This window comes from Marmota monax, unplaced genomic scaffold, assembly GCF_021218885.2.
Source record: "Marmota monax isolate L192 unplaced genomic scaffold, Marmota_monax_Labrador192_F-V1.1 WCK01_AAM20220418_F8-fsc00011, whole genome shotgun sequence".
Classification (NCBI taxonomy): Eukaryota; Metazoa; Chordata; class Mammalia; order Rodentia; family Sciuridae; genus Marmota; species Marmota monax.
In genome coordinates this window covers 22,051,176-22,172,376 of record NW_026693082.1, presented here as the reverse complement: position 1 = coordinate 22,172,376, position 121,201 = coordinate 22,051,176, and the positions used below count along the sequence as shown (strand labels likewise).

Below are 121,201 nucleotides of genomic sequence, written 5' to 3'. Positions count from 1 at the left end.
CTTCAATTACTTGTTTTACACATTTTATACACGTAAGGACCAGCGGTGTCTGTATTGAAATTCATTTTCATTTCTAATTTTAGTTATAATTAACTTTTATACATTTCTTGCATAATTTAAAAACTGATTCTGGCATGGCATATTCATCACAAAATGAAGAGTAAATTTTTGCTCTTAAAATATGCAAAAAAAAAAAAGCAGTTACTGAACATAGCTAATTTGAAACAGAATACAGACATTCATTAAAATCATGTAAAATTCCTTGGCTTTTCCTTCATTGAAAGGCGGTCTGTCCTTGTGCAATTAATGATGTCATGAACACCCACGGCCCTCCAGCATTCCATTCTCCTCAGAAATCTTTCCTGCCCCAATCAATTATATAAAACCTACAGGCTAATAAGGCCTAGTTAGGTCTGTAGTAGCAAAACACCTTTTTTGAGTATGATTAAATATGTCAATCACCTAAAATACATATAATAAATGAAAGGCACCTATGGGAACATCTTTCAATTTTAATAATTAATTCTGACTTCACATACAGTATTTGGCTACCAAAATTTCAACGGAGTTTTATTTCTTCTGTGGGGAGGAAGGAACTGGGTATTGAACACAGGGGAACTCTACCACTGAGTTACAACCCCAGTACTTTTTATTTTTTAATTTTAGAGACAGGGTCGCACTAAGTTAACCAGGCTGGCCTCGAACTTGTGATCCTCCTGCCTTAGCCTTCCAAGCAGCTGGCATTACAGTTGTACACCACTGTGCTCAGGTTCAGAGTTTCACATATTTAATAGAAGGACCGAAAGGATTCTTCAGTAATGGAGAAGAGATTGAGCTTTTCCAAATCCTCCACAATTTCCACATACAATGTTAGGAAATTTCATTTAAAAACATAAAAGATGAAATGGCTACTCACTACAGTTTTCCTTTTTGAAGAAAATATAATTACTACCTAAGTATCCCTTAATTTAAGTCAAAATTATCTGATCTTCAAATTAATATGACACAAGATTTTTGTGAGTCCTCTTCAAGTTCCCCAAACATCTCTAGGCAACGGCCAGCAGGCTATGATGGGCAGCTAGTTCACTGCTTCAATACTTCCATTTTCTAACTCACGCATGCCATCTGAGCCTTTTCAGGAGTCTCATGACCCACTTACCTGTCAATCTCCTACAAATGGAGAAGTGACAGATTCAGAAAGTTAAGTCCTTGTCCTAAGAGCACTTTATAGAGTTTGTGCATGCTCTGATTCCCATATGGCAAAGGGCTGTTGCTAAGGTCCTCAGGCAGATTATAGACAATTAGCTTTAGGATTCCAGTGTATTTTTAAATTTTGACTTATTTTACATTCTTATAGAATCAGCTGGGAAGGACTCCCTTGATCATCAGGTCCTACTTCAAATAGAGTTCAGGCAACCCCTGGAAATCAGGTCTTTTGCTTGGACAAAATAAATTATTGCCCCAGAAGCTAGAAGCTCAGAGCACCCTACAAGAGACATCCCAACCCAAGGTGAAGAGTCCTTAAAGTGAAAATCAGGTATCTCTTAAGTTTCATTTTTTTTGATCTTAAAGATGTTTACTCGATTAAAAACAGAATAAGGCTTATTTCCCATCTGGTTCAGTAAACATTGGAAGATGAAGATATTCATGAATTCCAGAATTTTAAAGCCATAGGAAAATTTAAGACATTTATCTTTCAATCCTTTTCATCAGCCCACAGGGGTGAAGTGACTTGTCCAAGACATGCTAGAGTTGGAAGAACTGAGCCATCTTCTCCACTGTCTCTTCTCTTACTAGCCCAACAATGCCGTGTCGAGTTCCTTCCACATCACACTCCTACTTTGTCCAGCAGTTCTACTCCCTGTCAGGATTTTACTAGCCAAATTGCTTAGCTTAACCTGCAAACAGTTGTGGAAATACCTGCAATTATGTTCACACTGTAATATGGAAACACTTGTTTATCAACATTTTATATGCTTTATTGAAAGTTGACAAGAACAACAGTTAAATACAGTGACACCTTACAACTGTGTAGAGAACATGCACAGGAACATTTGCATATAGCTACTATACAGGTGATATGCAGAAACCCCTACTGGGAACTCCAATTTATTAGCTAAAACTGATCATTTTTCAAAGTCATCAACCTGCTCAATCCAAAGACTTCAATGAACAAGGATTTACTTCAAAATATTCAGCAGCTAGATTTCTGATTACACAAAGTGACTAACTGTGCCAAATTCTTAAAATTTCTTCAGGTGTGGTTTTTGTCATGTAGCAGTTTTATGTAGGTCTCTATATAAAAGACAATCCACACCTCTTTAGACAGCCAATGAAACACCTAAATTTCAATCTGTACAACCTAAACAGTAGTTCCAGTCCTCTAATGTACAAAATAGTTACACTACATACACAAATATACAATAAGCAAAACAACCTTCATAGTAAGATAGCCTAGGTCCCAGCTACCTGTCACCGTTTTATCACTAATAGTTTTGTGTCATCCGCTGTTTAATAAAAGAGGCACAGTACTATTTTTTTTTATAGGTTTTGGTGACAGTCGTCAGTGTGTACAATGAACTGCATTCCCCCTCCTTTTAGTCTTTTTCTTGCCTCCCTTTCAAGTTCCTCATGGGGAGGAGAGGAGAGTACAAAGTCCAGTGAGGAGCTCCATTGCTTCCTAACCCCATGGAGTACACTACCAGCAGCAGAACTCCTGGAAGTGGGGTGGGCAGCAAGAAGGGATGGAAAGGCACACAGCTCCTCAGCATCAATTAACCATTCCTCAGATTATCTGCCAAGCTGCACAAGGTACAGTCCATGCTAATTCTCTGTAACCTTTAATTCACCCAACTAATAAATTTCTTCAAGCCAAAAGCAAATGAGTGTTTAATACTGGAAAAAAAAAAAAAGAGATAATGGCATATGTCAGTCTCACGTCTCTTTTGCAGCGAGCAATGAAATGGGTGACTGTGGAGGCAGACTCTCCCTAGTACATCTTCCTGGTGTGTTCAGTTCAGACAGCAGCAGCAGCCAGTTCTGCGCGGGCATAGGAGGCTACGCGGTTGGTCCTGAGCCCTGGGACGCTGGCTGAGCAGGGGGCTGTGTGGTCCCCTGTGGCTGCGTGGTGGCAGGAGGGGAGCCAGTCTGCAGCTGGGCCTGAAACTGAGCGAGCTGCTCAGGACTGGCCAGTGTCTTCAGCAGATTGTTTTCCTGCTCCAGCTGGGAATTTTTCTCTATTAGTTCTTTGATTTGCTCTTTGAGGACCTCCACTTCCTCTCTAACTGCATACATCAAATGGCTTTTCACCAGATCCTAAAAGAAAAAGGGGGAGAAAAAGGGTTTAATCTACTATTTCCTAGACTCTGAATTTCTAAAGCATTATTTTGCAAAGCTCTCTAGGCCTAATCTTTCACATATTTTGCCTTTGAAGTTCAATAAACCAGACTTAGGGAAATCTGAATACAACCACAAGTGCACAGTACTTAAGTTTAAAGTATAAGTGATCAGGCCTTCCAAAATTCTATGGTTCCTCTGCAGGGGTTAGCAGGGACGCATACAGTCGGGTTCCTATTTGCGATGGCAAAATGCACTTAGGCTCCTACACTGGGCGCTGAGTTCCTGGAGCCAGGCCTCCGGGATGTTCAGGCCCGCAGCTTAGTGGCTGTTTCCCCGCCCCCAAGTCCCTCCCCAGCCTTCCAGAGCCGCCTCCCTCAGCACCGGCTGCAGCCAGTTCCTACAGAGCATGTTGCCGCATTTTCTTCCCTCCACCCCAGGCCCCCCTCTTTTCGTGATTAAGCTGACATCACAGAAACCTGGGCAGACGTCGCAGCCAATGGGAGCCCGAGTTATTTATAGCTCCGAATTAAAGGTTCGGAGTTTGCCTAGCAACAGTGGGCAGAGAATCCCGTGAGAAGAGCCACAGGCGCTGCTCCAATAACAAAGAACGGCCAAGGCGGAAATAAAAAATAGGAGAAATCCAAGCGCAGGCTGAGAAAACAAAACTTTTCTCCCATTCTCCTTCATTCTGCAGTAGCATGCATTGCTGGGGATCCATTTGTGCACGGTCTAGAAGGCTCTTCACTGAGATCCCCACTTCTGGGGCCCTCCCCACTCCAGGCTCCCTAGTAAAATTTTAGGATTCCTAGTGAAGCCACATCCTTAAATATGTGCCCAGGACCAACGGAAGGAGACGCTGAGCCAGCGTTTTCCTAGCAAAAGGGGACACCCTAAAAAAATCCTAAGGTTGTATGAAATCAGTCCAGGAGAGAACATTTAATACCCTGAGGGCCTTTTCGTCCATGGCAGCCATGGTATGTGGCCCCACGCTGGCAGAATAGAGATAGCAGCAGCTTTTCTGAATGTATGAAGAACAATCTACATCATCTAGTCCTAAGGGATGCACTGGTTCCACCCCAAGACATCTCGCTTTCTGTGCTGTGCCCACGTTTAATACAAATGATTTTTAATCAGTACATACCATAGCTTGCTCGATTTTGTTGTCGATAGCTACCACACTTGCACCAGAGGAGCTGAAAAAAGAGGATAAAAGAGATCATCAAAAACAAATGGAATTTATCTTAAGCATCCAAGATAAAAGACGGATCTCTCAATTCTGTGATGTTATTAACATCATATTTTGAACGTTCTCAAACGCTATGAAATTTATCACGCTCCAGAAAATACAGCCACTCTCTTACTAACGACTATCCAGGCATTTCCCTATTTTACTCAGCCACAAAGGGCTAAATTACATAATGTGGGAAAGCCTGTTCTCTTGACCAGACCTGCGAAAATAACGCTATTCTGAACATTTCAAAAAGCAACATCCATGTCACAGTAATCTCTCAAGCTACGGACAAAGGAATTTGCCCGGCTATCTTTTACCTGCATTATTACAAATACCTCTCGAGTAAATTTTAAAAAACTACTCCAGCCAACATTTACCTATTGTCAAGTCTCACAGAGGCGTTTTCAGTCCCCAGCAAAGATGACAAGAAAGAAATTGAGAAATGTCTCAGTTGGTAAACTCCTAGATCCATCGCCACTGGTCTACACCATTGGGATTTCATGCAATTGCAGCCAAAAACACCCTCGTGGAAAAAAATATAAAAAAGAGGGAACAGCAGCAGCCTTGCTTGTGCTAGATAAAGTCTTCTAGTTTTCTACAGCCCAAGGAGAGAGAAAACAGCAGCGCCAGTTTAAAGAAACCCGGCTTCTGGGGCTTGGAGAACCGGGCAGATTCAGATCCCAGCGCTACGCGAAGCCTCAGGACCGGCAGCGCGGCTCCACTCGGCTCTAGACCGGGTCTCCCGGTCTAAGTGCAACATATATTCAGCACACAGAAGCGCCGATTGGCCAGTTCCTGGTCGGACCGCCCCTCCGCTCTTCCCCGCCCGCCCAGCTCCCTGGGCTGCCTCCCCCGCCTGCACTCCAGCTCAGCTCCTCGGGTGGGCTGGCCGAGCAGTTCTGGGAGCAGCTGGGGCGCGGGCCGCGGAGGCCCCCACGGCCTGGGAATGCCTGGCCACGGCATGGACAGAAAGTGTCTAGGTCCCTGAAGACACGATCGATGCCCCGCACTGCTTACGTTTAAGGGGAGTCAGACCCCGGTCCCCGGAGTGGCCGGTCCCGGCGACTGCTCAACCGACAACGCTTCCTATTTGCAACAAGAACCGTCTGATCTACTGGGCATGCCCAGTCCCACCACTAAAGACTTGCAGGAGCTGGAGCATCTCGATTTCAATTATCTGGTTCTTACAGGCAGCAGTAATGGGGTGATTTTATAGAGGGTTTTATTTATAAGAATAATAACCCTACTGCAAGAATATTTTTTAAATGCCAATAAAATTACATTTGCTTTTTGAATAATAGTACCTTCACACGAATTTATCCGTTACTTTTAGAAACTAACACTACATTTTCTGTGCTGGGCAAAAAAAATTGGGTCAAAGGAAACCATAGAATGAAATCCAGGGTATCTTCCCCAAATGTCCCCAGAGCCATCAGCCTTGAAATCATATCTCCCCAACAGCACCAGGAATTAAATATACCTTTTTCCATTTATAACTAGAAAAGTCAGTCCATGGGTTGGATCCTAAAGAGATCCATTTTCAGCAAGTCACTAAGGCAAGTTTTGAGGTTAAGCGGCAATTCTTCCAAGACTCAATCTTATTAGACTGAAATAGTCCAGTACCCTTCAAAGCACACAACTCCTTGGAGGTAGTCTGCCCATTTTCAGTGTCCAGAATCAGTCAAAAGGAGCATATGATGGTGATTAAAAAATAGTTAAGTAGCCAAGGAGTACTGCAGGCTCACCCTATGGTCACACTGAACAAATAATTCACTTTGCCAAACCCAAATCAAGAGATCTGGGTGTAAAATGCAACCTGTGACAAAATTATCTCTATTAATTTAAAATATCTGCAAGGATGCATCAGTTAAGATTACAATTAGTATACTGTAGATCTAAGAAGTTTGCTTATTAACACAATATAAACTTGTTCGCAGTACATTTGAGAAGGGAACATTAACCTCTACAATACTGCCCTCTCATGGCATAATACTATAAAAACAGAAAGGGGGCGGGGACCCACTACAAAGTATTTGGGATCTAATTCATAGGCAAGTTGCATCATCAAAAATAATTGCAACATAAAATCTGACCACAGAATGTAAATATATATTACACACACACACACACACACACTTCTTCCAAACAAGCATTCTCCCTCATGGAGCATCCTTTCCTAAAATTTCCATCACAGCCTTTTGGAGAAGCTTTAAAGCTGACCTAAGTCTGGCAGAGGGACATTTAGTTTTTAAAATTGTCTAAAGCAATTAGGAACCAAATATGGTGAATTCAGTAGATGAAGAGGAGGATAAAACTTTTGGGGGGTTAAAAACTAAGTGTATCTATAAGACAGTAAGATACATTTTTATTATAAGGTTCATGTTAGGCTTTGATTTTGAATAAAACATTTACTAGCATATCTATAATTTATAAAAATTAACTATTATATATTTTTAAAGAAGGTACCCATTTTCAGTAAAAGGAAACAATACGTAGAAACTCAAAACCTATAATAATTTGGAAAACAAGCATATAGTCCCTATGTCTACAAATGCTAAACAGAACTATTATTTACTACATGATAGCTTCTATACTTTGAAAGTTAAAGTTATAACTAAAACTATCTGTGATAAGATCCATTTACATAATCCAACTGAATACCAACTTCTTCTACATTCACATAAAGAAATGAACTTAAAACTCTCAGCTGGAGTTTAAAAATATTACTGAATTAACTGAATTTTATTTAATCAAGTTGTTCTTGAACATAAGCAGAAATCAGTTAACTATGTTTTTATTTCAGTCATTTCAATTAAGCAACAGAAGCAAATACAAACATATCCCTCCTGAGGGACATTTTGGTCATCTCTAATACTTTCTATTTCAAATAAAATGCAAGAAACATCTTTGTATATTCATTCGAGAGAGGGGAGGGAGAAGGAGGGAAAAGAACATGTACATTTCTGCAGAATTTGCTAAGCCAAAGGATATGCAACAAAAAGAATGATTAGAAATTTAATTTTTTCAAACCTTTCATATAAACATGCTACTTTTTTTTGAAACTGGATTTTTACCTGAAAGCTGAAAAGACATAATTTGGAAAAGAAGGCAAAGGAAATGGATGAAAGGTTGTGGAGGAAAACCACTGAATCAGAAATATCTGGGGCACAAATGGCTAGAATTACATTCAAAGTTCTTCTGTTTGTCTGACAAAACACCTATGAGTCTTGTGTCAGAGCTCATCGAAGACTTGCTGATAGGACAGAGAAAATACCACAAGCCTCCAGAAGGAAGCTATAAAGGTGTGGACCATACAAGTCAGCTTTAGGCCCTGGGCAGAGATCAAGAGCTCTCACTCCCCTGAGTATTCTGAAACACAGGGAACAGACTGGACACTGGCGATTGGGATGTTTTGTTATTGTCTACTTTGGAGCCTTTTTGCACGGATTCCTATTCAACCACCTCTGCATCTTGGTATAAAGATATTTGTGTCCAACTAAGAAATAAATATTAAGAAAAAAAAAAAAACATGGGGAAACCGTAGAAGAGGAGCAGAGGCAGGGCCTGTACTGTATTTCTGAATAACTAAATCTGATTTGACATGGTCAATATTAGTAAGGAGGGGGGGGGGATCCATCACCACTCAACAAGGATAATCTCTTTCTCCCCATCCAAAATTCCTTGTAAATCTGAAATGACTGCCAAGGAAGCAGGTAAGACACATGGCCCTGCAACTGACCAAATCACTGTTGTCTAGGGACTCCCAGGTCACCTCCACTTTCCTAGTTTACTCTCATTAGGCACTGAAAGCAGGGTTATCGGGTTTAGCAAACCGCAGGATTCCCTGCTAAAGAAAATGTGGTATATATATGTACAAGAAAATATACTCAGCCATAAAAAATAAAATCCTATCATTTGCAACAACATGGATGGCTTTCAAGATTTTATTAATTAAAATAGGCCAGACACAGAAAGACAAATACCACATGGTCTCATTCATAGGTGGAATCTAAAAAGGTTGATCTCATTAAAGCAGAGTAGAAAGTAGTTTACCAGGGACTGGGAAGGTCATATGGGGTGCAGGGGAGGGAGAGGGTGAAGTGAGAAGATGTTGGTCAAAGGTATATAATTACAGATGGAAGAAATAAGTTTAAGAGATCTGCTGTACAACATGATGGCTAGAGTTAATGATAATATATTGTATATTTTAAAAATGCAAAGAGTGGATGTTTAGTATTTTCATCACAAGAATGTAACTATATGAAATAATACATCTGCTAATTAGCTAGACTTAACTATTCTACAATATACATATATTTCAAGACATAATACTATTTACAGTGAATACATACAATTTTATCTGTCAATTTAAGAAATATTTAAAATATTTAAAAACTGAAATGTATTAAGAATAAATCTGATTAACAGACAATGAATAATGCTTTAGTGTTGATTCCCCTCCACAAACATAACAAGAAACAATGCCAAAGAAATCAAAAAAAGGGAAAAGCTGTTAAACTCAACCATATTTTAAATTTCCTTGTTTTGATAAAGGTTAGAAAGTGGAAAAAATCTTCAAAAAAAAAAAAAAAATAGAACAACAAAAGGAAAATAATGAGAGAATTGTGAGATAAAAGAGAAGAAACTTAAAGGATGACTGTACATCCAACACCAAAATGGTATTAGTTCCAAAATTAGAGGGAAGGGAAATCATTTAGAAATTAAAAGAAATCATTTAAAAATTTTTCCAGAACTAAAGGGCACAAAAGTCCAGTTTAAATGAGATGATTAAGTGCCCACCACTATAAATGAAAAAAGCCTTATAGCAAAAGCACATCATGAAATTTCAGCTCATTAGGATAGAGAAAAATTCCTGAAAGCTTACAAATGGGAAAAAAAAAATAAGTTACAAACACAAGAACTACCATCAGAATGGGTTTGATGGCTTTCAGAAAACAACAGAGAAAAATACCTTAAAATTTTGAGAGAAAAAGGTTTTTTAAAAAAATATCTAGAATTCCATCATTTGAGTGCAAAGGTAGAGTAAAAGCATTTTTAGATGTTTCATGCACAATGGAGGAGAGCAAACCAAGAAAATAAGAACGCTTAAGAAATGGGAACCAAAGGATCAACACTGAGAAGAAAGAAGGGAAAGAGAGGGAAACTACAGGTGACAAGGCCAAGCAAGCCCAAGCAGCAGTGGGCCTGTGCCTGGTCAGAAGAGTGAGGGACAGCTGAGGGATCGAAGGAGCCGGGCAGTGCCCATGGGTATGTGACAGGGCTAATGGAACCACTGGATAGGTTCAAAGACAGTTTTTCAGAAAACAAAGCAAAAAAAACACAAAACAAATACTCAAATAAAATTTATGTGACTGTATTTTTAGATTTTTAAATTGATTTAACTTTAAGAAGTTAAATTTATTGGGAATAATATAAGGGTAAATAATATTACACAAAAACGTGGAAGTAAATAAGGAGGAAAAAATAAATAATTAAAAGTGGCTACATCTGAAACAGACTGGAGAGGAGTGGATAAAGGAAACTCTTAATTTTCTTCTATTCATTCTATTTGATACTTACATATGTACCGTATTGCCTGGATTAAATAAAACACTTTAAAGCAACAGAAGGATTCACAGACACACAGAGAGGGACCTGCAGGAGATGCCCCACCCTTCTGGCCTTCCACAGAGTACTACCCCAGACTAGGAAAATAATCCCCCAAAAGAAGGAGGCCGAACAATTTTCAAAAATCTCACAGGGTGGGGAAGAGGAAGGGCTACCACAACCCTTAGTTTAAAAAACTTGTAAATACAGACATCCAATACTCAGAAGGGTAGTGGGGGAGCTTAGTCCTAGGCTGAAGGGGAGATTTGATCCTGTGGAAAGTAGTTTAAAGGAAGCCTTGAACACATCAAACTATTTTCAAGTAATTTATATTGTCCCCAAACAAAGCCCAAGTATATTTAATAAAATAAAATCTCTACCATCCAATTATTCATAGTATCTGACACCCAATAAAACGTACCAGACACAGAAAGGAACAAGTAGGGAAGTATGACTCATAATGAGAAAAACAATTAATCAAAATGACCCAGAGATGACAGAGATGACAGAATTTGTAGACAAGGATTTTAAAGCAGCTGCTTTGACTATATTTTGACTATATTTTCCAGACTATAAGTTCCAGAAGGTAGTTGAGACATTAGCATACTAAAGACAGGCATGAAAATGCAAATTAATCAAAATGGAAAATACAATGCTTAAGAATAAAATACACTTTATATAGGATTCTAGCAGCAGAATAAATAGGGCAGAAGCATTACTGATATATTAACAATATAAAGTATTCAAAATAAACGTAAAAACAATTGGAAAAAGAAGAATGAAACAAAAAGGAACAAAGCATCAATTGTGGGACAGTTTCAAGAAACCAAATATATCTGTGGTAAACTCCCTAAAGACTAGAGGAGGGAAAGGAAGAAGAGATAGTTTAAGAAATAATGGCAATTTATCCCAAATTTATTAAAAACAATAACTCACATATGTAAGAATTAAATAAATCCCAAAGCAAGAGAATCATGAAGAAAATTACAGCAAGCATGTGGCCCAAATTGCTTAAAACAGTGATAGAGAGAATCTTGGAAACAGAGAACTATGTTACATACAGAGCAACAAAAATAAGAATGATAGTGGACTTCAGGCTGGAAACAGTGCTAGAGAGAAGACGGTACAGAACCATCTTTATAGAAAGAAAAAAAGACAAACTTGTCAATCTACAATTATATGCCTAGTAAAGAATCTTTAAAAATTTTTAAGGCAAAATACTTTTTCAGACATACAAAGGCTACAAAAATTTTTCACAGACAGACTTGCATACAAGAAAGTTTAAAGTAAGTTGTTCAATAGAAAGAAAATGATACCAGATGAAAATCTAGATCTACACAAAAGAATGAGGAATGTCTGAAATGACTATCACATAGTTAAATATAAAACCTTTCCACCCATTACTTTTAAAATCTCTTTTAACAGATAACTGACTGTTTAAAGGAGAAAAAAATAACAGTGTATAGAATGGACTATTAAATATGTAGAAATAAAATGTATGATGAAAAACACAATAAAGGGGCTGGGGTTGTGGCTCAGTGGCAGAGTGCTTGCCAAGCCAAGCCCATGTGAAGCACTGGGTTCAATCCTCAGCGCCACGTCAACATAAATAAATAAAATAAAGGTATTGTGTCCAACTACAACTAACAACAACAACAACAAATTATATATATATATATATATATATATATATATATATATATATATATATAAAATAACCAGAACAAAGTCTAGGAAGGGAGAAAGAAAGTATATTGCTGTAAAGTTATTAGATTATGGTGAGTTAAAGATGTATACTATGAACTCTAAAGGCAATAAGCCAATATAGAAGGAAAAAATGGAATCAAGAAACAGTACAAACTCAAGGAAGACAGAATGAAAGGAGAAAAAAAAACAATAAAAATATCTAGATTTAAACAATTTATATCAACAATTATATTAAATGGTATAAATTAAGCTTTCCAATTAAAAGGCAGAGACTGCTAAATTGGATGAAAAGGACACAACTATGCTACCTACAGGAAATGTACTTTAAATATAAAGGCACAAATATGTACAGGAAGAGGATGGAAGAAGATATTCCATGTTAACAGTAATCAAAAAAGTAGGATTGACAATATTATTTAAACAAAGTAGGCTGTAAAGTAAAGAGCATTACCAGGAATAAAGCGTCAGTTCATCAAGAGGTCATAAAAATCCCAAATGTTTATGTACTAATAACAGAGCTTCAAAACACATGAATCGGGGCTGGAGCTGAAGCTCAGCAGCAGAGTGCTTGCCTAGCTGTGTGAGACACTGGGTTTGATCCTTAGCACCACATAAAATTAAATAAAATAAAGGTATTGTCCATCTACAACCACACACATTAAAAAAATGAAGCAAATATTGATAGAATTGTAAAGGCATTGGATGTTTCATCAGTTCCTCTCTCAGTAATTGAAAGAACAAGTAACAGAAATAACAAGTAGACAGAATGTTATCAACCACTTGACTTGATTTCTGTAGAACATTTCATCTAACATTAACTGAGTATACATTCTTTACAAGTACATGTGAAACTTTTACCAAGATAAATAATATTCTGAACTATGAAACAGGTCAATAAATTTAAAAGGATTCAAATTATACAAAGAATGTTTTCTGACCGTAATGGCATTAATTAGAAATCACTAATATAAGATTACCTGAAAAAATCTCCAAATACTTAGATGAAATGGGCAAATTCTTAGCAACCACAAAAGTCATACAAGAAGAAACTGATAACTTAAGGAGCCATATATTATTTACAAAATTGAATTTGTAGTTTAAAATTTTCCTATAAAGAAAACCTCAGATCTATATGGGTTCACTGGTAAATTCCACTATAGATTTAAAAAATAAATAATACCAATTTCATAAAAACTTTCCAGAAAATCGAAGAGGAGAAAACATTTTACAATTCATTCTATGAGGCCAGCATTCCTGATTTTTTCTGATGCTAAATTTTATTTGATGCTAAAATTAGATAAAGATATTATAAAAAAAAAGTCTACAGATTTGTAGCCCTAATGAATATAGACACAATTTTTTTAAACAAAATTTTGGCAAATTAAATGAAACTATATATAAAAAGAATACTATATCACGTCCAAATGCCATTTATCCTAGGAATGCAAGATAAACATGAAAATCAATCAAAATATTTCACTTTACAAATAGACTCAAGAAGAATTGTTGGATCATTTCAATAGACACAGAAAAAACATCTGACAAAATTCACCATCCATCTAAGATAAAATCTTTCAGTAAAATAGGAACTAAAGGGAACTTCCTCAACATTCAACAGACATCTTACTTAATGATAAAGAATTAACGTTTTCCCCCTTATTATTAGAAGGGAATCATATCCACTCTCAGTACTTTGACATCATACTAAAGCTAATAGCCAGGTAACAAGGCAAGACAAAGAAAGAAAAAAAAAACATCTACACTACAATGAATAAAATTAAATTAAATTAAATCATCTTGATTCACAGATAACACGATTATCTACAAAAAGCCAAAAGGTCCACAAATAACTACCAAGAAGCAACTTTCTCAAGATCACAAGATATAAGTTCAATACACAAAAATAAAGTTGCATTTCTATTTATTAGTACTGAACAATTTAAAATTTCATAGTAGCATGAAAATACATGAAATGGGTAAATATCTAACAAAGTATGTACAAGATCTGTATGCTAATAAAGTACTGATGAAGGGAATCCAAGAGAACCAAATAAATGCTGAACTATATGCTGTGCTTGGAGGTTGAAAGACTCACTATTATTAAACTATCATTTCCTTAACCAAAAACTATTGTATAGATTCAGTGTAATCTTAATCAAAATCGTGTTGAAAAGTTTTAGTGATTCTAAGTGTCATGGGCAAAGAAATTAGAATAACCAAAACAATTTTGGAAAAATAACAAGGATGAAGGACTTCTGCCACTTGATTTCAAGGCTTTCATCAAGTTAGTATGGTATTGGCCAAAGGACAGTCATATAGAGCAATGGAACAGATTAGAGAGATCAAAAATAGATCTACACATACATGGCAAATTGATTTTCAACAAATATGTAAAGGCAGCTCAAGGGAGAAGAGATAGTTTTCTCAACAAACAGTGCAGGAACAACTGGATAACCACAGCAAAAACTAATACATAACAATCCCCCCAACTTGATTCATTTTTCACACATGACTTCACATAGATCACAGATCTGAATGTAAAATCCAAAACTATAAAAGTTTAATAAGAAAACATAGAGGAAATCTTTTATTCCCCAAATTAATAAAGATTTCTTAGGACACAAAAAGCACAATTCATGAGAGGAAAAAAAACCAATAAATTAGATTTTTGTCAAAAAAAAGAACATCTATTCTTTGAAAGACAATAATAGTACATGAATATTGCAAGTCTTGTATCTGATAAAACACACAAAACAACTGCAGGAAAATGAACAGTCCAATAAAAGAAATGGTCAAAATTCATGAACAGATAGTCTTATCAATGATTAATATATATATATGACTGTAAATAAGCAAATGGAAAAAATTTAAAACATCATTAATCAATACAAAAATGCAAACTAAACCACAATGAGATATTATGACACAACACACCTATTAGTATGGCTAACATAAAGATATAAAAATAATTTTAAACCTTTAGATACCAAGTATTGACAAGAAGGCAGAACAATTGGAACACTCATATTGACAGCGGGAATACAAAATGTAACACTGACTTTGCAGAAGTTTTTGCAGTTGCTCACAAAGATAGACCCATACTTTCTATAAAACCTAGCAATCCTAATTCAGGTTACTCCCTTAAGAGAATTAAAAACATGTTATCATCAAAATCAGTACATAAATGCTTGCAGTGACTTTTTTATAATCACTCAAAACTAGAAAAAACCCAGATGTCAACTCAATTTAAAAATAGATAAACCAATTGTACATTTATACAAGAGTACTACTACTCAGCAATAAAAACAAATGACTACCAATACACATAACAGTATGAATAAATGAATCTCAAATACATCACAGTAAGTAAAAGAAGCAAGACTCAAAAGGCTTTGAGAACACTTCACAACTCATTCCATTAAACCAGCATTCTAAATACTAACACTAGATATAGTATAAAAGAAAAATGAAATCTACAGCCCTAATGAATATAAATATAAAATTTCTTTAAAAAATTTAGCAAATTAAATACAACTATTTACAAAAAGAATAAACATCCTAAGATGTAACATATACAGTATATATGATTCCATTTATATGAAGGAAAGGCAAAATGTCAGTGACACAAGATAGAAGTTGCCAGACCCTTGGGGGGAGGGAAACGTAGGTTTTTGTGGGTGCTATTCCCATTTTGACTGTGTTGATGGTATACACAGTGTTTTTCAAAATCTAGTGTATATATAACTATATACTAAAAAGGGAAATTTTATTATATTTAAATTATATCTTTTTGTTATTGTTGTTGTTAAATAGCTGCCTCTAAGTAGCAGACTGGAAAGAACAGAAAAAAGAAACTTCTAAAATTTTTTCTATTAATTTTATTTGATCTTTATGTATACACATGTATTATTTTTATTGTAGTAAAAACATACCAAAAAACTTACCATCTTTAAGTATACAGTTAAGTAGGACTAAGTATACCCACATTGTTATGAAACAGATCTCCAGAACTTTCTCAACTTGCAGAACTACCCATTAAAAAATTCCCTATTTCTTCTTTCTCCCCACCCATGGTTAAACTTTGTTTCCATGATTTTTGACTACTTTAGATATCTGTATTATTTTGATTAAAAATATTCTAAAGTAAAGGCAAAAAAAAACCTACTAAAAATATACAAACCTAAGACTTGAATATATTCATTGAAGAGACCTACTAATACCTATTTTATAACCAATTAATTATTTTATGATTGTATGATATGTATTATTTGGATTGAAATTTGAACTGCAATTTTCTTTCCTAAAACTGTTGAATTTAATGATTAATCTGCAAAAAATTTAACTCAAATATATATTATATATATTTCCCTAAATCCCATATTAGTTTTAAAAGACTTATAAAAAAATAAATATTTGCTTTAAGTGTGAAAACTTTAAAAACCCTAATAAAATGCTAACAAATTTAAGTATAATTTTGTATTTATTTATACATACCTATATATAGTACATAAGTTTCTCTGTAAATATGCCTTTTAACATATTTTTTCTCTCTAAACGTTTGATTATGTTTAAATTATTACAATTCCAGAAATAATTCATAGATCTCCAATGGCTGTGTGCACATGCCTCCATTTTCTCTGCCTTATTTAATGGAACTCTAATTCTAAAAGAACACTCATATGCTAAAAGCCTCAACTCTGTTTTATAGATGGCAGAAGACTTATTCAAGAGGAGTCATGGGAATTCCGCAGTAAGGGCAAGAGATGAGACTCAACTCTCCTCAGTGCCTTTAAACAGTAGGACTCAAATGGTTAATCCTTTCTTTTAAACTTCTTGAAAATAATCATTTTGAAGCCAAATGCCATTTCTGTTAAATAGTGGTAGATTATGAAAATCAGGAGCCACTGACAAAAAAGGCACTGCAGATTTAGATATTCTATATAAAACATCTGAAGAAGTGAAAAGTTGTCCTGATTATGCTTTTCTATTCCAAGAACCTCATGTAAGTCTATCGAAATGGATATTATTTTCATCTTACTTTTGCATAGCTACAGAAAATAGATGCTTTGGGCTCTTTTTTAAACTTTAAAAATTGTTACTTGAACGAATTTCTCATGAAAATTCCAGAAGATAATAACAATGATAAGCCATAAAGGGGGGAAAAAGCGAGTAGGAACTAGACTGTTTCTCTATGCATATAGAACCAATTGGGGCCATTTATAGTCCGTCCCTCAGTGATCCTAAAATAATCAGATGAAGCTCAACTGAACAATTTTACTTACAAAGGTCAAGAAAAATTTGAGGGTATTACATAGCTACTGAATGCCCAATGTATGGCAGGCTTAGGTAAGCATTAACATACTAGAAAAGAAAACTTGGTGTTATCTCAGGGTGTTTAGTAAAATACCTCTGCTTTATCAAGTGACACATTTCTATATTATGGCCTCTTTGGACACCAGCTCTGTGACTTAAATGGTGCCTGGGGGTTTTAACTCTCTGATCTATTCAGAAATTTAGAGATAAAATAGACCTTAGAGATCATTTAGTTCTAATATCCTTATTCTGTACGTTTAGAAATGGAAACTCAAGGACATTATGAATTTTGTCCAGGTTTTACCTAACTAATTGTGGGATGTGGCACAGTGACAACTTCTTATTTAATATATCATGTTTTAAGAACATAGGCAAGAAATTCCAGATCCACATACTGAAATCTAGCCCAAAGAATATTATCAGAGCTGGAAGGGTAAAGAAATTATAAGGTGGAGCTTCCTCCTGCCAATCTCTCTGCCATGGGACCAGAGTAACATCTAAAACCACCCATTGTACAGATAAAGAAAACAGCAGCAGTGGTTGGCCAAATTATATTATAATATTATATGCCAAATTATATTGTGAGCATGTACAAATATGTAAAGACAAATCCCATCATTATGTACAATTATAAAAAATGTGGAAAGAGCTGGGTGTAGTGGTGCATGCTTGAAATTCCAGCAGCTCAGGAGGCTGAGGCAGGAGGACCACAAGTTCAAAGCCAACCTCAGCAAAAGTGAGGTGCTAAGCAACTCAGTGAGACCCTCTCTCTAAATAAAATAACAAAATAGGGCTGGGGATGTGGCTCAGTGGTTGAGTGCCCCTGAGTTCAATGCCTGGTACCAAAAGAAAAAGAAAATATAGAAAGAAAAAAAAAGCAAGCAAAAGGTAAAAAATTTTAAAAAGAAAAGAAAGAAACCAAGGGATGGTTCTCAGAGCAGAAGACATTCCCTCTGGGCCTTACAAAACAAGTAGGAGTTGTCTAGTTGTCTATAAGAACAAGGAGAATGAGAACAGCTCCATGACAAGGAAAGGGCCAGGCAAAAGCCTGGGGCATGAGCATGCAGTCTGGACACTTCTAGGTGTGTGGCTGGGGAGAAAGGAGCTGGGGGTTAGTGCTGCAGAGAACCAGTAAAAGGAAAAACAGCTAAGAGGTTGGGGCCTCATAGGCCCCATGATGACAACTAGAACTTGAGTTTGAGAGCAATGGAGTCCACACAAAAGGGTTTAAGCTGGCAGGTGATGGTTTGGGACTTGTGTGTTAGCAAGGCACTCTGATCACAATGTACAAGACTAAAAGGGATGGGATTAGAGGTCAAATGAAATGAATAATGAGGGAAAGGAGACATTTAGGAGGTAGAACTGAGAAGACTGGCTTGTGGAAGGTAATTACACAAATGAGTAGAGGGTGATACAATTAACCAAACAGAGGCTACAGCTAGGGGTAGGAACTGGTTTTGGAAAATGTCACTGACTGTATACATGAGGCCGTGGGAAATATGGTAAAACTGAGGAGAGACTGGGCCTCGGAAAAATATTTGCAAATTGTTAAGTACTAGCAACACACATTCATGGGAGTGGATGAGATTATTTCAGGAATGTGTGTGAGAAAAAGATAATGAAGTCAAGTGGTTGCATGTTTTGGGGGAAGCCATGTAGCATGGCAGACACTGAGTTTTCTGTGGGTCTAGAGGACATCACAGAAGGTGGCTGGGTTTGAGCCATTTTTCAAGAACTTTGTCTGGAAAGTACACTTTTGGATGAGGAGACCAAGATGATGGAGGTAATTTGGCAGTGGCTGGAGTGAATAAAGAGGTCAGTAACGCCAGATGTCCAATGCCACGTGACCGAAAAGGTTCTGAGAACCACCAAATATGTCCTGTTAGAGGACACTTGGGATAGCTGCTTCACAGAAGGAGCTAATAGTCAGAGGTACACAGAAAAGCAGCTGTGACCAACTCAGAGAAGTAGAACACTGTGGCAGGGCACCCAGAGGCACCGCCCCTGTTCTTCCTACCACCCTAACACTGACTAGCACCACTACTGAGAAGAAGGAAGAGGCGGGTGAAAACAAGCAAGGCCCCAAACCCAGAGCCATTGTCCAGACTGGGTTGTTTTCCTTTATAGGGCAAGAGTGGACAGAGAGCTTTGATTCTGAGAATCAAGTTTCAAAATGAAAAGAAGGTTTTGTTTATTTTTAGCTGCAAATGATTATTAAAAAGACCAGAGTTTATTGAGAAGTTATAGAAATGGCATAACATGCCAGTAAGGAAGCCGGACACCAGGGTGAAGGGGAGGTTCAACAGGGCATGATTAGTAACATTTATTAACCAAACTATGAAATGTTTAATCTTCCCAATTAAGACATGAAGGAAACAGTCCTGGAGGGAGGCACAGGAGAATGTAGCATCAGTCACCTGGAAGATGAAGCCCAGTCATGGAAGGTACTGGCAAAACCCCAGTGAGCTACAAGGACATAGTTCATTATTTGTGTGGCCCGCTAAGGCCACACATCTATCTTCAGCCCACACATGAAGAGTAAAATAGCACTGTGGTTGACCATGAAGAGGACTGGGACACCTCTGCTTTTCCCCTCTTCTGACATACCAAGCCACACCAAAGGTGCTTGTCCAGAATGTAGGGCAGGAGGCAGATACATAGGGAATGGACCCAGGTCCCACTGTGTCTATTCCAAAGTGCTAGAACTAAGTTTTAAAGCCTGTGTTGGCAGGAGAGCTTTGAAGCAAATATGATATTAAAAAGTTATTATAATAGAATTCAGTCTTATATATCAAGATGAGCCTTTTTAAGTAACCAGAAGTATCTGAAAAGTCACAGAAATAAATTGAGATACAGTGAAACAGCTCTACTATTTAGCAGAAAGGAGAAGATTCCAAAGGGCAAAGTTGGTGGTAATTATTGGAAAAATAAAAGTGCTAAATATTCATATCCCTAAAAGTTGAGACTTCTCAATAAATTGTAATACATACATTATCTGATTTAACTCTCACAACAACTCTGAGGTAGTAAGTACTGTTATTTTCTTCATCTTAAAATTAAAACAAATCCGAGGCTTAGAGTGGTTAGACAACCTACCCAAGGAAACAAAACGCCCAAGAAATGTCATAGTCAAGATCCAAACTCAAGACAGGCGGCAGTGGTTTACAACATGGCTCAACTATCAACCAGAACCCAAGGCGAGCTATCTATAGATACCCCAGACATGCATGACTCAATTTAGTACAAAAAATTATGCATATCCTTAATATAATGCATGTTATATACAGTTGTTATGGTTAGACACTTTGACAGTTAATATCTTAAACATACTGATTTATACTGATTATTAGAGCTGTTTCTAATAAAATGTATTTAATTGAATATGCTTTGACTTAATGTTTTTGTAATTGGCTTGAAGGTAAAATATAAAATGATTAATCTAGTTTAGTCTGATGTAAAGAGAATTAAATCCTTTGTTTCATTATACAAATTAAATATTTTAAAGTTCAAGCACATTTATTTGGATAAAACAAGATGTTTGCAAAGGCCATTAAGTTGGTGTCAGTGATAAGTATAAGTCCCATCACCTACTACTTACACTGAGTTAGGATAATTCTGCACAAATTACATAAAACTGAATACCTCAAATACATAGTGAAAACAGAATTAATTATAAGAAAAACTTTAACTTCTTTTAAAATTTGATGGAGAAAGAGATGTTAGGTACAATATTTTTTAAAAACCAAGTTTCAAGTAGGTGCAGTGGCACACGCTTGTAAACCCAGAGGCTTGGGAGGCTGAGGCAGGAGGATCAAAGAGTTCAAAGCCAGCCTCACAAGGTACTAAGCAACTCAGTGATACCCTGTCTCTAATAAAATACAAAAAAGGGCTGGGGATGCAATTCAGCAGTTGAATGCCCCTGAATTCAATCTCTGATAGCCTCCCCCTCCAAATAAAGAGTAAAAACCATGTTTCTTACCTAAGAAGGATAACTAAATTAAATGAGTGATTAGCCTCTTTTAATACTGAATTATGCTTTGGACAGAAAATGTTATTTTAAAAGAAGTACTTAAAGCACACAATATATATGTAACATACATACAAGTCAGGAAGCATAATGGTAGAACAAACACCCACAAACCCACCACCAAACTAAGAACATGATCAATACCATTGAAACCCTGTATGGTCCTTCTGACCCCACCACTGGATAAAGGGTAACCTATTTAAACTGAAATTGTTAAAAGTCATTGCCATCTGCTTAGTCCTTGTGTTACTGTCTGCCTTTCTCCACTAGAAAGTACAGACAAGGGCAAGAGCTTTCCTACTGTTTTATTTACCAATGTGTCCCAAGCGGTAAGTGTTTGACAGTAATAATGATCAAAATGGTAATAATAATAAAAACACCTAGTTATCCTTATTATTTGCCAACTGCTATTCTAAACCTATTACATATATCAACTCATTTAATCCTCTTGACAACCCTCTAGGTACCATTATTATCCCATTTATACAGGCGAATAAACCAATGTACAAAGAGGTTGTGTGACTTCAGCATGCACATATTCATCACCACTATGAAAAGTAAAAAATACTTTTGCAATGCCTTTAGTTCCAGCTACTGGGTGTCTGAGGTGGGAGGATCACTTGAGCACATGAGTTCAAAGCTAGCCTGGGTAACACAGTTAAGACCTAAATTTAGAGAAAAATAAATACATTTCTAAGTCTAACATATCAGATGCCACACATTTTGTTAATAGTTTTTGAAAGACTGTTATCACTGAATAATTAAAATAGTTTTTAAGGAGATGAAAGCCCAAGAAATATGTATTGAGCACCCCTTTTTTGCCAAGCACTATTCAAGGCACTGAGGATTCAGTAGTGAACAAAATGGATGGAAGTCTCTGAAGTGGGGGAACTTACATTTGAGTGGTGCTGAAAAAGTAAACAAGGCCAATAAGTATGCATATAGTACATGAGATAGTGAGGAATACTAGGGAGATGAAGAATGGAACCAGAGATATGAAGATCAGAGAGGATGACAATTTTAGATTGTTTTCAAGGAAGTCCTCTGTGAGAAAGCAAGGTATGAGCAAAGACCTGAAAGAATGATAGATTAATCATGGAAATGCTTTTCAAATGAGCAAGAGGAAATGCTCCTCTGATACTCAGGGACCCCAAGAAGGACAAGCCAGCATGAAGCATCATGGGAATGTGCTGAAACCAATGTATGAGGCAAGAGATCTCTCTGGATTTGCTGTCTCAAAATTCTAAAAGGCATATTTACTGAGACTATCATTATGGTACACAGTACATTTAAGCAGTACTATGTGTACATAATAGTAGTAGGCATTATAGATAGAAAAAATATATCTTATATTATACACTAACTTCTTCAAAAATTATTCTGGGGAGCTTTTTACCTTCCAATAATAATTCAAAATCTTTTCCTGTCTGGAAGTACAAATGAATAATGCCCCTCTGTAGAATCGTCTGCCTACAAAGTTTTAAGAACCAGATATGCAACTATAGTGCTTTTCTTAGTCATGGTTTGGATAGTTTCATATGGCCATGAGACTCTCAAAGAGAATTTACTTTATTACATGGCTGCTTAAAGCTACTTCTGACTATATGTGGTACATGGAACACACATATTTATCTGTTTTTATGTATACACACTAAAGAGATAAGACAATCCAGTTTTAAACACATGAGGATAGAGTAAAAATAGGAGAAATGTCAATTTCAGCAGTTTTCAAAGCTGGAACCTAAGCAAGCAATAAAGAAGGTCCAGAAGATGGCTGAAATATATTGAAGAATCCAACATTTTCTTTTTTTTTTTTTTTTTAGAGAGAGAGAGAGAGAGAGAGAGAGAGAGAGAATTTTTAAATATTTATTTAGTTTTCAGTGGACACAACATCTTTTTATTTTATTTTTATGTGGTGCTGAGGATCGAACCCAGTGCTCTATGCATGCCAGGTGAGCACGCTACCGCTTGAGCCACATCCCCAGTCCAGAATCCAATATTTTCAATGCCTGTGCTTCTCAAAGTGAAAGGTGCAGATGAGATGAGAGTCTATATAGACAGGGCCCCAATGTTTTGCAACTAACTGAGCCAACAGGTACAGTGCAGTAAATTGAAAAAACTTTTCAAGTACTAAAAGTATATGAATAAAATAGGAGATAGAGAAGGAGGACAACATTCAGAACAACAAAAAGAGCTCCTGGATATGGAAAAATCTGATATTCTGAGAGCACCAGTGAAATTTCAGAGAAAGTAAAACATTTCAGCAACTGTAACAAAACATCAAAAAAGGAAATAAAGAATAGTTGTTTAGAATGCTAACATCTTAATGATAGAAGTGTCAGGATAACAGAAGAAAATATGGAGGAGAGGGAATATAATAAAATAATTCAAGAAATTTTCTAGAACTACAGGTCACTGCACCTTTTTAAAGTAACAGAGCCTATCTAGTGCAATTTGCTCACTATAAAGCCTATTTGGAAAATACAATTTGTTTCAACACAATTTGTATGTTAGAAAACAGTATGACCATCATGTACATTTCCCATTTGCTTATGTGTGATTTCAGCCGTAAGAACTAGATGAATGAAAGAAACCACACTCAGATCTGCAGAAACACACACACAACATACACAAGCTACCTCAGTTTACTACGCTTATCCCACAAGATTAGTTTTGCTACTCTACAAAAGTTAACTTTTCTACATCACTCATTTAACATCTCAGACATGGCTAATTTCCTTGTTTCAAATCATAAAGTAGTGGTTGCAAAGAAAATATTTTAAGTATTGAGGAGAAGCCAGAAATGTGTCATTTTGGAAGAACTGAGAGAACATGTACTATCTCCAGTGGAATAGTGAATTCAAATAAAAGGAATACCTATTGCAGGAGCAAATTCAAAGTCAATAAGAACCACACCCAGAGAAACAGAAGAAACAAAAAGAATGTTGAAAATACGTATTGAAAAGTGGACAGAAAAGAAAAATAAATCAGGAATAAACTGTCATAACAAGAAAGCTCTATCTATATAGAGACTAAATGAAAATTGTCAAATCCTACAGAAGTTGCTTTTTTTAGTGCCTGTAATGGCTATTTTAGTAGTTTCACATATCTCTATCATTTCCAAAGCCTTCAGAAATAGGAGGAAATGAGAACATAGGTAAAGGAACCTACAAAAGAATTTCTAGCAGTGATTCAGAAGTTAATTGAAAGAAGTTGGCTACATATTGAATTAAAATTTTAATTATGATAAAAGTGGTACTGACTATAAGTGCATCTATGTAAGTCCAAGATCTAAAGGTCCTGATACTGTTTTATATTATTGCATAAACTTAGAAAACCAACTTTCCAAGGATTTTGGGATCCACTTATATCAAATTAGAAAAAGTTCTAGGATTTTCTTTCACTTTTCTAACAGATCAATGAATCCTGATTAGCTCTAAGTCACTGCATCTATTGAATTTGATCCTCTAAATTTCTCACTATGATTCTGATGCAAGCAAAATGTATTCATATTCTCTTTTTGCAGTGCTGGGAATTGAATTCAGGGTCTCATGTATGCTAGGCAAGTGAAGAAAGCTAAAATCATGCTGACTTCTTTTTAATTTCAATTAAAGTATCACTTCTAAACAAACCTTAAAAGCATTTCTGATTTTCTTAGTCATTTAAATTCAGAAATCCAATTGGAACTTCCTGATCAGTGCTGTTTCATGCTGCTCTGAAGTGTAAAGTTGAGCTTTGGAGATGAACCATAACTCAAATTTCCAAAAATCATTTCTTCTTATATACAATGGGGATAATACCTATTTTATAATATTGTTATGAACTTGGCAGTTTCTAGTAATTAAGGTTATGTTGTGTTTTAAACTACTTAGAGTTAAACAAAAAAGATCCACATATTTCTACATATACTTTTTAAAGTAGAAAGTTAGTTTCTTGAGAATGACCTAACATAAAAACTATTGTTACAGATTACTTTCAAAAGAAATTTTTAACTATGAAAATCACATTTATAACAATTTGTTGCCCTTTTTGCTAACACAGAATAAGTATGCAACTCATAAGTGATTCCACTGTTTGGTAAAAGAACAACTCAAGGTTTGCTTTGATCTCTGGGCCATGATTACTTAGATCAGAAAGTAATTCCTAATATATTTTGTTTATGTCTTTAAAGAGAAACTCTTCTTTTTCCTCACCCATTTACTGGATGTTCCAAACTGTGTTGCAGTTCTTGTCCTCTCTCCAGGGCTGGCTCTGGCACTTGGCTTCTCCTAGGAAAGGCTAAGGAGGGAGACTCCTGCCCCTACTGTGATTTTGGTGTCTGCTGCTCTGGCAGGAGGACAAGTGACCTTCCAAAAACAAGGAAGGGGAAATAGTCTTTCTCTGCCACCAGAGCTCCTTTCCACAAATACTTCGAGCCTGGATGGTGCTAGTCACTGGGGACTTCTGAAGAGTGAAGCAACCCTTCCTCTAAAAAACACTTTCATATCAGAAATTCTGTATTAGTAGAAATTTGTGAGGAATAGTTTTTCTTCGCAGCAAGAATGACAGAACTCATCTAATTTTATCAAATAGCACTAAAAGAGAGATGTTTTCAGATAAAAAAAATTTCTTGTTATAAATTAAAGTTCAAAGAGAAAGAAAAACAAAAGTTTTAAACCAAATTTAACTAGCAGGATGGAATATGTATTGAACAGCTATGTACTCATCAATGTAATTAATGAGTATGATACACATTATCTCACTAACTACTAAGCTCACCTCTATTATCATTGCATATACGAATAGTATATATATGAATAGTACATACATGAATAGTATATATTATCACTAAGATGATGCAAAATTAATTTCTTCACTCTCACCCTGCTGGTAAGTGGCAGATTTGACTCAAAAACCTAACTTCTTTTGATACACTTAAATATTTCTTTAGTGCCTACCTGAGCTAAGCACTGTGACAGCCCATAATTCAGAAGGTAGATCTGTAGGCAACAACATACAGCAAAGTGAGAAGTATGCTGGCTAAGGTCTGGCAGGCACCACAAGACACAGGAGGAGGTAAACTGAATGAAGAGGGGCAGCAGGAAAGGTTTCACAAAGGAATTTTCTCCTAAATTAAATCTTTAAAAATAATCTTAAAGTCATTAGTTAGACCAGAATAAACCTACCAAGGAAAATAAAGAACATGTTCAGAGGCAAGAGGTCAAAGAATCTTTTGGAAGATGTCTGAAAAGTAAGGACATCTGAGAAGATTACAGAATGGTGGGGCTGGGGTTGTGGCTCAGCGGTAGAGCACTCGCATTGAATGTGCGAGGCCCTGGGTTCAATCCTCAGCACCACATAAAAATAAATAAGTAAAATAAAGGTATTGTGTCCAACTACAGCTACAAAATATTAAAAAAAAGAAGATTACAGAATGGTAATAAATGAAGGCAGAGACATATTCATTCAGAGATCTGCCAATCCCCTCTTGAAAACACTTTTTTGGTAAAGAATTGGAAATTTACTCAACAGCAATATGAGCCCAGGCAATTAGAATACATTCAGGTTAAAAACAGTCGGGTTCACCCTAACTGATATTTACAAACCAGTTAAATATCAAACCTGCCTCTAGGAAATGGGAGCAGTTAGTGAGGGGTTTAATATAGGGAGTGGCCTGCCCACCAAGGTAATTTTAGAAAGGTAATTCTGGACACAGTATAGAGTCTGAATGGAGGGAGGACAAAAGCAGAGACCAGGAATAAATTCTGCTAAAGGTCTTCTGCTAGGGGAAAGGAGAAAGTGGTTTAAACATAACCAGATAATCAAAATATAATCATCATTTTAAATGGGTCAATCACTTTAACAAATGAGAATATAAAATATACAGAAATCATTACACAATAATGATAAGTTACTATCACTTAGTGAAGCCCCTGTTTTTGTTCAACTTACATTTTAACAGACAACTATTTTACATATATACATTTTTAGAAAGATACTGAACAATAGAAAATACATCTCTGCAAACTCTGTCACAAATGTCTCATTTAATCTCTATGGAAAAAGCAGTTTGTCCAAGAAAATAAAGCAGCAAGCATACATTTCTAATAAGTCTTCTGAGTCCTTTGTGATAATTTTATAGTAAATGTCCAAGATATATTCTGGCTCACATGACTTTCAGTTAGAGGGAACATCTATTCCAATCAATCATCTGCAAGCCTACAAATAGTAATGAATACAAGTATAGCACAAAAATCTAAACAAAACCAAATCTTATCCAATATTAAGACACGTGAAAAGTATGTTAGTGGTTACTTATGGTATTTAACCAGCTACTAAAACAACATGATAAGGGCTCTATTTCCACATCAAAAAGAACATAATAATTTAGAGAGAACCCCAAAAGGGCAAACAATAGCTTAAGAAAGTATAAAACTAGAGTGGGAGAGAATAAGATACAGGGAAAGTATTCTACCACTGAGCCACAATCCCAGCCCTCCTGCTACTCTTTTCAATGAAAGAGATCACTTAATAATTTTTTTAGTCCTCTCTCATCTCAATTAATCTGTATCCTAGTTCTGAAATAAAAAATCAGACTGATCATATAAGAAAATATTGCATGAGTTTTTTTGCATATTTGGCCAAAGGAGGCAATTTTACTTAACAAATAAAAAGATACTACTATCTGTGTATAAGCATGAAGGAAAAAAGGAATAAATAAATATAAAAATCACACAAGATTTCCTGAAATTATGGATTTTCAGTAAAAAGTCCATAGAAACTTCTTTTAAGTGTGGTAATGACCTAACATTTATATATTGCATTTGACTTGACTTATTTGCAAATTTCTCACAATTTGTGTTACTCTTCAATCTATCCAGGATTATAAAAACAACAGGTCAGTGGCTACACCTGGCTCTGACTTGGGAGTCAGAGTGGCCAAACAGCCCACATGAAAAGTAACCAAGCACTTGGACTCTGAAATAAGTCAGTGCAAATCCTGAATTTCATCAGGATTTGTATGAAAAGAGTAGTTCTCTTTCAAGATGGCTTTTTAAAAACAAATTTCTAAATCTAAGTATGTGGCTTTTGTTTAAAGGATTTCATGAAAAAAATATTTGCTAATTTTTACCCATTCACTTTTAAGAATATAATAAAGGAGGAAAAGGTTAAAAGGATCTCTATCTTCAATATAATTGTGGTAATTATCAAAGAGTACCAGAATAGTAAGTCAAATCATGAAAGAAAAAAAGCAAAGAAAAATTGAGCATATCCTATAGTGTTTACAGTAACCACTGTTAAGTTATTTTACATATACATATCTAACTTACATTTTCACATCCAGGAATATTGGCAAAATTTAAAATGCTTTGCTATGAACATACAGAGTACTCAATACCTGAATTGAACTTTAGAAAAAATTAGGTGTACCCATTGTATTTTATAATTTCATGTTTATATATTGTATAATTTCATGTTTAGGAACAAAAGAAACTAGAGAATTACATATCAGCAAAATAATAGACATGAGTCAACATGGAAAACACATCATGTTAAGTGAACAAAAAGATGTAGGACTGTACAGACTCCTGGAGGACAACTCTAATAGAGAACGCACATGTGTGATAGCCAGCCTCCAAGACGGCCTCCCACCATCCTCCCTCTGGCTCACACCCTTTTATGGTCCCCTCCCACAGTGAGCAGTGCTGCACAAATGATAGTCTGACTTCTAAGGCCAAGCAACACTCTGGGAGAAGCCAGCTGTCATGTCCCAAAGCCCCACGCAGCCCAGTGGAGAGTCCCACATGGCTGGGAAATAAAGGGCTTTGTGCTGACCACTAGCATCAACTCCAATCCTGGTGTCCAGTCTCTAGATGATATAACCCTGGCTGACCTCTTGACTGTTGCCTGGTGAGAGATCCTGAGCCAGAACCATCCAGCTTAGCTATTCCCTAATTCTTGATCCTCAGAAACAAAAATAATAATGTCTGTTGCTGTTTTAAGCCACTGAATTTTAGGGTAATTTTTTCTACATAGTAATGAAGAAGTAATATATATTTCAAAAAGACATGCAAAAATACAGAGTGTGATTATGACAGAAGATCACGAGTGACTTTTGCCTCTGCTTCTCAACTTTGTTATGTCCCTTTCTTCACTGCATTTTTACAAAGCATATGTCTGCTCATATCACTTCACTTCCATCTTTTTTTTTTTTTTTGTGGTGCTGGGGATTGAACCCACGGCTTGGTGCATATGAGGCAAGCATTCTATCAACTGACCCATCATTTTCTTTAGAGCTAAGTTTTATCTAAGTCATTCATTCATGGAACAAACACTTAACTAGGATGCTAAGTCAATAACAGTCAGCACCATACCTCATGAAGCTTATAGTCTAGTAGGAAACAGAGACCGAAATTAAATAATGTCACAAATTAGGATTACAAATTTAAATATACCAAAATTATATTTTGCTACAATTGTCTCTGGAAGGTAAATTAATTAGGGAAATTAACTGATTAGTAAATGGGAAAATTATGTCAGTATAACACAAAAATTATATTGGTTCACAGGGGTTTTTCCTTCACAAGCAAAGCCATCAAGAAAGGAAAGAACTCTCAGCTCTGCGGTTATAGCAGCAGCAAGAGCCCTTTCATTTGTATTTAATTAAACTTAAAAGTAAGTGCTGCCACCAGGAATCCCTGCCAGGTACACTGCTGCCGCCTGTACCCAACCTTGCCATAGTCCTCTGGCTTGGAGCTCCCACTTTCCTCTGTGTCATCTCAGCACCGGCTCTAATTAAAATGCTGCCGACATTCCACTCTACTTTTTGGTGTATTTTTAATATCTACCATTAGAGTGTGCAGCTATTGTTGAGCTGGCACCACTGTTTTGGTTTCCTCAGTGCCCTGGTTACAAAGGTGCACAGGTTTTAAGTGGATGGCCCCAACCCGTTTTCTCACTAAGCTGTCTTATAATTTTTATATGATTCTGCAGAATAAGTTTTTTAGAAACATACATATCATGGTTTAGAAGAAATGTCTGTGCTCGTCAGGAAACCTCCAAAGTACTAGAGCAGTGTGTAACAGGATCTTGGCCCAGTATGGGATTAGCACATGTAAAGGGTTAAAGCAGAGAAGGGAATACGAGGAATGCCTCCCGGAAACACGCAGGCTTATGTGAACTTTCTCTTTACCCACTCAAAAGATTTTGCCAGACCAGAAAAGCTCTATTCACCTCAGATGGATGAAACATTGCTATGCCTAATAGTATGGTGTGGAGAGGGATGGCAATGATGCGCCAATTCAGTGGTTTTCACCTTGGCCTGAACTTTATAATCCATTTGGAAGCTTTTTAAAAATACAGATGCTCAAACCCATCCCTCAGTGCTTCCGATTTAATTGGTCTTGTGTGGGTCAGTTTCCCAGCTGATTTCACTGTGACTAAAACCACTGGACTGGAGCAGGGCACCAGCAACAATCAGAGAATGAGAGGATTGAACAACAGGTTTTAGAAATAATTTTAAAACAAATACAAATGAACTTAAAACCCATATCTGATATTATTCACTATAAAAACTTAGCACTTTTAATTAAAAAACAGGACTATATTCATTTTCCCCAGCAAGATCACAAGGATATTTCTTAGGCCACAAGTAGGTCTGGAAATAAGCAGAACCAAAGCGTAAGTGTAGGCTTCCTTATCAGCAGCCTGTAGGGCTATTACCTGGTGCCTAGGACCGTGATCTTCAGTTCACTGGGAAGAGAGAAGGTGGGAAAGCGGGCTGGGGATGGAAGCTTAGCAGTAGTTCTACAGAGATTTAAGTAAGCTGCTCAATTCAATGACTTGCATGTTCAAACAATAGCATACCATTTAAAAACATGGCTATCTTTGGAATGTCAAAAGAAAGAATTAAAAATATAGAGTGATTTAAACCCAGTTCTATTATATGGAGGCAGAAAAGTAGGTGGCAACTACTTAGTAATCAGAGTGGCAGGAGGCATTAAGATACCCTCAATCCCCCACAAACCAAGTGATCTTGAAGTAGCATTTACCCAGTATTTGGGGACCACTACACCGTGTACTCTTTCAAAGCTATGTTAGCTAAATCATCCTGTAAAATCAGATTCAAAGTCAACAGTGCTTTCCATTGCTGGGCTTTAAGTAGACTAGCACTATCTCTTTTATGATTAAGAACTTACAATATGCTAATACATAAATTATTTTCCTGTAGAAGATGGGCTTATACCTCAGGTTTCTGTTTCTGTCAAAAATAGCAATTTTATATAGCATACTTTTTTTCTTAACCTCATGGCAAGTTGCTATGTTTTGTCAATTCTGCCCTAACAATATCTCTGCCTTTTACTTCTTTATTCCTACTATCACCACCCTGCTCCTCATATTATAAGACTTCTAGATTACTGGCTACAATATCCCCCAGCTGGCCAATCTCTAGCCAGATTCAAGTGAATCCACACTGTATATTGCTTCCAGACTAATTTTCTTAAAACATGTTTTTGCCCTTTGTCCCTTCAATTACAAGTCCTTTATCTGTAACTAATTGGCCCCTCTCACCTCCAACTTTTTTTTTTTTGTATATTCTACTACAATACATTTTAATCCAAAATTCCTTCATGAAAACAAGAATACCTTAACCTGCATTCAAAATGAGAAAAATAAATAATGGATCAACTCTTTAAATCCTTTCCACAATATTCTAGCTTTATCTTGGGAGTTAAATGTTTCAATTTCATACTACTTCAAATGAACTGTTTCTGCTAATTGCTCTTATACTTTTGGCAGAGCATGTAGGAGGATATCCTTAACACAAGCTAAGCTCTTGCATTTGATCTTTCTGGGTAATCTCACAGTGAAGAGTTAATTTCAGAGTGTACATTTATACAAAAACTCTGCCCCAGGGTTTGGGCTATGTCTTAAAGCACACATCTAAATCACAACTAAATCAGTTTGTGAACCTTGAATAGGATTATTTTACTTAAATGCATACAGTCCCTGGCCAAGAGGAAAATACATATGTTTTATAGTTACAAGCTAAGGAAATTTATCAACATATTTTGTCATGACAGTTCCACTTATTCATCTATTATGAGGTTAAAAATACAAAAAGTTCTATTACCAGGAAAAGCTGAGAAGAAAGGATCAATCAGGTATCTATGATCTAGTATTCATTTCAGGTAAAGCTAACTTATCAGTTATGACCTGTGGCTTTTCTGGAGCATTAATGAAAACTCTCCATTACCTGATGAGGGTCTAAATGAAAGATGAGGAAAAAAAAATCACTATTAAGTTGATGGTTTCTGTAGCCATAATGCAAAATTCAAACTATGAGAAAATGCAGGCAGTTAGATGGACGAGTTAGGGAGCCAGAGAAAGGTGGGCCTAATGTTGGAAACCACTGTCTTCCTCTCTGCCTTTAATCAGTAGAGTTTGACTACTGCTTTCTTAGTCCTCCTGTGAGGTTAAATTGATTTATTCCAAAATTTGGTCCTATAATTCTATATATCACAACTTAAAAATATTAGAAAAATGTGCAAATAATGAACGAAACAAAGAAGAAAAAAATTTTCCCTACAGTCTATCCAGTCTTTCCTAACAAGATTTACAGAATGACCACAGGCCTGGAAGTACATGGGAGGGGAGAGAAAAGCTCTGGAAAAAGGCATATCCACAAATGAGCAAACCAAGAAGTCCAAGAGACTGAAGATTTTACTCAACACTTGTGTCATCAGTAAGGCACAGACTACCCTAGAACAGCTCTCAGATGACCAGAACAGGGAAATAAGATCCATATCTAGCCACATCCTTTAAAAATCAATATTTCTCCTCCATACAAATCACGTCTAGCTCAGAGTCTATAAAACTTCTTCAACTGCCCCACAAGAAGTCAGACTGCTTTCTAATATTACTCATAACTACAAAAACCTAGTCCTCATAAGCCAGGAGGTGCCACCTTTACCAGAGTGGCCTTTTACCAAGTAATTTGAATGTCTCGTAGTTTACTTTCCTTCAAAACTCCCCTGAAGGAAGCCAGTGTCAACTTTTATTTAATTTTGCAGAAAGCAGCCCTGTTCTACCACACCAGAGCCAAATAATTAACATGATTCACTTCATGGTTAACAGAAAGAAAAAAAAAATGCAATTAAGCAAAAAGCAAGTTGACATCAGACAGCTATTAAGAGCAAAGGCCCATGGTCTCTGCCAGGACCAGTTATCATTCCCCCCATTCCACAGTTATCAACTGCTTCACCTTAATCATACCCGGTCACTGGTATTCAAATGACTCACTGATAAGCAGTAGAACATGACTTAACTGTTAAGAAATCAGTAAAGCATGGAATGTAGTTTAGAAAGCTTCCAGAAAGTTCTGGCCTATAAAATGCTTAATGTTTAACCATGAAAAAGTTAGATTTTAGATAACCAAGCATTTGCTGTGCATCAAAGCAAAAAGAAATCTACAAAAATACAACCCTGCCACCTTGTGGTACTTATTCCAAAGCACTGTATTTCGTCCTTACAGTGGCTTTATCAATTTTTAAAAACATTGTAATGTTTGAAAAAACAACCAAGATACCATAACAATATTTTAAAATATTAAATATTGATGTCAATACTAAATTTACTGAAATTTATTGTCTGTTTTAAGACATTACTTGAGATCACAACTCAATTCTCTCTTCAAACACAAGACGTAGAAATACAATTGAGTAGCACCTGAAATTCAATAAACTCTTAGCATCAAATTTTCCATGTTAAACAAAACTGCTAAAATTTTACCACCCACTGGACAGCATTGCTTAATCAATTTTAAACTATAAAGTAGAACCAAACCAATTGTGATAAATTTCTATAATATTCCTTTTATAATTCTTAGATTGTTCAGGATCTTCAATGAATCTAAAGAATCAGTTTCTTAATATCACATTAACATAAAATAAGTTAGTTCTAAAATAGTGGATAAAACACAGAACCACTGACATTTTCAAAGCACCATCTGCAATAATTACTTTTAGAAAAATATGAAATGATGACAAAGTCTCCTTTTACGTATAAAGGACTGGAAGTTGATCCTGTGAAAATAAGAGCTACCAATTACAAAAATAATGTGATGATAATATTAGGCTGAACTATGAAACTATTACTTATGCAGGTAAAAATGTTGGTTGAACATAGCTCAGTAGAATAACTAACAAGGGTTTCCTATGAATCTGTGCTATGTGCTTTTCTTGCTCATGTCAACTTCATGGAGGAGGTATCATTATAATCTCCATCCTACAAGATGGTCATCAGGGTTTAGAGGTCAATAACCAGCTCTAGGAGACAGACCTGTTTGCTTTTGGTTTCAGTTTTAGTTACCAGAACCAAAAGGATAGATATCTATAGAGATGAAAATGGAACATTTGTATAAAATGTTAAAGAAAATTAATTTAGTCTTTTGGCTTTTTTTTTTTTTTTTTGTCTTTCTATAATGATGACTCTAAAGATTTTCTTCTTTATATTTCCTTCTTTACTACAAAACTTTGGGGAGGAGAAGGGAGATTGTTGCATTTTTTAAAATTTTATAATATCATTTGAATTAAGTTCTTCCGTTTAACACTGGTCATCCCTTCCATCTCAGGATTCCAGAACTGCCTCCCCCCATCCCCAAATGAGTCAGCATGTTTAACTTTGTCTGCTGATATCAATCTCTCAGATTTGGTATAACTCTCTCTCTCTCCCTCTCACCCATGCATCCATTCAACAAATATTTTAGCATCTGTCTTTTTAAACAAAAAAGGCATAGTTCACCCTTATAATTTTAGCAGAGGAGACATGATACAGCATAATGGTAAGTACTTCAAGACAATATATCCACAGAGTACAATGAATCTTGAAGGAAAAGCAAGTCATTTTGTTTTGCAGTCTCTATTCTTGTCTACTCCTTCGATCCCCAAATCATTCTCCAAGTTCCCCAAATCATTCTCCAAGTAAGCTCCACATCTAATTGTGTAAGTTTGCTAAGTGTTTATTTTTACAGGATAGACTTATACTACAAAGAACTGAGATTGACATTTACAGAGAAAAACATGAAGCAAAAAAAAAAAAAGTTTTAGCAGGGATAATGATTATGCAAATAACTTTTTAAAATAATCTCTTTCTCTTTTGTTCATAAGTTAAAATTTCCAAATAATCTACTAAGAGGAGTAAGGGCAAGAGTACTACCTAAAAATTCCAATAAGTAAGCTCAGGAAGTTTAAGATTAAAGAAAATACAAGAAAAAAAATGCAAGATGATTTGCTCTGAACTCAATATATTGTTTTAATTATGCACTAAGCTTTAAAGCCCATCACAGCCCTTTCTCAATTCCCCCTTTCAGTTTTCCTGGTAAATAATCAGCTTTCCTTAGTTTTCTCCATAAATGTCCCTGTAATAGGATATAAATTCCCCTAGAAAATCTTCACTCAGAGTTTTACCATCAAGATTTAAAATTCCCCCCAAAAGCAATGATTCAGTTTAAATATATATGACTATACACATATATATATGCATATCTATATATTCTAAGGGTACATTAGGATATAAAACTGTATTTATATATTGTAATCACATACATCTGATATACACAAGATATTTTTACCATTCATCAGGAGCTTTGATAGACAAATCTGTAAGAAATTTGTCCATTCTAATTGCTTGTTATCTTCCAAATTTCTCATTAAGGAAATTTCTAATTAAATCTTTAATGAGCACACATTGCTTGTGTGATATAACCAAATATTTGTGGAGTATAATTTCTATGTGCTACAAACATAAAGTACAAAATCTGGACTTAGAAGCTTGGGACCTACTCTGACAGACCAGCTGGGCTTCCATAAGTAGCAATCTCTTAACTTCAATCTCCTCTGTTGTAAAATAAGGACAAAAATATTTACCTTACCTCCCTCATGTGTTATTCCTAGGATCCAAATAAGACAATAAATCATGATGAAATATTACTTCCAAAACCAATAATTAAGGGAGGCAAGTCATATTATAAAACATGTAGGCAAACAAGATATTTAGAGCTACAAATGAGATGAAATTTATCCTATATATTTAAAATACTTTCAACTAGCCATTGACTTCAGTGATATTCACTTATCTGTGAATCTTAAGTTCTACGGGGCTTAACAAAAATGTGCCTTTTAAAATCATCACAGCCAGTTCTTTTGTTTGTTATTGGTACCAGGGATTGAACACTGGGGCACTCAACCACTGAGCCACATCAGCCCTATTTTTTTTTTTTTTTGTATTTTATTTAGAGACAGGGTCTCACTGAGTTGTGTAGCGCCTCACTTTTTGCTGAGGCTGGCTTTGAACTCTAGATTCTCCTGTTTTAGCCGCTTAGATTACAGGTGTGCGCCACTGACAGCCAATTCTAAAAAAAAAATTATCTTAACTCCTAGTTGTTTATTAAGATCAACAACTAAAATCTAAGTTATTTTAATGATCTTTAACAAAACAATCTTTTCATCTCTATCCATAATGTTACAAAGAAACACTATTTGACCAATAGTAATCAAACATTAAATGATTTTTTAATTCCTTTCCTTATCTAAAATCATGTGATTATTTTAGTGGAAAGTTTACAAACACTCTAGAAATCCATAAATCAAAAAGGAAATTGGAATTTTTAAGTAATAAACTCTAGTTTTTCCACTAAAAATAACTTGAAAATTTTGCCTTCATTTGTAAGGCTTTAGGCAAAAAGTTTATTTCTCCTTTAAGATACAAGGATCTTAATTTACACTAAGCAGAAAATTTCTCATTTGCAATTTCAAACCTAATGTATACCTTTTATTTAAATTGATTAATTCTTACTTAAGAATTAGTATTAACTACTTTGGAGATTTTATTTTATAGTATGAGGGATTGAACTCAGGAACTCATGCATGGTAGGCAAGTGCTCCACTTCTGAGTTTAATCCTCAGCTCTTTTTATTTTGAAACAAGGTCTTGCTAAGTTGCCCAGGCTGCCCTCAAATTTGTGATCCTCCTGACTCAGCCTCCCGAATCACTGGGAGGTGGCATGTGCCACCACACCTAGCTAGAGTATTTTAAACTTATTTAGAACTATACCACCGAATGAGTACTTTTGCCAGCATCCAAATTAGTTTAAGTTATAGATACAGATAAAAATAACAGGTATGTAGGGGATTGTTTTTAGGACATTCCTTTTTTTCCCCAGCAAATATCAAAATAGGAGGATATTCTAATCCCTTATATACCATGGCATGGTATATATAATCTCATCTATAAACATTGTCCCATATACTTTTTTTGGGGGGTACTGGGGGTTGAACCCAGGGGCACCCAACCACCAAGCCACATCCTCAGACCTTTTTATTTTTTATTTAGAGACAGGGTTTCACTAAATTGCTTAGGCCCTCACTAAATTGCTGAGGCTGGCTTTGATCCTCCTGCCTCATCCTCCCAAACTGCTGGTATTAAAGGTGTGTGCCACCATGCCTGACTGTCCCATATATTTTAAATCAACTCTAGATACCTAATACAATGTAAATGCTATGTAAATAGCTGTCATACTATATCATTTAGGGAATAATGACAAGGAAAATCTAACATTTTCATTACAGATGACAGTTTTGTTTTCACAAATATTTTTGATCTGAGATTGGTTGAATCTGAAGAACCTAAAGGTACAGAGGGCCAATCATATGTGTATTCTTAAATCACTAAGGTAGAAGTAGCCAGTCTAAAAAGTATTAACAAAAATTTTGAACATTTCAAAAGAATCATGCAACTGATATTTTATATCTTTTTCTAAGATGTACTCAAGTACAGTGAACATCACTTTTAATGAATAGGTAAGATAAATTAAGCTAATATTTTCTGATGAAAGGCTCAGTGTAAAACTAAATCATTGATAGTTTTAAGTCCCTTTATAATAGCTTCAACTTTTAATAAGATTAAAAAGCTAATAACACTGTTATGCAACTAAATTTTCTGAGAATCTTAAACTAAAAAAGGATTTAAACAATTCATCTAACAACTAAAGAAAAAAATTCCCACCTCCAAATAATCCTCTAAGTGATATTAAAAATAGCTTTTAAATATCTCTACCTAAGAAACAAAACCCCAAAATGGCTGAACTTAATTTCACCCCCCAAAGTGGGTATCTAGAAGCCAACTGCCTTTTCAAGGTAATAAACAGTGCTTAAGACAAGGGAGAGGCAATTCCTTCCACAATTATTTGAATTACAATTAAGTACTTACAGCAGGTTTATCACTAGACTACAGAAAAGGTGTCATATACAGACACAATGGTGGCTGTCCTGGGCCTCTCTTCCCACCAGTCCCAACTGACACTTCTGGTGAACCATCAAGTGCTCCAGGAAGAAGTCCCAAAGTTCCAAGGGTCCCTCAGACAGTTTCTATTTAAGGGGCAGTGATCCAATTTATTTATGTTGACTTATTACTTCAAGGGGAATAAAAATCCCAATAATATAGTGATTTGCTATGCTTCAAGGATATAAAAGAGTATAGATTTTCTTTAGGTTTCATTAGTATAACAAGTTAATAATATGTGGTCTTTGCTGATCATTTCTCCTTGATCCAAAAATCAGGAGCATTTAGTGGGGATTTTTTTCCAACTTTTGAAAAATGTTTATGTGACAGGAAATAAAACCCTATAAAAAATATCAAGAATAGAAGGAAGGAGACTTGAGGATGAGAAAGAATAAAAGAAAGGATGGAGATAGAAAAGGAGAAAGGAGGAAAGGATTAAGAGACTGGTATCTCACATTAATAGGTGGTTGGCAACTGCCACTGTAACATGGATTATACAATCATTGAAAATTACTAAACATTTAGTCATAAGGGAAATAAATTAGCTGCAATATGAATTACTGACATAATATGCAAACTAGGTATTACTCAATGTCTATCCAATCTCTACTTTAATAATTATAAGCTATAGAATAACTTGTATAGAATAACTTGTATAACTTATTTCCAGGAATATAAGTACAAAAATTCATTAGAACTGTTATAAAATGAAATCGTTAGTTCTGTATCAGTCAATGAGTATAAATTATTTGTAACTTTAAATAAATGTAGAATAATTAACCAAGTGATTTTTCTCCTTTTTGTTGACTATCATCTAAAAGGTGGCAGTAGACAAAAAATAGATAACGTAGTCTATTTTTTAAAAAGAAAAGGCAGCATTCATAAACTGTATGATCTGATCCCTAAATTATTAATAAATGCTTATACTTGAAGTCAATATTTATTTAATTTAAATCAGTTAATTTTGAGTCGATGAAAAATTTAATGATTTTTAATTAGTAATTGCAATTTACATTTAAAGTCAAATTTCTTTTTATATTTTCTTAAGCACAAACATTTTATTAAGAAAATATTAGAACACCCTAGTTACAGATTAAAAAATTTAAGATTGTTATATGGATCTTCCAGATGGAATACATTTAACAGGAAAACATCATCAATGCAAAATACAAAAATCTATAATTTTTCTTGCAATAATATACATTCTTCATATATAATAATGGCTCTTATCCATCTCTGGGCATTTATATATCTAGATCTGTTGAAATGCATGCCCTGACATTCCTACTCCTCTCCTAGTTAATAATTTGGATCATTCTTTGGATCTCAACTGATGTTCCTTCCTGAAGGGAGTCATTCACGAACCTTGGACCTGGTGAGGTCTCCCTGTCAAATACTGTCAGATTAACACTGTGCCCTCATAGAACTGAATCACCTGTATGATTAAAGGTGAGGCAGTCCTAACTCCCCCACTGTAACCTGTAAGCCAGGCAAGGAACACCTGTATTTTTTTCACTATTGTATTCCCAGTGCCTAATATGATACCTGGAAGTCAGAGGTGTTTGAAGGAGAAAAAAGGGAGACCATAAAGAATACAGAAGTATAATTCCTATTTTAAAATAAAGTCTTCATGTAAAAGGTAAAATAATTTTACCAAACTTCTTAGGAAAGCTAGGACAGGACTTTAAACTATTTTTAAATTGCTTAAATGGTTAAATCAGAACATTCTCTTGGAGGATTCTGGAAATCTTATATTTGAAGAAATATTAAAATTTACTTACATATCACATTTTCTACAGGAAGAAAATAATATAGACATGTAGAATAATCATATTACCAATATTGAATCCTATGATTAATACATATATTATCTAAGTACTTAATACCCAAGTAAGGATTACATGTGCAATCCTCACAATAACTCTATTTTATAATTTTTAGACAGGAAAACTGAGGCACAGAAAAGCCTTAAGTAACATGCCAAAGCTCATGGGTATAAGTGAATAAATTTTTGAGCCAGGCTTGGAACCTGGCAGTTAGATGTCAGAGTACACAAGATTTATTGTCTCTACAAAAATAAACATGAAGCTCAACAATTTTAAAAGCCCTTATATAAAAGGTCAAATAATTTCATGAATATTGGAATTTTCCACATTTTTTTGTGCATAGTGATTATATAACTAAGCCAATGATAGTAAATTTACGACACATTCTAAAACATACGCAACATCAAACTGTTTATACAAAATCCATTCTTATAGTTCGTTTTACACATTCTACCATAGTATACAGGCCCTCCTACAATGCATACCACCCAGCAGGAAAGACCAGTATGCACCCAGAATGTTTGATAAACACTCTTCATAAACAGTGATAGGCAAGGACCCTGGCAGTGAACCTGTCTGTGTAGATTTTCAGTCAGGCTTTCTATAACTAAAGAGTAAAGGCCTCTGAATATTACTGAAAGAAAAAATTAAAGTCTTTTACTCGTTTCCAAATGGCTCTAGGAGTAGATGCAATGAAAGGAACTACACTAGAATGAATGATTCCAGAAAGCACCAGAACTAGATGAACAACAACTTAATTCATCAACCCATGATCTTCTCAGAAAGCTAAAACAGGGTTAGATATTTGAATGCTTACATTATAGTTATCCAAATATTTATCTTATGTCAAATACTCAAACCATTAGAAAATCACTCAGAATCTAGAACCCACCATCTTACTAATTATTTAGGACTGAAATGAAAAAAGTCTGCCACTGTAGACTAGCTCTGTCAAGGGCTGCTGTAAAATGTGAACGATTTATTTAAAAAATGAGAACAATTGAACCAAGTGAGGTGTTGCATACCTGTAATTCCAATGACTTATGAGGCTGGGGCAGGAGGATTGCAAGTTTGAGACCAGCCTTAGCATATTAGGAAGGCCTTAAGTAACTCAGTGAGAAGGGCTGGGAATGTAGCTCAGTGCACCCCTGAGTTCAATCCCCATTACCAAAAAAAAAAGGCAACAAATAGAAGATACAGCTTTATAATTAATATGAAACTATTAAATCATTTAAAAGCATCCAATGACAAATATAATACTAAGAAATATTTTCAATGGGATTAATGACATAAAACATAAGTTTAGACTTCACGGTCTTTTAATTGATGGGATTAAAAGTGGACAAGTTCCAAAATGTATCAGTAACACATTTAAAAAAAAAACAAAAACACTCAACTTTAACTAAACGACTATAAAAGGTTCTAAAGTATTTCACTTTACTATAACATCAATTAGATTCATTAATATAACATTTAAAAATTAAGGTTATAAAACCTGTTATTTTATGGAGCTTTAGTATTTTTTAAGTACATACAGTAATGCTATCAACTTCTTGGGAATTGGTGATCATTGATAAACTCACTTCTACATATAAAAAATTAGTTGAGCACCTGCTACTAAATAAAAATTGTGGTAAGTACTTGGGGCATAAAGATTCTAATGAGAGAAACAGATATTAATCAAATAATTACAATATAATTAATTCAATCACAGATGAAAGATATTAAAGCAATAGTGATCCCAGTACTGGTTGTTGAGAATAAAAATGTAAAATTTAAAATGACTTGAAGTTTGGGCTTTGGATCCAGGATACATCTTGGTACTATCAACTGTGAAAGAATACAAGAGGGGCAGATTATACTAAACGATGAATAAATGAGGGCCTGGTTTGAATGACATCAAGTAGGTTTGTTCACAGAAAAAAATGGGGACAATCAGAGGCAGCTCCAGAATTTCTACAGAGAAGTTCAGGGCAGGGATTAGAAGATACTTTTTAAGGCTGAGTTTCCATTCCAAACACGCTGCTTTTACATTAAGTGTGTGACTTTCAGTTGGTTTACACAGATCGCATATTTATTAAGTGGTTTAATGTGTAACAGGTGATGGGGATTATCAGGGCTAAAGCCCATAGCCTCTTCCCCTGTACTGTCAGTGGTTGAACTTGCATTCCATAGATAAAGCTTGAAATGGAGGCATCCAACCACCAGCTGCACATGAATAGGGTCTCTAGAATGCAAAGACAACTTGAGCAAAAAGAAGGAGGGTAAACTATAGAACCTAAGAAACATCAACATTTAAGAAAGCCAGTGAGTTAACAAGAAGCCAACAGTAAATAGACTGAAGAGAGTCAAGAAGTGGAAGGAGACCCAGGAGACTCTGGAGCACTGAAGCCAAGAAAGAAGAACTTCAGGATCTAAGAGGTGAGCAATGCCAGACAGAAAGACCAAATGAGGAGAGAACAGGAACCCTGCTTAAACCTGAAGTTTGACAGTTAAGAGGTCACAAGTGATATCTGCTGAACAATTTCAGACACTTGAGCTGCAGGATGCTGAGGAAGAAGGAACCACCACAACTTAGGAGTAAGGATGAACTGGTGATAAGGAGGACAGAGGATGGAGGAGGTGTTGAGGGTTGCTGGTCCATATGTGTGGCCAGACTAAAGATAACAAGAGATGATTCATCTGATGAAGCAAAGTACCACAGGCCCCAGGAGGGAATTACCTATTTATAATTCTACACAGAAATTTAACTTGTGGCAAAACACTAGTTTCAGCAGTATAACCGTGACGTGGACACCATTCATTCAAATGTGTCTGAGCATCTACTCTGCTCAATACCAGTGCTCATCTTTTACTGCCAAACCCCTACATTCCACCCACCTCAAAGGCTAGATGTATCACAGCCTTGGTTCATGAGATAACATGAAAACAACAAATATTTTTAACAGTCCATGAAAGGATGTTATCTACTTTACGTCTTCTTATTCCAATAGACCATACTACCAAAACCTTTATACAGTAAGGATGGTGGGGGACATGGAATCTGAGTCCAATGTAAAAAGTATTCTTCCTTTGAAATACCCTCAAAACATTTCTTTATAATTTATTTAGTAATCATATAAAATATTATTGCTTGAACCACTGTTGAAATTTTAAAAACTTTCATGTGTCTATATCCCATCTCTCAGTTATAGATTGCTCTTATGGATTTAAGAATTACTTTGTCTCCTTCTCAAACTCCAGCAGTCTATCAAATATAAAGGGTGCTTCAAATATTAAGCACCTTTATGTTTGAATGTTTTATTTTACTATGAGTACTAGAAAGCAAAATTACTGAAATAAGTATTTTAGTAGATTTGTAGTATGTTTTAAAAGGAGCATTAAGATTTATGCCTAGTCTACTAAAGGCCAAGGATGATAGCTTCATACATATACCATGATTTGGAAAGGTTAAATAATTTACCGCAAGTTCCACTGCTAGTAACTGACAGAGCCCACAGTGGAGGTTCAACCTTGTTCTTTTCACTCTGCCCTAATATCCTGTACTCTAAATGATTCACAGAAACAAACAGTAAATGTTTTGAGCATTATATTGTTAAGGTACCTACTTTATGTCAAGCATTATAGGTTTCACAGCCAAAAAGGTAGTAGTAGCCAAAATAAAGTTATATTTATGGAAAAATTATATTCTTGTAATACGTGAACACTGATACAAATATTGACAAAAATTTAGCAACTAACATTTATTGGTTGCTTGCTAATGCACCAGGCATTCTGCTAAGTGCTTTTAGAAGGCTAGTTTTATTTATGTTTATAATCCCCAGAGGCAGGGACTATTATAACTATTCTCATTTACAGATGAGGAAAGTGAAGCTCAGAGAAGTTAAGGCCAATGATGTCAAGATCACAAATGGAACAAGTGGTAAAGACAACATTTAAATTCAGAGAGGCTGATTATAAAACTCATGCTCCTGCTGAGTACACAATATGAAATTATTTTTACATATCCTTTCCATTAAGAAATTAAACTCTCAGTAACTATATTATTTTGACACTGTTTTCCCCTCAAATTACCAATTCACTCAATACTGTGCAGATTTGGACATTCAATTAATTAGTAACAAGCAAAATAGTGACTGAGACAGCGTTCCATGGATTGTCTTTGAGCTACAAATGGGAGGTTCAATTTATTTATTTATTTTTTCTGTTTTATTTATTTATTTATTTATTTTTTTAATTTTTTATTGTTGGCTGTTCAAAACATTACATAGTTCTTGATATATCATATTTCACAATTTGATTCAAGTGGGTTATGAGCTCCCATTTTTACCCCATATACAGATTGCAGAATCACATCAGTTACACATCCATTGATTTACATATTGCCATACTAGTGTCTGTTGTATTCTGCTGCCTTTCCTATCCTCTACTATCCCCCCTCCCCTCCCCTCCCCTCCCCTCCCCTCTTCTCTCTCTGCTCCCTCTACTGACATTCCATTTGACCCAGCTATTCCCCTTCTCGGTCTATTCCCTAAAGACCTAAAAAGAGCATGCTACAGGGACACTGCTACATCGATGTTCATAGCAGCACAATTCACAATAGCTAGACTGTGGAACCAACCTAGATGCTCTTCAATGGATGAATGGATAAAAAAAATGTGGCATTTATACACAATGGAGTATTACTCTGCATTAAAAAATGACAAAATCATAGAATTTACAGGGAAATGGATGGCATTAGAGCAGATTATGCTAAGTGAAGCTAGCCAATCCCTAAAAAACGAATGCCAAATGTCTTCTTTGATATAAGGAGAGTAACTAGGAACAGAGTAGGGTCGAAGAGCATGAGAAGAAGATTAACATTAAACAGGGATGAGAGGTGGGAGGGAAAGGGAGAGAGAAGGGAAAATGCATGGAAATGGAAGGAGACCCTCAGAGTTATACAAAAGTACATACAAGAGGAAGTGAGGGGAAGGGGAAAAATAATATAAGGGAGGTTCAATTTAAATCCCAATTTTAATCCACTAGTCTTTGTACCACTGGCTGGCCAATTAATTTTAAAACAAGGATGCCATATGGAAAGCTAGCACAATCAGTTGGCTTTATTTTTAAATCCTGAACTATCAAGAATGTTGTAGGAAATTTGCCTTTGCTATTTCAACAAGGATTATGAAGCAAGATATTCAAAAATTGGTCAACCTTGAACACATACACTATATCATTTGAGCAGCAAAATACCCAAATTCTAGAGTGGTAGATAAGTGAGAAGACCTGTAGTATTTTGCAGGAGTTGGAATGCATCATCTGAAAAAAATCTAAAATGTACACCTACTTAACAGTAGGTGGCGCTAACACACCACATCTTATTAAAATAGTCCACCTCCCTCCAGGAGAAAGTTTTTTTACATATACAACCCAAGCTACCTTAAATATAATTTTACTTATATAATATTTCATAATTTCATTTCTAACCTGGTTTTACTAAGCTGATCACACAGGTATCCACACAGATCTTGGCTATTTTTTTTAAATGATGCATTTTTAAAAAATGCCTTATTTTAATACAGAATTAAAAGCTATAAAATGTGTTAATAAATAAATACAAGCAACATACTGTCACAATGTACGAAACTGAAAAATAAAAATAATAGGAACAGACAAAAATTGAAAATAAACAGTATTTGAATGTTTTGAGGTATGGTTTGCCTGAGATTTTGAAATTTTTTCTAAAGTATGGGAATGGTTTAAAAAAAGCCTTTAAAAGTCTCCACAAAATAGCAGGATTTCTATTTCTTCCTGTGAAACTCTTTAAGGCCTTACAGAATATGCTAATTTCCTATTTACAAGCAAGGGAACACAGTCTTTACCCTCTTCCACACTTAGTGCTTCCCAGCCCAGAAGAAAATGATGTCTCTGAATGTGGGCAGTGACTTTAATTAGTCTAGAAGAGGAAGAATGCTTAGCTATGTATTAGTACTTGTCATGCTAGACCAGGTTGGCAGTTGGGGCTGGGGAAGGCAGGTGATAGCAGAAATTGTTAAATGTGCAAATAATCATAATAAACATTGATGATCTGTGGCATAAAATCACTCTCTCAAATCTTAGAAGTCAATCTAGTTATAGGTTTTACAGCACCACAGATTAACAGTACAACAGCATTATTAGGGGAAGGGCTTTCTCACTTCCTAACATCAAGCCACCCAGGCCCAGGCAGCCGTCCCACACATCTGCAAACAAGAGCACCTGAAGACATACACAAGAATGGGTACAGCTGCATTACTCACAGGGGTCTCAGAGTGGAAACAACCCAAATGTCTATCAATAGACAAGAAAAATTAAAATACAGTACACTCATATAATAAAAGTGTGTGTGTGTGTGTGTGTGTGTGTGTGTATAGATATGGGCTGGGGTTGTAGCTCAGTGGTAGAGGGCTTGCCACGCATGTGTGAGGCACTGGGTTCAATCCTGAGCACCACATGTAAATAAATAAAATAAAGATATTGTGTCCATCTACAACTAAAAAAAAAAAAGAAAGAAAGAAAAAAGAAATAGTATATAAATGATACAAGTACAATACTAAGCAAGAAAAATCAGAAGAAATATACTGTATAGTATATAATAGTATATAATTTCATTTATGTAATATTAAAAATAGAATTGATGTTGTTAGAAGTCTGCAGAGTGTGTATCTTTGTAAAGAACAGATTACTGCTATTTTTCTATATATATTTTCATTTAAAAATTAATTCTGATTGGCTAAAGACATAAAAGTGTGAGACAAAATGCTAATATTTTTGAAGAAATTTAGAGACTGTCTTGCTGAACTTGAGGAAATAATAGATTTCTTAAACTTAAAAGTCACTAACCCTAAGTAAAGAATATTTTCTTAACTCTAACTTACATTAAAATTAAGAACATCTGTTCAAAAGACAGCATAAAGAAGGTGAAAAGGTTTATCCCAAACCAGGCAACCCAAAAACTCCAAAAGAAAAATAGGAAAAGGAATTCTACAAAAGAGGAAACAAATGGTTAATAAACATGCATATAAAGTGTTTAACCTCAAAACCAGTTAGAGCTAATATTTATATGCCCTATCTTCGCAAAATTGAAGAAGTCAGGTAAGAAATGTTGGCAAAAATATTAATCTTTTATAAATGTGTTTACACTTTTTAAAAAATATATTCCTAATGGGAGAATAATTAGCACAATTATTGTGGAAAACAATGTGACATCTTCTTATAGAACTGAACTGTGAACCTGCTGTGATTGAGCTACTCCACTCCACAGGAAACACTCTATGTATCTTGTGCACAAGTATAAAAATGTTTATAGTAGCTGTTCATCCTGCCAAACAAAATAGAAAAACAAAACGAAACAACCTGAAAACAACACTAAAGAAGAGAAGGATGAAAAAACTGTGGTACAGTACATAATTTTATGCACTCATAAAAATAAACAACATACAGCTATACACAGCATGACTACTCTTAAAACAATATTGAATGAAAAATGCAAAACATAACAAGACTCCATCCAGTATTCTACTTTTATAAAGCTTCAAAACAAACCAAACTAACACTTTGTTTAGGGATACGTCCCTATCCAGTTATGCTGCTTTCGGGGGGGGGGGGGGGGCTCTGTTTTAAAATACAGAAATATTAGTTCTCCCTACCCACCACCTCAATCACTTTAGTAATTTACCTCTGGAGGATAAGAGGATAGTATTAGAAGAAATACAATATGGTTTTGAAAATATCCTAATGATTTAGCTTTGTTATGTTGGTAGTAGATTCACAGCTATGTATATAATTTTCTTCATAGTTATGTATTTCCCTGGTAGCTAGCTTCATCTGATAATTCTCAGTCCCCCCACAATCCCCATCACCTCTCTAGTTCAGACACTTTTCATTGCTCCCAACAAATTTTTGTTTTGTTTTTGTTGTCTTTGGTACCAGGGATTGAACCCAGGCAGGCTTAACCACTGAGTCACATCCCCAGCCTTTTAAATTTATTTTTTATATTTTGAGACAGGGTCTCACTTAAGTTGCTTAGGGCCTTTCTAATTTGCTGAGGCTGGCTTTGAGCTTGTGATCCTCCTGCCTCAGCTTCCCAAGCTGCTGGAATTACAGGCATACATCACCAGGTCTGGCTCCATCAATTTTTTTTTTATTAAATATTTCTTTTTTTTTTTTTAGTTGTACTTGGACACAAGACCTTTATTTAATTTATTTACTTGTTTATTTATTTATTTAATGTGGTGCTGAGGGTTGAACTCAGCACCTCACACGTGCTAGGCAAGCGCTCTACCACAGCCCCAGCCCCCATCAAATTTTTTTTAAAAGGAAAAAACTTCACTTATAGTAGTGACACCAATAAAAATGGCAAAGTAGGAGGTGCCAAGAATCCTTCCCTCCAGGGAAAAAGTTTATCAGAATCAACTTTGTAAGAACTCTGGAAAATAGTAAAAGGCTTACAGCAAGCAAGCAGGTACTGAATCAATAAAGAAGAAACATGAAAACTGTGGCATTTTTACTGACCCTAGTTCAGTCGCAGCCCTAACAAGGCAGCCCACCACATGGAACTCTAATTTCTCCTTCTGTAGGGAGCAGAGCAGAATTTCTCAAATAATCTGTTTGAACCTATCTGGAGACAACCTGAAGGACTGAAGAAAGGTGTCTACCTTTATTTCACCCAACTCAGATTCTCTCAAGGCACAAAAGTAGATAAGCAGGAGGCACTCTTCAAAAACACCGAAAAGGTAAATGAACAAATGAACAATCTACTGTCACTTGAGGCAAAAGAATAACGAATGCACACAAAAGATACGTAGAAAGCATTATTGTTATTATTGTTGGGAGTGGGGGTGGGGATTTAAGCCCCAAGAAAGGGTAAGAACCTGATTTCCAGAGTTACATACATTGAAATAATCAAAATGTCCAGTTTTTTTTTTTTTTTTTTTTTTTTTAACAAAAATGTACAAGTAGTGCAAAGAAACTAAAAAGTATGGCCCATTCACAGAATAAACTTTTGGAAACTTTCCCTGACACTGGACTTAGGAGTCAAAGACTTTAAGTCAAATGTCTTAGGTATGCTGACAGAGCTAAAGGAAACCCTGGACAAGGAACTAAAGGAAACTAGAGAAATGAGAAATACAGAACATCAGTCGGTAAAGAGAAATGAGAGAGAGAGACAGACAGACAGACAGATAGACAGACACACTACAAAAAGGAACCAAAGAGATGTTCTGGAATTGAAAATATAACTATTGAAATGAAAATTTCACTAGAGAAGTTCAACAACAAATTTGAGCATGGAGCAGAAATAATCAGTGAGGTTGAAAATAGGTCAATTGAAATGATCAAGTTCTGAGTAACAAAAGGAATGAAGAAAAATGAACAGACCCTAAGAGACTTGTGGAACACCAGGCAGAAGAAAAACTCAGTAATCCTGAGGGATAGGCATGTGGCTCAGTGGTAGAGCACTTGTCTGGCATGTGTGAGGTCCTGGTTCAATCCCCAGAACTAGGGGGATACTTAGGTCAATCGAAATTATTATGTTTTAGGAAGAGAAAGAATAAAGAAAAATGAACAGAGCCTAACAGACCTGTCTGTGAAACACCACCAAGCAGACCAGCATGCCCATAATGAGAGACTCAGAAGAAAAAGAGAAACAGAAAGACTCTTAGAAAAAACAATGGCCAACAACTTCCCAAATTTTATGAGACATGCATCTGTACATTGAAGAAGCTCACTCAGTGAAATCCAATATCAAAGAGACCCATATCAAAACACATTATAATTACACCATCAAAGACTAAGACATTCTTAAAAGCAGCAAAAGAAGCAACTTGGTGCATACAAGGGACCCTCAATGACATAATAGCCAATTTCTCAGACAAACCCATGGAGGATAGAAGACAGAGAGTGACACATTTAAAGTACTAACAGGAAGCCAGGTACAGTGGCATAGGCCTATAATCCCAGTTAATTGTGAGGCTGAAGCAGGAGGATGGCAAATTCAAGGCCGGCCTTGTATAAATTTAGCAAGACCCTGTCTCAAAATAAAATAAAGGCTGAGGAAGAAGCTCAGTGGTAGAGTGCTTGTTGCCTAGCATGTGCAAGCCCCTGAGTTCATTCCCCAACACTGCCAAAACCAAAACCTGGTCAAATGAAAACTCTAAGCATGGCAAAAACTCTCCTTCAAAAATGAAAGAGCAATTATGTGATACCTGTATAAATAAAAGCTGAAGGAATTTCATTGCTAGTACATCTGCCCTGCAAGTCATGTTTAAAAAGTCCCTTAGGAAGAAGTGAAAGGACTCTAGATAATAGCACAAAGGCATACAAAGGAATTAACAACATTGGTGTAGGCTAGGGGTATAGCTCAGTTGTCAAGCATGTGCTTAGCATGCACAAGGTTCTGGGTTTGATCTCCAGAACCACATTTTTAAAAAGGAGAAAAAGAAGAGGAAGAGAAGGAGGAGGAGGATAAAGAAGAAGAAGAACAACAACACTGGTAAAGGTAACTAAAATATACAAATATTAAAAAGTCAACATTATATTTTTGACTTGTAGCTTTTTTCTAAATGAATGAGAAAAGACATGTATAAAACAATAATTATAAATCTGTTAATGACCATACAATGTAAAAGATATATTTTGTGATAACAACATAAAAAAACTAGTGGAATAAAATTAAGAATCCAGAAATAGATCTATACACCAATGGAAAATTGATTTCAGAAAAGAGTGTCAATACCATTCAACCAAGAAAGAATAGCTTCTTCAACAAATGATGACGGCGTAACATGCAAAAGAATAACGTTGGATTCCAATCTCATACCATATACAAACTTGAAATAGACCAATAACCTAAATATCAGAGATACAACTATGAAATTCTTACAGCAAAACAGAATACATTTTCATGACCTTGAATTTGGCATTAGATTTCTAGATAAAATGCCAAAAGTACAAGCAAAGGAAAAGTAGATGAATTTAACATCATCAAAACTAAAACTCTGTGCATCAAAGGACACTATCAAAAAGAGATAACCAATATTTTTGAATCATGTATCCAATAAGGGGCTTGTAAATATATAAAGAACTCAATAATAAAAATATAAAAATACAGTCTAGTTGAAAAATGGGGCAAAGGATCTAAACAGACCTTCTGGGTATATCCCTAGGTTTGGAACTAAGATGATACACAAATTGCTAACAAGCACATGAAAGATGCTCACTCATCATCAGTGACCAAAATACGATACAAAAAAAAACACACCAAAAAAACAAAAACAAAAAAACCCAAACCACATGATACCACTTTACATCCACTGGGATGGCAAAATTCAAAATATAGCAAACAAAAAGTACTGGTGAGGATGTGGAAAAATTAGAACCTTCGTAAATGGCTCCTGTGTAAAAGTGGTAAAGCCATTGTAGACAACATGCAAAAGAATGTTCCTGAAAAAGTTAACATAGAATTACCATGCAACAGGCAGTCAAACTGTTATATACAAATGTTCATAATAGCTCTCATTATTCACCATAGCCAAAAGGTGGAAACTCAAATGTTCATCACAGATGAATACATAAAATATAGTATATACCCATATGGAATATATAATTCAACTATATGAATTAATGAAGTACAGGATGATGTGGATGACCCCTGAACTTATCTAAATGAAAGAAGACAAAAGAGAACACATGTTAATGGTGCCATTCACATGAAATATTCAGAATAGGTAAATTCAAAGAGACAGAAAGCAGATAATATTGTTTGCCAGGGACTGGGGATGGGGTGAATGAAGAATTGCTGCTTAATGGGTTTGGAGTTTTCTTTGGAGTTCATGAAAATATTTAGGAACTTGAAAAAGGTGGTAGTTACACAACATTGTGAATGCACTATACACCACTAAATTATACAGCTTAAAGTGGTTAATTTTATGTAGCTTATGTTAAGTTGAATTTCACCTCAATCTGAAAAGAAAACAAACACAAGCTATGTCACCTGAATCAGAAAACCACAAATTATCTTCATTTTTTTTCCCATCATCCTTTGCATCTCATTGGACAATGTGCAAAATTGATTCTATCTTCACTGTAGAATGCAATTCTCTCCCACTCCTTTTCCTTGTGGCTGTTCCTGTCTTAATCTATCCATTAAAAAACCATCACTCTAACCTACTAATATCAAGTTTCCAACAAATCTAATCATATAAATTCCCAATTCAAAATCTTCCCATGTTTCCCTACAACTTTCAGGACAAAGCAGAGCTCCTATCACAGCACACACGTGCGCACGCACACATACATACACACAAATTCTTCCCTGTTCTATCCTAGCCCCCTTCCTACCCCTGTGCATGAATTCCTGTCATTTTTTCCCATTTCCCCTACTATACATAAGGCTAACTCTTTCTTCTTCAAAGATCTATGTTAAGGTCTCTGTACTGTCTCTTCCTGGGAGATCCTTTCCCAAGTAACTGTCCTAAAATTTCAACTAAATGTCTCATCCTTCACAGGGAATTATTCCCGAGTTTTCACTTCTTTATTTTTTACCCATACCAACCATTTCTGAGAGCACTTTTCACACTATAATATACTTGGCTTACTTTCTTAGTTTTCTAATCCCCTAGTAAACTCTGAAAGCAGGGGACATGACTCAATCATTATTTATATCATTTATACCTAGCTCCACAAATGTTCATCCATTCATTCTCTCAGTGAGTTAAATGTAAAATATTTCAGAGATCTGTTCATCTTTTGTTATGTGACCATTAAGTCTTCAAGACTGGCCAATATCTAAGAGAAATTAGCAGCAAAGTTTTTGCAAAATGGTCTATCCTCAAACTAATTAAGAGCTTTTAACTTGATTAACACATTTAATACATGAAAATATTTCCTAGTCCTTCTTACTAAAAAACTGAAAACAGACCTAAGTCAGTGTTAAAGAAATATTTTTAAAATGTTAAATAAAACCAGTAAAGGCAAAATCCTTAGTTTTGAGATGAAAAACCTAAATATAAAAACGAAACATTTTCTCCCTCACTGGACATAAAATTGTTTCAGTTTTTAGAGTTAGATGTATAGTAACACACACACTTCTGTACCACATTATCTACCGACCCCTGGGGCATGCCACCCCGTGTTCTATATAGCTCCTCAAATCATCTGATTGGACAATATGCTAGAAACTATATACTTTCAGGACATTTTTCAAAGAATGTATTCTCCATTTTTTCCTTTTATCTGCAAATGTTTTGACAGTCTGAATTTCAATGTACCCAAGAGAGCCAGAGATGAGCTAGAATGTATCTCTAGACTTCCTTGATGGCCAGGGATATGTTGATATTTTGAAAAAATATAAGATTTACAAATATTTTCTACAACTGTGTTTCTAAGATAACTATAGTTATGTTTTCATTATTTGTGGGGTTAGTCTTTAATTGTTTGAATCCAACCTAATTCTGCCCACTTTACAGTATCTATAGATTTTACACACTGAAGATTAAAGTACAGCTATTAATCTACTTTCTTATAATCAAGACTGATTCTTCCTGTGGCTATTTCTTCTGGACCCAAAGCACTTTCCTCTTTTTCTTTCAGATAAATATGTTCTCAATACCAGAAACTCTTGTGATTTGCCTACATAATTCATTTGCTTTTATATCTTAAAGGCTTATAATCGGTTAATTATTATTTCCATCTTGCACTGGCTGCTAGAAAGCTCACAGCTAATTTACTCATTTCTAGACTTCCTCATTTGCAATATATTATTCTCATTCTGAGCTCTGTATTATGCTTTTCAATCTTTTTAATTCTTTTGCCACAAAATAATTTTGTCATGTTGGATATATTTTGGTAAGTTGTCTTTTGCCTCTTCTGGAAAGTAATCCTTTAAAAAACTTCACATATATACTTGACTAGTTATTAGCCAGTCTGCTTCTGGGCTTCCAAGTGTAATAGAAGCCAGGCCTAATTAACTTATTTCACAGCTGTTCAACAATCCTTATATTCATTCTCTGTTGACTATATATCCATTCCCCTATATAAACCATTATGAACAATTTTTCTTTCTCTTTGAATCATCACAATTTATTTCACTGCAAGCAGGTAACATCTCTAACAAAATCTAGAAATAACAGAGGCAATCAGTTAAACTCCCTCACTCACCCTAAAGTTCCTGTGGTGGGAACCAAAGGGATAAGGATGCCAAACACACAGGAGGCAGTAGGGGGAAATTAAGTAGGTAGAAAAACAGAAAACAATGACAGGCAACAGTTAATTATTAGGCAAGTGGTTGGCACGAGGGAGTTTCAGCGTGAATTTACAGACAGACCAACAGATGGGACCTTGCAAATGTCACCCATCAGAGACAGTCAGTCCAAAGACTTGGAGTTATAAAGCAAGGACTCCTCAAAGAGTAGTAAAAGTAGCCCAGATACTTGAAATTGGATTATAAGGTGGGAAACTGATGATTGTAATACAGCAGCATACCAATCATATGCAAGATAAAGCCCAATGATGTTTATCATTTCTTCAAAATCATATGCAAGATAAAGCATCAAACCAGCAAAAACTACCCTTACTGCTGAACCCCACAGTATTGGGTTGGAACTCTTCAAGTCCTCCCTAAGAACAGAGTTAGTCCCAGAGGCTGGGATCAGGGAGGAGTGAGCATACTAGTGAGGTCACGTGGTTCCGATGAAAATGATCACGGCAGTAACATGCAACATAAACTGCAGGGTAGTGACCCTGAATGCAGGATGACAAACTAATAATGTGCTATTTAAAAATAATGGCAAAATAAAAATTCAATAAGCTTTTAAGCATATTACCTGTACAAAGTCACAAAAATCTGCAGATATACCGAAAGTATGTGTGTGTAAATGAGTGACTAGGAAAGAGAGAGAAAACATAAATGCTAACACATAAACTTACAGTCCATTAAAATGGCTTTCTCGGGCTGGGGATGTGGCTCAAGCGGTAACGCGCTCGCCTGGCATTCGCGGGGCACTGGTTCGATCCTCAGCACCACATAAAAATAAAATAAAGATGTGTCCACCGAAAACTAAAAATAAATATTAAAAAATTCTCTCTCTCTCAAAAAAAATTCTCTCTTTAAAAAAAAATGGCTTTCACAAAGTCACCAATGGTCTTTATACTCAACAGCCAATTTTCAACACTTAATCTACCTAAAATTGCACTCACATAACACTGTAGAGCAAATTAAGTGTCTCTCTACAACTTGCTTTTATATGCAACAGAAAAGATGTGTCAGTTTACGCATTTCATGTGTAAATTGTTTAATTTCCAGTTGCCACTTCAAGAACACAAAAAAAGTTTTAATATTTGTAGATTCAGATGACTTTGCTATAATTTACATGCTAAGAAGCACTTTTTTTTCCTATGTGTAATCCTCCTTTCAAATGTTCAGTGCCTTTCTGATTGATGATTAATTGTTGATTTTTCTGGCCCCATTTGGTCCCAGAGACAGAGAGTAATTGGATACTTGCTTAAGATGGAAAACACTTGCAGACAGCCTTTATTTGATATTTCTCGCCTGAAACCCTTTTACTCTGATTAAATCCTTTTTTTCAGAATCCAATGATACCTAAATTTTCAGATCTTGTTCTGTGTGATTTATTATGTTAACTCATCTTATTCCTTAACTAGGATTCCTCACTGGAATCATGGCACACAGGAATGATCTGAGTGGCTGTTTTCTCAAATCTCCCAACAATGGTCCATTACTGGTGCAATTCCAGAGCCACAGGAAAAGTCAATTCATTCATTCAATAGATGCCTCAGGTCACTGGGGCTTCATTTCCCCTTGAAACCCCAGAAGAAAAGCCACAAGTCACAACAATCCCAGGAGGGGGTTATGTTATCATCCCCATTTGAGAGTTGAGCAAACTGGGTCAGAGGTTGAGTTACTTGACCAAGCTCACATAGCTAGTACTTGGGGACCAGGAGTCAAATCAACCCTGTTACTATGAATCTACTTAGCTTTTCTTCCATCTACCATCTATACCTTATGACCTAATCTTTGAAGATCTGCTCTTTAAAAAACTTTATAATTATTTAACATGCATAAGTCTGTAATTACAATAAAACTGCCTGCTATTTAAAATAAGGATCACAATAAACTTCCCTTGTATTTCCACAGTGCTAGGATTACAAAAGACATCTGGAATTTATTTAATTGGTCATTGCAACTAATAATAATAAAAAATTGAGAAACAAAGAGTGAATTCAAACAGGTGTGTCTAGCTTATTTAATATAAACCTCTAGCCCAAATATAGTCATCAACCATTAGAGATATGCTAATGAGTACACTGAATAAAATGAAATCTGAAGATAAAATATGGATAAGATATACAAAACAAAATCTATAATCTATCCTTTTCAAGTTATAGAATACTAATATGAAGGTTATTTCAGTAATTTTACTTTCTAATTCCTTCTAATAATTTCTAATGTTCTTATGCAGATATTCTAAAGTACAAAGAAAAACCGCAGGACAGAAAGATGATGAAGATAAAAGTCTTTAAAAATCTGCTGGGGCTCTATTTTGGAATCCACAAATCTAGATTAAGTGAACATGGCAAAGAGAAAGGAAAACAAATTATTTCCACCAGAACTCAAGGATACCATACATAAATACCTTTGAATTTTCATATAGTTGCCATGGTTAATAGGTTTGCCAATCATCCAGTTGCCCCAAGAGTTTTCTTCAATTTGGGATAGAGGGAGAGCAAGTATAATCTAGAATATAAAATCTCTCAGTACTTCCAACACTAACGCAGAGAAAACAGAGAAGTTTCAGTAAAAACTTCTCATTGTTTCAACATGAAGGTTGTAAAGACAAACGAAACAGAAGACTTGGCAAGTTGATGAGTAGGTCACGTGTGAATATTTCATCACAATTAACTTGATACCTTCTCTCCTCTTACTTAAATTCCAATCCATTGCAAAACCAACTTTATAGATTCTTGGATATATCTTTTTATTTTACCTAGAAATAATTAGAATACTTTGATATTAAAAGTATTTGCAGTAAATTGATGACAAAATTGAATATATAAATTAAATCTTAAATGGCATATTAACATAAAAAGATGTTAAATTTAGTTTTTAGCTATGTTAAATATGCAAAATAATATACCCAGGGTTTATCTGAAGTAATGTGAGAGTCTGAGTTATGGGTTAATTGGCAAAACATAAACTTCAGAACATTGGGAATGGCTGTTAAATGCTTTAGAACCTCCAGGGGAGAGGGAAGCTACTTTATTAGATATTACCAAATGGAATAAATATTTTAGCACCTTTAGTCAGGTTTTTGCTTACTGGTGAATATTCAGTTTTTCTTCTCTTTTAGAGACTATTTGAACCTGTATATAATGGCTATTTCTTCCCCCTTTTTCCATGGAAATCAATCATTATTCAATATTTAACTTACTACCTAGTTTTTAGAGCTTTCTTAAGTCCCTATTAAAATTTTTGAGCAAATTGATAAAAATAATTTAAATGAACTGTCTAGCCCAATGATGTTTATCATTTCATCAAAATCATATAAACAAAACTAATACTCAAACTAATTTCAAATATTTAAGATTAAAATATCAGTACCGTAATTCATGTCAGTACCATAATTCACAATGTATTCAAGTTTAATATATCAAGATCACCAGCAAATTTTAATCCTGAACATCTCTTCTTCCATTCTGAGTTACTAAAATACTCTATTAAGTATATGGTAGAAAAGCTAAATGCATAAGTTTAAAATCCCAGAGTGGAGCTCAGAATGAGTGTGCTTGAAAGAAAAATTATACAAGAAACTGGATAGTTCTGCTCTGGAAAAGTTCACTTAGAAGGTTGTCTCCATTACATGACAAAATTGTTGCCCAGTATGATTCTTAGTGTTTTGGGACATTTCTGTAAACACCATAGTTTCTGTCTTATGTTTTAGTGTTCAAAGGTTCACTATTTCATCATCTTTGTATAACTTTGTTTAAAAAATATATATATATATATATATATATATATATATTTAAAACTACACAGATGTTTTTCTATCCAAACCATATAATTAAACAAGGAAACAGTACACTCTGCTATTAAATTATCCCAGAAAAACTCAGTGACCTCACTTTATGACTGCTGAAGTTACTCTGTACAAGCTTAAACAACCTATTTCAAAACCAAAAGCAGCTGTTATTGGACAACAGAGCTGTTCAATAAACTTCTATCGCATTCAAAAATACTTAAGGAATGTCAAGTATGTATTAGGCACCATGCCAGATTCTGTAGAGGTATCCAAAGAAAAAGAATAAGAAGACAGTCCCTTCCCTTAAGAGCTATGGAACAGCAGAAAGCTTTTATTAACATGCCAACATCTCTATATGACTGAGCAGCACCCTAAGTATTTTTAAAATAAATTAACTTATTTATTCCTCAACAGTGTTGTGATATAGGTATTATTACTACTTCCAATTTATATACATAACCAGCTCAAGGTCCCACACTAGCAAGAGGTGGAATCAGGGTGTGAAATGCAGGCAGTCTGGCAGCAGAGTCCACACTCTCAACTATTCTGCCCTGTTGACTCTCCAGCAATAAAAAAGGCAGGGCAAAGTAATAATGAGGGGCAACTTTTTAAAAGAATGGAAAAAAAATGCATTAAGTTTCCAAAAGAATATATCCTATCAGGTAGAATGTGATTATGGTCCCAAAAGGGTTAGTGAGTTTTAGGGGAAGAGTAGAACAGGAATTCTGGGTAAAGGAGATATGTAAGAAAAAGGGGTTTTGTTAGGTAGTATGTTACAAGTTTGGTAAGAAGTCAGCTCAAAGGGAACTCCAGGGAGCCACTGAAGATTTCTGAGCTTGTTACTGAGAGAGCATGTTTTAATAAGATTAATCAAATGGCTGGGAAGGAGGGAAGTGGGTTTGGATGCAGGCTGACTGATAAGATTTCTCACTAATAATCCAGTCTTAACAGCCTAAACCATGAAGGAGACAATGGAGGAAAGGAGAGAAGAACAAAAAGGCAAGATATACTTACAGAATCTGATAATTACAAAACTGGAAGCCTGTGTACACAGTGCCTGCAGTGTCCTAGGGTCTAGGGGTTCAGGGACAACCATCTGGGAGGCATGAGAAAATGAAGTAAAAAATGATGAGGCTGTTGAGCCTGGAATACTAGAAAATCAGGGCAATCATAAGTAGAACCTAGAAGCTTCGGAAGAAGGAGCATCTGAGGCAGTTGAGCTACCCAGGCCAGGGTGATGGAAAAGACCCAGGGTGAAGACGAGGACCTGAACCCAGGGTTCAGGGTAAGGTGAATGAAAGGAACACAACTAAAAATGACCTTTACATACCAACATACAACTCATGGCAGGAAGTGTAAATAGCCAAAAAAGGGAGATAAAATAGCACAGGTAAGAAGAAAATCACAATTAGCCCACAGTCAAAATAAGGAAAGACCAGGCTTAGAGAGCACTAGGAAGGTAAGAAGTCAGAGTAACACTTTAAAATGCTGAAGAGAGGAGAAATAATTCTTTTCAAACTTTTATACTCAAATACTTTATCTTAAATGAAATGATTTTTTTCAAACTTACAAAGTCTAATCATGTAGATATCAATTTGACATCCCCTAAAATCAGTGCAGAAGAATAATTTAAAGTACACAAGATACTGCAGAACTGTAACTCCTCACACAGGAGAAAAAAAACAATGGGCTGAAAATAGACACAGCCACAATATAAACAAAATGCACAGCTCTCTGTAATGTGCTTTTTTAAAAATTAGGTAAAGACTTCATAGCAAAACAAAACTGCATCACTTAATGAAACAGAAGACTCACAAGACTTCAAAGAAATGTCAATCTTGCCATCAAGTCTGCTTCCCCAGTTCATTCTTTTGCATTCATTCTCTCTAACCTTCATTTTTGTTCTCAGAGCATCATATAGCTCAGCATCATAGGTGCTTAGCATAGGGGAAGGTACAGGCGTAGTGATGACAGCACAGAGCACAGAGGGAGTCAAAGGAAGCTTCCTAGAGGAATTACTCACCTTTGAACTTAAATGTATGAATAATATGGACCAATAAAATATATGCCCAAAATGCGTATAAAGTACTCAAATCTCATCTACACACTTAAGCCATGAAAAATTTGTAATGAATGAAACTTAAAGCATGATGGTGATAAACAGCACTTGCAATTAGAAGAAACTGACGAATGGTTTGCTTTTTATTTCAGTACTATTAATCACTGGGACTTCCTACTCTTCATATATTAAAAGAGAAATATGAATATTTTTCTGAGCTCACTAAATCATTTAAGGTTCAGTTAACCTTATAGGGATATTAAACGGTAGTTGATAGTGAATTTTTGAGATTCACGTGCAAACTATATTAAACTTGAAGTCGGTTAGCGGGGTTAAGAAAGATACTAATGAACTCATGGTTCTTATGTTTATATGTTCGACCAGCTTCACTTTTCCACGATAGTCACATGAAGGATTTAGTAAGAAAAAAGGAGGGAGGGACAGAAGGAGAGAGAGGGAGAAGGGGAGAGAGAGAGAGAGAGAGAGAATGAATCAGTATAACACTGTTATCTGGGTAAGAAGTCACTTATCAACACACTCCAAGATTGCACTCTTACCCCTCTAATAGGTTTATGCACTCAATAGCCACAGTGATCTTTTTAAAAATACATTCAACTCTACTGCCCCAAATCTAAGCTCCAATTAAAATCTTTCGATAGAGTTCTATTAACAGCTCTATTCAATAGGAATCCACCTTTCAAACTGCACTCTAGCACTGGCCTCTGTTTACTCTTGCAACACCACTTCCCCTTCCCTCTCCTTTTTTGCCACCCAGGCCTCCCTTCAGTCTAGCTCCTTGCCACACCAGAGCCTTTGTACCTCCAAGAGCTAGAGAAAGACACAACCTCCATCCCCATAGATAAACACTTCTGAGGAGTGACCTATCTCCTCAAAACCAACAACCAAAAGCCCTATACAAAGCTCATGAGGTCCCATGTGATAAGCATGAAGTGGCAAATGAACATCAACCTTGACAAGATAATAAGTTTATGGAAAACTAAAATGGAACGCAAAGGCATATTTATTGAATAAAGAAATCTAAATTATTAGTAACAGCTCCAGACCCAATATAAATAAGAAATCTCAGCTTTCATACCCAGACAAGTCAAAATTATCAGAAACAAAACAGTAACCAAAAGAATGGCTACTATAAAGCTACAGGCAGCAAGGGGGAATTCTGAAGCCAACATTCATATGCAGACAGAGGAATCAAAATGATCAGAAGGTAGGATGGTGACAATGGCGGAACCTGAGTACACTTAAAGCCACTGAACTATACACTTAAAAACAGGATGGTAAATTTTGTTATGTATATTTTATTATTAATTTTTTAAAAAGAAAGGGTAGGAAAGTTTTGATACAGCTTTACAACTGAAAACCTGGGTCTCTTCACCCTGAGAAATAAGAAGGGTATGATCTATTCCCACAGTAAAAATATACTCACTAAATTATATATTAGAAATAAAGGAGCAGAAGAGGAAAGTTGAGAGAAGAATTTATACTTTTGTTTATCTTCACTAATAAGAAAACCGGCATTACTAAAACAAGATATTATTTTCACTTGTCAAACTAGAAAATTTGGGGAAAAAAAACACAAAAGAAAAGAAATCTGGGCAAGAGAAATAAGTAGTCTCATTCGTTGCTACTAAAAGTGTAGTCAAGGCCCTTTCAAAAAGGAACTTGACAATGTATATTAGAAAGTCTTTTTTAAAAAGTGTATATATTGTCCAGTAAATTTCACTTTTGTGAATTAACCCCAAGAAAACAATCCTGGATGCATAAAAAGATTAATGCATTAATATGAACATTCATTAAAGCACTATGTATAATAAAGTAATGGAAAAATAAAATTAATGTTTGGCAATAAGAAAATAAAACTCTAATACCTCCATATATTTTTCTATAGCAAGTAAAAATGTTTCTGAAGAACTGTGATAACATGGAAAAATATTAAGTTATAAAGTTGTATATTCCAGATATAATTTCAAACATTTCCAAACAACATGAACAAAAGTCTTTGCCTGGAATTGACTTGCTTTTCTACATCATATCACTATAATGGAAGAAGGCATTGAAACATGATCAATTTAACAATAAACTAATATTTACAACAATAAATTTATATTTTGGAGGAGAGAAAAAAGGAAGCTATGAACTTCATAATAACATTCACCCAGCTATCTATTTTTACCATTAAGCTGTTGGTACTCTTCAGGTCAAGATCTTATTTATTTCTAAAATTTAGAAAACAACTGTTTGACATACAGTAGTTGTTCAATATGACCATTTGAAAACACCTACTCATCTAAATGACCAGTTTTATAAACAAAAAGAAATGCACACACACATTTTTTAAAAAAAAAACAAATAGGAACCATCTGAGTTTTAAAAAAAATCTTAAGATTCTATGTAATAGTATTTGATGACTAAAAATAAATGCTACCACCAGTTAAGTGCTTTTTTTAAAATGTCTTTAGAAAAAGCAGTAGAAACAGTTTCATGATAAAGATAGGTTTTAATTCTAACACTTCAGAACTGATTAGATTTGACTGGATACACAGCTTGTCAAACTATTTGGGTAAAGAGGAGCAGTCTAACCAAGGCCAGAATTAGAAACTTCTATCCCTTAACATAGATATTCTCAAAGTTCTGCCTTCAGCTTTCTGCTCTTCTTGTTCTACACATACTTTCTGGGTAATAGGTCTACTCTCATAGCATTAGTTATCACCATTAAGATGACAACTCCCAAATCAATACCTTCATTTCAGAATTTTATCCCAACCTTCAGGTTCAAATCTGAATGTCCATGGGTCAACTCCACTTCACTGTGTTCCAAACTCAACGTGCTTAAATATTAAGTGTTTCTTTGTAAACTTATTCTTTCTATATTCCCTATTTCTGGAACCAGAACCACTTCCCACATAGAAAACCAGGTCATTCTGATCCCTTTTCCCTACATCTATATTCATCAAAAAACAAGACTTAGAAATTCCTAAATATTTCTTAAATGGACCTCTTTCCTTCTATTTCTAAAGCCTCTATCCTGACTCAGGTCCACATTAGTTCTTTCCTAAATTCTGAAATTGCTTCTAGTTGATTTTTTTTTTTTGCCTCCAGTCCTAAGTCTCATCAGCCCTCCTCAGAGACCAGATACAATGTCACTTCTCAGGTAGGTCCTTTCCTGTTCTCCAGACCAGGTCACACTTAACAGTAATGGATCACACAGAACTCCTCTACCTCCCCTGTCCTAACACTTATGTAATGCTCTTGTAACAGTTGTTTGCCCAATTAAGTCAGCTTCTGCACAAGTGAAGGGTCTCTATCATGTTTTGATTTACTTCATCTAGGGCTTGATTAAAATAGCTAACTGTATAGGACCTAATACATGACTGACAGCACTGATTGCCTCTACTTTATGTATGAACATATATACTTTTTCAAATGTAGATTCTTCTTGTGAATAGCAATTAATTTAAATCTCATTGCCTATAGTGATACTTGTTGTACATCTTATTAGTCACTATATAAAAAATACACAAAGATCTGTGACATTCTCTGGTACAAGTAATAGGTCTTCACACATAGAAATATGGAGATAATTGGATTAGGAATGTTTTGATTGTAAAGATGACAGAATAAATGAGTAACGGAAACTAACATTTTTATTCTGTTACTTTGTTTGCCTAACAGAATAAAATATTTAACAATAAAAAGTACCTAGAAATAACATGAATTGACTAGAACACAGATCAGCTTATAAACCCTGGCTGTGTTTTTTTCACTTTTATTCTGAATTTGTGCAAACCATGGGAACCCCTAATAGTAACAGGAGACATATCCAACTACAGGCATCATAAGCGATTATCAACTGATGCTATGATGAACCACAGGAGAGACTCTTGTTTTATCTCTTCCAGCCTCTCCTTACTTTGTGCTCGAGTAGGATAATTAAGGCCTTTAGAAGAAGAAAATTCAGATGACAAATTACTTCCATAAGCATAAGCAAAAACACCAATTAAAAGATTTTGATAGATGATGGCCTTTGAAGATAACCTACACTAAATTCTGTCAATATAGTAGAAAAGTTTGGGAAAGTGCCTTTCAATTTGTGAGTAGCTATAGTTAACTAAAATTTCTGGCAACTCAACTAACAAGGTAACTGTGAATAAAAATACTACAGTTTCTATTACTCATTAATTCTTCTATCACCCTTATATTCAAAACATTTGGAGGACATTGTAATTAAAACTCATTCTAAATATGATCTGATCATCTGGAGAAAATATAAATTATTCATTAAATGTTGTTAGAACAATTAGGAGCCATCTGGAAAACAAAACAAAACAAACAGAAAACAAAAGTCAGATCCATCCAGACACAAAAATAAACCCCCAAAGGGTCAAAGATGTATGTATATAGAAAAAGCAAAACCAATAGTTAAAGTAAATGTATTATTGTTTCTTTATAACCTTGGGGTGAAAATTCTTCCAGACTCAAAAATCCTAATCATGAAAGAAGGTTCTGATAAATCTAGCTGATGGGCACAAAATTCCACCATGAACAAAATCAGAATGTCAAACTGGAAATATATTACTACTCTATATATCATTAACAAAAGACTAATTCAAGCAAAACAAAACGTAGCAACACATGGAAATAAAAAAATAAAACATATACATGCATACACACACACCTACATATATGCTTAAAGTCACTTAAAAAATGCAAACTACTCTAGGTATAGTTTTCATAAAGTATGCTAAAGCAATAGCATACTTTAATGACAATAGGAAAAGGGGCATTCTCATTCAGTGCTATTAATGTGAAATTGGTATAACCCTCATGGAGGACAATTTAACAATATTTGCAAATTCTCATTTGAGAATTTAACTTTTGAAAATACATACACAGATAGGAAATGACATATGGACAAGGTTGCCGATTGTAGTATTTTCTTGTAGCAGCAAAAGAAACAACCTACATTTTATTAGACTAAGGGAAATATGGTATATACCTACAACTGTAAAAAAAAAAAAAAAGAGTATATATCATGCCGGATATGGTGGTGCATGCCTATAATCCCAGCAGCAGAGGAGGCTGAGACAGGAGAATCTCAAGTTTACCAGCAAGGGCAAGGTGCTAAGCAACTCAGTGAGACCCTGTCTTAAAATAAAAATACAAAATAGGGCTGGGTATGTGACTCAGTGGTTGAGTGCCCCTGAGTTCAATCCCTGGTACCTGCCCCCACAAAAAAGTATATGTCAAGAGGTTGTCTAGCAACAATGTTTAGACTACCAAGAAATATTAAGTGGAAAAAAAAAAAAAAAACAAGGAGCAGACAATCTTTGCAGTGTGCTATCATTTGAGAATATTTAAAAAATGAAAAATAAGAATACAAATTCTTAATTGCTTGAATAGGTATATAGAATACCTAAAAGAACATATTAAACTTAACCCAACCTGTCTAGGGTTAGGGTGGTAAATAGTATTTAGTGAGTTTGGAACTGAGGTAAGAGCAAAACTTTGCAATATGTAACACTGCAATTCTTTTATTTTTTTTAAATACCTCACTTCAAACAAGCAGTGAGCTTCACAGAGGGAAAAATAAGGACATTAATATGAATAAATCCCACACTTCTAGTATTCTAAGAATAAACACTTTTCATGTTGTCGTCTATAATACTTCTTGAAATAGATTGTTGAAACAGAAAGTGAAGTTGATTTTAGTAAAATTATGTCCCCTTTCCCAAGAGCAGTTTCTAAATGCTTTAGCTAGTACATAATAATCCTGCAGTAATATGCTATTTTATCTGCAGAACTTTAGCATCCATGTTTCTTGATCTTCATAGTCCTAAATATATATTGTTATGAAATCAATAGCAATACATCTAAAAATTAAACATCCAGAACACAAAGACAAACATCTCTATTTTTCAAAGTTAAAATATTTAAAGATATGCAATAACCAACCTAGTGCTTTCAACATTTTGCAATAACTTGGTGTATGTTACTAACAATAAATAGCTGCATTACATTGGGAAAGGGCTTAGTCTTTATTCTTTGGTTAAAAAAAAAGATGACATAAAAAAAAAAAAAAAGACAACAACAGTACAGTCACATGGTGCAAGTCTGTAATCTCAGCAACTTGGAAGGCTGAGGCAGGATTGTGAGTTCAAAGCCAGCCTCAGCAAAAGCGAGGCACTAAGCAACTCAGTGAGACCCTGACTCTTAATAAAATACAAAATAGGGCTAGGGATGTGGTTCAGTGGTTGAGTACCCTTGAGTTCAATCCCCAGAACACCCTCTGCCCCCCAAAAAATCCATTATAGTGAAACTAAATTTCAACCATTTATAAGTAAATACTGTTGGTAGTATTAAAGGAAAGATTGAAAATTGTGTAATACATAAGGGGACACTTTTTTTTTTAAAATGTCTTTGCCTATGACATTTGCCAGATTGTTTCCAAATAAAACATTGCATGCATGTATGTGAAATATAAAAGAAGTTTTATTGATGAGGTTAAACTCAACAGCAAATTTCTCCTTTAATAAGTTGCTTATGTGTAACTTCTGACCGAGCAGCTACTTTAACTATACGGGGATTCTCAAACTTAACAGAGGTAGCAACTCATAAAAACTACTCAATAAAATCATTCAGTCACCGGCAAATTATTACAGCAGAAAAGCTAAGTAAGTGTGCATTTAATGTTCCAGGATATCATCAACATGGTTAATTGACTGAAGAATCAGAATATTTTGAGAGAGGGGTATGACTAAAACTATTTTTCCCTTATACCGTTTACTAGTTCTCCATTGTGAAAACCTCGAAAAAGTTGTTTAACTTTTAAAAATGGGCTATGGATTTTTCTTTTACAAAGCAAAACTCTTCTAAACAATAAGCACACTGAATTTCTTTATAGGGAGGGTCTGAATAGTTCATAAGAGAGTTAACTACTTCTCTGGAGGAACTTCTTATAGGAAAAAAATTTAAAAGCTAGATGTTTAAAAACATCTATTTGAGACTTGATCTAAAAATGCTGAAAGAGTAACTTTTTAAAACCTCATTTGCACACTCGAAACTTGAAAACAGAATTTTTAGCCTGTTTCAAAATCTCCCAAAAGACATATTCAGTAGGTTTTTAATCTATTTCTTAAAATGACAGAAATTTAAAACCTTCAAATTAGTAGCAAGTCAGAATGACTTAGGGAAGGTAAAAATTCCCTGGCTGTGTACCACCAAAAGTCTCTGCATATCTGTATATTAAAACTTCAGGACCATAAATCAGAAGCAGGACCATTTGAGTCTGTCTGTGAAATGAAAGTTCTAACAATCATGAAATGTATCAAATGAAGATGACCTCAGAATAAGAATCCTATTGCTGTCACAAAGTATTTAACAAAGATTTTAAAAAATAATGAAGCATGCTATAGAGATGCATGTTTAGAAATCAATTTTGTGCTGAAATGTTAATCTAAAAATCCTCTTATATCTGCACCAAAATATGTACCTAGATCAGCACTGAGCTAAAAACAACTACTTTTGAATTACTAAGGTGAGCAATAAAATAAATTTCTATAACAGATGTGGCTCTCCTATGAATTTTAATTTTCTTATCAAGCAAACTTATGAAAATAATAAGATAGTGCCTAAAACATAGCCAATAAAGAGTAGCTACTTTATCAGAGAAAAAATTAGAATTTGCATTTAAAACTCTTCATTCCTACGAGAGCTCTACTGTTACAACAGAATGTACAAGAGTTCAATCTTTTGGATAACTTATTGGTTATAGGTGCTTTTGGCAGACGGGGCAGAAAAAGGAAATCTGAATTTGCCAAAACTGATTTGCTGTATTAAAAACTGTATTATAGGACTGGGGTTGTAGCTCAGTAGTAGAGCACTTGCCTCGCACACATGAGGCACTGGGTTTGATACCCAGCACCACATAAAAAATACTAAATAAAGGTACTGTGTCCATCTACAACTAAACAAACAAACAAACAAAAAACTATTATAGGCAAATGAATGTAATCTATTAAAATAAAGGTTTTGGAATTTAGACTAATTAGTAAATATGCATAAATCATGTCTCCATTTATATAGCCCTATATCCATGTCTAACATTAAGAGTTCACACAAAAGTGATTGCTAAGAGGGGGTTGTTGGATTGTGGGTTTTTGTTTTTTGGTACCAGGAATTGAACCCAAAGGCACTTAACCACTGAGCCATGTCCCCAGCCCCTTTTTATATTTTATTTATAGACAGGGTCTTGCTAAGTTGCTTAGGGCCTCACTAAGTTGCTGAGGCTGGCTTTGAACTAGCGATCCTTCTGCCTCAGCCTCCTGAGCCGCAGGGATCACAAGCATGTGCCCCCATGCCTAGCTAGACTGTGTCTTTAATGCACAAAATCTTGCAACTAAGATACCAAAGTTCTAGTATCATATGAAAGGTAAAGAAAGGTAGGTCTGCTATTTTAAAATATTTGGTATTATAAGATTGTTTTAAATGCCTCTTAAAAGATTATTGAAAAAAAAAAAGTTCACTATTAAGTCACATTTTCCATGAAAAAAAGTCTTGGGTGACATAACACTGAAAGAATGCCACCAACTTAAAATTTGATAGATGGTCCACTTAAAACATTTAATAAAAATTACTCATGAAAAATTATAGCCTATTAATAAATCTTTTGAAATGAGGTGATTCTCTATTTATTCAAACATACATTTTTCTCAAACTTACCAGTACATCATGAGAAAAAATTTTAAAAATAGCTCTATACTCCATGTACTTTTTGCTCTATAAAAGACATTTTACTACTATTTGATTACTTACAATAGTTTGTTATCCAGCAATGTATTTTGACACTACCTATGCAGAATAAAATTGGACGGTAAGCTCATAATTGCCACAAAAGTGCTCTGAAGAACAGGAGATAATTCAAACAAGAAAAACAAAAAAAAAGCTAAAATGTACATGACTTCAAAATGATGACTCATAGATAATGAGTATTTTATGTGCTTGCAAAAAAAAAAAAGTGATTAGTTTATTCCAACTACCAAATGCCAGACTACTAAGAGAGTTTATTATTCAGACCCTAATAAAACAGGCCCTAAAATTACAAGTTTTTTTTTTAAAATAGAATTTTTAAATTATTCTCTGAGAAATTATATAATGTTAAATGGCAAGATGACTTTGACTTTCCATTCTAAATTTCTCTATTGTAGGCACAAACTGAGTCAAGACAAAAATTAAATCTGTTATAGAAATTACTTCTTCCCACCCATAGGAAAAGTGCAGAGAGGCCCTCAACCCGGGAATGAAAACGGGAATGCTCACAGTGGGTAATTTTCCTAAAAAAGAAGTATGAGAATATAAGTTAATGAAAAAAAGAGCAAGTCAGGCAAACAAGTAGTAATTCACTATTCACTACTCTAAATTTAAAAATCCTTGTGATTTTTTTAATCAAGAATCTCTCTCTCCAAGTGGTATCCCAAGTAATTATCATTTGAATTTAGAAAAGTTCAGAAAGTAATCAAACCTACTAGAATTAAATTAGTTAAAATTAGCTACATTTTCTTTGGAAAGTTAGAAATAAGTTTAATTTTTCATTTTTTGAAGACCTGAATAATAGAATCGATAAGGGCCAATAATTTTCTTAAGATGTCAGAGTCTACAAATGGGAAATATTCTGAATTTTTTCCCTAAATAACATTCTTTTACTACCACTAGAAAGCAGGAAGCTAGGGGAGAATGTTACATTTTGAATTAACTCAGCTCTTATTATAATTTTTGGTGGTATTGAATCAACTCATGGGTATTATACCACTGAGCAATAACCAAGCTCTTTTTATTTTTTATCCGATTTTGAGACGGGGCCCTCACTAAGGTGCCCAGGCTGGCCTCCAACTAGCAATCCTCCTGCCTGAGCCTCCTGAGTAGCTGGGATTATCACAGACATGCACAAGCATGCTAGGTTTCATTGACTTTTAAAGAAACCACTTAACAATATTACTGTGCTCTTCCACTGATTCTAAGAAGCACATTTTATCTTCCTCACATCAGGTTTGATTCTCCCAGTGGTTATTTTTTTGTCACTTTTACTTAGTAAGAATGAGTGGAATCTTAAGATTTGATGAAGGGATTAAGCCCGAGGCTTAATAACTTGGCTAATAAGCATTGGCAAATAGAAAGTGAATGCAAACCCCTGGGTTTCAGGGAGTTTTAGCTAGAGGAGAAATGGCACACAAAAGTATAAAACCTAAATGACTACAGAGAACGATAAGATATGTACTTGGCATAGTGAGAGCAAACAGGGTGGTGACCTAACCTGTTCAAGAATTTTACCAAAGGCCTCCTGAGGTAAGAAAATGAGCTACATAAAGAAAGTGAGACACACCAAAAAGTGGCCCAAGGTAAGCTTGTAGAAGTAAAAAGGGACTAGACCTCAAGACTTTCACAAAATTTATGAGGAATTGTCTCTATTCTTCCCATGGATCCTGAAAGAAGGGGAGGCCAACGGAATATTTTAGCCAAAGGGGTAGCATCATTAAACTTGTGTCTTAAGAAGCATCGCTCAGGCCACACTGTGGAGAATGAATTTATTTGGTGCAAAGATATACACAAGGAGACAAATTGGAACTGTTATACTTTAAGCCAACAGATAATGGACCAAGCCAGTGTCTTAACAAGGAGAAGAGACAAAATGTTGAGCTATTTGAGACAAAAACAAAACACACCAGGACAGGATGATGGATTAGAGTGTACAAAATAGATATTTAGGATGACACCCACTTTCCCAGCATGCATAACTAAATGCATGAGAGTAACGTTTGCTAAAATGAAAAATGCTGAAGGAAACCCACATTTGAGAAGGCAGAATAATCTAAATTCATAAAACATGTTTGAAGTGCTCCCAGGACAGCCAGAGATGTTAGACCCATAAAGTTGAACAGTGTTATAAACTTGAGCCATCTGTATGAAGGTTATTAACTTATAGCATATGTAGAAATGTCCAAAGAATTGTCAGATAGTAACCAAAGTACCAGACTGAGAAACTCCCTATATAAAAGCCTGGGTAGAATGACATCAACAGACTAATTAATAACCTTAATAGCACTACTGGAGGTGGAAGCAAGGACAAGTGGTCTGAAGGAGGAGGGGAGGAGGGAGGAAGAAATGGACATTTTTTGAGACAGTGTCTTCCTAAATTGCTAAGGCTGGCCTTGAACTTGGGAAACTCCCACCTCAGCCTCCCAAATCACGGGGATTATAGGCATGAGCCTACACGCCTGGCCTAGAGATAAGCTTTTAAGTTGGGGAACATAGAGTAACAGTGAGGCAATAGCTAAAATTAGATATAAAGTCCATGAAAGATTTTTTTTAATTGGAAAGATTTCATATTTCTATGCATAAGTATACAGTTGAAAGAAAAAAACTAAATATGAAAAAGGCATAAAAATCTTAACATATCTAAGATAGCAGAGGTGATGAGTTATACAGCACAGGTGAAGTTAAAAAGAATATATACTGGGCTGGGGATATAGCTCAGTTGGTAGAGAGTTTGCCTCCCATGCACAAAGCCCTGGGTTCAATCCCCAGTACCACACACACACAAAAGAATAGATGCTGAAGAACTTAGATTTATGTTTGGTATCAGGAGAATGAACAAAGTCCCTTTCCATGCATTCTAATTTCTTTGTAAAGTTGAAAGTGTGACATGTGTTGAGAAAGTTACCATGCAATTTTAGTTATATGAGGCCTTTAAACAGGAAAAGAAATAACTTCATGTTTACTGCAGTGCCTAGCACATAGTAAATAACTTTACATATATTAGCCAATTTACTCCTTAAAATACCCCTGGGAATAGGTTCAATAGCCTCTTTACAGAAATGGAAACTGACGTACACAGTTTAAATGACTGGCCCAAGGAAAGTGGCCGTGCCAGATATTCAAATCCAAACACTGATTCTAGAGAGCTAAAACTCAGTATGCTACATGACCTCTTAGTGAGCTTGAGACTGTCCTACAATACCCATGCTGTTACAACAGATGGGTGGTTTCTAAGGACACTTGAGATCCTAAGTCTGAGACTGTTAGGGTATCAGATATTTTTAAAAATACCAATTTAGGCAACATGGCTTCACAAATTTGACATACATAATTATCAGTTCACACTACTAAAAATCCACAGGACCTATTTCTTCTTAATCTTTCATTGCTTGTTTTTCAGGACCAAAATAGCGTTCTAACAGCACTAAAGTAGCACTAAAATGTACCTACTTATGTGTGGATCTCCCTTACTACATCTGGATATCTCAAAAACTGCCGCCATCTTTTTTTATTAAAACATTCATTCAATGCCTACTGTGAGGCAGTCAGGTGCTAAAAAGCATAACAAACAAGATAGACAGGATTCAAGGGTTCAGGAAGTGAAGCAGTAAATAGACCAATGTATGCCTTAAAATCGAGAAAAATAATGAGGGAATCAAATCTAATGTTAAAGAATGAAAATCGAGTAGATGAACTGGATGTTTAGATATGATAATGAGAGAAGGAATCTCTAAAGAGGAAACATTTAAACTGAGATCTAAAAATGGGATAAGGGGGTCTGGGGTTGTGGCTCAGTGATAGAGCACTTGTCTTGCACACATGAGGCACTGGTTTGATCTTCAGCACAATATAAAAATAAATAAATAAATAAAGATGGGGTAAGGGACATTGAAGTCATTAGAAATCCCCCAAGGTAGCTAAGAAATTCATAGACTGAATGAAAGAAGCCCAAGATGGTTGGAGAGCAAAAGTGGAGGTAGAGCTGGAGGAAAAGATAGGGCCAGATCATAGGCATGTTATTGTCTAAACAAAGGAAATCAGTTTAGTAAGCAGGAGACAGCTATTTTATTTATGCTTTAAAAGCATAAAAAACTATATTCTCTAAAGAAAACAGAGGACAGGAGATAAAGCAAGAGCAGTAAAGCTATGGTAGCAGTTGGGGCAAGATGATGGTGGCTTGGAGAAGAGGTTGGTAGGTGGAGATATTGAGAAGGGGAAAGATGTGAGATTTAGCAGGCAAATCTGATCTTTGACAATGAAGCAATGACAGTTCACTGGAGAATAAAGCAATCTCTTCAACAAATGGTGACAAATAGACATCCACATACTAAAACAAATGAACAGTAAAACTTAACTACATGTTGACCTTATTATACTTTTTAAGTTCAAACTATAAAATTTGTAAAAAATAACACAGGAGCAAACATCAGGTTTGGAAATGAGCTTTTTAAAAGCACCACCAAAACTATGACCCATTAAAGAAAAAATGAAATAAGATTGATTTCAATAAAATTCAACATTTTCTCCTCTGCAAGACACTGTTAAGAGAATGGAAATGAAAGCCAAAGAATAGGAGTAAATATTTGCAAAACACATGTCTAATAAAGGACTGGTATTCACAATATACCAAGAACTCTCAAAACTCAACAATAAAGTAGGCAACTAATTTTAAAATGGTCAAAAGATCTAAGCAGCCACCTCAGCCAAGATAAAGAGAAATGAAAAATAAGCACATAGATTTTCAACATTGTAGAGAAATGCAAATTAAAACAATGAAATATCACTACACACCTATATGAATAGGCAATATCAAACACTAACAATACCAAATGCTGGAGAGAAAATGGATAATAACAGAACCTATGTTCATTGCTGGTGGGAATGCAAAATGGAACAGCCACTTGGAAGAGCCTGGCAGATTGCACTACAGAGCTAAGCATAAGTTTACCATATGACCTACCAATCACAAGAATATGTATTTTCCTAAGCGAACTGAAAACTCATGTTCACACAAAACCAGTATTCATACCTGCTAAAAATGTTCTTCAGTAAGTGATTAACTGCAGGAGATTTGTCAAATAAAAGGAAGCCACAAAAACAAAAAAACTCAACTGCATATTACTAGTAAAAGAAGCCTGTCTGAAGAGGCTACATACTGCATGATTCCTAGTCTATGATATTCTGGGAAAGGCAGAATTAGGGAGACAGTAAAAAAATCAATGGCTGCCACAGGAAGAATGCATTTTACAGGTTCATCACTGACTTGAAACAGCTTAAGAACAATTCAGTGACCTTAAATGTATGTTGTTAGAAATTTCCTAAACTGAAAAGCAAAGACATAGGGAAATAAAAAAGAAGAGACTATCTTAAACTGTGGGAGGTTTAAACGGGTATAACATACATACACTGGGAATCCAAATGGAGAAGAAATAATATTTGAAAGAATAATAACTGACAATTTTATTTATGACATCAAACTACAGATGCAGGAAGCTCAGAGAAACACAAAATAGGATAAATACCAATATTCTATACTTATCCACTATTTTGAAGCTGCAGAAAATCAAGGCTAAGTACTAAAAGAAGATATGGGGAGGGGTTGAGGGGAATCATCACTACAGAGGAACATGGATAAGAATTATATCAGCTATTTATTCAAAAGTCATACAAGATGATTGCTATGAAATATGTAAAGTATTCAAAGAAAAAAAACCCACAACAACCTACAATTCTGCATCAGTAAAAATTACCCTTGAAAAGTAAAAGAGAAAAAGAAAAAAAGATTTTCATAGACAAAAATGTAGGGAATTTGTCAATAACAGACCTGAGAAAAGGGAAATAATATAGGTCATAGATCTACATCACACACACACACACACACACACGCACATACACCACAGAAAAGGCAGAGCATTAGAGAAAAATAAAAAAGGTAAAATAAACCTTTTTATTTTTTAAATCTTAATTGACCTAACATAGATACATTCAAAATAATGACAACAATAATGTGGATAATTACAGCATATGGAAAAGTGACATGACAAGGATGTCAGGGAAGAACTGTAAGTCTTATCAAGTACTTACAGTACCTATGAAGTAGTATAGTGTTGAGAGATGGTGGATAAGTCATAAATGTATACTGCATTTTAGGATTAGCGCAAATTCTAGGCAGAAAAAGAAAACAAAATTTTATAAAAGTAACAAGAGTAATGGGAAATTACAAACAAGCAAGACAAAGACAGATATTAATGAACTATATCAATAATCAGCTTATATGTGCACAATTTAAATGTCTATTAAAAGATTATCAAGGAAGACAAACAAGATTCAAGGCTTGTTGTCTATAAGGCTTCAAATACAAGAACACATACAGATTAAAAGTAGAGAGATAGAGACAGATAACACTAATCTAAAGAAAGAAAATGTAGCTCTATGTACTTCAGACAAAGCCAACTTCAGAACAAGGAAAACACCAAGGACAGAGTATCAGATAATGAATGACACAGAGGTCATTACTCAAAAAGACATAAACCATCCTTATTGTGTATGTGTCTAACAACAGAACATCAAAATACATGAGGCAAAAGTGACAAATAAAAGGAGAAATAGACAAATCCACTGTTATAAACATCTAAATATCCTCTATCAGTAACCAACAGACCCAGCAGGCAGAAAATCAGCAAGGACATAGTTGAACTTAACAGCACTATCAATCAACAGAATCTGATTGACATCTATAGGCTACTTCATCCAACATCATCAAAATACATGTTCTTGAGCACACAAAGAACATTTATGCAGACAGACATTCTAGGCAATAAAAAACACATAATAACAAAAATTTAAGCACAAATCCTGCTTTTAGACTACAATGGAATTAAACTAAAAGTTAACTACACACTTCCTAAATCCTGGAAATTCAACAACAAACCTCTGAAGATCAAAATGGGTCAAATAGGGGAAATTTAAAAATATTTCAAGCTAAATAAAATTAAAACACAATTTACCAGAATTTTGGGGATGCAGCTAAAACAGTGTTTAATGGGAAATTTATAAAACTGAATGCATTTATTGCAGAAAAAAGACTTAAAATAATAATCTAAACTTTCCCCTTAGGAAAATTAGAAACAGAAGAGCAATATAAACCTAAAGCAAAAAGAAGAAAGAAAAATAACAACAGTTCAGAAATCAGTGAAACTGATGTTAGGAAAATACACAAAAGTCAACAAAACCAAAGTCAACTATTTCTTTAATGAAACAAAAACTTTGGCCAAGCTAACCAAAAAAAAAAAAAAAGCAGCCACAAAACAACAACAACTAGAAACACAATTGAGAAAGGTCATAAATACTGATCCCATGGACATTTAAAAGATAAGTATTATGAGCAACTTTAGACCCACATATTTGCTAACTTAGATGCAACAAACCAATTATTTGAATGCCACAATCTAAACTCACAGAAAAATAAATGAAACAGACCTGCATTAAAGAAAATGAGTCAATAATTAGTAACCTCCCCAAACAGAAAGCATTAGACTCTGATGGTTGCACCTATAATTTAACCAAATATTTAACCAATTCTCTGTATCTTGATAAAGTAGAAAAAAGGAAATAATTCCTAATTAATGTAGACCAATATCCCTTAAGAACATTGATGCAAAAATCCTTGACAAAATACAGTGAAATCCAATAATGTACAAAATATGAATGAAGCATGACCAAATGAAATTTATTCCATGTATGCAAGGTTGATTCAACATTCAGAAATCAATTAATAAAATCTACAGAATAATCACGACTCTTCAAGAAAAATCACATGATCATATCAATAAATGTATTTTGTAAGGGAAAACAGCATTTGGTAAAACTGAACAAAGATTCACAATTAGAAATGCAAGCAAACTAGGAATGGTGTTGAACTCCTACAAAATAATGAACAGCTACCAAAAAATTATATCTAGTATTTATTTATGAGAAACTTGATACATTCTAATACTAGGCACAGGACAAGGACTTGTCTCCCTATTTAAAGTCCTAGCTAGTGCAATAAACAAAGGAAATGAAAGGTATACAGATTGAAAAGGAATAAATAAGAGTGTCTTTGTTCACAGATGAGTGCATATGCTGAAAATCTCTAGCAAAGGAAAAAAAACCTGCAACTAAATTAGTTACTATTGCAAGGTTCCAGGATGTAAGATTAATATACAAAAGTTCATTACTTTCAAATATACCAGCAATGAATTGGAAATTAAAAAACAACACTACTTACATAAAAACCAAAAAAATGAAAAACTTGGGTATAAATCTAACAAAACATGACCTTGTGTAAGATCTATATGAGGAAAAAAACAAAACATGCTCAGAAAAAAATCAAAGATTTAAATTTTTTGAGATTATTCCATCATCAAAGACAGGAAGACTTAAAATTGTTAAGATGAAACTTCTTCCTAAATTGACCATTAGATTCAATGCAATCCCAAATTATTTTGTGGACACAAATAGACCTGAAAGTTTATATGCAAAAATAAAAGCTCCAAAAAAGCAAGCACAATATTGAAGAACAACAAAGTCAGATGATTGACACTACACTGATTTTAAGACCTACTAAACAGCTTCAGTAATCAAGACAGTGTGTTACTGGCAAAAAAAAAAAAAAAAAAACGAATCCATGGAAGTGAATAGAGTGCCCAGAAATAAAACCACACGGATATAGTGGAGTAATCTTTGAAAAGGAAGCAAAGGCAATTCAGTGGGGAAAAAAGTATCTTTCCAATAAATGGTGCTAGAAGAACTGGACATCACCTGCCCCACCCCCTAAACAAAACCCCAAATCAATATAAATACAAACCTTACAACTTCCACAAAAATTAACTCAAAACAGACCTAAAAGTGAAGCTGCAAAAAATAAAGAAAAGGGGAGGGAAATGCAAGGAAGAGAAGAAATTAGAATATGGGGGAAAAAAATCTAGGTGATTTTGGGTTTGGAAATGAGTTTTTAAATACATGACCAAATCATAACCAACTGAAGAAAAAACTGATAAGATGAACTTCAATAAAATTAAAAATTCTCCTCTGCAAGAGACTATTGAAAGTATGAAAACCAAAGCAAGAGAATGGAGAAAATATTTACATGTATTTGATAAAGGACTAGTATCCAAAATATACAAAGAACTCTTAAAACTCAACAATAAACAACTGATTTTGAAAATGGGCAAAAGACCTGAGCAGCCATCTCAGCAAAGATTAACAGAGATGAAAAATAGGCACATAAAAAAGTATGTTCAACATCATAGATCATTAAAGAAATGCAAATTAAGATGATGAGATAGTTCTACCTACCTATTATAGTAACCAGTATCAAACACTGACATACCAAATGCTGAGAAGAAAACGGAGCACAGAAATCATGTTCATTGCTGGTGGAAATGTAAGATGCAACTGGCATTTTGGAAGAGTTTGGCAGACTCTACATTACTGAGCTTAGCATGGGCTTACCATATGACACAGCAAAAGCATGAATAGGAACAAGGGTATTTCAATGGCACTTAAAACTATTTTGTATGATACTACAATGGTGAATTCAAGGCATTATTATATTTGGCAAACAAACTCTATGACATAATTGAACTCTAATGTAAACTACGGACTTTAGCTAATAATGCATCAATAGTGGTTCACCAATTTTAACAAATGTACACTAATGCAAGATTGTAAGAATAGGGAAAGCCTAGGGAGGGAGGAGATATGTGGGAACTCTGCACCTTCTGGTCAATTTTTCTATAAACCTAAAACTCTTTTAAAAAGCTTATTAATGCACACTAAGTAGAATAACCCTTTTATTTGTTTTAAATACTGAGGTTCTATGTGAAAATTTCCTGAAAACATGCATTCTTTTTGCAAAGATATTTGACAATAATGTAATAGAAATTTTAGATTAAAAGACCCACTTTCAATGGGCATCTTCACTGCCTACTGACTATTCATTTGCTGTCTTGGTCAGGTTTTGAAACCTGTGAGCTTCAGCATCTTATGTGTAAAATGGAAAAATCATCACCTTTCCCAGTTGGTTGAATTAAGTTAAATATATGTAAAGTGCCTAGGAAAGGTGCATAGAGTACGCCTGTAAATGCGTCTTTGTTTTTACTCAAAATTCTAATTCAGTTCTCCATATCCATGAGTTCTGAGTCCATAAATTCAACCTAAAGCAGATCAAAAATCTTGAGGAAAAAAGCTGTCTGTATGAAACATGTACAGGTCTTTTTTCCTTTTCATTACTCCCTAAACAGCCTAACAACTATTTACCTAGTACTTACACTGTATTGTGTTATTTTTTCATAGTGCTGGGATTTGAACCCAGGCCTTGAGCATGCTTAACACTGAGCTACATCTCTAGCCTATATAAGGTATTATAAGCAATCTAACATATAAGAGGAAGATGAGCGAGGTAACACATGCCTGTGATCCCAGAAACTTGGGAGCCTGAGACAAGAGGATCACAAAGTTCAAGGGGAATTTTAGCAACTTAGTGAGAACCTGTCCAAAACACAAAAACAAAAAAGACTTGGGATATATTCAGTGGTAGAGCACTCTTGGGTTCAAACTGCAGGACCAAAAATAAAGTATATGGGAGGGATGTGGGTGTGTTACAGAAGATACTATGTTATTTTATAAAAGGGACATGAGTAATTGTAGATTTTTATATCCATAGGGTTCTGGAACCAATTCCTTGAAGACACCAAGGCATAACTGTATATCCTATCTCAATCAGTGTTTTTCAAACAGGGGTATTAGTACCCTTAGATGCACATTCAACCACTAAATAAACACCTCATATCTTCATGGATGTCATTTTAATATTTGGGGGAAAAGCTAAATATCCTAACTGGCAATTAAACAAAAGTGTTACACTGAATGTTGCTATGGTAGTGTTTGCATTATGTTTCAAAATGCAACACAAGACTTTGTTTGCACTGGGTCTTTGGCCACTTTCTCAGATTTCCCAGGCTATTTCTTCACCATCTTCTGCTGTTATATATTCCAAACATTTTCATGGAAGTCATTCTAAGTTGCCTTTCATCCAAAATTTTAATTATTTTAGTAAATACAAGTTCATTTTCTTCTCAATGCCAGTCACAAAAAAAGTTTGGCTCCAACAGCCCTAATTACCCTTAAATTTGCAAAGACAATCTGAAAAATAACATTTTATATTGCACAAGTCATGTAATATAGAATTTATAGTTACTAAGTCAGAAGCAATAAAAGCAAAAATACCTTAAATGGAGATTATACTTTTATCTATGATTTCCCAAGATCTTAGCTATTACCTTGAGTCATTATTCTTTTACTAAATTATGCACATTTTAAGTCTTTGCATAAACAGACTACTAGTCTTATTTAACATATAAAATATTTTGTTTTATCACTATAATTTCTCTGCCTAGGAGAATCATAAAATTAGGAGGTGCATAAAATCATGCATCTCACTGGATAAATATGTAAGGACAAAGTGGTATGATGACTCTATGGACAAACATAAGGTCATGTATCCTAACAGCCCTGGAAGAGCATATCTGCATGATGCTGGTTGAGGGTTGCACATTAAGAGAAACAATGAGAACTGAAGTACATTCAAAGATAAACAAAACTTTTAAGATCTCGGCTTCACAAATAAGAAGTAAGAACACAGGGATAAGTAATCTATAGAAAAGAATTTGGACTTGGAACTGATGGGGAATTAATAGCTATCTTTAAGACTGTCATATCTGAAAGAGATCAGAATTCTGTCATCCAGAACTAGGATCAACAAGAGGAGGTAGTAGTGCAGTACCTGAGCTGGGTAGTCAAAAAAAAAAAAAAAAGACTTGAGTCCTACAGAAGATTTATCATTTACTAACTTCAATACTATACATGTGATGTGATGTTTCTAGATATCAATCATCTTATATGTAAAATGAGGGTGCTAAGCTGGTTAATTTCTAAGGTGATTCTCAAATTAAAAAGGCATAGGTGCAAATTCTCAACTTCTTACTCTCAGACCCTCCTGAACACGGAACCAGCTACCTCATGAAATGGTGGGTTGTACCACTAATTCATACTAACTTATTATTCTGTGCTGGATAAAGGGAAAAGTGAAATGAATAGCAAATTGTTTAAAGTTAAACCCAAATGTCCATAAACTGCAGTTCTTATCAAAGAACTCAAATGTGAAGATTCCTATGTTTTCTATACTATCATCCATTCAGTAAATTTTATCAGTAATTCTAGGAAAACATCCTAATCTGTATTCCTGTCTCATCTATATTCAATATTGTAGCTTCCTTTATTTTTAGATAAACTAAATATTATATTAACACACAACTCTTTGAACCTACTTAATATTCCTTAGAAAATAAAACATTCCTCTCTTAATGATTGTACATTAGGCTACAATATTATTTTTTAATCTTTAGTAAAATTCCCAAGTTAGTGTAAGTTAATATTTATAAAATTCCCTAAATCAATGTCTCAAGGCAAAATAAAATAAGTCAAGCAATTATTTTCGAAGTCCTAAGTATCATTTAATAAAAAATAGGCACACATAGCCAAAATGAAGCAAGGCAATAATTTCAGGGAATGCGTACTCAAACTTTCTTTGCAAAGCACGCATATTTTTATAGTGCTCAAGGCTTAAGAAATACTAAGTTAAATATGTATTATAAATACTACAAGAGCTAAGGTAGGTGATGCCTTGTATTATCAGAGGCTACATACACCCCAAGGACATGTTTCTTGATGCATTCCATACTCACACAAAAACAAATCTGTGATTTGCCCATTTCCGTTCTCTGGGAGTTTTAAGAATAAATCATTTTCCAAATTCTACATCTGTCTGAAACAGCAAGGATATCTGTTATATCTGATAAAGTTTACTTTGTCAACAGACATTATATTGAACATATTTTGACCATTTTTCTACCTAGGCCATACCTTACCTCGAGCAGAGATCCCTTTGATCATTATTTCTGAAAACTCCGATGCATACTTCACAATTCCCTAACATTTACTGCAGTAATATAATCATCTTAGATGCACATATTAGTGGGTAAAAGAGAACCTATGTGCTTCTTCTTGAAACATTCACATTTTAGGGCTAATATGGAATATTTTAATAGAAAAAAAACAACTGAATTTAAATAGTAAAAACTTGCTTAGGACATCTAAGCACTGACATTTTGCTCAACTGCTTCAATATAGCAAAGGAAAATAAGATATGTGGACATATTTACAATAAGCTCTAAGGTCAGTACGTTGCAGGCTTGTGACTTTTTAAAAACATAAGCTACCAAAAAATAAATCAACCTTTGTTTCCTCACTAAAAAACAATCAAAACAGACTTATATACTATAGTTCGTCTAATCAATGATGGTGACACCATAAGCTTATGTTCTTATACCTTGAAGACATAATGGTAATAAGTCAAGTTCCAACATTCTGCAACATTTTTTATTTTGAAGGCTATTGATAGTATAGGGAGTCCATGTAAGAAAAATTACTTATCTTTGCAATATTTCTGAACTTTCTGATGCAGGATATTTTTCATCCCCACCTCCATTCCACCCTTTACACATTTATAGGAAATGCTTATAAATTTTTGGATTCAAGAAAATACACCCTTCCAATGAAATATATCTGTAAACCTTTTAAAAGATTTAATTATAAAAATAAAACTTTTGTTCACAGAATCATTAACTGATCTTTTCCAAACTTACCAGATTAATAAAGGCAAGAATTTTGCCTTTCTTTCCTCTGCCCCAATACAGCAATTATTCCAAGTCACTTTTATAATTCTCATTTTTTCAGAGCATAATTTTTTGGGAAGTCAAATTATCACATTTTAATCCACAGGTTGACATTAATGCCATTTTCATTTCTTGACTAGGACCCCATCTTAATGTTATTTAAAATTGTTTGGAGTCCATTTCTTGTGTAACTTTGTTCAAATCTAAAAGGAAATCCTCTTGCTTCTAGCAGATCCTAACATAAAAAAGTAAAGTCTTCCAACAACTTCATTTAAATAAGTTTATGTAGCTATGAAGATAAGAATCTTAATTAAAACAAATTTTACCCTTTTCCATGCCTGTTTTGATAAGGTTAAAACAAGAGACTCTGAAATCAAGATTTCTCCTTCTACAGCCACTTGTTCAAGCAGAACATTCAATACAAAACATTTTTCTTCTTTTGGTAACAACTCTTACGAGTTTAGTAGTTCAATTTCCAGATGTTCTTTTTCTTTTTTTTGAGTAGAGGGACTACATGCTATTTTTTAAGGGGTATATTTTGATCAATTTAGTCTTTAAAAATTTGACCATTTACTCCTGATTATTAACTCAAAAGTTTTAATGATCAAACGGCTTTATCTTAAAAAAATTATGACACACGAAAGAATCGAATGTATATTCAGGAAACACTTATGAGGAAGACATATAAAATTAAAATACACTTTATAATACTGTAGCAGTGTTCACTTTCTACTCCTGAAACAGAAATAAGCCATTTGTCAGTAAGTGCATTTTTTCATGGAAAAAATATTTATTAGTTTTCAAATGATCACATAATACAAATATTACAATTAGTCATTCTAGAAAAAAAATTAGCTTATATTAATATTCATAAACACTGAAAAAATATAGGACTGCATATTGTGACATGAAATTATTTTTAAAAATCTGAAAGGAAAATGCATCAAACTAAAAGTTTAAATAAACAAATCAGTTCACATTAATATACAAAAAATTCACTTTTAAATAGCTTCAAGTGGCATGAGATAAATAGAAATGCACTTACATTTCTTTTGCACACTTTAAGGAACAGAGCTAAAAATTTAATTAAAGCATGAGATTAAGAGATTAAATTTCTTTTCATCTTCAGAGGTGAAACAAAAATCTAATAATCTCACAGGCAGGCCATAAAATGGTTTAAACCATGGTTCAAAAATTCAACTAACTTAATTTGAAGCAAAAATTTCACTTTTGGTTTCCTGAGTGCATTCTAAAAATGTTGGGTAGTTGTTTCTGGGTTTATATGTGTTTGTAAACCAACTGTCTTTTTAACATTTAACAAAAATACCAAGTCAGGAATAAAAGGCTGTAATCATTTATGGGAATTTAGAGTTCTTTGGGGAAATTTCAGTTCAAATTGAGATTTTTAAACTTACTTTTAAGTACTACACTTATAAAAATTTATTAATAATTAATGAAGGAAAAAAAAGAGTTCTCAAATTTAGCCAAGAAGGACTAAAGGCCAGGTTACATTTTAGCAAATGTGGCTTCTAAAATCTTTGATATTCCTAAAACATTTCAGTTGCTTACATATTAGTAATTCTAGAATTTCTCTTCTTAAAAATTCATATCAAAATAAAACAAACCAGCAGCATCAGATGACTTTTAAAAAGTTCTTTAATAGCTTTTGACTGACCAGTTAATAGACCAAAAGAAACAAACATTTTGATAACTGCTTCTCTTGACTGACAGTTGGGATATATATTTTGCAACATGTATTCACACCTATTGGCTTATTCTAATATCACAACTTGCCCTTGCTCTGTAAACTACTGCTATGTGACAGCATCATTCAAACTTTAGTTTGCCTTCAGTGTAGAACAATACCTCAAGTTTAATAGGTATTTATTACTTTAGAAGACAGACCAAGCTACTCTGATCTCCAAAATGTCTCTTCTATTTCTATACTACAGTTTTGTTGATTTGACAAATAAGAATAAGGCTCAAGATCAGCAAAAGATGAGCTAAAGATTAAAACTAATATTAAAAGTAATTCTGGAGTAATTAAGAAATTCAACCTTTGTTTATTTGTTCTTTTCAGTGCCAATAACAAAAAAAATTCATGACTTTTTTTGGATTTCCTATACTATTTTAAAAAGTTTGCCTACTTCATTAAGGTGATTTTCAGTCCCACAAATGTTATAAATGAAACATACAGAGAGCTGCTTTAAAAGAAAGGAGTCTCTCAAGCTTCCTCTATTTCAGTCTTCTGAATAGAAAGGAATATTTTCACGGCCATGTAAAACTCCAATCTCAAAAGATTATTTCATTATTTGAGCCTTTTCATTTTCGGACAAGAGTAAACCAGAGTAAATCTTAAAAGTTTATAAATAACAAGATCAGGTTGCTCGCTCATCCTTGTGTCTTCTACACATATTGCATGGATCCATTCACCACTGCCTTCCAAACTGCAGGTGCTGGCATGTGTGACAGATATCATCCATGAAGGCTCTGCTAGAAGAATTCCTTTTGCTGAAGAAGTATGATGTTTTACCAGTTGAAAGAAATCTGGGCAATTAGAGAACAAATAAACCGGTCTCCCATTATCAAGATACCTAGAGTCACAGAAGGAATCCACCAAGGAAAAAATGAAAACTTGCCACAGGCACCAAGTTCACATTCTACCCATTGTAGATAATAAGAACTTCCTGGAATCAAATCCTACCCTTGGCATCAAAGAAACTAAGAAAAAAACCATCTTAATGCCATGGGGAAAATCTAGCAAAAGGCTTTTCTACTACAAATAACATTATTCCTCAGAACTAGAAAACTACTTTTGAGTATAATAAATACAGTTTTCAGGGATATTATATCCTGAAACTTATACTCATTTTGTAATGAAACCTAGATTTGATAGTAAAACCATAACAGTACTATCATTGCATCTTCTAAATGATCTAATAATAAGTCCTAACATTTGAGGTAGGAAAAGACCAAAAAGTTCTCACTAACAGGGTAGGATAACACCTAGACATCTGACTGTATAAATTAAGAGATTTCAGATGTCCAGCTTGCCCAAAGATGAAATACAGAACTTTTCGAATTACTAGAATGTAAAAGAGCACTTAGAAGTCCACTATTACCATAAAGGCCACAATGGGTAAATACTCCTTTTAAAAATTCCTGTGGACTACACAGGCATTCACCAAATCACATGCTCCAAATCATCTACTGCTTTAATTATCTGGAGAGAAAATTAAATAAACTTAAGTTTTCTATTTTGGAATGGGCACTACTTTTCACTCAGAAAAACAAACAGATTGTAGCCCCACCTGGTTCTTAATATGAACCCAAGGATTTTTACCAATAGAATAAAATGGGCAATGGAAGGACACTCCAATCTATAAATAAACCCAAGTAAATAATGGAAAGCACCCACTTGTTTATTATCCTTTCCCACTCTCTCCAGAAGCTGGATATTCTGTCTCCAAGGGTTCAGTAGAGAAAGTGGACCCCTGACGTCAAAAGCTCTCCGTGGTCTTGGCTGAATCTGTGGTTCTAGGATCACTCCTTGCACCTCTGGTAGGAGAGAAGCACTGAAATAGAGAGCTGAATATAGATTTAAGAAAAAATTCTTATTAAGAAATTACATTCTCTGGTCATTTGAGTTTGTAATGGCTTATCCTCAGGACAAAAAGGAGCTATCTTTCGGCATACTTTCTTTAGTGCCTTCTTAATTTGAATTTTAGAAGTCTGTCACCACAAATGATTAATTCCTCAGTAACTATTAAGAAGGGACCTATTTTGGTCTAAGCCATAACACACTCTGTGACAAACCACTCAACTTCGAGTGGAAGATCGAAGCAAAAAAAATAATAAATTAGGACTGGAAACAAGACCATAGTTGTCTTTAAAGGGACAGGGAAAAGGCATTCAACCTCAGATATATCAAAGGAGTCCCAGTTAATTCTTCTGTCAAAGAGAAGAAGATGGATTGAAAGTAGAAATAGAATAATCAAGCATATTAACAGGAATGCTACTAAATTTCAGGAAGTATCAGAAGCTGAATTTGTTATCAGTTTTCAAGTCATCAGTAATTTAATAAGTCACAGTATAGGCCAATATCATAGCAATACAAGGCTAAACCTGCATTTTTAAAAGCTATGACTACTGCCCCTGAAAAGGGTTTATTCATCAAGCATTCATCTTTAAAACTGGGAGGACAGAATAGTGGACATAGGTAACACAGATTCAAAATCTTTTTTAAAATGCAAGACCATTTTGTTTTGGGTCAAGATGGATCAGGAATAATAATTAATGGCTAGAATGTAGAAATTAAAGCAGTAAGACATATCCAAATAATAGATGATGGTAAAGATATTGAAAAACAGTTAGCTTTATTACAGAAATAAGGTAAATGGAGAGAAGGAAGGTCAAAGCACATAGCATCTGATCAAGGAAAAGCTGAAAGGAGAATAAGACAGGCAGATATGTATTTAAAGCTATGGGGACTGTAGAATAAATGTTAACAGTGTTGCCTCTGCAAAACAGATCAATTACACTTTGTGGTACAGAGTGATATATCCCTATTAAATTTCAGATCTTATTCTAAATAAAAAGGTGCTGCATATCCCTAACTCAATGGAATGTAGTCACTCACAGTGTCCTATTTATGGGACATTATATTTTGGGATAAATAAGAAAACAAATGCTACCAAGTAACCTCCCTCTCACACCAACTGGTTATTATTTCCTTACCTGTTAGTGGACCGAGGACTGTGCTCTCTTGTTCTCTATCAACCAACCAACAAAGGTTATAGTCTCAGCACTAAGAAAGTAGCAACCAACCAAAGTTAGTGTTTTAATGCCTTCACTTTCTCCTGGCTCTGGCAGCCAGTTTGGAAATGTACCAAAAGCTGAAAAGGAATGGTTATTCCATTACCTAACAACATTTAGACTAAAAAGCCTGAAGATGAAAAGAATGAGCTAACCCTTCTGCTTAGGAACATATCCAACTCTGTACAAATGAGAAATAAAAACAATTTGGCCTAAGAAAACTTATGAATTTAACCGTCAAATCTGTAATTTCAAAAAATTAAAAGAAATGAAAAAGGATATCTGAAAGAGTCAAGGAGGTGAAATTGCCATCTAGGCAAGAGGTATCAAATAAATAATTATGAAAGCATTTCATGAGCCTAATCGGCAGCTATTCTTTCATTTAGAGTTTCAAATGGATTTTAAGCTCTAGAGTCTCCTAATTCTGAAGAAACAGTATTTTTAGATCAGTAGGTTTAAAAAAGTATTTTACATTATTATCACAAAGAGGCAGTAGATAAGGGATGAGAGGAAAGAAACCCAAATTAGAAAAAAAGATATGAATACCGAATATCTCAAGGAATGTTCTTCAATTAGATAGTTTCCAAGAAATCAAAAAATAAATAAATAACCCAAACAGATTAACAAAGTATTCCACAGCTGGAGATCTTCAGGGGTAGCTCTTTAACAGATGGCAAAGGCTTAAAATTAGTAAACCAGAGCTATCTTATATACCTTTTCACTGTACCTACATGGTACAAATAAGCCCTACAAAATGTTTTTAAATTATTAAACAATCTTCCTCTAGTCTTTTCTAATCACTGTCTTGACAAACCATTCCTTTTCATATATAGTAATATTTCAACATAACCCATAAGAATTATTTGATTACCAAATAAAAGAAACCAAATTAAAACTTAACTACAGTGATCAAGATAGTTAAAAACCTATTCAGGAATTACAAATAAGATACGATCTTCCAAATTTCCCAGTTCTCCTCCAATTCTTAAATACAAATCAGTAATACATATAGCTAAGTGAAAACAGAGAGAAAATGTTTTGGAAAGGTCTATTTTGAACAGGAAATACACTTGGTAATTTTTTTCAAGTTTACAAACCTACTTCACTTTGAAAAACAACTCCCCAAAAATATCTTGCTCAGATTAATATTAGACTAAAGTTTACAACTTCTTCTTCTTCGGCAGAAGCTTTACATAAAACACCTCCAAACCTTTAATTTATTTATTACATCCCACAGAATGAACGTTAAAAATATAATCAATTTAGATTTAAAAAAGCGAATGTTTTTAAGTTAGAATATAGAGCAAGTTGTATAAATACAAGACCTGGGTAGAGATATGGATCCATTTATAAACTCCCAATTCAGATCACACCTTCAGAATATAACTTCTTTATTTTGCCCAAAGTATCAAAACTTCAACATATTCAGAAATAAACACACAGATTTCTTAAGTAAAAATTATTCTGAAATTATCGAGGATAGTATTTCTCTTGTTTCAACAGTTTATAATTTATTAAAACTTTGAATTTGATAATCTATCATTTACATAGAAAAATATAGAGGCACTTTCAAAACAAGGTCATCATTCAAACAAGAAAGGGCAGCTGTTGTGAGAATATTATTGCCGGAGGTTCACAAAAATGATACTGAAGCACCTTAACTAATTCTACTTTAATAAGCAGCATTCTTCTGTGTGATATTTTAAGGTGAGGAAAAAACAAAAAACTGTGCAGTGGAGGACTAATAATCCAACTACTAAGGTAAACTTCAAACCAAAGCTAACAAAATCAGCAATCTGCCCGTACACGATCTGCCAGTACACGAATAAAATGATTTTAACTTTTTCCATAAATTTTTAAAGATTCTTACTGAAAATCCAGTCACATTCAAATCAGAAACAATAAAGCTAAGTATTTTTATATGAATACCACTGAGAATTTCTTTTGAGATATATAGCAAATTATATTATTTGAAACATTTGCTTTCAAATACTAAATTATTAAATGAGCATATCTGGATAACTAGTTTTAAGCATTCCTAATATCAAAGAAAAAGAAAAGCCTATACCTAATTTTTTTAAGTAATGAAATAGAAGGCAACATGATTCTATTAAGACCATGATTTCTATTCACTTGTGCTGTAACTGATCTTGCTGGTTTATAAAGGTATAAATTATTCATAAAACAAGACATTCTACAAGAATTAGAAACATAATAATATCTTTTTCTTATCTTTTATCACTCATCCTTTCTGGTTCGAAGGCATTTCTATAAAAAACAAATTTCTCACAAATTCCTCTAAGTATCAAAGCAGTCCTACAGTTGGCAGAAAGAAGAGAAAAACAAACACCTTACAAAAGCAGAGTTTTTCTATCTCTAGCCCCTAGAAAAGTGCTTAACAAACTGAGCAGATGATTAAGATGTTTTACAAATAGATATAGTCTACTGGTCAAGAAATGAGAAGAATTTTGTCAAGTGGCTATTATCTAAAGCAGATACAAAAAGTTAAAATTTCTAATCCTAAAGGAAATAAAAACTTTGTCAAAAGTATTACTTTCATGGATCAATCTCTTTTGGATTCACTTCTAGGATTAATTTTTTAGTATGGTCAGCAGAAACTTCAAAGGTATTATCCTTAGATGACTGATGTGTCAGCAAAATCACAATACCTATTACAGAGTTTCTAAAGTTCTATATCAGACTTAAAAGAAAACAAACCAGATTACTGCAAGAACACTCAATTTCAAAATTTCAATTTCAAAAAATAAGAGATCTTGCCATAAAACACAACAAACAGAGCTTCCTTAGAATTAGTTAGCCAAGTTATTACATGGAGAAAAATATCTTCAAACCACAAATAATATATGTATTATCAAGTGAAATATACCTTAAAAAATAAAAATAAATAAGGGCAAAAACCTGGAACTTAAAGGACTGCTCAGCATTATGAGGATGCATACTTCATCATGGAAAGCAATTTCCTAAAGAGAAGGAAGTTGTAATGAAAAATGGAAAACCTAACCAGTAGAATGTTTTAAGACCCCGATATCTAACAAATTCCCTTATAAATACATTTTCCCATCTTTTGGAAAAGATACCATCTAAAAATGGTATTTGGATTCAATGATACTTGAGTGTCATGTTTTGTTGAAATAAAAGCAATAAATTGCTAACCAAAATGTGTCTTCAGGCTCCATACTAAGATACAAGGCAAAGTAAAATAAATTTTTTAAAAACCCACAATACTTATTTTTAAAGCAGTTAATGTGCTATGGAATAAAAGATAAAAAGGCAATGTCAAAGTCAATTAAGACTAAAGCACAAAAATCCTTAAATTTGTCTGACTCCTTCCAATGAAAGAGGTTTGCATATTTGACAAAGATTTACTGAAAGTAATTTTAAGAAAATCTCTCAATTACCCTAACAAATATTTTTGATAAATGGTCTATTCATTACCTCTTACTTCTCTAGCATCTTCTTTGCCTATTTATTTTCAGAATATGAAATACTTGGCTCTGTTCTTATGAAGGCCAGCATGACGTATATAAAAGTTATTTTAAAAGGTTTCCTTTTTTTACTGTATTTTTTATTCTTGGGTTGTGCTGCATTCATAATGAGTACACTCAGAAAAAATGAATCTAAGACTACAGTGTTTACATTAATTCTTTTGGGATCTTTATCCATTTATGATAAGAAAAATTATTTATCAGTCAATAACAAAACATAAAAGATGCTAAAGAATTACATTTAAAAGGTTCTGATCAAGCAAGAATCATCAGTGGATGCCAAAGTAAGGTGTGGAAGTATAATGATAAACAGAATATTTACACTGTCTCAAAATATACCCCCACCCACATTTGTTAATTACAAAAGGGAAACTAGTATGTTTTTCCTTCCTTCCTTCCTTTTTTTTTTTTTTTTTTGGCACCAGGGATTGAATTTAGGAGCACTCAACCATTGAGCCACATACCCAGCCCTATTTTGTATTTTATTTAGAGACAGGGTCTCATAGAGTTGCTTAGCGCCTCACTTTTTGCTGAGGGATGGCATTGAACTCACAATCCTTCTACCTCATCCAGAGCCACTGAGAAAAGTAGTATTTTAACAGTTCAGAAACCTGGCAGAGAGATACCTTCTTAACCAAATGATCAAGATAACAACACCACAAATTGGACATATGGACAGTACGTATCTCCTGATACGATACACTCTGAAGATACAGCATCCCTACCATGGAATTCTTGCCAAAAATGCATATTCTCAATCTGATTATGAGAAAACATCAGACACACACAAAAACTGAGGGTCAACCTAACAAGTCAGTACTCTAAAGTGTCAAGATCATGAAAGGCAAAAAAAGAATAAAGAACTAGCCTAAAACTTGAAGAAAGCTAAGGAAACAGGACATGACTATACAATGAGATACTAGTTGGAATCCTGGACTAGAAAAAGATCATTTAGTAGACAATGCCAAATTCAAACCAGTGTATCAATTAGTATTAATTTCTTAATTTCTACATTTGTACTACAGTTATTTAGACAAAGCTGGGTGATAGTTTAAAGGAAGTCTATGTGCTGTTTTTTTTAAGTTTTATAAGTCTTAACACCTATAGAACATCTACTGAGAAGAAACATAATTTTTTATTTTTCAAAACATGATTTTTTTATTTGGATGAAAAGTTTAGCGCAATCTTTCCTTAAAAACTAATCCTGGGGTATGGTTCAGTGGTAGAGTGCTTGCCTAGCATGTGTGAGGCACTGTGTTTGATTCTCAGCACTGCATATAAATAAATAAAAAGTTTATCGTCAACTAAAAAAATGAATTAAAAAAAAAAAACTAATCCTGGGCTGGGGATGTGGCTCAGTGGTAGAGTGCTTGCCTAGCATGTGTGAGGAAATAGAAATAGATTCGATTCTCAGCACCACGTAAAAATAAACAAAACAAAGCTATTAAAAAAAACTAATCATAATGGAAAAGATAGCATTTACATTATGTTCTATACTAATTTCAGAAAATTTATCATATGCTAATAGGCTTCTTTTTCTTTGGCAAAAGTTCTCTACACTGAAAACTTATTCAGAAGAAATTATGTGGAAGCTCAAAAGAAAAAAATGTCTCCACAAATAGAAAAACCAAATTACGTTTATGATAATAGTAAATATAGAAATTAACTATAGATTATAGCAAGAATATGACAGAACAGGTGAATAAAACTTAAAAAGTTTTTCCAACTTACATTATGTATGAATTTTTATTTCTACATTATTAAAAATGAAAACTTTCTGATGGTTTTCCTTTAAAATTTCCATAGGAAATAGTTTTATGCTATAAGTATTCATTATTTTGTTTTAAACTAAAACTCAAAAAATGAAACTCCCAAATAATTTGCATTTTCTCATAAAGTTGGTTTAAATATTCATGACTTTTTATTTTAAAATATTTATTGAGAGCTCAATATATCCCAAGTGATGGATTAAACATTTTATATATGCTGACTCACTCAATCCTCACAATAACCCTATAATATATGCAGTATTATTAGCATCATCACAACTTCACTAAAAGGAAACTAAGGCACAAAGTAATGAAGATCACACATCTAGAAAGTTGAAGAAATTCAAAACTAGTTTGACTACAGAATCCTGAGTATAATTAATATATATACATTTCCAAATCATATCATTTTGATTAACAATTAAGCACTTCTTTTTAAATTCTTAGTATATGATGAAAATGCTAGAATAAATACATTGTTTTAAGTAGAATCTGAAATTCTTTCCTTCTATCTCATTAAACAGATCAGTTGACACTTTCAGAATAATGGCTTTGCCATTTCTTTCAACCTATCCAAGTTTGACAAGGCAATAAAATTTGGAAATAAAATGTAACAAAATTTAACAATTTAGTATCAGGAAAATAAACAATCTAGTAAGAGATGTTTCAAGTGAACCTGAAAAGCTTACATCTGAAAGTACGTGAAAATAGTAATAAGAAAACCACCTCATTTTAAAATATCTACAAAAAGAAAGATACTGAACTTTTTTTTTCAAACCAGGATCTAGTTTGTTTACTAATATAAAGATTAATTTTTTAAATGTAGGAGAATGTTATAAAGATTAATAAATTTTATTGTCTTAATGTAAATATAATCATAGTGTAAGTCATCATTTCTGTTATAATTACAATAATAATCTGGAAATAATAAATTGGATTGAAAGACAACTCCGACATCCAGAAAAGTCTTCAGTTTGTTCCAGAATAAATAACATTATATATGAAGGCTGTGGTTAACCTAAATTGTAATATATTTTAATTATTATTTTGATTATTCTATCACATATCTACTTCTTATTCTGTGTATAAAGATCAAAAGAATGTTATCAATTTCCTCATCTTAATTTGAGCCTAAGGGGGAAAAAAATCAATATAAATGATATTAGCACTTAATATACTAGATAAGAATAGATGCTTTCTACTTGGTACTTTCCTTTAATCAATAAAATAGAACACATGTCTTAAATAACAAAGTTATTTACAAATGCATCTTTTAGTTTATTCTATTGTAATTTTGTAGCAATTGAGCCTCAGGTGACAAAGAAGGTGATAAAAATGTCAGGCTGAGAGAGTGCATCCTGAACCTTAGAAAACACGTCAGCAAACTATCAGAAATTAAGAAATCCTGTGTCTCTCAACTATGTAACAGGTAGTTAATTTCTACATGACAATGAGACTACAAATCAGAATTATTACAAATTTCCAACTTTATATTCCAAATTTAAATCCTGCAGAAACTTAATCCTGGTGTCTGCACTAACTATTCACAGTTCTCATAGCTGTTTCTACTTTCCAAACATTTCAGGAAAAAATTTTTGATAGTTACAATCCATGTCTGAAAGGGAAAATACTGCCAAAAAAGAAATGGTGAAAACATATAAAGAAAACAGATCATTACCACCAAACTAACAACTTAAGAAATATGATTTAATGTAAGAAAGACATGGAGTTCAGTTAACATTGCACTGCGGCTATCAGAAAAACTGTACAATTCACAACTGATTACGGTGTAAGCCCTTTCAAGCGCCAATACAAGGAGAACTCAGATTCTTTTCTTTGCTTTTTTTTTTTTTTTTTTTTTTTTTTTTTTTACTTAAAGACAGGATCTCATTGAGTTACTTATGGCCTTGCTAAGTTGCTGAGACTGGCTTTGAACTCATGATCCTCCTGCCTCAGCCTTCTGAGCTGCTGTGATTAGGGTGTGAATCACAGAGCTCAGCTCACATTCTTAACAATCAAAGATCTTCACATGTGGATATGCTTCCACTGAAAAATGAGCCTAATATATTTTCCTTCACAGGTTTTAGTAAGTCACTGATTAGTCAGATATAATGCCATATTTATGGTATTTCTAATGAGGGAAAAAAAAAAAAAACTCTTTTCATTCCTCTTCAAAATTTGAATTGAGCTAGTACTTTTACAACTTCTGTAGTTTTATGATAGCTCATCTTAAAAGACATTCCCAAATAAGCCAAGAATTCCTTCCATAATTACCAGTACATATTCAGAAACATCTCAAATAATCATCATTTTCACCTGTAATAAATATTTTAGTCCCCATAGGACTAATTTTTCAATTTTTCTCCTCAGATTTTGACATACCCTTGTGTACTCCTCTCATAATCCATTTCTTAAATGTACTCCTCTCATAATCCATTTCTTAAATAAGCATACATAACAAATAAATAGTAGACAAAGAAGATTCAACTGGCTCCTTTATAAGCTAATGATAACAAGATTTAACTGTCTAACATAAGAAACACAGAAAGTGAAGTTAGTAGAACATTCTATACTGGTGACAATTGGAGCATAAAACAAACTTGGATTTAGTTTCCCTATCTTAGAATAATTTATCATGTTAAACTAGTTCCTTCTAACCTATTTACAGATTTCCCTCAGGAATATACTATCACATATAAAGTCTATCCCTAACAACTACAAACCATTTACAAAGACAGGGCCAATTAGCTATGCCTGCAAATATGTCAATGCTGTACTTTTCAAAACATGTTTCTAAATGTCTGCCAGATGTCTGCTTGGTACACTCTCATATGATAACAATTATACTTTTACTTCTAATATGAACTATACACTTACAAAATACAGGGAGGTAAACAGAAAAGGAACTGTTATAGTGAAATAACAAATGTAAAGATGGGCTCAATTGAGGCCTGCCATCACTTGACTACATGACTCAGGACATTTCATATATAAAATGAAATAAATTAACATTTCCCAATGTGTGTTTTAAGGAACACTAGTTCTCTGAGTCAGAAATAGCTGTTATGTGATGAAAAAGTAGGAGTCAACAAAATAAAATTGTCTGTGTCTTTGCAGAATCTCTTAGTCTTCAATAAACTAATGTGTCAACCTCAAAGATAATGCATAATAATTCCTGAGCTCTAGAACATTTTTCCCCCTTGAAGAACCAGTATTACAGAAATACCAGTTTTGAAACTTTATACTCAATTTCAAAATCCAGTTCAATGAATTTTTGAAATTTAAATACCAGATACTGACTCATTATCTTATTAAAAACAAACTGATTAATCCCATTCATTCTAAGGAGATAGTTTTCAGTCCCATATGGGACTAAGCATCGAACAGATGGTCTTCAAGGCATTATGCCCATCTAAAACAATCTTTAGAATGAAAATGTTTGAAAATCACTTGATTCAGGCAATGGTTCTATTCTGAAACATTAACAAACTGCTATGTGACACTCTTCTAAGTACCCTGTTCCCCATTAAGAAAAAGAGGAAAGGTATAAACTTTTGTTTTTTGAATTTAAAAATTTCAAAGTAATTTTCAAATAGATATAGTACAGCCCCAGCAGCATGGAATTTGGCAAAAGAATTAATTCCTAATACCTCCACTGTATGTAATGAATTCACTTTTCTTTTATGCATCTTGAATGATGGTCCTAGATATATCTATTTTTAAGTGAGAAAGTAGCCACTCTTTTTCTATGCAGATTAATTATCTTATGGAATTCCAGCTAAGAAAGGCTATATAAAAATATCACAAAGACACAGAATCACTCATTTAGGAGTCTTTGAACATTTAGGCAATCTTTCCATTTAATTTATGGTGCTGAAGAAAAGAACCACTCTTCTTTAACACAATAAGAGCAGCCACCATTGACAGGAACTACCAAGAATAACTGAACTAAGTGAATTACACATCTTGTCTCTTTTGATCCTCCCAAATAGTGCAAGGGGGTAGTATTCCCACATAACAGATAAGGAAATCAGGCTAGAAAGTTTAACTCGTTTACGAAGGCCACACAATGAAGAGGTAGAAGAAATAAGATTATACCAGGTCTGACAGCAAAGCTAATGCTTATTAAATTCTACCTCATTATGCTCTATGCTCATTAATCTACAGCTTGGTTCAATCAATTAATCTGGATAAGCTATTATATATGCCATATACTGAGTAATAATTATAACTTAATTTGGATTATTCAGAAGGCATACCAAGATCTTATGATGTTTCTTCAAGGTATTAAAACTTTGAAGGCCAAAACCATGTCCTTTTTTTTTGTATCCTCAGTACCTCTCGTAAGTACTGGGTATATAACATTCATTCAATAAATATTTCCAGAATAAATACTCCATCACAGTAACAGAAAATAGCAGAAGTATTATAAATAGTCTTCCAGACTAACAAACAATTTCTTGAATTAATTCAGGTGCTTTTGCTAAAATAATTTATATTGATAAATTTATAGTCGCTGAGGGACTATACCAATTGTTTAACAAATTATCAATCCACCTCTTTCCTTTCTGCTGCTTTTAAGATCTTCTACTCCCTTTCTACTTCTCTTAGTTTTTCTGCCCTACTCATATGTTCAGCTTTTAAAAGAGTAAGAGTATTTAAGTCCCATATTCATAAGCTCAATATAGCACAATTTGAATTTGTTAGGCCAAAGTATCCACCTGTTAAAAGCTTTTGTTTTTACATATTGGAACAACTTCTAATAAGCCACTTGTAGATGATCCTCAGACTAAGAATCAGACTAGAACTAGAAAGATTACTGAAATTCTTAAAAAAAAAAAAAAAAAAAAAAAAAACCAACAAAGTGAGTCTCAGCCTGCCCATTTTGCAAAAGGTAACTCAGTTAAAACAGTCTCACTTTTCTGCAACTGCCTGTGTATTGAGGAGAATAGCAATTTTAGGTTGTCGAAAACAAACTCAATAAATACAATGTTAGAAATGCAATCAACTTGTATCAGAAGTTAAAAAAAAATTTACTGGCTTTTGGCTATTTTATATTAGTGGAAAGTAAAAATTATTAAACATGTAAATAAGACATACCATATTACTATTAAATGATAAGCAAAGCTACTATATCTTTTAAGATAGATTTTTTTTTTTTTTTGCATTATAGTTAACAGAAAAGATCTAACTGCTTCTTTCAATAACCTCAATGTTTATAAATGAATCAGGAAAAACAATGAAAATGAAAGAAAGGAGCTCTACTGTAAAAATCTAGAATAGAATACCTGATGCAATTATCTTAGAGAAAAAAAATAAATAAATTTACCCTTCCAGGATAATGAGCAAAAAGTCAAGGCAAATCCTATTTTTCAACTGAATATTAAAGCATTCATATAAATTAGCACTTTCTTGTTCCAATAACAAGCATGTGATGTGAATAAAAACTGTAACAACTCAAAATTAAAGATCTGAGTCATAAAATGTGCTATTATGATTCAACTAATTAAAGGTTTTTTTTTGGGGGGGGGGATTTTTTTTTCCCCCCTGGAGATTGAATCCAGGGCCTTATGCATGTGAGGCAAGCACTCTTACCAACTGAGCTATTTCCCCCAGCCAAGGTTTCTGCTTTTTAAAATATTTTAATGTAATTTGACGACACCAAGCTTAAAGAAAATGTCTTAAGTATGGACAGCTTATGATAAAAACTGAGACCAACAGAAGGCTACTAACCTGATTTATTGATAGTTCATGTCATAAAACTGGGGTCCTTACAGTTATCTATTCTTCTTGAACTTGATTCTATTTCAGCAAATTCTCCAAATTTAAAGTTTACACTTAAACAATAAATTTGGAAATTTAACCATCTGGGGGTATAAACTGCCTAGAAAATGTACTAAGAAAACAAATTATAATTGAAATTAAAAAATCATCACCAGAAACATCAATCACCAGAGAACTCTATAAAATAGCACCCCAAGGAATTACTGAAGACTATAGGGTCAAATACCTCCATGCTCTTAGGGTAAAGACTACTTATCAATGGACATGGGATATCTGCAAAAGGTAGTCAAAAGTGCAAGCTTAAGAATCAAACTGCCTAATGAAATACTAATACAGCTCCACCACTTAGTAGTTATGTAACCAAATCATCTTAACTTCACTTTAAAACTATAAAAGAAATCTTAGAAACATCCCCTCTTAGGCCTCTCAGGTCCCACATGAATTTATTATTAATCTTAGTATAAATTTACAAAAGGAGTCAATCTGGTTGCTAATTCAAATACTATACAACTTCAATAAGCATTAAATGTTTTCCTTAAAAAAATCAGTATGTGATATCATGGGTTTTCATTATTATGAGTTCCAGGGAAATAGATAAAAGTAGAAAACCAGTATGGCATATTATAAATTCTCATTACCATATTCTCATTCTGAACCCACCCTTCCTGCATGGAACCTCAAAATTCATCAAATTCCTAATAATAGAATATATCAGTTGTACAAATACACATTTCGATGTCATTTCGGGAAATAACTGATATTTGGTGGATTCCCATGGAAGAAAATAATACACAATGAAGATGAACAGTTTGGGAATCGGCCAAATCCATTATTTCAAGATTTTACAAAAAACTAGAGCAACAACTAAAAACATGGCACCTTGCTTGTTTCTAAAAGAAAAATGTAGGTAAATTATAGCTCCCCCATCTCAAAAAAAGCCTGAAAAGAGGAAAAGGAAAGAGTCAGTGGATGGGTTATCAGCATCTGAGCAGTTCAGAACACTATAATCAAGCAAAAAAGATAACTTACAAAGCAGCACATTTTTTAAAATAAATTTACTTACTACAATAACTTAAAAGTTAGCTGAACACCAGTTTCAAAAAGCAACAGTTTTTCCCTTTAAAACATGGGACTACTTCCTCAACAAAAAGAATAGCTGTCAAAAAATACCATAACAAAATTATATAGAAAACACAATCAAGAAAACAAAATTAATGTAATATTAAGCATCAATAAAAACTTCCTTAGAAGAAATTGGGTTGTCTGTCCAGTTCTCTAAAAAGGATTAAAAACATGAGAGACATCAGTTTCCCTTGATATAGTTTTTGATTTAATATGCTAAAAATGGCAATTTCAAAGAAAATAATTATAACAAAGTATCTACGTCAGAAACTACCTACAAAATCCTATGCAGAACAGGTAATAAACGATAGGTCATTTATTCATCAGAAACTTAACTAAAAATAAAAATCATGGTTAATAATTACTTAAAATTAGAGCTGGGTACAGTGTCACACACATGTAATCCCAGCTACCTGGGAAGCTGTGCCAGGAATATTGTTAAGTTTGAGGCCAGCCTGGGGAACAAAGGAAGACTTCATCTCAATTAATAATATTAAATCATAGCATCTATTAGGGATGTCTAATTTTACTGTTGAATATTACTACAAATATTCTTTGTAATTTCTGTAGGTAGAAATCTAGCTTTTATTTATAATATACATTTATAAATATCCGATGGAATAACCTTACTACCTTAAAAGCTAGGAAAATGTGAAGCATTTGTCATATTTAGAATGGGAAAAATACAATACAGACAAGTGAAGTGATTCATCTATGGTTAAATGCTACTGTGGAGGAAAATACAACTAAAACAGTTTCTTCATACTTATCCATGGCTCGGTAATTAACATTATTGGAATTTATTCTTGATATCCATACATCCTGGAAAGAACAAACCAAACATCATCTAGCTTTCAACTAGTAAACATTCAATAGCATACAGTTCTTTGAAGTGTCCTTAAAGTGTCTAACACCTAACTTCATATCAGACTATATATGCTACTAGTTTCCTGATGTCACCTAAAGTACTTCAGAATTCCATTTCTTTTCCCTCTCATCATCTTTATCCCTAAGATGATAAGCTAGCAAATGTAAGACAAATGTTAAAAAAGAAAAAAGAAAGTTCAGAAAAGGATCAGAGAAATGCTATGCAAAAAAATGGCAGGGGGGAGAGCAAGAGGTTCCACACAGCTTTATTTTGAGACAGCAATTTCAAGCCATTTTATTTTCCTCCTCCTTTTGCAGTGCTAGGGACTGAACCCAGGACCTCATACATCCTAGGCCAGCAATCTACCACTAAGCTACATCCCTAGCCCCTTAAGCACTTTTTGAGGCCCTTATTTTCCAGAGCTGTGCTCCAACGAATTAGGTTAACAGCGTTTAACCTCTAGATAAGAACAATGTTACCGCCTGTGAACTGGTTCCTTACCCTTTACTTTCCTTAATGAGGCCAAAGTCACCAATTCAAACCATTACCTCAGATTCAACAAAGTGAATGTGCCTCCATGTCCATCACTGACTGAGGAAAAAGGATTTACTGAGTTTCTCATACCCCATTCTCCATTCCAGAAAGGAAGCAAATGAGGCATTCCATATAGAACTAGATTTTTCCTAAAACACAGCACTGCTCAGGCCATTACATAGCACAAAACAAAGGAACCAATCTCCATTCCATGATTCCATGTACAATAAAGTCCAGACCTCTCAATCTTACCTCTAAGGCTTTTGTTTTCCCTCCCTTTCCTCACCACTGTTAGGGACTGAACCCACAGCTTCATGCATGTTAACCAAGTACCCTACCAGAGAACTACATAGGCTTTTCGAAGTTAGCCTTATACTTCGTATTCCATCTCCCACTAACTTAGATGATGTCTTATATTCTTTCCTGTAAACACTCCTTATACTTTTTTTTTTTTGTTTTCTCACTACAATAACTTACTAATCCTCGGTGCTATCAAACTTTACTCTCAAATGTCTCCTCCCCAAGCATGTGATCCTAAACCTTCTCTGACTCTCAATATTGCTCTACTAGTATCTCTCCTAACTTATCACTTCCTACTTTGTCGTACTTTTCCCATGTATTGAATTTCCATCCCAAGTCATTCCTTAAAATATTTAAAGCAGCTTACAGAGAAATGTTTTAAAATAAAATTTAGAAAGTACATTCCTTTCTGCATAACTTAAGATATGCACATATAGATCCTTATGTTTTTAAAATAACAAAGTGAAAAAAACGCATTTATGAAGAAAGAAATAAAAGTTTTATGGTACTGTAAGTATCAATAAAATTATCAATTCACCCACATTTTAATGATAATTTAATACTTCCATATTTCAAATAATTTGAGATCTACATTACTTCCTTTGTGGTAGACCTAGGAATTCCTAGTGAATAGTTAGAAATAATACCTCCCCTTTTCCCTTCCTAGGAGAGACTGGCAATTACAATCTATTTACTGTACTCCCTCAGTGTCCACGGGAGTTGTAGGACCCTACTGCAGATACCAAGACCTGAGTATCTACATTCAGCCCACACACACCTCCTGGATACTCCAAATCATGTCTAGCTTATTTGTAATACCTAATAAAATGTAAATGATATGTAAATAGTTGCTATACTGCATAGCAGGTAAGTGCATTGTTCTTGTGGAGCTTATATACTTGAGTATACAAATAAGCCTAACATCACCTTATGAACTACAAGAACAAGTATTTTGAGAATATAATGACTTCAGAAATATCTGTATGCTACAGTTTGAATTTGGTTTTCCCCTCCAAAACTCATGTTGAAATCTGATGACCAGTATGACAGTGTTGAGAAGCAGAAACTCTAAGAGTGATGAGATCAGATCATGAAGAAAGATTAATGCCTTTCTCCCTGGTTAGTTATCACAAGAATAGGTTGTTACAAAGTAAAACTGCCCCTCCTGTTTTACCCCTTTGTACCTGTTTGCCCTTCTGCTTTCCACCATGAGTTGAAGCAGCACCAGGCCCTCACCAGCAGTTGTTGATCTTAGATTTCCCAGACTTCAGGCCCATGAGTCCAAACCCCCCCCCCCCTTCTCTTTATAAATTACCCAGTCTCGGGTATTCTACCACAGTAACAGAGAATAGTTTAAGTTCACTTCAGTTCCCAGTGCTTCCCAAAGCACTTAAACTGACTTAAGGAAACAGAACATCCTGGTTCTGATCATATGCTACAGAGACAAAAGAGCAAAGTCATTATGAGCACAGACTCCAGAATAAGAATGCTTGGATTTAAATCCCAGCTCCTACTTAATAGCTATGTGACTTTGAATAAGATACTTAATCACTTTATCCTCAGTTTCCTCACCTATAAAATGGTGATAATAATGATACAACTAATAAGGATGCTCTGAAAATTAAATAGGTTAATATATATAAATGCTTAGAACAATTTGGAGAATAGCAAGCAATATCATTTTCGACCATTTTATTCTTTATTATCACTATTCCTACTACTTTTACTATTGCTAAATTGTTAATAGTCTACAAACAAGTTAAACGGCACATAGCACCTAGTAGGAACTTGTCATTTAATTATAGACTGAATAAACAAACCTGAGTCTCTTCTTCTATCAAACTTGAACAAAAATATCCTATCAACTTCAAGACTGCTGGGACTCAAGAGGACATAATCTACTTCAAAATGTTTTGTTAAAAAACAATCCAGAGAAATCATGCAAAACTAGTGTTATTATTACCAGAACTAAAAATATACATGTGTAATAGAGCAAATTACATATGTATATACATCTAGATAGTATTTCAACCATGTTTATACCTCTGAAGCATACCTAACTAGTCAGTATGCTATGTTACCCTGTGAATACACTCAAAAAGACTTAAAGGAATCATATAACTAGATGAGGTGAGAATTAAGTTTTATCAACAATCAGCAATTTTATAAATCAAACTATAATTCACTCAAAAAAGAATACACAGGAATATACACAGGACATCAAAAGTTCCTCAACCTAAGTAGTCAGCTGATATTACAAAAACAATCTAGAAAGCCTGGAAAAACAAGATGCTAGCTATCTCATCTGTCTTAACTACATGAAGTTCAGAGGAACCCTTCACTCTATGGTTCCATGGATTAAGCCAATACCACGCACCATGATCTAAAATTAATCCTTAAAAAAAAATTGAGTCATAATAAACCTCCCAATCAGCTATTTTATACCAAGCTACCAGATTTAATCCTAACATGTCCACAAACAAGACTCTCAGAACTAGCCTCTGATGATAGCTGCATGACAATATCATTTTCCCTTCTGTTTTAACTATTCCAACCTTAAAAGTGAAGTTTAGTATCCAAAGATAATCAATAAAGTTTAGTGGTAATTCTGATCACCTTTTTCATGATACTTTTGTAAAATACCTAACTTACTAGTTTAACAAGTTACTAAAATGACCATAAGTAAAACAGAATTCAAAAAATTTAAACAATTACTGAATGTTTAACTAAACTGTTAAAAAAAATTTAAGTTTTATTTTACAAGATTAAGTATTTATAGTTTTAATAAATTTTATTATCAACAGCTGAAACTGCATCAAAGGACTCCCAAGGTAGTACTTAAGATATTTAAGAATCATTATGTTTAGAATATATTAATAAATATAAACAGTAATGAAAAAAGTCATTATGTGAAATGGCTACAGTCAAAAGCAGAAAGATTACTAATTCCAATCTTTAAATAAATGAATTTCTAATTTCATTCAGGTTAAAGAAATTTTATCGGCATAAGCATAAATAAATAAAAAATAAATATAAAACAAAATTCTTATTAAAAATATCCAACTAAGCATCATTTTTTTTTTTTGGCTCACAAACAGCAAAAAATAAATCAATTTATTCTCAGTCATCTCTATTAAAGGGGAAAATGATGGTATTATAGGATCATTTATAAAGAACTTATCTTTCAAAAGATTGGGATAATCTTTTTAAAGGGATGTTTCCCTTGCTTTTCTTTTTGTTGGATGTTTCCCTGATTTTCTTATGACAATAGTAACAATTATTTTCTTTATTAATCCAGGTTTTGCTGAGTATCTACTATATATTAAGCACTGGCATAGGTTTTGGGCCTGTAGTAGCAAAGCAAACATCCCGATTCATGCAGCTGAAAATAATCAGATATCGCAAAAAAAAAAAAAAAAAAAAAAAAAAAAAAAAAAAAAACACACTACAAATATTACTATTACAAATAGTAATAGCATTAAAAAGGAAAAGAATAAGGAACCTTTAATGTGAACCTAAGTTTGAATTGCTATATCCTGAGTCTTCTCAAAAAGTGATAGTTAAGCTTTAAACAGGAATGGGAGATGGCATAGGGGAATGTCCTGGCTAATGAACAGCATGTATAAAGATCTAGGAGGAGGCAAGGTGAGCAGCTTTCTGAAAAAAAGTCAAGAGCAACTGGACTGTAGAATGGAGAAAAATGGCACAATATGAAAACAGGAATAAACAGAAATAGAAGGTAATTACCTTGAAACAAATGGCAAGCCTTCAAGGGGACTTGAGCAAGTGAGTTACATGGAAGAGATTTCCACTCTACGCCTATCATTTTCAGCCAGCTGTGGTGGCACACACCTACACTAGTGACTCAGAAGAATCACAAGTTCAAGGTCAGTCCAGGCAACTTAGCAAGATACTTTCTCAAAAATGTGGGAGAGGAAAAAAAAAAAGGCTGGGGATAGCTCAGTGGTAAAGCACCCCTAGGCTCAATCTCCCAATTAAAAATATATTTCATTCTATCATTCTGACAGCAACATACTATATTACTATAACAATTCTAATGCTAATTATATTAGAAAAAGGCAAAATGTATGTAGCCGACTTGATGAAGAAGCTATTACACGCATATGTGCACACAGTACTTTTAAGTGAGAGCTACTGTTACCCCAGACTAGAGTTGTGGCAGTAGGGATGGAAGAAAGGTAAATTCAAGATGAATTTGAAGAAATGGTCAGACTATGGAAGTTGAGGTAAAGAGGTTATGAAGAATGACTCTCGGGTTTCTAAAGTGAAATCTGATGTTCAAAATAAAGACAACTAGCCCAGGGTATCAGCACATGACTGTAATCCCAGCTACACCCAAGGCTGAGGCAAGCTGGGGCCAGACTGAACAACACAAGTCCCTCAAAATAAAATAGAAAGAGAGAGGGAGAGAGAGAAATGAAGACTAAAGCAGAATACGTGATGGGTTAGGTAATTAAGGGATAAATTTACTACCTGTTGAGAGTGAGAGGCTGAGGAGAATGTGGAGATGTTTAAAAGACAGATGACTGTAAATCCAAAGGTAAGAAGAAAAGGCTAGACTAGTGGCATGCATTCAGGAGTCCACAGTATTAAGATCCTCTTTAAAGCTTTGGGAACAGGGAAAAGATAGTATGTGGGAAGAGGACTCAGACATTCAAAGAAACTATTAGTTTCTGAGAGAGAAGAAGCTGAAAGAGACTAAAGAGAAGTGGCCAGAAAAGTGGGGAAAAAACAAAGAAGGTTATTACAGAAAGTGAAAGAATTTTCAAGAAGGAACTAAAGTCAATTATGCCTAATGACTCTACTAAAAAAAAAAAAATCAAGTAAGAATTCTTGGTCAAAAAGAGAGGTAAAGAAGAAATGGTGGGGAGGAAGGCATTCAAGCACTTGTGAGACTAGGAAACTACTCAATCTAGACTCTCAAACTCAGTACAAATTAACCTTTTCAAATAGTGTAAAGATGCTTTTAACATTTCCTCTCATATAGCTGTTTTAATGAACCATAAAGCATATTATACCATGACATATACAAGCTTAACAACAGTAACAGAGCAAAAACCAACCACCAGGGTTCTGATACTGCAGCATCAGAACAGGTTATGCTTTGTAGTTTCATATTTTTAAACTTTCTAAACAATAAACAACATCTACTTGTTTTGAGAGTCTGAAGCCAATGTTTAAAAACAATGAATTTACATTACTAGAAAATTTAAATGATTTTCCTAAAAGGACAATTTTCATACAAATTTCAAAATAACATGTCCAAATTAACTTGACATTTGACTGCCTGCTGCAGGCACTCCACTGTGATAACTTTACCCACCCACTTTTTTTTCTGAACAAGAGTTTATAGGAAAACATAATGTCCCATGACAACTCCATCATTTATATTAAAGCAATTAAGCCTGCTCTTTTTTTTTCAAGTTCAACCACTCTAATATTATTTATGGTCAACAGCCTTCTTGCTGGCTTTATTAGTAGTAGTAGAAATGGCACTAAATTCTGAATTGGAAAGATGGCTTTGAACTTTAGCTCAGCTTTATTGGTATATACTCAACCTCAGACAACTCACTTGGCCTCTCTAATACACTCAGTAAATTTCATTATTCACTAGTAAAATAAGAAAAAAAAAACTTAATTTACAAGGCTGAGTGTTTCAGTATAACATTTACTGAATCTAACACTGTTAATCATCTATGAATAGAATACTGAGTTATGCACTATCCTTATTAATGATGGATTTAGCTAAGCAATTCCACTGTTAAAATTCATGTATACTACTCATTATAGATCACATCTTAGTGCAATAGCTTTATTAAGATTAGATCATTATTTACATTTAATAGCACAGCATTCTACCACTGAAACAGATGTGTAACAATAGTAAACATACATCTCCTTTTTTTGTTTTTCCCACCGTTTCCCCCCAAAAGCTCCACTAAAACAGAAAAGGAGTTTTTAAAGGGGTGGGGAACAAGAGCAACAAAAATTTAGAAGCTGGAAAACAGATGGTTGAGTGACAAATGACTTAGCAAACACTAGAAAATGAAATCTTCAGCAAACAGTGGAGAAAACCAAGAACAAACCCAATTTATACTGCAAAATCCCCCAAAGGCTCAGGAATTAGCAGTATCACATTCATAGGAAACAGGATGTGGGTAGGGGAAAGGGTCCTAAAATAAGGAAGATTGTAACCAACCCCACAGATAGCAACTTTTTCTCCCAACTCAAAACAAACAAAAAACCCCAAAGTATATTGTCTAAAGAAAATAAAACACAAGATCTCAGGACCAAGAAAGCCTGGCAAAGGTAGGAGACTATACTGAAAGCAAGGTTAAGTGAAGAAATGTATTTTGGGATGCTAAGACTCCCTAAAAATTTTTACTCCATTTCTCCTTAAACCCCTCCCTCCACTACCACCAAAAATGCTTGAAGACAGGCCTTCATTTCCAGGCAAGATCAGGAAAGTCTTCTTACAACCATCTAATCAATTAGGAGGAAATACATGCATGATATCAGGAATCCCTCAACCAAATGGCCCAGCCAGGTTACCATAGAGTGAAACCAACAATTGACAAGCCTCGCTAAGCCTAAGAATTTCCAACCAGTATTTTAATTCTTTACTCTTACACACAGTTACCAGCTATCCAAAGATAAAGATCAAAGTAAAAAAGAAAAACAAACTCTGGAGAAAACAGACCACACAGAAAACTAAAAACAAAACAAAACAAAAAGAGCACTAATATTTATATACTCAGAAAGCTAAGAAAAAGTTACTATCCTTATCAAACCAGAACAATACACAAAAATAAACAAATACCAACAACAACAAAAAAGCTCTTGGAAATTAAATATATAATAAGAAAAATGAGAACTCAATAGAAATAGAGCAAGACAGAAAATCTGAAGACCAGTCAAGAAGGCCCACTGAATAAGTTTAAGAAAATGGAAGAAAGAAAAATGGAAAGTAATCAACAATTCTCATCAAGAAAAAGTCCCAGAACTAAAAGATGTTTCCATACTGAAAAAACACGTATCAAATACTCAGCAGCACCACACAAATGAACATAGACCCATGAAAGACCCACATGGTAAAATTTCTGAACAGAAACAAAGTCTTAAGAGCTTTCACAAATTTATTAAATGAGGATAGAGGGGAAAAAAATGGAAAAAGGAAAACACACAGGTCACATACAACAGATGAGAAATAAAAATGGCTTTAGGTTTCTCAAAAGCAATTTGCATGTTAGAAAGCAACAGTACAAAACTATAAGATAATTTTCCCACCTAGTATTCTTTACCTAACCAAAGAACTAAACAAGTGTCGGAGTATACAGAAGCCATTTTAAAACATCAAGTAAATCAAGAATGAAGACAACACTGGTCACTGGAGAACAGGAATCAAACACAGGAGAAAGTGAAGGGAATCCTACAATACTTGTATACCAAGCCTAGAAAGCAATCAGTCCAGAATGGAGGTTATGAGAAAGACCTCCTCAGGAAAATGAAATTGGTAACAATACCTGATGTCGACATTAAGACATCTAATAAAATGTAGAATTAGTGATAAATACAGAGAAAAACTAAGTGGGGGGCGGGGGGGAGGCAGTTGCCTCCAGCCACTTCACTGCAGTTTACAAGCAGCATGGAAAATTTCTCATCACCTCTCTAGTCCTCTTACACTTAAGCACTTGCACACACCAAGAATTACCAGATGTTTGAGGAAGCAAGGTAGAGCCCAAACCATACAAAAGTGGAGGAGTGGGGCAACTTGGAGAAAACAGATTATACTGATAAATATAAACTCAGGAGGGGAGAACTCCCTAACATTTCCACATTCTACATACGTGGGGATAGGGTAGGAAGAGGGAAGCAACCACAGGACATTTTCTGGATGAGAAAAGTAGTCATCTTTTACAAAAATATTGAATAATCAAGAGTGATATAATATTGGAAAGAAGCAGCCTTTATAAGAAGAATTACCAACTGGGCATATCTTCATTTTCTATCCAAGAAGTAAGAAAGTCAAAAGCAAAGCAAGGAGTATTTAATTTAACAAACACTCATTTAGGTCATTGAAAGTCAGAAAAAATTCTAAGGGTTTTCCAAATTCATTTAATTCTTATAACAACTCTGAGACATACTACTTTACAAAATGAGAAAACTGAGGCACACAGAGTTTAAGAGACCCAAAGTTACATAAAACTAATCAATGACAGGGGAAGGATCAAACCTAGAAGGTCTAATTCTGGAGTCTCCATGCTCCTAACCATCAAGCTATGTTGCGTATCTACTAAACAAGCATATTAGAGAGTAGGAGGTAATATCACAATAATCTAAAAGAGGTAAAAGTGCTTCTAGGAAAGGAAATTGGGGAAGTAAGCGAGCAGAAGCTCTTTCATTTATTTATTTTGGATAACCACGTAAACTATTTGTTTCAACTGCACATATATATCTTTTAAAAAAACTTTAAACAAAGGGTTTTAACTGATGCTATGTAGGCAAAATACATATTATAGGTAAGAAAACATTCATTCCTTTTTAATAAATATTTGAAGACCTACTATAAATTGAGTACTGTATTTAGAAAATATACATCAATTCACCTCAAGGAACAATAAAGAAGTTAGGGAGTCATTTTATTTATTTTAATCCATTCTGCATAAATTATTATGCACCTACATCTCTAACAGTGTGCTTAAGATGACAATATAAACTTTATATCACGATTGGAAAAGCAGAGAAAGGTCTGCTCATTAATTTGTTCAAGAAATATTTAGTACCTGCCCTTAAGGAACTACTCTTATGGGAAAGACTGGTAAACAATTATAATCGAATGTATACAGGGCTTAAATAGAGGAACATTAAAAAGTGCTAAGGAAACAACATCTCCTGGGGAAAGAATCCTTCAGAGAAAATACCTGAGTTGAATCTTGAAGGGTGAACAGTAGTTTGACCAATTTCACATAAGAGGCTATGTAACAAATCACAAAACACAAAATACTATATATCAGAGCGAAATAACTACATTTTCCCATTCTTGTAAAGAGAATGGTTCACATTAAAAGCTAAGAGAAGTCAAGACCTTTGCAATGAGAGTGACTTTTTGAAGATCAGGCATTTGTACAAGTGTGTAATCCCAGTGACTTGGGGAGTCTGAAGCAGGAGGATCACAAGTCTGAGGCCAGCCTCAATAACTTAGTGAGATCCTGTCTCAAAATAAAAAATAAAAAGGGACAGGGATGTAGCTCAGTGGTAGAATGACCCTGCATTCAATCCCCAGTACAAAAAGAAAGATGTTTTGAAAGATACATAATCTTAATGCCTTGACTGATTTTTCTAAAATCTTACAGCAGCCAACTAAAAACACTTTCCACATGTCTACTGAACATTTTAACATCTAAGTGTTAGAGTATTATTACAAAAGATGATTAGAGAACAACCACTCTCATTTGTTCTACTACCAAAAATTTATAATTAGCATTATAATACTAAAATGATAATGTACCCTTTTTCCCATGACTGACTAAAGGTGACAAAGCTAAAACATGCAAGTGACACAAATCCTCTTCCCAGGGCAAATTTAAATAAAATAACACATGTTTTTCCAAACTATAGCAATAAAAAAATTATCTGGAATGACACAATAAAAAAGGCATATGCATATACACCCACACACACTTTTATAAAATCCTGTCTGACCTTATAGGTTTTTAAAGGTGAAACACTGATTTTATAGAATTTGAAGGATATCTTTGAAACAAGTTTTCCAGTTTTGATGACTCAACTTAGATAAACTAACAAAAGTTCAAATACATAGTAAATTCAAAATGAGTACATTCTGAAAACAACTTGTTACTTTAGGCCAATATTTCATCACATTTCTTCTTGTCTCTTTCTACTATTCCAAACTTTTTTACATAATTTGTCCCTAATTAATCTATATCTCAGTTAACATCTAGCAAATAATTTTGTGCTCATATTTTAAACCAGGACTGTATCCCCAGAGGGGGGGAAAAACTAGTTTAAAGCAGCATCCTTTGACTTGGTGTGGAACATCAGGTTTTGGAAATCCCTATCATTGCCCTATGAACAGTAGGGAAAGACAAGAAAGTCAAGGCAGGAGATCACAAAGGGGAATTAACAAAATTATAGCAGGTTTGAAATCATAATGTGTGGTTGTCTTTCATTTCTCTAAATTTAGCATGTATACAAAATACCTGTTTCTATAGGAGCTTCGCCTAGATCACGTCCTTTTTATCTATCCAACATTAATAATTGGGGTAAATCTTTAAATTAAAATTATGATGAGAATCAGAATGATAAAGATAAAACTGAAGATTAAACAATAACTATAAGAGAACTATTAAGGAAATACCTATCTTTTAAAGTACAAGGATGCAGAATACATTTGGTTAATAACAAGATTTTAATTATATGACAATTAGAAGAAAAAATCTTGAAAGATAAGATTTTTAATTTGTTTCAATTAACCATGTCTTTACAACTTTTTTAAACTAAAAAAAGAAAACCTCAAACATTGGGCCTTTTTTTCTTTTTCTTAAATTAATTGCTTGACTGTCCCAAAGTGAACCCCACAAATAAATGTATAGAAATATAAATGCTTCAACTGGTTTGATGGAATTGCAATCTCAAAACCCTCCAACTAATACTAAAATAATTAAATATCTTGCATGCTTACTCAAAATTCCAGTGAAAATAGTCTTTTCATAACTCTTATGATATTTGGATCAAGGTTAGTCACAGACTGACATATTTGTGAAAAGAACATTCCTTTAAAAAAAAAAAAACAAAAAACAAGTAGGTCTTAAAGCACTGTAGAAATATGAAAGACTTCATGAATTTTCCAGCCAGTGAGCTTCAGATAAAATTTTATTCGTGTTACTAGCACATTATTTCTAATCTAATCAAAAAATGCTGGTTTAATAATGTATTTTAGGTTTTGTGCATTTTAATTTTTGGTAATGGAACAGGTGGATATTAGTAGAACATCTTATTTTCATGTCTGTATAAATTCAATCCTGCAAGACTTATTCTTTAAAATGGCTACCACCTTGATCTACTATGCAAAAGGAAAAATGTACAGCATACTATCATCAAAGATAAATTGAGTTATTTTGAGAGTGTATGCCTTCCTCCTCCAAAAAAACACTTAAGATTCCCATTACTTTTCTGTTCTGATAAAGTGACCATTAAGTTTACAAAAGCTGGTCAATTACAGTATGTGGGCAATCTATATAACCCAGATTAGGTCATCTTTCCTACAGTGTCTGACTAGGAAAAGCAGGTAACAGTATCTTTCACAGTCTAAGATCAAACACTGTGGAACTGAAAAAGGGCTGCCTAGTAAGGGAGAACAAATGTGGTAACACCAAAGAGATGATCACAAGGATTTTAGTGACTCAAAAGAATAATTACGTGGGTTAACAGAATTTAGCCTTTTTTTTCATAATTAATCTTCTAAAAAGCATTTTATAAATAATAAAAACCACTTGGTGCCCCAAAATCTATTTAATGTGAATACATGCTCAACCTAACTATTCTGACGAATTTTATTTATATATTACTATTTCCTATCCACTCTGAAATCATTCCATAACACTCCTGCTCTATAAAACTTACCATGAGTATGCATTTTCACCCAAACTAAAAACAATATAACACCTTACATTAATTTTGTGCATACATATTTCTACCAAATAGATTAATTTCGAGTTTGTTGAACATCTGCAGAAATATGGCATCTTACCTCTCATCCTCGCCATCCACCAGGGGTGTCGTCAGCGGTAGCACCTTCAACGGGAAAAGAGAAGCAGAGGCTGCTAGGCTGCTGCTACTCCCATCTGAAACTGCTGACACTCCCCCACTGTCACCACTGATAGTCTGAGGTAAGCCAACTAAGGAGGGCTCCGCTGTGCGCCTGGCATCTTCGATTTGGCTTCCAATTGCCTGAGCTAATGATTGTGTAGAGAACTGAGTAGAACTTATTGGTATCTGTTGTGCCAAAGGCAAATTTATATTAGTCGCTATCAAGGGAGGTTGACTAACACTTTGAACCAAATTACCATTTTGGGTAGCAGGGGCTTGTGCTATATTCTGTGATGGAACCAAGTTTGTTGGGGCAGAAGGCATTCCAGAAAGACCAGTTGAACTAACCTGATTTGTAACAGAAATACTACTAGCAGAGGGCAAAGGACCAACTGCGGGCAACTGCTGTGAAACCACTCCTTGAGCTATTGGTTCTACTCCTTGTGGCTGAGGAGGCACAGTTAACAAGGTACTCTGGGGTGCAATAACCAATTGTTGAGGAAGGCTTGAAGCACTAGTTTGAACTCCCTGATGAATAATCCCAGTTTGAGCAGGTGGAACTACTTGTGAAGATGGAGGAGCACCTTGCTGAATAACTGAAGGTGTAACCTGGGTAGAGGGCTGCTGCTGCACTGCAGTAGGTATGTTTGCCTGTTGACCAATATTTGCAATTTGAGTGCCAGTAGGTACAGCAGACACTGCTGTTTGAGCCTGGCCAACAGGCTGGCCAGATGCCCCTGCAGGTTGTGCTTGGACTGCTGTGGACTGGACTGGCAGTTGGATACCCTGGGGCTGAGCCACAGGAATCACTGCTGCTCCTGTCCCCACTCCTGCAGAACTGGACTGCCCAGAGGACATTGCTGTTTGAAGAACTGGCTGCTGCTGTACATATTCTGGAGTAGGATTTTGAGTCACTGATTGAACATGGCCTGGGGCCATTTGTGTAGAAACCATTGGTTGTTGTTGTCCATACTGTAATTGTTGGGGTGGTGCCCCTGGAAGGGGAGTTTGCACTGGAGGAGCCGTCTGAGAATATGGCAGTTGGGGTTGAGCCAAACTGGAAATGGAAGGCTGCTGACCTAAAGCTGAAGTTACACCAACCACATTTACAGATGATGGCTGAATACCAGTTGCAGCATTGATAGTGGCTTGCAGAGGTACTGGTTGAAGACCCTGCTTTTGTTGATAGCTCAGTTCTTGAGATTGTAACTGTACTTGTGACATCTGTGACTGAGAAATACTCTGTGGTATACTAACTGCTGAAATACTCTGTGGACCAGTGCTACTGAAATCCATCTGTTGGAGGGCCACACCTTGAAGAGCTGGTTGTGGTGGTGGTGGTTGTTGTTGCTGCTGCTGCTGCACCATCACAGCAGGGGCTCCCATCTCTCCACTGCCCACACTCTCTGTGTAGTGACTCAGTGTGCTGACACTACTGCTCACTGAACTCCCACTAGTGCTCTCCCTCTCAGAAGTCACTTCTGTCGGGTTTTGTTTTACAGTCTCCACCACTTTATTTACCACCACACCTTCTGTAGCAGGTACAGCATTTTCTTTTTCATAGAATTCAGTGCAAGTCCATCTACCTTTTTTAAAAGGCTCAGAAGTGGAATCTAACTTCACAACTCTGAACCTTGATGTGTTAACTGTTGGTTGTTGCTGCTGCTGACTTGAAGCCAATCCCACAGTCATCCCTGCAGCTGCATTAGGAACACTGTTAACAACAGTGGAGGAAGAAACAGTACCATTGCCCATGCCACTCAAGATACTCACGTTAACACCACTGGAAACTCCAGGCCCAACACTTACACTAGCAGCACTAGGAATATTGCTTGTACTTATATTAGCATTACCAAGCATGCTGCTTGTCACATTAGGATTGAAACTACTCACAGCAGCAATGTTAACATTACTCATTGTATTAGCGCCAGTAACAGAATTTATACCTATACCGCCTGTAGTACTTGGTGCACGGATATTAGTCATTACAGATGCAGGTGAGCCACTCGATGATACAGCAGAAGCTGGTGCAACTGGCATAACACCATCAGAGCTTCCAGTTGTAGAGAGTTTTCTGGACACTGGGCTTGAGGGTGGCCCTCCAGGAATGGATGCACTGGCCACAGCAGCATGGGATGGATGATGGTGCCCATGGTGAAGGTGGTGCCCATGATGAATATGATGGTGGTGATGAAGGTGGTGTGGATGAGCATTCCCATTGATCACAACATTCTGTTGTGGAAGGTGAGGCAAATGAGGCTGGGGAAGGTGGGGCTGGTTGGGAGAGACTGCCCCAGGTGTCTCAGCTTCCTGGAAGTTATTCAGAGTCTCTTCTGAGGAGCTGCGTTCTGGCTCCCCTAAGTCAGTAGCCCTGGAAAGTGACACATCAAGGATTTCGGAAGAAGAGAGATCTTCCGTGTGGGATTCATCCAGATCGTCATAGCTCTCAGTGTCCTCTGCTATACTGTTGTTAGAGCTGATACTGGCAGAGATCTGAGCTGGAGTAACGCTAGTTATCTGGAAGCCACTTTTCTTTTTCATCTGAGTTCCGCCTGGAGCAAGAGGCTGTGCCTGCAGCTGAGCCTGAGAAAGGAGGTTCAGGCTTTGTGGAGGCGGAGGCTGTGGTCCCGACGTGGAAGATGCTGCAGGAGGCGGCGGCTGGAGCAGCGACGGAGGCGGAAAATCCTCAGAAGTGGTGGCAGCACTACCAACGCTGGTACCTGCTGCATTGAGAGCAGAGGCGCTGCCACTACCGCTGCCCCTTCGAGGGAACATTGCCGGGTGCGCCATCTTCCTAGCACTAATGTCTGCAGCGGCGGCCGCCGCGGCGGTGGACTCAGGCGGCTGGTGCATTGTTGGGTACCAGGGGGCGGAGGAGGCGAGTGCAATTTCCTTCTGCACCGTAATCTCTGTATTCAAAACGCCAGAGAAGAAAACGGGACCTGACGCTCCTCCCGGCGCGATTCCTCCTTCTCCTCCTTCTCCTCCTCCTCCTCCTCAGCCGAAAGCGCCGGCCGCTTCTGCCTCCGAGGGCGAGCTTCGGGAAGGGAGGATGAACGAGGGTGAACAGGGCGGCCGGGGACCCGAAGGGGGGGCCCCCTTCAGTCCTCCGCCATTCACTCTCCCCTCTAGTCTCACACCCCCCTTTATATTCCGCTTCACGTGGGTGCGGGGCAGGAGGGAGGGGGAGCCCGGGAGGGGAGGGGAGGGGGGGAGAAAAGCAAGAAATGCCCACCTTCTTTGGCCAACTCCGAAGCCACCTCAGCCCCCTCCTCCCGCCGCGGCGGCGGCCGCTGCAAAGCCCTCCCGGTCACACTGCACGAAGGCAGAGCGGAGCGAGTGTCGCCTTGCTCTCGCCACCCCCGGCGCCGCTGCCGCCGGCGAGCCCCGAGCTCAGTGTCGCTCAAACCTCCCTCTCCGGCCCAGCCGGCCCCGCTCAGCCCGGCCCCGCTCAGCCCTCCCCCCGCGCCCCGCGGACCCTTTCAAACCCCCTGGGCTCGCGGCGGCTGCTCCGGGAGAAAACGCTGGCCGCGGCTGGGGCCGGAGCGGCGCGGCTGTGAGTGGGGAGGCGGCGGGACGCCCGGTACGGAAAGCCCAGCAACGAGGCGCTGGCGGGCGCGCAGAGACGCCGGGTCCTCGCGGAGCACGACCGGGGCGCAGCGACGGCGGTGGCAGCGAGAGCCCAGGGACCGCTCCATCACTGGCAGCCATGGAGCCCGAGCATTTTCCTCCCTCAGGGCAGGCGCCTCGGCTCGGCACTCGTCCTCGGGGAGGAAGGGGCCGGCGCCCGAGCCTCCCCGGAGGGCGGCGGGACGTGCGCGGGAGCGGACGGTGCGAGCCTCTCTCGTCCTCTTCTCCGCTGCCGGCTCGTCACCCTGCTGCTCCCGCGGCCGAACGGGAGGGGGCCGCGGGCGGCGGCGGCGGCGGCGGCTCCTCTCTCGGCGGCGTTGGTGGCCAGACGGGCTGGTGCAGCGACTGCAGCCGACGCCGTTCAAAGGAACGAGAGGTGGGGTTGGTCGGTGTCGGCAGAAGGGGCGGGGGAGTGGGTGGGTGCCGAGGGAGGGTGTCGGGTGGGGTGGGGGCTGTGGTGGTTGTTACTAGTGCTCTTCTCCAGCTCCACCGTATCCCCCAGCCTCTCGCGGCTTCGGGAGAGGAGGGACCAGCGCCCGAGCGCAGGAGGAGGAGGGGCGACCGCCGGCGAAGAGGCGGCGGCGGCGGCGGCGGCAGCGAAGGGGGGAGGGGACAGGCGGAGGAGACGAAGGGAAGATGGCGTCTGCGCATGCGCTCAGGCGCCGCAGACATAAAGCCGGGTCCGGCAGGGAAGGAGGCGGCGGGTCTTCGGACCCTGCCGAGCGCCGGATCTTTTCACGGAAATTGCCGAAGGCTAGCGGAGGCGCCGACGCCGGGGGCGGTGGGGGAGGGGAACTTCACCGAGGGAGCGGATCCGGGTCGCACCTTGTGATTCTGCCTGGTGGGGCAGGGTGCGGGGCCGCGGCCGCGCGCTCAGGTTAGGTGTGTCCGCTCTTTTCTTACACGCGGCCGGTGCGCGCGACCCACGGGCCGAGGAGGGGGCGCGGCGGGAGGGGCCCGCCGAGGCTGCCAGAGCGCGGGTCTCGAGTATGCGCGCCTTGGGTGGTGTCCCCCGCCTGCGGAATGGCTAATGAGGCTTTTCTCCGCAGCAACAGCATCACGAGTTTTAGTTCCCAGGAGCCCCGCCGCTGCCACGACATGAGTCAGGCTTTCTTCCTTTGCTCGTGGCGGAGCCCTGCTCCCGGTCGCCGCACCTGGGCTTGCCCCCGGCGAGCGCTGCCCTCGCCCCTTCAGAGAATACCCCAACGCCGGGAGCTCCCGGGCCCCACCAAAGGCGGTGGCTCCCAGCGATAGGTGTTGCCTTTTGTGCAATGCAGTTATGGCAGCCATGCGGTCCCCTCACCCTTCGACGGGCAGGGGCGAGGCAGCCAGCAGATGGTGCAGATGTTTGCAGCTAACTGCCTTAGCTCCTTCAGGGTAGGCTCTTCTCTATAAAGGGAGTGGTTGCAATCCATAAGTACCTAGAGGGAGGTACCTGGAGCCGGCTAGTTCAGTAAACCGACTGACCTCAACAGGTGGAGCTTATCTCAAGCAGTGATGGCTTTTTTGTTCAAGCTGTGGCCCTACAGATTTGACCTAAAAGGCAAGGTGACCTGATCATGGTGGCAACACAGGTGAAATGGTAAATGAAGAATGCCTTTTAGGGTTAGAAAAGTAAAAATGTCACCTGAAATTCTAAACATATACTTTATGGTTCTGAGCATAGTTCTACAAAAGCAACTTCAGTTTTTTTAATTTATTGTAATTTGTTATATATGACAGCAGAATGCATTTCAGTTCATATTATACATATATAGCACAATTTTTCATATCTCGGTTGTGCGAAACGTAGATTTCGTGTCTTCATACATGTACTTAGAGCAACTTTAGTTTTTATTGGGAGCAATTCACTGGAATTTGCTTCCCTGACACTACCTCCTTCTAAACAGTCCTTACTACTGAGAATATACTTCTTGTGCAGGGGTTAAAAACAACAAAGGAAGCCGAAAGACATTAGGTGGAAAAAAAAAATTAATCAAGATTGTTGTAAGACTATGCTTAACAGATAGACTTCTGATTTTGTTAAATCTCCAACCCTGTTTCGGGAGCTTGTTAACACAAAAACAAGTTGTAGGGTTTTGATAGAATTCTAATTGTCCATTCAACATGTTACCTTTGGTTTTCTCTGAACTTTTGCCCTCATTCCATCCCTCAAAAAATTAAAAATGTTTAAAAAGTTTAAAATGTCACCATTTACTTTTTGAATAGAAATACCTCCTTAGATGTCCATTGTCTGTCCTGTATCAAACTCTAGTACGTGTTGCTTTATCTGTCGTCTCCCCCAAGAAACGGAAAAGGCAGGCCTGTATTTTTTTTTACTTTAAATTGCTAATGTTGAGCTCAGTGCTAAATACAAAGTGTGATCACAAATATTTGGATTGGTATGGTAATAAAAATTAAGTACATTTGAGAAGATTTTAATTCTTGAGATAATTTCTTTAACATGTAAATGAATGTATTTTTTAAATAATAATAGACATTGTGGAGGGCTGGGGTTGTGGCTCAATGGTAGAGCACTTGTCTGGCAAGCACAAGTTAAAAAAATGAGTGAAATAAAGGTATTGTGTCCAATTATAAAATAAATATTTTTAAAAAAAAGATATTGTGTATTTTATCAAAATAAATATTTTTAATTTTCCAACTTTTATTGAAAGTGATATGCATGGATAATGACTGCCACCCTTGTTGAAATGCAAATTTGACATGCTTTTCATCAGTTTCTGAATGAAAAATAGAAACTATCTTAGCCAGTTGAAAATGCAATGGATTAAAAAATAAAAGAAAAAGAAAATGCATGGAATATAGCGTGAAAGAAAATGCTCTTGATCTCTCAAAATGTTGCCTAGTTTTAAATTACCCCAAACAGCAGTTTCCACCCTTTGGGCCACCTAAATACTCACCATGATCATGCTGTTATGACTGGAAAAATGTATAAAATATATGTTGTTACCGAAAGTTGCAGGAATAAAAGGAGTTGTTGAGATATGCCTCTAACAAGCATACTTTTTCCCATAACCAATACCAAAAGTATTTATTATTTGGGGATGTTTTGGTAAGGGAGTAGGCTTGGGGCCTATTATTTCTTTTAAAAGAAAAGTTTAAAAAAAAAAAAACCTTCCAGGATAACATAAAACATAAGAAATTAGGTCTTTTCAAATATATTTAATTTTGTCTTCCCTAACAATTTCAAACTCCTGTTTAGGCTGCATCAGTTCCCACTAAATTACGAATAATTCTGTGATTAGGGAAATCTGAATTTCAAAACTTTGTCTCTCCCTGTTCCCCTTCTTCTCTCACCTTAATTTCTATAGCCAACCCCCAATACAGGAACATGAATGCAGTCCTCCCTCGGTTTCCATGGGGCATTGGTTCCAAGACCCTCCTCAATTAGGAAGAATCCAAAGATGCTCAAGTCCCATAGAAAATGGTGCAGTACTCTGTATAACCTATTGCAAGTCCTCCCATATGCTCTAAATCATCTCAGGATTACTTATAATACCTAATATACTGTAAATGAGATGTAAATAGTTGTTATATAGTGTCATTTGTTGAATAATGAGATCTGAAACAGTTAAATATAGATATAATTTCTTTCTGAATATTTTTAATTCTTGTTTGAATCCAGATATATGGAACCCATGAATGTAGAAGGGCTTAGTATGCATTTAAAAAGCAAAAAGCTTCTGAATAGCCAGGTTTTATTAAGTTATCAACTTTTAATTAAAAAGGTCCAGATTTTTTTTACATTAGTATTAAATGTGTACAACTATGTGTAGAAAGTTATTAAATCCTTTGAACACAGTATGCTTAGAGCTCTCCTTTACCTCCCTCACCTCCTACCCCCCAGGACTCATCCTTGAGCTACATCCCCAAGCTCTTTTTGTTTTACGAGGCAGGGATTCACTGAGTTGCCCAGCCTGGTGCAAATTGTTG

At 35.2% G+C, this 121,201-nt stretch overlaps 1 protein-coding gene across 14 annotated transcripts; it reads right to left on the bottom strand.

Moving 5' to 3' along the window:
• Nucleotides 1–1,954: 1,954 nt before the first annotated feature.
• Nucleotides 1,955–117,610, bottom strand: Tsc22d1 (TSC22 domain family member 1). Of its 14 annotated transcripts, none has more exons than XM_046454311.2 (4): nt 117,117–117,610; nt 113,580–116,675; nt 4,481–4,532; nt 1,955–3,315 (listed from the first exon to the last, which is right to left on the bottom strand). In XM_046454311.2, exons 2-4 carry the CDS (start codon nt 116,489–116,491, stop codon nt 3,058–3,060), a joined length of 3,222 nt encoding a protein of 1,073 aa, XP_046310267.1. In that variant the 5' UTR covers nt 116,492–116,675; nt 117,117–117,610; the 3' UTR covers nt 1,955–3,057. The 14 variants fall into 14 exon arrangements, 9 of the variants coding, with proteins under 9 accessions (XP_046310267.1, XP_046310268.1, XP_058438574.1 ...); XM_046454312.2 differs by lacking the exon at nt 117,117–117,610 and adding an exon at nt 116,874–117,064; XM_058582591.1 differs by lacking the exon at nt 117,117–117,610 and having other exon boundaries at nt 113,580–113,623; nt 113,987–116,840.
• Nucleotides 117,611–121,201: the final 3,591 nt, after the last annotated feature.

Bases quoted from the DNA above. Each gene is read 5' to 3' on its own strand.
- Tsc22d1 (XM_046454311.2), bottom strand. From the start codon at position 116,491: ATGCACCAGCCGCCTGAGTCCACCGCCGCGGCGGCCGCCGCTGCAGAC. The intron at 4,533-113,579 runs GTAAGATGCCAT...CTCTTTTTTCAG, and splicing joins GTGGATGGCGAGGATGAGAG to CTCCTCTGGTGCAAGTGTGG. The intron at 3,316-4,480 runs GTATGTACTGAT...TTTTTCTTTTAG, and splicing joins ACAAAATCGAGCAAGCTATG to GATCTGGTGAAAAGCCATTT.